At 40.9% G+C, this 143,266-nt stretch overlaps 9 protein-coding genes across 9 annotated transcripts; 5 read left to right on the forward strand and 4 right to left on the reverse strand.

Moving 5' to 3' along the window:
- The first annotated feature begins 6,454 nt into the window (after positions 1-6,454).
- SLC25A19 (solute carrier family 25 member 19) lies at positions 6,455-15,147 on the forward strand. The gene is made up of 7 exons (XM_053453515.1): positions 6,455-6,550; positions 11,063-11,207; positions 11,715-11,870; positions 11,956-12,126; positions 12,527-12,719; positions 13,097-13,227; positions 14,531-15,147. Exons 2-7 carry the CDS (start codon positions 11,076-11,078, stop codon positions 14,762-14,764), a joined length of 1,017 nt encoding a protein of 338 aa, XP_053309490.1. The 5' UTR covers positions 6,455-6,550; positions 11,063-11,075; the 3' UTR covers positions 14,765-15,147.
- A 5,641-nt stretch (positions 15,148-20,788) lies between these two features.
- MIF4GD (MIF4G domain containing) lies at positions 20,789-30,726 on the forward strand. Its single transcript, XM_053453521.1, has 6 exons — positions 20,789-20,891; positions 22,921-23,029; positions 26,287-26,396; positions 27,671-27,826; positions 29,123-29,215; positions 30,484-30,726. Exons 2-6 carry the CDS (start codon positions 22,948-22,950, stop codon positions 30,709-30,711), a joined length of 669 nt encoding a protein of 222 aa, XP_053309496.1. The 5' UTR covers positions 20,789-20,891; positions 22,921-22,947; the 3' UTR covers positions 30,712-30,726.
- A 2,811-nt stretch (positions 30,727-33,537) lies between these two features.
- Positions 33,538-37,279, reverse strand: MRPS7 (mitochondrial ribosomal protein S7). Its single transcript, XM_053453516.1, has 5 exons — positions 37,178-37,279; positions 35,968-36,159; positions 35,705-35,768; positions 34,196-34,363; positions 33,538-34,112 (listed from the first exon to the last, which is right to left on the reverse strand). Exons 1-5 carry the CDS (start codon positions 37,231-37,233, stop codon positions 33,891-33,893), a joined length of 702 nt encoding a protein of 233 aa, XP_053309491.1. The 5' UTR covers positions 37,234-37,279; the 3' UTR covers positions 33,538-33,890.
- Positions 37,280-37,330: 51 nt separating this feature from the next.
- Positions 37,331-50,527, forward strand: GGA3 (golgi associated, gamma adaptin ear containing, ARF binding protein 3). The gene is made up of 17 exons (XM_053453513.1): positions 37,331-37,395; positions 39,167-39,251; positions 39,684-39,759; positions 40,952-41,050; positions 41,295-41,418; positions 41,704-41,807; positions 41,935-42,015; positions 42,257-42,394; positions 42,789-42,870; positions 44,884-44,994; positions 45,159-45,419; positions 45,813-45,880; positions 47,133-47,389; positions 47,901-48,127; positions 48,468-48,637; positions 48,724-48,834; positions 49,598-50,527. The coding sequence occupies exons 1-17, from the start codon at positions 37,356-37,358 to the stop codon at positions 49,706-49,708; spliced, it is 2,145 nt and encodes a 714-aa protein (XP_053309488.1). The 5' UTR covers positions 37,331-37,355; the 3' UTR covers positions 49,709-50,527.
- A 1,649-nt stretch (positions 50,528-52,176) lies between these two features.
- On the reverse strand, positions 52,177-66,668 carry NUP85 (nucleoporin 85). Its single transcript, XM_053453514.1, has 19 exons — positions 66,556-66,668; positions 66,247-66,340; positions 64,849-65,050; positions 64,161-64,231; positions 63,834-63,877; positions 63,645-63,714; positions 62,881-63,002; positions 61,870-62,004; positions 61,089-61,211; positions 60,883-61,014; positions 59,996-60,102; positions 59,779-59,862; positions 59,116-59,181; positions 53,813-53,964; positions 53,574-53,691; positions 53,393-53,493; positions 53,094-53,245; positions 52,573-52,677; positions 52,177-52,342 (listed from the first exon to the last, which is right to left on the reverse strand). Exons 1-19 carry the CDS (start codon positions 66,586-66,588, stop codon positions 52,244-52,246), a joined length of 2,010 nt encoding a protein of 669 aa, XP_053309489.1. The 5' UTR covers positions 66,589-66,668; the 3' UTR covers positions 52,177-52,243.
- Positions 66,669-71,381: 4,713 nt separating this feature from the next.
- LAMTOR3 (late endosomal/lysosomal adaptor, MAPK and MTOR activator 3) lies at positions 71,382-75,732 on the reverse strand. The gene is made up of 7 exons (XM_053453523.1): positions 75,709-75,732; positions 75,017-75,051; positions 73,014-73,072; positions 72,406-72,539; positions 72,030-72,093; positions 71,712-71,825; positions 71,382-71,643 (listed from the first exon to the last, which is right to left on the reverse strand). The coding sequence occupies exons 1-6, from the start codon at positions 75,715-75,717 to the stop codon at positions 71,752-71,754; spliced, it is 375 nt and encodes a 124-aa protein (XP_053309498.1). The 5' UTR covers positions 75,718-75,732; the 3' UTR covers positions 71,382-71,643; positions 71,712-71,751.
- A 3,375-nt stretch (positions 75,733-79,107) lies between these two features.
- Positions 79,108-81,474, forward strand: SUMO2 (small ubiquitin like modifier 2). The gene is made up of 4 exons (XM_053453524.1): positions 79,108-79,246; positions 79,855-79,986; positions 80,244-80,315; positions 80,828-81,474. Exons 1-4 carry the CDS (start codon positions 79,226-79,228, stop codon positions 80,888-80,890), a joined length of 288 nt encoding a protein of 95 aa, XP_053309499.1. The 5' UTR covers positions 79,108-79,225; the 3' UTR covers positions 80,891-81,474.
- Positions 81,475-92,440: 10,966 nt separating this feature from the next.
- On the forward strand, positions 92,441-96,935 carry JPT1 (Jupiter microtubule associated homolog 1). The gene is made up of 5 exons (XM_053453522.1): positions 92,441-92,594; positions 93,821-93,972; positions 94,379-94,461; positions 95,254-95,272; positions 96,642-96,935. Exons 1-5 carry the CDS (start codon positions 92,539-92,541, stop codon positions 96,752-96,754), a joined length of 423 nt encoding a protein of 140 aa, XP_053309497.1. The 5' UTR covers positions 92,441-92,538; the 3' UTR covers positions 96,755-96,935.
- Positions 96,936-108,376: 11,441 nt separating this feature from the next.
- On the reverse strand, positions 108,377-110,542 carry ARMC7 (armadillo repeat containing 7). Its single transcript, XM_053453265.1, has 3 exons — positions 110,353-110,542; positions 109,618-109,761; positions 108,377-108,953 (listed from the first exon to the last, which is right to left on the reverse strand). Exons 1-3 carry the CDS (start codon positions 110,435-110,437, stop codon positions 108,595-108,597), a joined length of 588 nt encoding a protein of 195 aa, XP_053309240.1. The 5' UTR covers positions 110,438-110,542; the 3' UTR covers positions 108,377-108,594.
- Positions 110,543-143,266: the final 32,724 nt, after the last annotated feature.

Consider the following 143,266-nt stretch of genomic DNA (forward strand, 5'->3'; position numbering starts at 1 on the left):
CTATAATTATTTTAGCTGCCATTAAAACATGTGAAAGTAAATATATTTTTATGTTGTCCAGTTTTGGCCAATTTAAATGAAGAAGTATCTCTGGCTTGTCTTATACCAGTTATTTCTAAATGCTCTAAAGTGTTATTGACCATATAGGTGCCCTTATCTGAACCACATCTCCAGCATATATTTGTATATGAAGGATAGAATTTGTTTAATCTATCAGGGACTAGGTATCATCTGTATAAAAGCTTATATTGAAGTTCAATATGATTTTGACTTTGAATATATTTTTTTTACGGTAACTATTACTTTATTCCTGGTGTCTGAGTCTAATTCTATACCTAGATCGTTTTCCCACTCTTTCTGTGCATTTAGAGTTTAGAGTAGTCTTTAGCATCAAAAAGATGACTATGGTATATCTGCATACCTGGGAACTCTCCGGGTTTGACACGGAGATTGCCGGGTGAGCGCTGCTCCTCCGGTTCAAGAGCCGAATCCTCCGGGTCGCGGGGTCCTGACACGCCCTGGCTCCCCGCCCATTTTTTTCCTTTACATGGGGGTGTTTCCCCCATCAGCGGGACCGCCCACCAACATCCGCAGGACCACCCGCGGACATCAGTGTGCAGCCCTGGCCAGGTATGTATTTCTGTCTGATTTTTGGATCTTCGGCGAACATCTTAATTATTTCTTCAGTATGTGTATAATTAGATTCCCCTATGGCTCCCATAATATAGCCTCTTACCCTTAAGTAAATAAATATTTCACTAGTGAAGAGATCAAATTCTTCCCTTAGCATTGAAATGTTTTTAATTAAGTTGTCCTTTATTAATTGGTTGTATTTTAACAGGCCCTTTTCTGACCATTTTTTTAAATGAAAGATTTTCCATATTCGATTGCAGAATGGCTCTAGTGTAAGTATATAAAGCAAAGGGGACAGAGGGCAACCTTGACAAGTTCCATTTTTTAGTGCACACCAGGGAGAGTACCAATAATCCTAGCAAGAGGGGATTTGTATAAAGCAATTATGCCATCTAGGATTTTGTCTTCAAAGCCGAAGGTCTTCAATGTAGCCACCATAAAACCCTAGTTGACCCTGTCAAATGCTTTTTCAGCATCAAGGAACAACAGGGGTATTCCTTGTCTCTTAGACATATCCAAAATTTGTATGAGTCTTCTGATATCGTTACTGGGGATAATTAATCTCAACTTTTGATCGATATATTCAAACCTTAGTCGTGAGGATATCGATCAGAAGTTGAGACTAATTATCCTTATATTTAAAATTAACAGATATCCTCGTACTATCATGTGTGTGTACGCTCCTAATAACCGGCTAGATGTCGTATATCTTGATTTTTCCAAAGCGTTTGATACGGTGCCACATAAAAGGCTGGTACATAAAATGAGAATGCTTGGGCTGGGGGAGAATGTGTGTATGTGGGTAAGTAACTGGCTCAGTGATAGGAAACAGAGGGTGGTTATTAATGGTACACACTCTGAGTGGGTGACTGTTACTAGTGGATACCACAGGGGTCAGTTTTGAGTCCTATTCTTTTTAATATATTTATTAATGACCTTGTAGAGGGATTGTATAGTAAAGTATCAATCTTTGCAGACGATACTAAGCTCTGTAACGTGGTTAACACAATAGAGGACAGTGCACGATTACAAATGGATCTGCATAGGTTGGAGGCTTGGGCTGGGATGTGGCAGATGAGGTTCAACACAGATAAATGTAAGGTTATGCACATGGGGAAGAAAAATCCAGGCTGGGAATATGTATTAAACGGGAAAACACTGGGGACGACTGACATGGAAAAGGACTTAGGAGTCTTGGTTAACAGTAAATTTACCTGTAGCGACCAGTGTCGGGCAGCTGCTGCTAAGGCAAATAAAATCATGGGGTGCATCAAAAGGGGCATAGATGCCCACGACAAGGAAATAATTCTACCATTGTACAAGTCACTAGTCAGACCACACATGGAATACTGTGTACAGTACTGGGCACCAGTGTACAAGAAAGATATAGTGGAGCTGGAGAGGGTTCAAAGACGGGCAACCAGAGTAATAAGGGGAATGGAAGGACTACAGTACCCAGAAAGATTATCAGAATTAGGGTTATTTAGTTTGGAAAAAAGACGGCTTAGGGGGGACTTAATAACTATGTATAAATATATAAGGGGGCAGTACAGAGATCACTCCCAGGACCTATTTATACCCAGGACTGTATCTATAACAAGGGGACATCCTCTACGGCTGGAGGAAAGAAGGTTTCTACACCAGCACAGACGGTGGTTCTTTACAGTAAGAGTGGTGAGACTATGGAACTCTCTGCCAGAGGAAGTGGTAATGGTAAACTCAATAAAAGAGTTTAAAAGGAGCCTGGACGTGTTTCTTGAAAGCAATAATATTTCAAGTTATGGATATTAGATTAATAAGGACAGAACGTTGATCCAGGGATTTATTCTGATTGCCATATTTGGAGTCGGGAAGGAATTTTCCCCCTGGTATGGGGCAATTGGCATCTGCTTCATAAGGGTTTTTTTTGCCTTCCTCTGGATCAACACAGTAGGGACACAATATGTATATAGGTTGAACTTGATGGACTTTGGTCTTTTTTCAACCTTATGAACTATGTTACTATGTTACTAATATATCCACACATTTTAACCCCGGATGGTCACCCCAGGGCCGTCACAACATTGTATGTTGCCCTTTAGCTTTGTCGCTTCCCCTAACCATTCCTTACTAGAATTTCTTTCTCCCCTTTCTTTTCTCATTTCCCTCCCCTGTTCTTTACCTCTTTATCATGAGTGAATATCACCTTCTGTATTGATTGCACCCATTAGTTTCTTTTTGTTTCTGTGATTCTTGAAATACCTCAACACCCTTTACAGTGCGTATTAATCTCAGTGAATAAAACCTATGTATCTATTACATAAATACCTCCTGACATCTCCTTTTATGACTCCAATCCACCTCTGATTTTAACACTATTGACTGATCAAAGAACCTTGCCTTAGACATTTTGATGTTATCTGCTTCCCATTCTTAACCATGTTATTTGACTGATACTTAAAGAGAGATCTTTCACGTTGCTGTATAACATGCCTGATGAAGGGACCTGAGAGGTCTTGAAAGAGGCCCTTAGACGTGTTTTATATTCAGTGTAATTTCAGTGAGCTAATTTAAATAGTTTCCCCTGTTCCACATGTCGTTGTTTAGTGATTTCCCATATATAATAAAAGAAAAGAAAAAAACAGGAAATAACACACAGCACTTAAGGTCTTACATGAGGAGGAAGCCTACAAAATGAAGCATACATTAAAGTTTTTTTTCCTTTTTTTTTCTCTTCTTTCTTTCCTCTTCCCCTCCTTCCCTTTTATTTTAAGTCTTTTGTAAACATTCATGGGCTTCCTCCCGAGTTTTAAAGGCTTGCTTCTTGCCTGCTTTAAAGATAATTAGAGAAGCTGGATAGGTGTACAACCTCACGTCATCGCTCTGCCCTGTTGTCAAAGGGGTTCATTCACTAAAGGCAGAATTGTGATTTCAACCTGATTTTCAGACTACTTGTCTTCACTATAAGCATGGGCGTGCTATTGCTAGGCCTGTATAATAGCCAAATTAGTGAGATATCACCAGACTCCTTCCCTTAAATTATGCATTATGTAGGGCCAGCTCAGACTTTCTTTTTTAAGAAACCTGACAGGGATGGCCCATCATAATGAATAGTTAGAGACTAAGGGTGGATACATTGAGTAGATTTTACTAAAAACATATTGCCTACTGTTGAAGCCAGTGGAGGCTCTTCAATAGGAACGCATGGGCACATGAACCCCCCAAGTGCAAAATTCATCAAAAATCCATTTTAATCACTCCCTAGTGACTGACTGAAGATTGGCCCCGCCCCTTTCCTTATAGCATCCACACTGCTCAGCAACTCATCTAACAGCGAGTATAAAATTAATCTTTTTTTTTTAGGTCTCTCCACACATGCGCACAGGGGTCAGAATGCTGCCTTCCCCTAGCCAACGCAGGATCTGACTGGAGCGCAGTATATCACATGCAGAGCATTTAGCTGGGAGATGTGGAAAGAGGCAGGACCGGCATGACTTTAAACGGGTGCAGAAAGCGATCTACGTTCGCTTTCTGCACCCAAACGGTGTTGCATTAACCCCTTCAATCCCAGGGGTTTTTGGTACCTCAAAGCCCAGAGCAATTTTGCCATTTTTGGGGTATGTCGGTTTAGCGATGATTCTCTTTTCCTGTGAATAGTGTACCCATGTAAACTATATATTGTTTTTTCAAGGAGAGATAGAGCTTTCGTTTGATACCATAGTTGGATGATTAGCTGAAAATTTAGAATGAGAAATTTAGTAAAAACTAGCGAAGATTAGAAAAATAAACTAATTTTTTTTTACATTTTCCCTCTGAATCCTCACAAAATTAGGTAAAGTGATGGAAAATCCCCTCCAAGTTTATTAATTCAGGTGTCCTGATTTCAGAAATACCTAATTTATATAGATTTTCCAGAATTTGCCAGCTCCAGGGAGCATACTATTAGGTGTACAATTTTGTATAATTTTTATGCCTATGGCTTAACGGGTTTGGGGGTTGTGAACGGGGGCAGGAGGGTTATACTGGCTAGATGTTATGCTAGGGCAATGGGAAGTAAGGTTTTTTAATAATTTTTTTATTATCTTTTTTTATATATTTTTTTTAATTTTTTTTTTATTTTAATTTTTTTACATTTTTTTTTATTTTTTATATATTATTTTTACACAGAAATGGTTAGAGGTCCTCCTAGGGACCTCCTGAACATGCCAGTGATGTCACAATGACATCACAGCTCACGTTATAATTTTTTTTTGTATTATTTATATTAATATTTTAATGATTTATTTAATATTATTTTTAAATCACTAACCGTTTTTTTTTTCCAGCTCTTCTGTTACAGGACGGGAGGGGGAGTGAGAGAGATGGTCTCTCACTCCCCTCCCCGCGATCCCCCTGCACCGATCACACTGTGATCTCTATGCAGGTCCTCACAGACCTGCATAGAGATCGTAGCGTCTCTGTGCCTCATCGGAGGGCAGGATATCCCCGCAGGGGATATCCTGTCCTCCGATGACCTTCCGGGTTACGTCAGCAGTGACGTAACCCGGAAGGGAATGCCCGATCGCGCGTTTGCAACTGCGCGATCGCGCGATCGGGCAGTTTACCGGTAACAGCTTACCGGCTTTCATGCCGGAAGCTGTTACGGGCGATCGGACAGCAGAAAGCCGGCAAAGCCGGCTTCTGCTGTCAGTGGGGAGTCCAGGCTGTCAAACGACAGCCTGGTCTCCCGTGCAGCGGCAGGGATGTGTCCCTGACGCTGCACGAAGGGCTGGACGTACCAGGACGTCCATAGGGGTTTCTTTGTGGGCGTTTTTTGGACGTCCCGGTACGTCTATAGGGGATTGAAGGGGTTAATGTCTCGACGTCGAGGCATTCAGCAACACCACGATCGGCATCAGGGGCCGTGTCTGGCCCCTCCCCGGGGCGTCAACTAAACTAAAACTAAAATTAGAAAAAGTCATTTTGTTCTAAATTTTTCACCATATTTTATACTTTTTAAATAGTAAATAATATGATACAATCAAAACAATGCCATCTAGAAAGCCCTTCTTGTTAAAGTGGACTCGCAACCGTCACATGCATTAAAGTGCATAAGAAAGAGTGTCCCTTTATATATATTAATTATCTTAATAAAAAAATAGTTTTGGAAGGAGACACAACCGCTTGTGGATAATTTCATTATTAAAGGCAATCTGTCTAATGTTTTCTTACCAGACATGGAAGTTGTGTTAAATGGCTACATTATCAATGCAATAGCAGGTACTTGAATCAATTGCTCATTCAAAGGACCTGGCAGCCGCCTGACACTGCGTGGAGTTTTCTTTAAACGCTTCTTAGTTACAGACTTCATAACCTTTACTCCTCTGCGGCTTATGGAAACCCGACTAATGTCTCCGACTGCAGGCCAGCGAAGTGAACAAAACCCCTCAGGCTTTGCACAGTTAGTTTAGGTAGCGGAGAACCAACACAAGTTCAGAGCACCGGCCCTCCACACTATTTCTGGCACTGGTTCCACCACATTCCACCTAGCGCGTACCTTTGCATCGCACGGAACCGCGCAGGGTTCATTCGTGACCTTACCGCTGCCGGACAAAGCGCCGCGAACAACCCAAGTAAAATAAGCAATCAAAGAAAATGCGTGCACTGTCTACTGCGTATGACTGCGAACAGGCTGGTACTGTACTTTCTAATAACATCGTGATCTCTGCTGTTTAATATCCCTTGCCACCACAAAAATGGCTGCCGTTCGACCCACTTCCGTTTATCCCCGCCTTTTGGACCTGACAGAATTGTAATTTGTCGCGAATGTTTGTGTCCACGGAAACTGTGTTCTTATTGGTTTGCCTAGTTGGACAGTATTGCCGACGGGTTCTCTTATTGGCTGAAAGACGTGGGCGCTGTTTCAGTGTACAAACGAGTTCAAGTTCAGCGGGGACAGGTGAGTGAGAGTCGCCTCTTTTCTGTGTGAATCTGAACAAATGCGCGCGTTAATCTGCTGGCACTGAGACTAAGGAAGGTTTATTTAATTTTATGCACTTCCAATTTAGATTTCATTAAGGTTTTAGATTATGAACTCACAGCGCAAGACGTGTTTCCGAAGAAAATAATAACGTTATATATACACACACTGATCAGAGTCATTTGGTTGACAAACTACATAGAATTAGCTTGATGGACCATTAAAGAGTTAATATGTAATGCGTATGAGGGTGACATCATGGGATTATGTATACATCATTTAATTGATCCATTATGCCTTAAATGTAGGCCTTTAAAAAGTATAAAACGGCAACTGCAAAACGTTTAGCAGTAGGGTGGCAGCTGGCCATTCTGTATCGCTGCCTCCAGAAAAGGACTAACAATATGAACTAAAACTAAAGCACACTTTGTGGATTGTGGGCAGATTTTCGTGCAAGATCTGAAAAGGCATCGCCTAAAAGGAACTGTTAATTCATTTAAAATCACTTATTTTCAAAATTAAATATGTGTTCACTCAGAACTTATAAAGCCAATCCTTAACTTGGATATTGATATAGCTTGCCTTTTGGATATCTTAAAAGCTTTTAACTTAAGCAAAATGTATCTTTTTTTTTAACACTTTCAGATCTTTTTCTCAGATTTGCAGGATACTTAAGGATACTTAAAATTTCTGTTTATCAATGAAAATTAATTAATATGTATTTGGTTTGAAAGCTCAACAAAACATTACTTTTCAGAAAGTCTTTGCTATATACATATGGTATTTAAAGTAAGGAACAGAGTATTTTTAAGACTTAACATACCAAAAAGGGTTAATTGTGTCACACATCGGAGACAAGCTACGGCTACCCGGAGCGACTTCGTTGTGGAAGATGCTAACCTGACGGCCGTAGCGATGTCAATATTCTGGCTACGCTTTTGTGACACGCACTAGGTGGCGTGTCCGTGATGTATGATGGGTGGTGGGGCAGACTCTGCTGTGAATTTAAGAACTTGGAACTGCATTAGAGAGGCATCATAGTGTGGTCTTACTACTGTCACAACGTTTTGGCGTTCCTGCTCTTGTTCCCTGGCAAATCTGGATCCTGAAGAGGTATATGACTCCTGGCCTGTTTGACTATTCTCTGCCTGGTATTTTTGTACCTTGCTACTGTTGGCTGATTACCTGTCCTGTGTACCTAGTCTGGCATCCTGTGGCTACCTGTTCTGTGCCTCTACCTGTGGCATCTCCTATCTAAAAGTATCCAGTCCTCTGGCAAGTGCTTTGCTAACTCAGTTCCTTACCGGTCTACCTGAGCCTCCACAATATTGGGATCATTAAAGTCCCTGGTCTCCGTTTTTTGGGCTCAACCCTTGCGTAGGTTAATCAGGGTGAATGGCTCATGTGTTGTGTGCTCCTGGGTTCTGGAATTATGATATTCATACCTGGGAACTCTCCAGGTTTGACCTGGAGATTGCCGCTGGGTGAAGCTCCGGGTCAAGACCCGAATCCTCCGGGTCGCAGGAGTGGGGTCTTGACATGCCCCGATCCCCGCCCATTTTCCCCATCAGCGGGAACGGCCCGACAGGTAGCCCAGAAGTTCCCAGGTATGGTGATATTACACTAGGGTAATAGTGCTCTCAGCTCAAGGGCACTCAAGTGCTCTCAGCTCAAGGGCCCATGAGGTTCTGTTCAATGGTAAGGAGGATAAGGTAGACCAGCTTACCCTTGCTATGCAAGTCCTGATAGCAAGATCTGATCCTGGTATTAGTACCCTGCATGGCACCTCTACCCCGGCAGGATATGTTGCTCTTGGTTCAAGCCCTGCTGCTGTTTCTTCCTCACAATTACCTTTGAAAATTCCAAAACCTAAATGTTACAGTGGAGAACTGGAGGCCTTCCACGAATTTCTGAATCAATATTCAATGCAATTTGAACTCGCACCTCAGATATTCCCTCCTGAAAGAGCTAAGGTGGGGTATATTTCTCCTCACCAGCAAGGCTCTGGCATGGCAAGGCTCACAGTATCCACCTCTGCTATGCTCAACTTCATTGATATTTTGTTTGTCTACAAGAATAACATCCCTCTTGTAACGACAGATGCCTAGCTCTGAGAATTTTCACTTTTTACAAATCAAACATAGCAAAACTTTCTTTTCATAGCAAATCTACATTCTGTGGGCAGAAATACACTCACACTTTCAAATTGACAGCTAATGTGTAGTGTGACGGGTACACTGTCAGAAGCTGCTCCCTGAGCCCAGGACAGGAACCAGGGACCCGGGCAATGCCGAGTTGAAATGGATAAATTGTGATTATAATATATTACCCCAAACTTCAGACAGAACCAATGTTAATAAAACAGGAACTCCGTTTTAATGTGACATTTAATGTGACATTGGCGTTTAAACAAGAGGTTAATTTATATACAAGAGTCACAGCAAAGCACGCATAGTTCTCAATCAGGGCGTCCTTTGCACTCAGCCCAGTAGAGGGTTGCTATTTTAGTCGGGGGGGTCTCTGACTTTTGGCCAAAACCAGGCTGGATATCAGTTCTTGGTGCAAGTTCTGGTCTCTCTCTTGTAAGTCCTGATCAGATGGAGAGGAACACACCACACATAAAACCCCTTGTCAAAATGCAGTTATCAGAAATCTGTGTCCGAGCTCCTCAGTCTTTAGACTCTGGTAATTTGGGAAATGTGGCGCTCTGTACCAGGGGGAAGAAGTAGTCCCAACAGACCATGTGACAAAATAACTATGCAGCAGTGTAATATACTGTATGTTTTATGTTTAGCTGTATATGGTGAAGCTCTATGTGTGGAGCGGGGCGCCTTGGTTGTAGTGAGGTAGAGCCAGTGGTAGTGAAAAATAAACTTTAAAGTTCAGAGAGAGGATCTGGTAGCATTCTGGTTTGAGGTTGGATGTTATTCGTATTAAAGTGTTTTTTTAATAGAAATTAAAAGCTGTTTGCCCCTTTTCTGGAAGTCATGTGGAGATTATTAGTGCTGAAGATAAATTATATAGTTATACATAAAGACTGTGCATTGTTTTCAATATGAAAGATTGCATATGCCATTATAAATATACAGTGATGCTATATTTAGTCTTTGTTAAGCACCTGGTGTATTTCAAGAATTAATTTAATATCTAACGTGACATTGCCCTCCAGTTTGTCATCTTGTACCGGGATCATATTGTGATTAATTCGCCTGATCTGTGTTCACACTGTAAACATGTTCATCTTGTCCTCCAATGCCTCTGGCAGAACCATCCACATGCCATGCTGGAGAAGTGTCTGTTTAGAGTCCTCAGAATATCCTTCATGGAATATATATAATTTCCACCTCTGGCTTTGAAATGGATCCTGTGAAATTATCAGCTATTTCTGGATGGACCCAACCTATTGCTTTTCAGGCCTTCCAAACGTTCCCTTTTTCTGCACCAGAAAAGCCACTATTGATACAACCTGATGTCTCTAAACCTTTTGTGCTTGAGGTTAAAATTAGCAAAGGGGCTATCCTGTTACAGCGAAAAGACTTCAATGGCAGACTCCATCCATGTGCTTTCTTCTCCAAATCTAACTACAATATCAGCAATTGAGAACTTCTGGGTATCATTTTGGCCCTCCAAGAATAGGGTCAATTACACAAAACTTGTGAATTCCTCAACAAGGCCAAAAAAATTGAACAATATACAAGCCAGATGATCCCTGTTCCTCTCCAGGTTTGACTTTGTCATGTCCTATCACCCCAGATCAAAAATTCATGGTAGTCTGTGAGGCTAGCACATTACAACACTGGTTACAATCCCACATTTTTGTTTCGTTGTAACCAGTAGGCACCAGCATATTCTGACAGTTTGCCATATTGGGCGATCATGCTGCCTGGTGCACTGCCTACGTAGATGGGATGGTTGGGAAGACTTCATAGCATGCGGTATCCACACCCTTTATCTTTAAGAGGTGGATTGCCTGGATATGACATCATAGCCCAGAGGGTAACTGGAGGTGACTGGGGCACTGCCCTGGGTCAGGCCTAGGACAATCCCAGTTTTAATAGACCACAGCACGTAGGTGGCAGATTATGCCATATTTGGCCTCACGTCTTTGAGCAAAAATGTGGTGGCCACAAATTAGAAGTCACAAAGATGATGAGATACTGTACATACTTCACAAGTTTGGGTAAGGGACGGCACTCAGAGCAAACACTGTAGTAAGCAGATCTAGAGCCATAGCTTCTATTTCCTGTACATGTTTTCTTTATGCACTTAATGGAGCATAATCACTCACAGTTCATCACTCCATTAAGTGCATAAAGAAAACAAGTGGAAATTATATAACCTGGTAGGAGAAGTACAGCCGAAAAACACCAGGAAATCATCATTAACCTCATTGTTGTAGAAGTTAAACTCCAGTATGTAAAATAAAAATGCTAATTTTGTTTTAGGTCAGCATATACAATTGAATTATAGAAATGTGTCTTTGTGTTGCAGCTCCCTTTGGAGAATGGTTGGCTATGACCCTAACTCCAAGGGACAGCTGCTGTCTCCATCAGAGGTAGCTACTGCTGGATCCCTTTCAGGGCTGGTAACTAGAGCTATGATCAGCCCCCTGGATGTTCTTAAGATCCGCTTTCAGGTATTTATTCTAATAAGGAAACTGGATATAGCCATATCGCTCAGAAAGAAGATGTCAAGAGGTGATATCTTTTATTAGGCCAACACAGCAAAGGATGTTGCCACTTAAGATTTCATGCCCTCCAATGTTTCTCCTTTCTGTTTTGTATTTAACAATAAACATAATTTATTAACCTTAAATAATGAAAGTAGTTTTAACTTAAAACGATAACCAAATCAATACATCAAATTTTCTTACATTATGATATAAGAAACACATTTATTACTTCGCCACACATTGCATGGACGTGAGTTTCTCCCAAGTTTATCACTATTTGAACCTTTCAATAAGAGTTCCAGCATTTGGGTCTGAGGATCTTGTCTTCTGAAAAACTTCTGAATGTAGAGCTCGATTAAAGACGCCCCTTTATTTTTACACATGAAAACTATGAAACTTGCAAGAAAAGGCTTCTACATTACTTTTTAAATAAGCTAATTTTTAAACTTGTTTTTTTGCACAACGTCTCAGCTGCAAATTGAGGACATTTCTGCCCGGAGTGCTCAAGGGAAGTACCAAGGTATCCTCCAAGCAGCCAAGCTCATCCAGCAGGAAGAGGGTCTGCAAGGATTCTGGAAGGGACATATCCCAGCCCAGCTCCTATCAGTGTCTTATGGGGCAGTGCAAGTGAGTATTGGGAATGAAGCTTTATGAAGTCTGCATGTTGTGGCAGTACAATTCAGCTTAAGCATTATTCCTTCCTTCTTTGCAGTTTTTGAGCTTTGAACTGCTAACAGAATTCTTCCACAACTCCACTTCGCTGGATCCCCGTGGTCCTATAGTACACTTCTTGTGTGGGGGACTTTCTGCCTGCTTTGCAACACTTACTGTGCAGCCCCTGGATACACTGAGGACACGCTTTGCTGCTCAGGGAGAGCCCAAGGTTTGAGGCAACCTGGAATCTATGACTATCCATGAAATAAAACCTAAATGAAGCAGAATATTGATCTGTCAGTGTCAACACAACAGGTTTACTACATATCATCAGGCAATGGAAGGTAGCCAATCACATTTGGTAGTGCCTTAATTTACAGATCATAGATAAAATGTTCAAAATCTTCAAAAATGTGACAATCTTCACTGAATCTACAACTTATAAAAATCAATTCATTTTTAAATATATATCATGTTTCCCTCATTTTATCCTTTGTGCCACTACTGGCATTGTTAAGAATGGATTCTCTTTTTTTTTTTGTTTTGTTACAAGGGGAGGAAGTACAGGATAGGTATTATAATTATCATCAAACCCATGTCTGCATAGGAATAACGAACTTTGTTTCCAGGTATACAGGCACCTACGTGAAGCAATCCTTAACATGTACAAGGCAGAGGGACCTATGACGTTCTACCGTGGTTTGTGCCCCACCTTGATGGCAGTTTTTCCATATGCTGGCCTTCAGTTCTCCTTCTACAACCTGTTGAAGAGGGCATGGAATTTTGTTCTGCCACAAAACCAGACAAAGAGTGGTGGAATGGGTGAGGATGAATAGATTATTATTATTATTGCCCACCTTGAAGACTGCCATGAGTATTAACAGAAAAGCCGTGACTGGATTGGGAAGAAATGTGGTCCTGGCACTTTAAGACATGAATCCAGCCTGCGGCCACAAATTACAGCACTGGTCCTGCCGCGTGAGTGACAGCAAAGTCAAGTAACCCTCGCGATCTGGCTCCAGCCTATAGGCTGTTTACCAGATTTCCAGGCCAGTGTATTAAACTAATGTTTTGAAAGATGAAACCAAAGTAAAAGTTGAGCTTTCAGGAAAATGTGCATGTAGTCTTTACTGGTTACTACCAGCGTTCCACACTGCAGTAGTATACTTTTTTAGCGTAAAATTTTCCTTTTCCTCTAGATAACTTTAGGAATCTGCTGTGCGGCAGTGGAGCAGGTGTGATAAGTAAAACTGCCACTTATCCCCTTGATCTCTTCAAAAAGAGGCTCCAGATTGGTGGATTTGAGAAGGCAAGAAAGTCTTTTGGTGAGGTAAGCAGGAGAAATGTTTCTGAAAGACTCAGGGCTCGTATAATGCAGGGCTACCCAAAATGCATTCATTTGTTAAACATTAATAGGGCTGCAACAAGTAATTGATAAAATCGATAATACATCATGAAAATCGTTGCCAACAAATTTCATTATCGATTAGTTGAATCGATTTTATCGATTATCAGATGAGAGGTTTTTTTTTTTTTAGAGCAAATGCTCTGAAAAATACCCCTCGTTTTATAATCTGGTTCATTCAATGTCACTTACAGCAGTTACTACTTCCCGGTCCCTCCCTGCAGTCACACTGATGATTGGCCCCGCCCCTTTCCTTCTCCCTGTCCCTCCTTGCAGTAAATCGGCAGTGACTGCAGAGAGGGACTGTAAGTAGTAACTGCTGCTGTGAGTCAGAAACGGATTATAAAACGAGGGGTATTTTTCATAGCATTTGCTCTTAAAAAACTCTCATTTTATAATCGCTAAAAATTGATTCAACTAATCGATAATGAAATTTGTTGGCAACGATATTCATTATAGATTTTATCGATTAGTTGTTGCAGCCCTAATATCTATATCACAGTCATGTGGAAAGTAAAGTACACCCTCATTGATTTCTATGGTTTTACATATCAGGACGTTATAACAATCCTCTGTTCTTTAGCATGTCTAAAAAATAGGTAAATACAACCATACATGACATATTACACCTTGTCATGATTTATGCAACAAAAATAAAGCCAAAAATTGAGAATCCATGTTTGGAAAAACAAAGTACACCCTTACTGCTTCCATATAAATTAGGTACTGCTGCTAATCAAATGCCCTTGATTAATTGATCATCAGCAAGTATGACCACCTATAAAAGCGTAATGTTTAGCAGTTTTCTGGTCTGGAGCTTACAGGTATGTGTTGACACAAAGTATTCAAAAGTTCAAAACCGTGTGTGTGTGTATGTGTGTGTGTGTGTATATATATATATATATATATATAATATATGCACAGTACTTACCGTATCCTCCACTCCCCTCCTGTATGTTCATTGTGGCCTGTAGCTACCTCACTGAGCAGTCGGGTCCCATGACGTGGGTCAATCCATCCTCCTCTGACACTGCACACTGAGGAGGGATGTAATTTTGCTGCTCGTTGCGGGACCCGATTGGATCTTTACTTGGAGAGGTGAGCGGTATGGACCTGTAAGAACACTGCAGCCTTCCCTCCAGCAATAGCTCTGTGTGCTCTGCCGTTAGGTTGGCCTAGCTTATATCGTTTACTAATCATGTAGTATTCTCTAATTTGACTCACACAGGTAAGAACATACCGTGGTCTTGTGGACTGTGCATGTCAAGTGAGGAAGGAGGAGGGATACAAAGGCTTTTTTAAAGGACTTTCTCCAAGCTTGCTTAAGGCTGCAGTTTCTACTGGACTAACTTTTTTCTGTTACGAGATGTTTTGTAGTCTACTGTTAAACATGAAGAAAAAAAGAAAAACTGAAGGAAATGCAAAAGATTCAGCTTCTCCCTCCAAGATCCATCAGAAATGAGACCACAATCAAATGAGGCAAACTATTTGCTGTTCCTGTTGTGTTTTCTCACTCTACTTTTGGTCTATCTGTCTTATCTGTTTTTATTCTATTTGCCCACTAAAGGAGTGGCAATAGAATTAAAATATCTTGTTACGCACAAGATTTGATGCACATTTGTTTGTTAATGTTTTATATGTAATGTATTTATATATGAGTATAAATTCACTTTGTAATATTTTAGGTTAACCCACCATGATTACTGAGCTCAATGCCAAGGGTGTAATTATTGTGGTATTTCTTGGACCTTTCTGTTACACATTGTAGCCTATTGTGACAGCAGAATACATTGGTAGGGTAGTGGAACAGACCAGTAATGTCCAGACACTTAATCAGTAACCGTGTAATGTAGAAACTGCTACAAAGGTCCCTTCACAATAGATAGTGACATTGATGAGTTAAAAGTGCAACTCTTGCAAAATCACCTGCACACTCCAGCTGTAGTAAATAAACTTAATTTATCGGAGGAAAGCTATCACTGGCAAAATGGGGCAAAACTATTGATTTAATTTCCTGCCCTGAACTTCCATTGTTAGCCCCATAAAGGCTGTCTAAGCCAATCAACAGCACTTAGCAAATTAACAAAAGGTATTAAATCTCTTTACTGGGAGGAAATCCTCAAATCCTGAGCAGAGGAAAAATGAGCTGCCCCGTGCCATATACAAAACGTGGGTTTCTAATATTGTATCTGTAAACATTACTATAGAAGTATATTTAATGTATTGAATTGTACAATATGATGAAAATGATGGATTTGCTTGATGTCCCCTTCATGGCTTTTAGCATAACTTAATTCATTTAATAAAATTAACTATAGCTTGTGGTATTTGTTTGACAGCTGGGGTAATTCTGTTTAAATATTTTTTTGTTTTGTTTTTAAAGTTATGGCTTGTGGCAAAATATGGCATACATACAGGGCCGGCCCAAGGCAAAATGCCACCTGGGGCGAATTTTAAAATGCCACCCCCCCCATTATCTGAACTCCCCCCCCCTCTTGTACTTACCTTCCGGCAGTCCTACGGCGAGTCTCCCTGTTCGTTCTCGGTGCCGGCTTGTAATGCTGAGCGCCGGAAATCTTCCGGCACTCAGCATTACAAGCCGGCACCGAACAGGGAGACTCGCCGCAGAGGAGAGAGAGAGGGGCGCCGAGCAGTACTGACAGCTTGGTAAGCGAAAACCACTCGGCGCCCCTTTCTCTCTCTTTCTATGATCACTTTCTTCGCTTAAACGGTGTTGCTGTAATGCCTCGATGTCAAGGCATTCAGCAACACCGAGACTGCCATCATGGGCCATGTCTGGCCCCTCCCCGTGGGCGTCAACATCCGCCATACATTGTATGGCGGCGGACGCCCGTTTTAAAAGGAGGCGATCAACGATCACCTATTAAATTTCAATGGTGTTGCTGAAATGCCTTGATCACGAGGCATTAAGCAACACCGAACACTGCGAGATGGCAGCGCGTCCTGTACAAAAAAAAAAAATCTGAAAAAGCTTTAAAAAACATTTAAGAATTATTATGCATCAAAAAATATATAATATATGATTTACCTTATCAACAGAAGAAAAACGGGACAAATCGGGGCACGGTGGCATATCGGGGGTATAAGGCATATCTGGGGGTACTGTGGCATATCGAGGGTAAAAGGTAAATCAGTGACATATCAGGGGGTATAAGGCATATCAGGGGGGCACCGTGGCATATAGGGGTATAAGGCATTTCAGGGGACAAAATGGCATATAGAAGGTATAAGGCATTTCTGGGGCAGAGTGGCAAGCTGGGGGTGAGATGTGCTTAAGTGGGGGGCAGGTTGGCAAATAAAAGAAAATATAAACAAGAGGCATTTTTCTCAATCATAGCTTACATGAATTGATATTTACTAGTAAAACTTATTTTGGTATTTTGGTAAAACTTTGTGTTCTTGTACCTTTAAAATATAGCTTTAATTATTATGTCAGTAATATAAGAAGGCGAATAGAGAAATTCCATTGTGCATGGAAAGGGTTAAAATACCAGCATTTGACATACCTTGAGGTTTCTAGTTACTTATTGCCCAATTACTATTTAGCAGTTTTTTTTCATTAGCTTTTTTGGATGTGTAAAATATTTTTCGGGTAAGAGAGAGAAAATGTGTTTTATTTTCAATTTTACATCATATTTTAGTATTTTTTTTGTATGAAATTAGATAATATGATTAAAAAAATCATGGTTTGGAGTTGGTACCTCCCAGGCAATTTATGTATTGCACTGCAGAGATATTGTCTAGTTTGAGAGGGACGCACAAGTCCTGTCTTCCAGAAAGCTTTTGACCACGAGAAAGTCGGCTAAACGTTCTAAACAGTTGATATGCAACTGAAGTTCAGACAGGGACCATTTTCCCTCCTCGTGGAGATGAAGCCGCAGCGAGCTTCCCAGCCCAGTCGACTATTCAGTTCCGGAAAGGAACTGAAAATTGCTTTCCCATTCCATTTGGGGATGTGATGAAGCCACCAGAGAAGTCCTTCTCGAGTCTCTGCATTCAACGTATTGCTCTCAATTCCAACATAATTATGTGCAAGGTTCTTTCTTGAGCAGACCAAATACCTCTTATTGTCCCCTGTGCTGAGAAAGCCCTGAATGGAAGCAACTGTGATCAGAGCTACCTCGAACAGCAACTCTAAGAGAGGACGGGCAAGGGGAATTATCAAGCCCAGAATAGGGTGGAACTCTTCTCTGACCCCTTTGGGTAAGAAAACCTTTGACTCCCTGAGGCCATGCTGCCTCAGTCGATCTCCTAGAAATAACTGGAGCCATCTGCATGATAGGGGGAATCATCGTAGCCTAATGTTAATGCTATCACCTTCCCTATAGTCTTCACTAATTCTCGCAGAGACCAACAGTGTCAAGAGAGGACTGAGGCTAAATAGGCCAGAATTTTTCCCCCATTTGTGTTAGGGAACTTCTTGGTGTCTAGGATAAACACCCAAAATATCATGTTCTCGGTGGGATCCAGGTCTTGTTGAACAATAACATCTACCTCTGGGTTTAACAGTAAGATATCATCCAAATAGTAAAGATATATGAACCCTTTTTTCTGACATGAACTATAATAGCCTTCGTTATCCTGGAAAAGGTGTAAGGTGTGTTGGATAGGCCAAACACCATCACTGTCCAGTGATAAATCTGTTCTGTCCAGCAGAACCTGAGAAATCGTCTGTGTTTTTTAGGGATGGGAACTGAATGGAAGGCATCTTTGAGGTCTAATTTGATCTCCCTTGAACCCGGCTTAAAATCACTCAAGGGAGCCGGAGGTCTGTTAAAGACCTCCGATACCGCTCCCTTGTGATCCGCGCAGCAACAGCTACTGTGCGCCGGGGTTTGTTGTCAGATCCCGGCGCACAACACTGAAGCCGTGCCCACCGCTGTCCGTGCCCTCTGACCCGGAAGAAGACAGAAGAACTGAAGAAGAGGAGCGAAGAGAAGGAAGAGGAGCTGTAAGGAGAAAAGAGGAAAGGTAGGAAAACATTCAGTGAGAGTGGATTGGTATATATGTGTGTGGATTGGTATATATGTGTGGATTGGTATATATGTGTGGATTGGTATATATGTGTGGATTAGTATATATGTGTGGATTAGTATATATGTGTGGATTGGTATATATGTGTGAATTGGTATATATGTGTGGATTAGTATATATGTGTGGATTAGTATATATGTGTGGATTAGTATATATGTGTGGATTGGTGTATATGTGTGGATTAGTATATATGTGTGGATTGGTATATATGTGTGGATTGGTATATGTGTGGATTGGTATATGTGTGGAAATGGTATATGTGTGGATTGGTATATATGTGTGGATTGGTATATATGTGTGAATTGGTATATGTGTGGATTGGTATGTGTGTGGATTGGTAAGTGTGGATTAGTATATATATGTGTGGATTGGTATATATATGTGTGGATTAGTATATATATGTGTGGATTGGTATATATGTGTGGATTGGTATATATGTGTGGATTGGTATATATGTGTGGATTGGTGTATATGTGTGGATTGGTGTATGCGTGTGGATTGGTGTATACGTTTGGATTGGTAAGTGTGTGAGAGTGATGGGTGTTATGCTGTACCATTTCCAATGTCTTTTTCATGCTCTAAAAGTACATCATAACTCCCATCACTCTATACTGTTCCACACAGTGGCAGAGCTGGGAGGCAGAGGCCTTGCGCCCCCACCGCAGGACTCCTGAAAGGTAAGTGAACTTCAAAGAGGGAAAGGGTAGATAGTTAGGAGGGGGTAGATAGGGAGAAGGGAGTGAGACAGGGGAAAGGGGGTAGATAGGGAGTGAGAAGGGGTAGATAGGGCAGAAGGGAGTGAGAAGGGGTAGATAGGGCAATCATACTCCTATCATGCCAAGTCTGCGAGTACATCCTGGAATCTGGGTATGCCTGGGCATGATAGGAATGTGATTGCAGTTAATTATATATATATATATTGTTATTTAATTGTTTTGTCCTATTTTGGTGTGTTACTTACTTTAAATAAAAGTGTTAGATTTTTTTATGGTGTGGGGGGGTCATATTCGGTTTTGGCCAGGTAAATGCTGCACTTTCGGTTACAGTCCAGAATTCGTTTCGGTGCATCCCTACTACTAAGCCAGACAATGAAGTGGTAGGCCTACACCACATCAATGTTTGGCGTAGTATATAGTGATTGGGGTTTTGTTACAAGTTTTTATTCCTTTCTTTTTTTGGGATGGGGGGGCACCAGAGGAGTAGTCCGCACAGGGCGCCAGAACACCTAAGGTCGGCTCTGAGTGTCTGATCCATGGTATACACAGACACATTGCTCCCAGTAATAGAAAGCAGTGCAGGATCCACTTCTGAAGGCATCAATGCTTGAAAATCTGGAATGCCTGGATCCTGAAAAGGAGATCATCTTCTTTAGCTAATGCAGATCGAAAGGCCAATCTTGCAAAGTCCCTGACTTCTGACTCCTGCTCCATAGCCCACCTATGAAGGTAGCACTTAAAAGGCCAACCCCAGCAATTTCAATATTGCTCAGCTTCCCTCTTTCAGTGGAAGCTGCTGAGCACACAACATCCTCTGACTCCCAAACCAATTTCAGGTGACCCCTGTCTGGAAAAGGAACTACTTAGGGAGGAAGACAGCAAACGCTCGAGAGGAGGAACGTGTTGAACTACCAGCACTCCAACAAGCCTTGTCCCTTTTGTGGGAAATGTGTTTAGAAACCTCAAACAAGCAAAACACATCCCTTTAAGACTTTACCTACTCAAACGAGGGTGAGGGGAAGAAGGACCAAAATCCTGTTCTTTAGATGAGGAACTAGAAGAGGGAAGGAATCCCTTTTTTTTAATTGAAACCGAGACTGTATCCTCCTCAGAAGAAGAGAACAGATCCCTGGCAAGAAACGTTGATTGGGCTGCTTCTAGAAGAAGCATCCACTATATCTGTGGCAGATATAGATCCTCCATCAAGGTTGCCATTTTAACATCTGAGGTGATCAGGGCTCAGCACAGCTGTCCTGATCACCTGATTGGCTGAAACGCTGTTGCTGTGCACGAGCACGGCTCAAACGTTTTCATCTTGGCAAATGTAATCCAGGACAAATAAGAAGCCGGTTGAATAAAAAGCCAATTTCAGCATTGTTCTTTATGGGCTGTTTTATAGGCAACAGGATAATCAACCTAGCATGACTAGAAACGGTACTGATATTTGACAACCACTAAATTTAAACCCCGAGTAAAAATTAAAATGTCCTAAAAACGATCCTGGAGAATTCCAAATGAAACGAATAAAATACATGATAAAGCTGTGAATGTAAATGTGGAGGAATAAACATGACTGTCTCAGACGGTACCCCGTTCATAGCTATTACGCGTTCCCACGCGCAAAACGAGCGGCTGCTACACCTCTACTAGGTCTACGACTTACGGTCTTAACTCTTAAAGGCCACCAGGTGGCGCTATGTGTAAGCAGATACCCTGCGGCCTGTTCCGGTTCGAGCCACGGCCTATCGTGAAATCTGTTTTAATGGGAAAAACGGCCGTGAGTACAAATATACTGAGATCATGAGTAGCCGATAACAGGTGAGGAAAAAAAATCAAGATATCATCCTGCGTAATCAGTAGCCATTTAAAACCGCCGTACACAATGCATTTTGGTACATATACGTCTATATAGATAAAGCGCACCTGCCTATAACTTGGAAGGAGGCAATACGGTTTTATTTTATATTATTAACACACGGCATTGCTATACTGTGTAACGAGTACCGTGTGCTAGCCTAGTACCCCGTACTGTTACTGCTACTAATCCATGCTGCGCCATAATGTTCCTTTTTATCGACATTCCAGACGCTTTACGTCAACCTCTGCGTGATGCAGCCATCGTTATGTATGTGAAGCAAACACCCCTCACATGCCTGCCTACGTGCTGGGAGAGATATTACTCTCCTTTTCTGCTTTCTAAAGGCATCCCTGTCAGCACTCGGTGCCCAGAATGAGAGCTGCTGTAATAAGGGAGCGTCTTTTTGTTTCCACGTTGGACACTTTAACCACTACCTCCCTTTCCTGTTGTTATCCTTTTATTTATTATTTTGTATTTTAATTTCTTTACCACTCCCCTCCTCTAGCAGACAGATTTATGGTGGGAAGTAGGAACAGCCTGATCCCTAATTCTGAACTCTCCCTATCCTTCCAGCTTCCTTCATCCCACTAGATACTGAGTGCAATTTTGTTTCTGTTACCTGGTGGGAAACACATGGTGTATTTTGTTGTTGCACCTATATTCCTACATGGAGGTAAGCAACAAGGGTGTTACTTCATCATCATCATCATCATCATCGTCGCCATCATAGCTTGACATATTTGTGTAGCTGTTAGGGGAAGACATATAATTTGGGAGCCAGGATGAGGCAGTACGCCAATCATACTAATATACAACGACTCAAAGAGTTGCCTGTTGTTATGTATTTTGTTTTTTTTTTAGGCATTCTAGTTGTGAATTGTTTGTGTTATTGTATTGTTTAATCTATAATGTTTGGGAAATGGTAATGCCAACCACTTTAGATACTCTCTAGATGTGAATTTTGTTAATCAGTAATGTATCGAGCCAGGCGTTGTGTTCTTCTTAGTAAGAGGTAAATAGTGTGACGTATACAAAGCTGCGAAATATGATGCCACTTTTAAAATCAATAAATAATAATGTGCAGCGATAAACTTTTTATATATATATAATATAAATATTTTGTACACTTAACATAAATCAAGATTGCCAAATATTCAAAAATGGTATCCAACTTTGATTTTTATTAGGTTTCTCTAGGGTTACTGCACTAACTCTAGTAATGTATTATTTTGGGATGGACAGATTTTTTTCCATAGAAAATGCATACTCGCATGGCTGGATGGCTCTGCTGTTTTTGAAAAGCTGAAAGGAGTGCAAGGTGGAGCTGGCAAGATCTTAACTGAACTTAACTGAATTAGCTGAGCCTCATAGAGTTCATGCTGTGCCCCCCCAAATGTCTCTCCCATCTTTTAATAAAACCATTCCTGTCCTACAAGACGATTAATTTCATAACTGCCCTGGGTGAATAAATGTTAGATGTATTGTTTTCCTATCTCTACTACTTCAGATTGCTTTTTCCCTGGAGTTTGTCCTTTATAATGCATCATTAAATTGGTGAGATTTTAAAAGTCTGGGGCAATTTATCTCCTTTTGCAATTAAAGTACCGTAGGTCAGGGATGACCCTTTAAAGTGCTCACATAAGTTGACAATAAGATGTATTCACTAAAGAGAGTTATGATTTCAGCTCATTGACTTAACTATACATTGGGAACTTTTGGTGCTGGAAGAGCTTGGTCCTATAAAATGTATATTTAAATCAGTGAGATGTATCTCTCTTCACCCAATGAATTATGTAGGACCACCTCAATACTTCTTACTGGAATGGTCACATGAAGGAGGAAAAAAACAACTCTCCTGCAAACTCTCCCTAAAGTGATTAAACCCCAAATGTTTCGTTTTAACTTGGCTCGCAGCTTTGTGAATTACTAGGAAAGATAGCTATGGCATTATATTTCTGCTGTAGTTTTCCTAAATCTTTTTTTCGCCAGCATATACCAAATGTCAACATCTGCATCATGGGGGACGTGGATAAAGTAGAGTACAAAATCCAGGCTTTTGATGCTGAGACACAGAATCTTCTCAAGACAGCTCTTAAAGGTAAGAAATCACAATGTAAACTGTGTAAGTTGAAAAGAAGGTTTTATTTTTATGTATCAGAACTTGACCGTGCGCTTGAAACTTACTTGGGCCATAGTAGTGGTTCTTTGTGGAAAATTAGTGTGCCCACCACTTGTGACATGTGGTTGGCACTTCAGCACTTACATGTTAATAGGGCTGCAACTAACGATTATTTTCATAATTGATTAGTTGGTCGATAATTTCATGAGCAAACTGGGTGTTAAAAACAGCAGAATAAAAAAAAAATTCGGAGTACTTTCCTTAATCCCTGGCTTCATTTTATATCTAGTTTAGCCTTATGCCTATCCCATGAATGCTTAAACTTCTTCACTGTACTAACCTCTGCCACCTCTACTGAAAGGTTATTCCATGTATCCACTACCCTCACTAAAGTAATGCTTCCTGATACTACTTTAAAACCTTTGCCCTTTTTTAAACCTATTTTAAGACTTGTGGTGGATTTTCTTCTTTTAAATATACTCTCCTTTATATATTTGAATGTTTCATAACAAAAAGGGCAAAGCATAGACTTCTTGATACAGTGCCCTAGGGGCATTATATTACTCTTTTCCATATGAAATGTCTGTTGCCACAGCTCTTGGGCACTTAAATTCCTGTGGGGTGCAACTCAAATGACCCTAAATGCAATGATGATTGTCACTGGAGTGGATTTGCCAGATGTACATTATGATTTCATTTTTTGGACCTATACATTTTGCGTGTGTATATATGTATATGGGCCATCCCACTATTACGTTGAAATATTTGTTCTTGAAGCATATTTTACCTGTTAACCCCTTAAACGTCCATTGCCGGGTCAGGCAACGACCTATGACGTGCCTGACACGTCATGAGACTTAAACAAGCTTAGAAAGTGATCACTTTCTAAGCTTAAACGGTGTTGCTGTAATGCCTCGATGTCGAGGCATTCAGCAACAACGAGATCGGCATGATGGGCCATTTCTGGCCCCTCCCCGGGGCGTCAACATCCGCCATACAGTGTATGGCGGCGGGCGCCCGTTTTAAAAGCGTTTAGGAGGCGATCAACGATCACCTCCTAAACTTCAATGGTGTCGCTGGAATGCCTCGATCAGGAGGCATCCAGCGACACCAAATACTTACCCCAGGGCGGGCTGTGACCGCTCCGGAGAGCGGTCACAGCCGCAGCTGCACGCAGTCTTCGCCAAACGCAAGATGGCGGCGGCCCGGGAAAAAAAATAATAAAGTTGAAAAAGTTTGCTAGACGGTCTCCAGACCCTCTAGAACTCTGGCTCCACTTGCAGGTTGAATACAGGTACTGCTATTCAACCATACAAGTCAATGGAGCCCAGCTTTCTAATCACTTTGTGATTAGTAAAATATAAAAAAGAAAAAGCTTAAAAAAAACATGGTAACATTTAAAAATTATTATGCTTTAGAGGAACTATCCAGTTCCAGCAAAATGTAAAAAAAAGTCCAAAAAGAGTAAAATAAAATAAAAAAAAATAAAGTTTATTATTATGAGCAAGTGCTAAAATTAGCGCTGTATCTTCCCAAAAATCCTGACATGGAAAAATTTAAATAAAAGCATTTCAAATACCCAAGGGGTGTCTTATTTAAAAAAATGAATGGTTTGATGGGGTAAATTGGAGTGGCCAGGCTCAAAGATAGGGCATAGGCACAGACTGACCGAAATGGGGGGGGAAAAAGCGCACTTCCAAAATGTGGCATTTTAACCCCAAACACCAGACAAGCCCATACATGTGGTGTATGACTGAACTCGGGAGATGTTCCTGAACACATATTAGGGTGTTGTTTGATAGTGACGTATACTTGGAGCTATAAATTTATACCCAAAGTACAATTTGTGTGACAAAAATACAAAAATAAATACTACCACAAAGTGTGGCAAGGGCTGGTGGTAGAATCTGATGCATGGAAAGGGTTAAATACTACCATTTTAAGTACCTTGGGGTGTCTAGTTTTCAAAAATAAATGGTTTTATGAGGTAAATTGTAGTGGCCAGGCTCAAAGATAGGGCATAGGCACAGACTGACCAAAATAGGGGAAAAAAAAGCGCACTTCCCAAATGTGGCCTTTTAACCCCAAACAGCAGTCAAACCCATGCATGGGTGGTATCACTGTACTTGTGAGATGTTGTTGAACACATATTAGGGTGTTGTTTGATAGTGACATATACCTGGAGCTATAAATGTATACCCAAAGTACAATTTGTGAAAAAAAAAAATACCAAAAAAAATACAAAGTGTGGCAAAGGCTGGTGGTAGAATCTCATGCATGGAAAGGGTTAAAATACTAGCATTTGAAATACCTTGGGGTGTCTAGTTTTAAAAAATATATGGTTTGATGGGGTAAATTGAATTAGCCGGCTTCAAAGATGGTCCTATTAGGACATGGGGGCAGAATGACCAGATGTAAAAGTTCCAAGTTAAAAAATGTGCACTTCCTAAATGTGGCGTTTTACCTCCCAAACAACCCGACAAACCCATGCATGGGGGGTATGACTGTACTCGGGAGATGTTGCTGAACACATATTAGGGTGTTGTTTGAAAGTGATGTATACCAGGAGCTGTAAATCCATACCTGAAGAGCAATTTTAGCGATAAAAAACACAAAATAAATTACTACCACAAAGTTTGACAAAGACTGGTGGTAGAATTAGTGCATGGAAAGAGTTAAAATTCTAGCATTTTAAATACCTTGGGGTGTCTAGTTTTCAAAAATACATGATTTGATGGGGTAAATTGCATTGGCCGGCTTCAAAGATACCCGAAATGGCACATGGGGGAAGAATTACCAGATTTGGAAAAAATGGTTTTGAAATAGTAAAACGCTACTTGTACTTAATGCTCCATAACGTGCAGAAAAAAGCAAAAAAACATAAAAACATTGGGTATTTCTAAACTCAGGACAAATAGTAGAATATATTTAGTAGGTTTTTTCATTAGCTTTTTTGGATGAGATAGATTTTTGGGGTAAAAGTCAGAAAATGTGGGGTTTTTTTACATTTTTCATCATATTTTTTTTATGGGAAATTAGATAATATGATTAAAACAATGGTATCTGAAGAAAGCTCTTGTCCTGAAAAAAACAACATATAATTTGTGTGGGTTCACTAAATCTAAACAGGAACACCGCAAAAGTGTTAAAACAGCCTCGGTCCCAATGGTACAAAAGGTAAAACACAGCCTGGTCCTTAAGGGGTTAAGTTACAGCATCTTATGTTCTCATTACAGAACCTGGCAGTGTGGATTTGGAACAAGTGGCTAATGTGATTGTGGAGCAGTCTCTGAGAGATGCCACGTTTAGCAAAGAGGCTGGAAAGATGTGTTACACTATTATACAGGTAAAAGACTCTGAAAGCCATTAACACCCAAAGGCCATAGACACCGGTGAACTCGCTAAACAAATTGCTGTTTGCCATGAGCAAAGGTCCAATAGTGATTGAAAAAATAACTTTTGTTTAGAAAATCCATAAACAACTTTATTGCCCTAGTTATAGGTTGCTCCTTTTCCTCCAAATTCAATCTTTTAACCTCCTTGAATTCTGGATGACACGCATGTATTTAGGGCAGGGCTCGACAATCCCAGGGCACCACGTCACCAATGGTTTTGCAGGACAAGAGGGTAAAAACTGGCCAGGGTTATCATTGTAATTGGAATTGAGAAGGGCAGAGGGGGGTAGTGAGAAGGGCAGAGGGGGGTAGTGAGAAGGGCAGAGGGTGGTAGTGAGAAGGGGCAGAGGGGGGTAGTGAGAAGGGGCAGAGGGGGGAGAGGTAGTGAAAAGGGGCAGAGGGGGGAGAGGTAGTGAAAAGGGGCAGAGGGGGGAGAGGTAGTGAAAAGGGGCAGAGGGGGGAGAGGTAGTGAAAAGGGGCAGAGGGGGGAGAGGTAGTGAAAAGGGGCAGAGGGGGGAGAGGTAGTGAGAAGGGGCAGAGGGGGGAGAGGTAGTGAGAAGGGGGCGCCAGAGGAGTAGTCCGCACAGGGTGCCAGACCACTTAAGGCCGGCTCTGGTATTAGTGTATCATGTGTGTACATGAGTGGGGAACATTAGCATGTGTCTGTTACTGTATGGTGTTAATGTGTGTAAGAATACAAGCTTGAGCCTTTAAGGTGTTACATACCCTTTGTCGTGAGGGGGTTAACTGCAGTACCTAACGAAGTGGTGCAGCACTGAAGAGAGGTGTGTTTTATTTTGTATTGCCCCAATAAACACCCTTTAACTGCAGAGCAAATTTACTGTCCTCTGATTTAGGGGAGTAGAGAGTCTCCTAACCCCTTTACAAAATAAACGATGAGGAATGAAGTGTTCTAGATGTTGTGTGCCGTTCTCTGTTTGTCTCTGATCATCAGGCTGCAAGGAAAAGCCTTAGTGCAGCATTTTCTTCAAAAAGCTGCTGCCTATTTTCCGAAATTAACCAGGGATGGCGGCCAATAGTTAGGACAGTACGGTCTTCCTAAATGCACATTCAATAACCAGACAAAAACAGTTACCTGAAACTCCCAGTATTACGAAAACTTACATTCTAATTACAATTTCTATCTGAATGGTACAGTCTGTTAGAGGTGTTAATGAAGCTGCGCTTGTTACACTCAATGACTTGCTGCTTTCTGCCATTTTAGGCTGAGAATAAGAAGACAGGACGTAGTATTTTCCGCAGCGGACTTTTAAATCGGCTTCAGAACGAATATCGCAACCGGGATGAAATGAGGGCTCGCTCAGTGCATGAGTGGGTGTGCTATGTGAGTTTTATCTGCAATGTCTTCGACTATCTAAGGGTGAGTAGGTAGGAGCCTCTATGTATTTGCAATGTGTGCTTTTTATTGTGGATATAGTATTGTGAAACTGTGAAGAGAATTCAGTTTGTATTTGTACAGGTACATGTATAATAAATGTCCCAGTGACTACAGTTTTGTACCTTATCTATATTTAGATTTCCGTTTTTGATCAGAAATTATATCGGCAAACTATAATACCATCTATCTATGTATACACAAACGGGGAGTTTGCCAGGGAGCTGAGCATTTCTCCATGTGTTATAGAGGGTCAACTCTAGTGAGCATCTCCTACAAGAATGGCTCAGTTGATTGTGCCTAGTACATAGTTAAATCACATACATTTTAAGGCCAACCATATATTCTGCATTACACAGGGTCAGCTTAGTCCTACTTGCTGCAGATCACCATTTCACAATGCATAATGAAATCAGTGATTTGAAATATGCAGCTGTCCTGCAAACCCTGTGTTTAGTAAATATACCCCTCTGCCTACCATGGGGAAAATATACTCGCTGTGTTTACGGCATGGTGTACATTTGTCAGATTATTTGATTGCGGTAAGGTTTAGGCTTGGATAAATAAAATCCTTGATTTTTGTTTTATTAGTAGTAGTATTTTTGTTATGTATTTACTTGGTAATTGAAACACAGAAACGTAATATATACCAGAAATATAAAGTAGAAAAATATGTGTATACTCTCCTTTAAATCATGGAAGGAGTACAATCTCTCCAAGGGTTCCTCTTAATGATGTTTGATGTTCCCATTCTAATCTACTGGCGGCGTGGTTATGGTGATGCCTATATCTGGGAACTTGCAGGTTCTGGCTATCCAGAGTCCCCTCTTTGGGGGAGTGACTTCTTAAGGGGGGATTTATCTGCATGAGGGGGTAGGACTAGCCCCAAACATATTAAACCTGTATGGGGATGAGAGTGGAATGGACATTCTTAAACGCTATTCTCATGGCCTTGGGATTTAATGCCACAACCGAGAGAATCAACACTTCCCCCTGTGTATCCAGGCAAAACCAAAGAGTTCTAAGGTATGGTGATGCCGGATTAAAGCCTGAACCCAGCAGCCATGAAGTTATACGTTTCATGCAGGCTAACTGCATTTACTGAACGTATGATGATCGTTGTGGGTTAGCAGATTAATAAGCAGCATTTTCTGAGAACAGCAACGCGTTTTTTTTTAAGTAGGTTTATGTGGAATATAAGTTGTGTGAATATTTGTCCAAAGTTTACTTCTATATAGGAACTAGAAGGGGACAACTGTTTAATTGATTTTGTATTTTTAGGTTAACAACATGCCGATGCTGGCACTGGTCAATCCTGTGTATGACTGTCTGTTCCAGCTTGCACAGCCCGAAAGTCTGAAAAGGGAAGAGGAGGTGAGAAGAAAGCTGTGGACATTATACCTTACTGGTCATGCATTCCCTTAGGCTTACGCATCTAGTAGTGTATTCATTTAGATTTTCTGACTTCTTAAAGGTTAACGCCCACCAAAGTTTCTTTTAAAATACATTTAAAAAAAAAAATGTATTTATGCATAACCGATGACTAGGATCTTAACATATATAGCCTAGAAGAAAGCTGTCACAGGGGCGGTATAAGGGAAACATTTAAATACTTAAAGGGAATCGATATGAAAAAGGAAAAGCATTTATTTAAGAGGAAATACTACCACAAGAGGGCATAATTTTAAACCTTTGCCCCTGTAGTTTAAGACTAATATCAGAAAAAAAATTACTTTACTGAAAGGGTAGTGGGTGGATTGGAATAGCCTTCCAGCAGAAGTGGTAGATGTTTATCCAGTGAAGGTGTTTAAGCAAGCATGGGATAGGCATAAGGCTCTAGCTATAGATGTAAGATAAGGCCAAGGGCTAAGAAATGCATTCAGAGGTTGGGCAGGCTAGATGGGCCGTCACTGTCTATGTTTCTATCATGTTAAAATATTGAGCCATTTCCATCTGAGGGTGTCAGAGAACCAACTTTGTGATATTTGAGTGAGGAAAGTCACCCACAAAATCGCATAACTGCCCACAAGGATGTTTTATGAAGTGCTGAAATATATTATTAAGTACAGCACTATATGTATTATGCAAAAAAAAAAAATATGCTTTTTTCATGGCACCTGCCCTTTTCCTAGAACAGTAAAAAAACAACAAATCACTCTGAGGGAAAAAATGGAGAGGCTAAAGTACATTTTAAAACATGTCCCTGACAATCTTAAAGGCATGACATTTCAGTTTACAACATATCCTACACAAACTATTTTTGCCCTGACGAAGGCCATGTATGGCTGAAACGTCGATAAGATAAATGACTATTTTCAACTATTTGACTAAAATTTGAGTGTGTTTGGTATGTTGATTTACTGTGTATTGTATTATTTTATTGTGATGCTCTCCGTACCATCACCTTACCCAATCCTGCATTTTTCTATTGATGTGCACCATCGCTTTAACATTAATGTATCTACAACATATCCTGAAATCACCTGAATCTTCAGATAATCTATTGATAACTTGAGTTTTACCTGTAAATCTGTTTCTGTTGATTTTTATTTTATAGAATAAAATGACTCTTTGTTGAGCACACTCCTCCACTTGCCCAAAGCCTTTGTAGTGTTTATCAAATGACTTCTTCCTTTCTACAGGTAGACTGCTTGGTGCTGCAACTTCACCGTGTCGGGGAGCAGCTGGAGAAAATGAATGCCCAGCGTATGGATGAGCTCTTTTTCTTACTGAGAGACAGCTTTCTCTTGCAGAATGGTTTGAGTTCACTCACCCAGCTCTTATTGCTTGAGATGATTGAATTTCGAGCCGCCGGCTGGAAGATGACAGCTGCTGCACACAAGTATTACTACAGTGAGGTGTCCGAGTGACTCTCACTTTGGATAGATTTTAACCCCTTAAGGACAATGGGTGGTCCCTAAACCCATTGAAAACAATGAATTTTGAGCCCGTACATGTACGGGCTTTGTCATTAAGGGGTTAATAAAGATGTTTTACTGGAATTCTAATTTTTATTTAGCCATTCTCTCCACCCATCGTGGGAAACATTGCACCTTTTTAAGGATCAACCCGTATTCTAATGAGACTTTGTTTTGAAGCTGGAAAACAACAGGATCAAGGACCTTTACCCCCTTTATTACTAGCATTGGATATTAAGTGGCAACATACTTTGAATTTGTGTGCAAAAGGAATAATACATACTCTGGATCGCCCTGCTGCAGAGAACTTAATTGCTGGCGTGAAGAATTTCATCGAGAACATCCAGTGCCTAATCTGATTGTCCATGTTATTTTATGGTGCCAATATGGGGACTCAGAAATGATTCTACTAAGTTTTATAGATAATGTTTGCACATACAATGTATGCAAAGTTGGATGGCAATGGTGTCTGTGAACCACTTACCAAACGTACATGCCCCTTCAACATGACAATCATTGACTTTATATGTTCTGCAGATGTGGCTTCAAGATAAACTGTCTTATTTTAGATGTAAATACGGTATTGGTCTACTATACAAATGAATTGAGCAAATAGCAATAATACTCATCAGAAGAGAAATGAAACATACCTACACAATAATATACACTGCAAAAAAAAATTAACCCAGCACCCAGAAATATGGGGGGGGGGCGCTAGGTACAGAGGTTTTTTTTTGCATTGTATAGATCTGTTTACAGTTTTTCTTATTATAAATAATTTACATACCACTATTGTCTACTTATGTTGAATGAATTACGGTTTTGATCAACATTTCCCTTTTAATGAATTTAGAGAGTGGCAGTGAATATTTGCTCTCGAATATATTAGGTGCTTATGGTATATGGTGTGGAATAAGGACACTGTTATCTATTGACTACCGTTATTTGTGATATTTTATGCGATAGGTGCTACTTCAGTTTATTGATTCTGCCCATTTTTTAACACCTTGTCTACCGGTTTATCTTGCTTTTGTAGGAGACTTAACAAGCCCCTGGGAAACTCCCATGTTGTGTGCATTGTTACAACTTATCTCATGCAGGCACAAATATTAACCTAGAATGTTTCCGATTGCTTTTTAAAATGACTACCTAAGCAAAAAAGGGTGAGTATGTATGTGTGTGTGTATATGCATTTTTATTATTTACGGTAGGGAATTCTAATTTATTCATTTTCTACATAACCAGGAGAGTAGGACAGTGATGGGTGATAGCCTGGCTTTTGTATATTGCAAATAAAATAGATGTTCATATATCTCAAAAATAAAATGCAAATTCTATCGTGAGCCAGATAATCGGAACCTAAAATTTCCTACAGGCCAAGTTTGGCAGTGGGCATTGACAACATATGACATATTACTAATTGCTCTCTATTTCCCCCTCAATGTGTGAATACTTATATTATAGATGCCTTGGATTTTGTACTGTGTGAACTGAATTTCTTTTTGGACAACAGAGTGTTTGGGGTTTCTTTAATAGGCGTTTTCTCTGCTGTATAGCATAATCCTGGGTGCTCTAATGCTTGTAAACCTGAATTGTTTCTGCATCTGCTGGGCTTTTTACAATTTATAGACACTAACTAAAACCCTGAGAGTGGTAAGCTGGGTATCTTGCTATAAAGACTGTTTTATAAGATTTCTTACTTTTCATAGACTTTTTCATGTTTTTCATTATTAAATATACACAAAAGCTTTGTATTTTAAGCATTACAAAAAACTGATTTTATGTGCCATTTCAATAACATTTTTTTTAATACAATGTCTCTGTTGTTATTTAATGCATTAAATAACCAAGATATATATTACCGATTGCTTCAGATGTAGTTGAAGTAGGCAACTGCAGGTATTATGAAAAATATTTTACTAAATTCTCCATAGGCACCAGCAACTTCCACAGGCCTTGTCTAATAAGCTGTTGCCTGGGTATGGATACTTTGCCTACTCTTAGTGGGAAAAGTACAAATTCACAGATCACCTCCATCACATCTAACCCCTCAATCCCTCGCACCTATCACACATCACTCCTATACACAAGCCTCACTTTGTCAAGTCTATCACACATAACACATCACTCCCTCACATACACACATCGCTCAGATACACACACATCACTCCCTCACACCTACACACATCACTCCCTCACACATACACACATCACTCCAATACACACACATCACTCCCTCACACATACACACATCACTCCAATACACACACATCACTCCAATACACACATGTATCACACATCACCTGCTCGCACTTCCAACCTCCCACCTGATGCTTGTTCAGAGACCCTCTTTACACACCATTTCATCCTCTGCAGCCTTTTATGCTGTTATCCAATCTGTTGCAAACCTTTTATACCTATGATATCTGTGGCAAAGCTCAGATGCCACCTCTTAGACCATACCTTTACCATCTTCTCCCTGGCACTCGTTCGTCTCCCGTAGCGCTCGGAGTTGGGTTTCCTCAGGATTCAATTCAGGTGCCTTAACTTTGTCCATGCTTTTGCTGTGACCTACCCTATGACTAATGGTTTTCTAATATGTTTTTCTTTATTTTAGGAAAAATAAATGGCCAGTTTTATGAGCTGTTCTTGCTAAAAGACAGCTTTCCCCTGCAACATGGTCCGGCTGTTACCATGCTGTTGGCTGAAAGATCACAGTTTGGTGTCAAAGTGACACCCAGATTGGAAAGTTTTTGATAAAGCTGAAAAATGATGATATTATGGCGATTTGTTACACTTTATTACAAGTATTATTTAGCAACATTTTGAATTTAGTACTTAGTGCCCTAGAGTGTCTGACACCCTAAGAAACAAGTGCTGGGCGCATTCATGGAAAAGGGCAGTATTCGGAGGTTATGGACTCCATGGTAACTAGCTCTGTAGCATTTAAGAAGACAAAAAAAACAGACTTCTACACCAAAACTTTCACCACATCCTTTAGTGTAAAACGTGCCACCAAGGTGTTAGACACTGCAGAAGTAGACAATCAAATCTTTAATATCTATTTTTTTTGTTAATTTGCATATAAAATAATTATTTACAAATGGCATGATACCACGGCGACATAGCAACTACCACCAACGGAAGTGAGCAAATGCTCTGTTTGCCTCTGCCATCTTATGTAGCTCATGCTTTTTTTTGATCACTTGACCTTCCCCATGAAAAGCTTCTATCAGAGCTTGGGAAAGCTTCTCATACATTAGTGTACGGCGGTGTTTGTTCTCACGGCATTCCGTAATTATCCATTTCATTGCTAGGAATCGGCGTCTATTTTCTGACAAAGGTGTAGGGACCTACAAGAAAAAAATGATTGTTAAGGATCAGGTTTAATAATGGGATATCTTTGCTGCCTTTTGTTATTTTTATTTTTGCATACCTGATATGACTTTCCTCCTCTTAAAATGCCTGTTAGACCAATAACTGGCTGACAGTTGTTCAGTGCTTGGTGGAAGATAGTGTATGGGTTACATTCTATGTCTTTCTTCTCCTCGTCTGAAGCTTTGTAATATTTCTCCAACTGGACTCTTTTTATCTCTTCCAAAGTCTAAAGATTAAAAATGTTTTTTGTTATTCTACCAAACAATAAAAAAAACAAAAACAAAAGAAACAGTATATCACAATATTAACAAATAAAATGGGATAGTCAGGCCTTAAAGACCCATGACAAACATAACCGACGCTATGGAAACATAATTAGTGAAATATTTACGGTTATGTAACTATCGATAATACATAGTAACAGAAATATAATTGAAAGTATGAAAAAAATATATATTGCCAACCAGCAGACTTTCTTTACAAGATATACATCTGAGGGTTCTTATACTAATTCACCACTTTATCTGAGTAAATCTAAAAAAAAACAAAAAAAAAAACAGTGATATTTTGAATGAGCTAATCAATATGGTCCATAGCACTTTATGTTTCCAGGAATATTAAGAACTTCACATACAGAGCAAGAATTTCACATGCTGGTCAAAGATGTTGTTCAGTAAAACTTAAGTTTAACATTTGCAAGCCAGGGTGCATGGAGAATGCATCACCCACAAGGCAATTTACTGTTTCTGTAAGTTTCTCACATAGCAGAAAGCTAGTTCATTCGCTTTAAATGGAGCTTGCCAATGTCTGCGGTAGAAAGCGACACCAAGAAGAGATGATGCCACCCGACTGAGGGCCGCTAATTTAACTCACAACCTTTGTGTCAAGCTCTGAAATTTCAATTCAGCAATCGTTTCAAGATCGGCCGTTGATTCCTACATCTTGAGTATAGCATTGTTTGGATATATTTATAACTAGATATAGCACATTGGGGTAAGCTGCAAATATGGTGGTAATACAGAAGTTGTAATTTGCACCTATGCCCACTGTTATCCTTTTAAAGCCTTGGGGCAACCCTGCTCACAAAAAAAAAAATACAGAGGTAGTCCCTCATCTTTGAACGTGATTAATAGGACCTACGTCTGATTTTTGTATAGATAAAAAGCACTAGCAGTCATCGAAAAAACAATGTATAATCTGCGAAAAGGGGAATCATGGTTGAAGAAAGATATCCCCTCTGTCACAAAGGTGTAGGTCCTAGGGGGTGGATGGGGCACTACCACTGGTCAGACCATCAATATACTACTGTGTTCACTGAAACATATTGTTTTATTAACATGATTGATCTGAAAACTCCCTTTGTATCTACGACAAAACGGTAACATGATTGACAGCCTCATGAATTAACCCATTGCACTGAAGGGAATGTGGTTAGTAAGATTAGTCCACTGAATCAAGGCCATCTTCAATTTAGACAAGACTGCCTTGTATTTAGTCATTGGCTAGATTGACAGTATAATTAAAAAAATGGTTTATCTATTTTTTTTTAAAATCTTTTTATACTTGCCTTGTTCATTACAGATCGAGATAGAATCTTATCACCTCCTTTCATCATCATATTGGTGAATTTTCTGAAATTACAGAAAAAAAAACCACAAAATAAGAGAAAAGTCACTTCTCTGTGTATCGGGAGAAAAAAAACCCAGCCCTTTTGTTTTTATCTTGACGCAGATGTTGGTGTAAAGAGTATTATGTTTATTTCAAGTTTTTAGTATATTCTTTAGATGGTCTATTTAGTTCTCAACACAGATCTTAAGTGCATGTGTATACCCGATGGTTGGGTCTGCGAAGACAGAACTGGTCACGTCTACTGGAGATGCCTTGATAGGTCTGACCGATTTCAGTTCCCGTTCTGCACGCACATCCTCACTTAATTCCTCCAAAGGCCGGCTGTAGTGATCTTTGTTTGTTTCTGGATCCAGATACAAAGGGCTGTACCGGCTGCCTCTCACGAGGATCAGACTGCAAATATAAAAGAGGAATCGTGAAGGAAAAGTTATCCACCAACATCTGTAAGCAAAAAAATAACACCTGACAGAGGAATATGTATTTAAATATGGCAGTAAAATATTATTATTGAATAGATACATTGAATACGTTCTAGACATGAAATAAAGATATACTGTGCCACAAACGACTAATTGAAAGGGTATGTAATGCCAATAAAACTAATATATATATATATATATATATGAAGCAAAGCAAAAGGACCACTTTATCTCATGTGGTGGACCAGAAGCAGCATTCTGTTTCAAGCTATTCTACCGACAGCATTCTCACCAAACCAAGTACACCTACATTTTTCATCTGAACGGTGTGTTTTGTGGTAAGTGGCAATTATCAGTTTGGGGTGGGGGCTGCAGACCATAGCAATGTCTTTAGTGAGAGCTTATGATATTCTTTACAAAATTAAAATATTGAGGGTATTATATTTTTTAAATAAAACCTTGCCATTTATGTAGACATTATATGACGACTGCAGATATATGATGATATGCCCCCAAACGATCCCTCCCCTTTTTTTTAAAGGAATTGGAACGTTTGGTAGGTGCCAGTGAACGGCAGAATTGTAAAGCCCTATAACGCACAATAATGTGTACATTAAAGGCAGATAACTGGTTTCCGAATTACATTACATTTCTTATTTCTAAATCGCTTTCTTGGTAAGAAAATAAAGGTCACAAAGACACATAGAAGGTCTTCTGAAACGGAAACGTTCTTTGAAATTCTGGGAAACGTGGAAACCAAGACTTGCTAACCCACCCAACATTCTGATATAAAAGTATATCAGAGGGGAGGAAAAGGGGTCACATGAGACATACACCACCGTTCTCACTTTCCTAATGGCAGCTCCACACTCTCGTATCAAAGCCTAAAGCATCTCCCTCAAATATTTTTTTTAATCAATGTGTGTTTTATATGTTTGTAGTCCTTCGTTCCTTTAATGCCTTCGAACCTTCTCCTAAAAAATATCTAATACCTTGAAAGACCAGCTCGAATTCGGGCAACGAACAATCTACCACAGGGCACCGCCATCTTGACTTTGGTTGTCGCGAGAGATGGAGGTGAGACCTGTTCCAGAGCGCAGCGAGATCGCAACATTCTGGGCGGGGACTCCATCACTCCCGTTGTTTGGGGGCGGGGCCTCCGCTGGCAACATGGCGGAGACCGACGGGGAGACATTGGAGTCCTGGCTGAGTGAGTGACAGCGACAGCCGTGGGGTCACTAAATGTCACTTTCCACCTATTCGTGCAAATATCACGCGTGGCCACAGATTGTTACCAGAGTTAGCTTCTAATATTACACAAGCTAAGTAAGCTTAATCGACCATTGAGTGCAGGATGCGATAGTGATTAAAGTGCAGTTGTCTAGATGGCTGCCCGAATAAACGGTTTGAAAGAACAGCAGGACTCGCGTTGAAGGGGAAGTCATCATGTCCGGTTAAATGGGTCTTTTCCGTTATATGTTCTAGGCTCACACCCACATCAGCTTATGTGGGAATAGTCATTAACCGAACTAAGCTAGTTCCTGCACAGCCAATAATGCTATTAAAATGCGAAATCACTGAAGACTTGTCTTTTAATTCACCTTCAGATAGGTGACTAAGCTGTGACAGGAGGTTCCATTTTAACAGAGGAGATTTTCTAGGACAAATGTACCAGGTGACCTAATTTGGGGCCCTAGCAAAGATCACATGCAGTCTGATGAGTGTCTATATGGGTTGCAGGGAAGAGATGCGGTTCCTATACTTTAAATGCAGCTCGAAATGGAACCAAGTTTTCTAGAAAAAAAAACTGGGTGAAAGTACAGTCCGCCGTATATTAACTTGGGGCGACCAGACATCGCCCTATAATAAGGTGTATGTTTGTGCTTGTATGTTACTAGTTAAACCCTAACCCAACCTTAACGAAGACATTCTTACACGTCTATTGGTACGGCCATTGCATGCAAGCAGGAGCGGGTCTTGTGTGGCTTACCGCACAGGGCTGTTTCCTTTCCAGTCCACAAAAAAACCTGAAACATCTACTTTTCACTATAGAAAGGGATAGCCTATTTGCCATAATCCATGAGGTTCTGTTGGGGGGGAAAAAGTCCAGAGGGACCATCTCAAAGATGATGGTTAAAGGGACAATATAAGAGCCACCTGGAGGTCCATGTGACGCAGTGTGTAACGTAATCATCTAAATATGAATGCAGCAAACGGCATTAAACGTCCTTACATAAGCCACATATTGCTGCAAAAGTGGCGAAATGCGTCAGTAGTTTTGGCAATATCCTGGCTTCATGTACGGCACTGCGGATCTCAGCCTGGACTAGTACTTCCCTTTAAAGTAAGGCTAGGAAAGTAATGCTTAATATGTAAATCGCGCTGGGAAGAACAGAAAAAAAAACTCTTTAACCAAAAAGCTCCACTTTAACAAAAAAGTACTTCGCGATCATTGCTAGGTACGCCGCTGACAATATAAAGGTGCCACACACAGAGGGGAACACAACGTGGGAGTTCCACCTTAAATGTGTCTTTGGGTGAATGCCAGTGGGATGTGACAGGGTTGATGAAAAGTATGAAATGTAGAGTTTTGATGTTAATGGTCAGATTAATTTAAATGAGAGGTGACATTGGTCCGTATTATTTCTAGTCAACAAACTGAAATAGGGAATTCCAAGTGTAACCTTTTCTTGGCCACAATCATTTTCCTCTTGTTCCTTATTCTGATAACTGAAAGAAGGTTCTTCGAGTGACAGCCCCTCATGTCCAGTTCCAAATTTTTCACTCTGAACACCAACTGGCATTGTTTGCCACCATCACCCTATATGAACACCAACTGGCATTGTTTGCCACCATCACCCTATATGAACACCAACTGGCATTGTTTGCCACCGTCACCCTAAGTGTCTACTTTGTGTCATCATTGATAGAGGGGTGATTATATTTCCTAAATACTGATGCTGATGTTTTTGCTGTTATAGATAAGGCCACCAACCCTTGCAACCGCGAAGAGGACTGGGAGTATATCATCAATTTCTGTGATCAAGTTAATAAGGAGTTGGAGGGGTATGTGTTCAGCTGTTTGGGTAACATTCATATCTGGGAGAATATAGCTCTATATCAGGGGCGTCCAACATGCGGCCCGTGAGATCCGCAGTCAGGGTAACTGGTATCGCAGAATCGCAAGGGACCTGCTGCTTTCCTGTGGGTTGCTCACACAGCAGTGTCTTTTGTACCGCACAGGGGAAGCGGAACCCAGCGGAGTCACGTGAATTTATGTCGCATCACATGACTCCGCCCCGTTCCTGCTTCCGCTGTTCGGCACAAGAGAAGTTGCTCTCGAGCTACACAGTGAGAAGCAGCAGTCCCTGCATAAGTCTGCGAGTGAGAGATCTGTAGTCTATAGCTGCGAGATGATTCTAGAAGTCTATAGCCTGACTGCTGTAGTACATATTGTTACTTTGGTCATGTATGTGTGACGTGCATTTTCGCTTTCAGTCCACAGATTGCTGTCAGACTTCTGGCCCATAAAATCCAGTCACCTCAGGAATGGGAATCTCTGCAGGCACTCACAGTGAGAAAAGATTCTTTTCAATATTCGTTACCTAGCTCTGTAGGCAATGTTCTTTGCATCCAATTATTATTGTCCTTCATAGATTGCAGTTTTTCATAAATTGCAGAACAGCATAAAACATATTAATTTCCAAATATAATGAGACCTACTAAATCACTATCTGCCCCTGTGGCAGTTGAGCTATTAATACACTAAGTCAAATCCAGGGAGCTTGTTTTAACAGATTTTTATATATAAAAAAGTTTAAAGGGACACTTCAGCCATCATGTGCACTTTAATGCATTAAAATAGCTGAGGGGTCCTTAAGATGTTCAAAATACATTTGCTACCTTTCCCCACCCCCCAACTACAGTGTCCCTTTTGTAATGGAAGAACAGAATCTGCTTGTGCGCTATAACTTAATGTTATAACCAGGACAAATGGTAAATGGTTTAGGTAAATAAGGCACATGGTCAAGAGTGTGACAGCTGCAGTTTAATGTTGATGAATGTAAAATAATGCACAAGGGAAATAAAAAATTCCAAGGCAAAGTGTAGCATGGGGGGGGTTGTTCTGTCAGTGACAACAGAAATGGAGGACTTAGGAGTAATTATTTCTGGAGATTAAAGGTAAACAGGCAATGCAGCAAAGCATTAGAATAAAACAAGCATGCTGTGGGGTTGTGTAGCTAGAAGCATTGGTTGGAGAAAAAGAAAGAGGTAAGTATGTCTCTTTATAGATCTCTGGTTAGACCTCACCTACAGCATTGTGTACGGTTCTGGAGACCTTATCTCTAGATAGAAAGGCTCCCAAAATGGTGAAAGTTTTTACCCTGCAAACCAGGGAAGGCTAAAGAATCTCTTTATGTTTAGCTTGGGGGAAAGAAGAGAAAGAGTAGATGTTTGTTCAGGAGGAAAGTTTAGTTCAAAACATGACAAGAGGTCATAATCTAAGGCTAGAGGATCAAACACTCAGATGTACTATAAGGACGTATTACTTTACTGAGAGGGTGGAAGATAAGTAGAACATCCTCCCATCAAAAGTGGTGGAGGCTAAAGCAGTGTGGGAATTTAAAAAGTGTTATTATATATTTTGTCATTGTTTGCACATTGCAGGCATCCACTTCTTTGTTATAGGTCAGTATTATTCTTCACCTCTTTGTTTATTGGTCTCTACTATAGCAGTTAGGTTCAGTGTTCTCTTTTCACCGTAGGTTCTCGAGGCATGCATGAAGAACTGCGGCAGGAGGTTCCACAATGAAGTTGGCAAGTTCAGGTTCTTGAATGAGCTTATTAAGGTTGTTTCTCCCAAGGTCAGTATGTGCAGACATCATATCCATATTCAGAAATCTAACCGGAACTTAGAAGAAAAGGGAAATAAATGTAAATGGCTGTTGATTTCTGTAATGCTGTAGCTTGTTACCGGATATACGCCTCTTCTATTTCTTGGGCTTTTTTAAGTTACTCAATGGGCATCACTTCAGGACCCCTAGACTTGTTCTGTTACCAAGCATACAGTGCTTCCACTGACATTATTACTGTATTTCATCCCTACAGTACCTTGGTGACAGGGTGTCAGAAAAAGTGAAAACTAAGGTCATTGCGCTGCTGTATAGCTGGACGGTTGCTTTGCCAGAGGAGATCAAGATAAAGGATGCATACCAGATGCTAAAGAGACAAGGTGTAATATCTCCCCTCATTCTTACACTGCCAAAAGCAGAATTACACATATATATATTCCAACTCTGCCGTGCTTAGTATCCATTTCCAAATCTTTTAATTCTGACTTTTACTTTTATTCCCCTCTGTTTTTTTGTTCAAATTTCCCCTCTTCCTCCTCACATTCACTTTTTATTTTATAAATCGCAAGCATTTGGCATTATCTATATCATGTTATAAGATAGGTTGTGCATTTTTGCATCCTTCTCAATTTTCACGTTCTATCTTTTCATTCTCTTTTCATCAGGCATTATTCTCTCAGACCCATTGATTCCATTGGATCACACCTTAATACCCTCTCCACCTGCTCGTCCCAAGAATCCAATCTTTGAAGATGAAGAGCGGTCCAAGGTAGGACAAGAATTCTGTGGCAGCTAAATATTGCTCCCTGTAGGTGAGGGACATCCTAGCTCAAAGCACCAGTGGGTGTTTATTTTGCAGTTGTTTCATTCTTTGTAAATCTTATTTTGTGTTTCAGCTTTTAGCAAAATTGTTAAAAAGCAAAAATCCAGATGACCTCCAGGAAGCTAACAAGCTCATAAAATCAATGGTAAAAGAGGTGAGGCCTTCCTCGTTTAGGGTGCATGTTTACGATGGACTGGTACAAGCTGTATATCATAGATCTGATTGGAAAAAATATTATATAATATTCACATTTATATAAGGTTAACAAACATTGGCCTGCCCCCAGTCTCTACAGCCCCATGTCTTTTCTCTTACCCAAGAGCTTTTACCCCAGAGGTGTGTCTACCTCTAAAGATTTGTATATTTTATATTCCGTCCATCTCCACATTCTGCAGGATGAAGTGCGAATGCAGAGGGTGAGTAAACGCATTCACACTCTGGAAGAAGTGAATAACAATGTGAAGCTGCTGCAGGAAATGTTGACACATTACAATAAAGAAGAGTCATCTGAGGGTGACAGGGAACTTATGAAGGTGAGGTTGACTCCTTTTAGAAGATTTAAGCAAAACAAATGTTTAATTTCAGCTAGGAAACTTTTGATTTTGCACCTGGCATATGAGAGAACAGATGAATATATGTTAATGTCATAGTATGGGTTAAAAAAAAAACATTTTTTGAGTGATTCCCTTTTAGTAGAGTGTCACACAGGAAAAGAACATCAATAAAAAAGGTCCTGGACAGAAATATCATAAAGGTCATATGAATATGCAATGATCCCACCATTAACTGAAACTTGGTTGGGAGTAGGAAGGGTACATAATATACATTGATGATGAAATCTGTTAGATTCGAGGTTGGTAAGGAGAAAGCACAGTACCTAAGCTGATTTTAGTAGCAATTGGATGATTTCACCTTCTGTTTCTTCAGGAGTTGTTTGAGAGATGCGAGACCAAGAGACTTACCTTGTTCAAAATGGCAAGTGAAACAGAGGATAATGACAGTTGTCTAGGTAGGAGGTTGTATATACCTGTAAAACTTATGTTGGTAAACTTTGTTTATGTCATAGGCTATGCAGCATCTTTCCTGTTCCTTATATTATGTTCACTACCTATACTATTCTAATCAAACTTGAAGGTTTTTTTTACTATTCTTCAATCTAACGTCTGCTCCTTAGTTCCTGCTACTGTTCCTGTGTTATCACATTGCCTTGACACCTCCATGCAATACATTTCATTTCTCCTTTTTCCTTTTTGTCTGTATTCCTTATTTATTTTTTTGAATTTGAAGTTTAATAAGCGCTGGTTCTGCTTCACTAGAATGCCAGCACAGATAAGCGAACATAACAGATCAAAGAATACCATTCTAGTTCAATATGATCAAACATGCAAGATATTTGTTACGCAACTAAATTGCAATAACTGAGACAAGTCAGTAGACGATGATTTTTTTATTATTTTTTAAACATATAATGCAATGTTAAACTTTATTTTCAAATGGTATATAGTATGTAAACCTGGAAAGTTAGTTGTTTATTCCCCATATCCAATGTTAGATTTCCCATGATGCCGCACTTTCACAATTCTAATAGCAGGTCAGATTTTACACTTTGTTTTTCATCTGTGTGACCATATGACTTGATTAGACATCTGCTTTGTGGTAGCTCATTATCTCTTGATTTTCACTATGAGGGGTTGCTGGTAGCCTGATATTCCTCTCTAAATATTTAAACACTCCAGTATCCCTTTTCTTTGTGTTACCTGGTTAGTAGTTCCCTGAATTGCACATTAAGGTCTGAAAAATGCCTAATGAGCTCCATGATTAATCGTGAAATACTCAGGCAAACAAAGCTGGAGCTGGAAGGGCTATGTTGGCACGTTAGGAAGACACTCCGACTATTATATGCACGTTAATCCATATTATAGCTGAATGGTCCTTTTAAGTTGTCATTTACCTCTTTCTTTGACCTGCCCCCCCCGATGGCTCCTAAGTTTGAAGGAGGGCTAGTCAATTTATTTTTAAAAGCATCATGTGATAATAGTAATGAAATATTTTGGTAGCATTTTCACTTTTAATGTGATTATAGTGCTGCGGAATCACATGTATTGTAAAAATAAATACTTCCTCCGCCTAAGGTTAACAATGAAACTGCTGAAGATAAATATAGTCATTCATTTATTTGACCACAATGGCAAAATATGCTGATTTAATGCTTCAATACCTTGTTTTTTTCCCATTTACAATATTAGTTGCTCTAAGTTGTGAATTGTTGAAAAATTGAAAAATAAAAAAATGCTTGAAGAATTAAATGAAACTTTTTTTTTCTTTTAAATATATAAATATTAAATGTTGTAGGTACTTTAATATGAGTTATTTAGCCAAAACAACAAAATAAACACATCAATGAAAACTCTGCGCATATGCATTGGGATTCTTTTGCGAGCCAGCACTGGCTATGAGTATATAGTGCATGAACCTGAGATCCACAGAAGTACAATAGCAACAGAAATTCGCTTAAAGAAAGTAAATGAATACCAGGACTGGACAACTCCAGTCCCAGGGGCTGCAAACAGGCCACAGATTTCAAATATCCCAGTTTGCGAAGAGGCATTTCAATTAAAAAATATATTATTTCAAAAATATATTATTTTCAAGCAAGGATGCACAGAATCCCTGGTCTGTGTGTCCTATTTTATGTTTTCCTTTATACCTTTATACCTTTATTGACAGGTAAATTCAGTACTTTATACCAAATTACCGGTATATATGAGATGCAGGAATATACTGTATTTTTTTAAACAAATTGGTTGAAGTATCACATATCAATTACTAACATTACTTTATATGTACATGAAAAACACAGCATTTATTGAATAGAGGACTGAAACGTATATAAAGGGCATAATATCCAAATTTTGTTTTAACAACTTTAACTTTAAAGGGAAATGTCATGTTTTTATATGTCTCTCCTACTACTCACATGCTAATATACATAACAACTAATGTCTTTTGATGTCACACATAGGGGACATCCTACAGGCAAGTGACAACTTATCACGTGCCATCAGTCAGTACAAGAAAGTGGTGGAGCATCAAGATATCAATGGAGAAATTGACCTTCCGGATATATCTGAACGTAATAATTACTTTTCCGTCTTTAAGCATCCTTACGTTAGCCAACCATTCTATTTCCCTGCATCATATCCCCTTGATCTCAGCTTCTTCCGTTTTACATGTCTACATATATACTTCATATTTCAGGTTTTCTGTTTCCTAATGCTAGATGTCTGTGTCCTCCAGGATCTTGTGTTGATAGAGACGTGCCTACCCTCATTGACCTTGGAGGATGTGAAGCTCCCAGCACACCATTGGACCTACCTTCAATACCTGCAGCACCAGCACAACCACAGCAGCTGCCACCATTTATACCCACACTTCCCCCTCCTCCGCTCCTTCCAACTCAATCCTGCAACCGTTTGTTGCATAACGATAATGCCCTCAGTCAGATGAACAGTGCATCCAGCTCGCTTTGTCTCCTAGATGAGGAGCTGCTGTTTTTAGGTTAGATTTTGGTTAGGTTTCAATTCTTGAGCCCTGTTGATGTATAGGGGTTTCTTTGTACATGCATCAGCTTTATTCTGAATCAAAGGAATTACATCTCACTAAACGATAATACTAAATCATGTTAAAACTGGGAAGTCGAATTAAAACGCAAATGTTAAATTAAAAAAATGTTAAAAGATACAGGTCTTCATTGGAACCAATGGTTACAATGAAAGCCTGTATTTTTTTTTAAATTATTTCATTATTCACAATTTAATTTTTTTTTTTTTTTTTGTTCACGCTATGTGTTTTAGAGAATATTAACAGTAGTTAAGTGTTAACTTGCCCCTTAGTCGGTAAATTTTCAGGTTGGGTAGCAGTAATCTCTTGTTTTGCGCACTCTCCTTTCAGGTCTAGATGACTCATCGGCAAATGCAACCTTAGATGGGGCTTTGAACAGCAAATCAGATATGGTCCAGGTATAACTCTGTTACTTTTTAGGATGTTCGTTATTTTGTATCTTAACGCCCTGTTAATTACCATGCATTTCTACTTTCTATTGTGTTACAACCAGGATCTAAATTGATTTTCTGTTACTGGTCTACAAAATAGGCTATTTTGTATAGACCATCAAAACATTTGAAAAAGCACATGAGAGAGAGCAAATAATTTTTTTAAATCTCTGAATGAGAACAAAATTGCATCTTTTCCCTTTAGTACAAAACATTATTTGTGATAAATGGATAATGATGCTCATCTCCCTGAGAATACAAAACCCATGGTGAAGCAGGTCAGGTGCTTTTCAATGACAGGGCCTGTTAAACTGATCAAGATAGCGGGCGAGAGGATGGTCAAATGCGGGGCAGTTCTAGAGAACATAAACTGCTTCAGCCTACAAGGGGCTGGGGCTGACGTTTATCACATAGCAGGGCATTCATCTAAATTGCACATCTAAAGTTAAATTGAAATACTTTGAAATTTATAATCTTGGGATTGACCAGCCAGCACACAGACCACAATCCAATCCTTGCAAAGAATTGGCAAAAATCACAATATTCAGAAATGCAAAGCTGGTGTAAAGGGTTGATCAAAAAGAAACTTCCTCCATGTATTGATGGTGAAATTGAACATTTAAGCAACTAATCAACTGCAATGCATATGATAGCCGAATGTCCCTTTAAATTAGTGTTTTCCCCTGCAAGGAAATGCATGGAGGGATTCGGCAGAATCTGCCTTATGCATTTGCCTTTCCCTGCCCCGAGCTTCTTGGCCTGCAGGGGATGCCACCAGCAAGCTCCAGTGATGGCTCAGGTGAAAGTTCCAGAGCTTCTTGTGATTTCAATGGGAAGGCTTTCTTGACAGAGATTGTTGAGTTGTCTAAAGAAGCCATAACTGGCGGGAAAATTTGTACTGCAGAGTAAGTCATTTAAATTTGTCTCCTGCGCGGTAAGGAATGCATATTAAAGTACTTAAAAAGTACTTTAACATGCTTGCTTCATTGGTGGGGCGCTTTGGGAACACTAGAATGTTCATGCTTTGAAATGGTAGAAAGTAAACCATTTTATTTCCAGTTGTAACATAACAAAATTCCAAGACAGAAAGTCTAAGAAGGCTAAGTACTTAAGCAAGGTACTGTATTTCTCTCACACGTTTCCAGTATGTACACGCCATTCTTCTATGTGTATTTTCTTGTGTTTGCTACCATGTTACAGTAAGGCCACTCTCTCATAGGTGGAGAAGGGGGAGCTTGACATTCTTGCAGGACAGCCATTAATCTCAACTCCTACTCCTCCTCTGCTGGCACAGTCATTGCAGCACATGTGCCCCACGTCCGTGACTTCATTCTCCACAGCTACCAGCTGTTCTACTTTCTTCACTACTGCCTCTACAGGACCATCTCCAGTACAAACCAGCAGCCTTCCTCCGGGGGGCATTGCATTGCATGAACTGGAAGTGCTTGGGCAGCAGCTCCTTGAGGAAGCTAAGGTGTAAGTATGGCATGTGGGAGCATGACACATTCAGCTTCAGTTTGTTGCCATGGTACAGGAGAATAATGTTGTTTTTTTAATGAGAGGAGAGGCTTCTATGACCTCCTTTTAAGTATACTTTTGATACCCCTGACAAAACCAGCAGCCACGCCACATTTATTTTTATCAGTAGCCTTTCACTTTTTCTCTTCTTAGTCATTTCATTTGTTTTTTCATAGTAATTTGGCTCGGGGTGGTGATCTACACTGGTACAGGCAGCATAGAGAAAAGCAGAGAATCTTTAGGATGAGACAAGAACAGACAGGTTTTAAGTGGTTTTATTAATCACATATATACTATTTCCTTTGTTTATGATAGTTTGAATAAAGGTTAAATAGATTTTATCGATTATTTTCCTTCCTATATTTATTATTTTGGTTAATAATGTTTTTTTTTTAATTAACATTTATGAACTACTCAGACCTGAAGAATAAGCTTCTGGTGCCCAGTAATCCTGTTTCTCACTTTTCAGGGCATCAGCCAAGCCTGCAACCTCAGCTGGTGGTTTCAATTTTTTATCCTCTTCCATTCCTATGAAATCTACAAGCTCAGTGGGCTCTGTATCTGCTACCTCATCTTTCAGTTCCCTTGTAGTAGCTCCTGGAAGTCCTATCCTTCTTTCACAGCAGGCCAGCCCACAGAAAGGTTCCGATATCTCCTTAGCAAATGTGAATGTTCCTTTGGAATTAATAAAACCAAGTAAGTTGATTCACTCTAATAATTAATTATTGTGATTATCTTTTTTTTGTCTCGAATGATTTAATCGATAATACGTCAGCTAGCCAACAAAGGTATTACCTTCATCAAACTAGCCTTCTGTCTCCCTCTCTCTCCATTTTGTTTGTAGGGAATAAAACCTTAAGGGTTGTTGATTAATGGATTAGTATTTTATCACTTACATGTGATGCATGATAGATATGGATAATATATCACTAGGATCTCTCATGTGATCCCTTTTATGAATATGCCATTTCTAGACTTACCTGCATAGTTCCTTATAGTTTATGGTCAGTTATAACTTGTGATACTGATGTTGTAGGTACCATCCTCCCTGTGACTGCATATGACAAGAATGGGTTTCGTATCCTGTTTCACTTTGCCAAGGATTGTCCGCCTAATCGTCCCGATACCCTGGTAGTGGTAATCTCAATGCTAAACACAGCACCCCTGCCAATCCGCAATATTCTAATGCAAGCAGCTGTGCCCAAGGTTAGCAGGTCTGGGGATTGAACCCTATTCTTGATGGTACAAAGGCAATCAAAGACTAAATTTGTAATTTTTTTTTTCCATTTTAGACAATGAAGGTAAAACTGCAGCCTCCATCCGGGACAGAGATGTTAGCATTTAATCCCATCCAGCCTCCTGCAGCTGTTACACAAGTCATGTTGGTGGCAAATCCTCTGAAGGTAAATATTTATTTTTTGTACCACAAAGTACAATGCATTGGAATGACCAAGTGCATTTCTAAACCACAATTGCGTAAGAAAGCGCTAGATGTGGTGCAACCAGTAGACACATATGGTTGACTTTCATATAATTCCAGTGGGCTGTACACATTAAAGGTTGAGATAAACAATTACATCTTATCCCTGTTGATGGGCATTTTTTGTGCTTGCGTGTTTCTGTACAGATGCACGGCAGGTGTGAGGGCACCATAGCTTAGGTGTGGTTCCATAAGATGAATCTGAGCCTTGTTTGCTCCTTATTCATGCTGCCTTACTCTATACTTCTATATAGTCAGTTGCTAGTGAAATTAAAAATATGGGCCATATTGTACTTATCTGCAGCCTATCAGCCTAAAAACATTAAGGCAAGTTTACATTTCACCTACCCATTTCCTAGGAAAATGGCAAGCATAATGTATAGGTAAAAAAATACCATCACGCTGCAGCTTGTCACACGTTACTACTGTAGAAGTATAACAGAAGCAGCAGGGTGTGAACATTACTATCCTTACTCACTACTGAATATTACATCTATAAATATTTTGTAGCACCTTTTTTTAAATAGCTTTTTTTTCCAGAATAAAAACATTAACATTTAACAAATGTCCTAAGTGATCATGAATACACAAACTGGATCATGTGAAATGAGCCGGCGGTAGGGATTCTGCACAATGTATTGACTAACTGGTTGCCCCCTCCTGTCCATCCCGTTTCTTTCTGCCAGGAAAAAGTTCGTCTCAGGTATAAGATATCCTTTACGCTAGGGGAGCAGAACTATACAGAAGTGGGCGAAGTTGATCAATTCCCAGAGCCTGATCAGTGGGGGAAGCTTTGACATGAATTCGGCTGATTACTGTAGACTGTGACAAGGAATAAAAGGTGACATGGCGTCAAAGTTAAGAGTGTTTACACATCTTGTCCGCACTTTCGTTATTTGGAAGGAAGAACTGGCCGTGTGAAGAAAGATACCCGCAACGCACTTTATCCTGAGGAATCATTTGCCTCCCCATTTAGAGCTTCTGGTGTCTGGACTTTGTATGGTTGGCATGACAAACCCGTGTCCTGTTTCCTCATTCTCTCATCCCTTGTTATGCATTTCACTAAAAGGAAGTTCTTCCATGGTCTGCTAACATGCTAGATGTATTGGGGGTGCTTTTTTAAAAAAAAAAAAACCCACAACCATTCCTGGTGTAGAACATTCCTGATTTTTGGACAGTTTGAAGTCATTTTTCAATAAGCTACAACTCCATGCGCATCTCTCTTTGCCAGTAAGAACTACCCTTTTCAGCCAACTCGCTCTGGCTACTCAGTCTTGTGGGGCTTTATTTTCTCCTAAACAGTATTATTGCATTTTTTTTTATTTTTATTTGGAAATGTAAATGAATCTCATTAAATACATGAATCACAAGGTCAATTAAAAACCAGAAAGGGGAACAAAAACAGAAACTGAAGCCGATTAATAATGCTCCGCAATACAGGGTGAGAATCTGACCCTAACCGTTTCAGTCCAATACCATGTAAAGACATAGTCTAACAGTAAGTAACATGTTGGCTGTAAATTTGAAAATATATCACAACCTACGTAACTGTGAAGTGTGAATGTTGTTTAAAACCTGGAGCCTGCATGTTGAATAAACACTGTCTGAAGACTCCAGTATTGCTTCTTAATTGCAGTGATCTCAACAAATATACAGTTATAGATGGTGACCAGGTCCCTGCTTAATAAAACAATATTTATTTTTTCTAATAGTTTTACAAATCCTTAGATATAACGGTCGGTTCGGGTTCTGTCAAATTTACAATAAGTGTTCATTTAAATGGCATACATAAGGCCAAGAAAGGTCTCATCCTTTGGTTTATAATCCACGAGTGACAAATTAGTCTCCTGATAACCTTTAAGTAAAACAATAATACTTTAGAAATAACACATTTTGTGACATTTTCCCTGCGCTGTGTGCTTTTAGTTTGTCGATTAGTTTAACGCCTTCTGGCCAGGTTTTTTTTTTTTTTTTTTTTATAGTTTTTTTGTCATTTTTACCATGTATGTTCCCCTTTTCCACATTTGATGAACCCACATAAATTATGCACTGCTTTGTTCAGAAGTAGGGCCTTCTTTGAAAATCATACAAATACATTAAAAAAAACCCCAAAACCCTATACTAAAATGCAAATGAAAAAATCCAGTTTCCCGCCATTTTGTCTCCTATACTGTAGATGCTACACAGCTGAACAATAATCCAATTTATGATCAGCATATTGACAAGGGGTTGGGGTATTTTTTTTAGTAGGCTCTTAATAAAACGTGTTAAATTGATATTTCATTTTTCCATATTTTATTTGGGAAGAAAAAAAGGGGGGTGGGGGAGCCACTGTATATTCCAGCAGTGTCTAGACAGACCTTGAGTTAACTTCCAGTGGGTGTACCAGAAGAGAATGCTTGAGTGTATGATTGGGCATTCCTTGTATAACGGTATACTGGCAGGGACATCTGCAACAAAGGCAGGACGTACTGGTACATTCTAATGGGTCTTGGCATTCAAGGATGTGCCAGTAACTCAAAAGGAGTTAAAAGTTTGTCTCATGGAAGCAACGATTGACAATAGCCTGTGGCAGGGTCCGCATTGTCTAATCACCTTACTGTTGATTACCTCACTCCTCTTTTAACACATCCTTGCAAAGGCTGACTCCAGCCAAGCAGCAAGTTAATAGGACATTTAATATGGAGGGACCAGGCAGATGCATAGTTACTTTTCCCCATGGTAAACACATAGGGACGGGTTTTAATACATATATATACTGTTCTCTCCTACTTAGCATTGATCTCTGAAGATAAGCAATACCGCCCCCCAAGGTTTTATCACAAAAAAAATGTAAACATTATTTTACTTTCAATGGAAAACGTATCAGAGTCTATTGTATTAACATGATTAACTTATTTCTAGAAACTGTCTAGGAATTCAATAGAAAGAGGACTTATGTTTCCAGTATGTAAATTGTGCAGTGTAAGTGGAACAGCACCTTTAATCTGTAAACACAATTACACATGGTAATTTACTATAGATAACATTGTAGGATTAAGGAAAAAAACATTAGAAAATGTATGATAGCCTACTGGTTAATTCAGGATCTGTATCACAAGGACCAAAAAAAGCTGGGAAAGCTGACATGGATTGAAGTCCAACTTGTAAGTGCAGATGGTTCAAACCTTTACTCTCGCTACACACTTTTTAGTCCTTATGTGTATCTGTGCAGATGCTCAGCGACTCATTTCTTAAAAGGATTGTGTGTTTACATGCGCACAAGTACCAGAAAGTGAACATTTTTTAATTTCAGAGCTTATGTACAAGAAAATGAGATCTACAGGTATTGTCTAAACTTGCAGTGTTCCTTCTTTGACGATTGCCCGTGCTAAGTTTCTTGCAAGAGCCAGTCTTAACATTTCAACCTTAGTATTTTCTATGCTGACATCCTAGAGAGAACAAAAAATCATAAGTATATTATTGAACCACATAACACCATACACACACAAATATATATCTATACATACAAACCTAAATGGCAACTTTACCCAACACAATGTTGATATCTGGCACATGCTGAATGATGTATGTGCATATAAAACAATGTTACCTTTGACATAAGTATATTTGCATGTAAACGTAATAAAAGCGTTCTAAAAAGCTTGCATAATTTGTTTACCTGGGCTTTCTGGCTCTCCTGTGGCTTTGTGGTTTCCTGCTTCCCTGCCATCCTTTCCTCTAGACACTGAATAAGTGCATATGTCTGCTTCGCCGAAAAGATTACCTTGAGAATAAGTTGACAGGTTGCTTACAACATGAAAACCTGATCATACAGCAATACATTTCTGCACACTCAATCTGTTTTAAATTTACATTTGAGGGATGCATAGGAGCAAAGTCATTCTGGGTCGAAACATTAAAACCCAGAAGCGTGCAATAAAAAGAGCATTTGTTAATGGCAAATGAGTAGATTATGTCCACATTAAGTAGGTAATATTTCATAGTTTTACATGAAAGATTGCTTCCCCTTCTACAGTGAGTAAGCCCTACATGAATCCATGATCCACAGCTTTCAAAGTTCATTATACAGTATATATAAGAAGTGCATTACAGCTGCAGCCTCAGTAAAGCTTTAGTGAAATTTGCCGGGTCTTTTCTGAACTCAACCTGCACGGAAAAAACAATATTTGGTTTACTCACCTGCTTCTGTTCAAGAAGAGGCAAAGCATCCAGCAAAAGGGTAAGCCAGAAAGAACACGGGGCAATCTTGGCAGTCATGAGTGAAAGCAACAAACCAGCAGCATCGGTAAACTGCTGCTCACTATACAGCCGATGAAACTCCCTGTACTTTCCTAGGACGAAGCGTACATATCAGGGAAGAATGTCATAGGGGTGAATATCAGGCATACATTACCAATCAATCAAAATTTCATCGAAATTAATAAGACATCCACTAAATTGTGCAGTTGAATTCAAAATGCAGATAAAACTGGGCTAACCTAGGAATGTGAGACGGTCACTAAGCAGCATGGTGGGACCCAAATTGTCAATAAGATCCAAATCAGAGAACTTTCCTCTCTCGCAGTAATCCTTGAGAAATCTGAATTGAAGAAATAGATTAAGAACTTTGGTGTCCCAACCAAGGGTATCCAGCAGTAGCAGCAGACATGTTAACATCACCTGTCTGATATGAGTGTTGCAAAAGCAGCATCTTTGGCTCGAATACTCCATGACAGAGCGGATCCCAAACGGCTGTTTCGCAGAGCTTGCATTGCCATAGTCTTGCAGATACTGCGGACTTAAATTTAAAACAGCATGATTCAGTCAAATGTCTAACAATCAATTATCCAATATATGTAAACATGCTATCTTTAATAACAAATACAAAGTATAGAGAAAAAAAAATTGCATAATCTTACCTTGTTCTGTCATCTGTCTCTGCTCACAAATCCTGAGGGCCTTTAGAGCTTTCCGCTCAGTGGTCAGAGGGATTCGTTCCATGTGAAGCTCAAGGTAAACACGTCCCAGCTGAGGACAGTGGTCAAAGTAATCAACCCCGAGTTGCCAAAGACTTGCAAGGAATAATAAAAAAAAAATATATATAAATACAAAACTGATCAGCACAAAAATCTATTCCCTTTACGACCAATGACATGCCAGGCACATCATGAAAAAATGGTCGGTTAATGACCATTCTTCTCTCGTTGTCAAGGCATTCAGCAACCCCAAAATCTGCTTCAGGGACCCCCCATGTGACCCCTCCCTGAAGCGTCCATGTCAGACGCTGCTGCTAAAATGCCTTGATAGCGAGGCATTCAGCAACACCAAAAACCCCTACCAGTACGCACTGTGATCCCTCTGGAGAGCAACCACAAGCGCCTTAGTGAGAGATGATGCCTCTCGCAAGATGGCAGCACCCACTAAAAATAAATGAGTTCTCAAATGGTCTCTCCAGCTACTGCATTGAACCGTGCAAGTCAATGAAGCCCAGCTTACTAATCAATGTGATTAGTACAATATATATATATATATATATATATATATATATATATATATATATATATATATATATATATATATATACACACATATACATATATATATTAGGGCTGCAACAACTAATCGATAAAATCGATAATAATCGATAATGAAATTCGTTGGCAACGAATTTCATTATCGATTAGTTGAATCGATTATTATCGATTATAAAATGAGGGTTTTTTCAGAGCAAACGCTCTGAAAAATCCCCCTCATTATATAATCCGTTTAGTCTGACTCACCGTCTCACAGCAGCAGCTCCTACTTACTCCCCCTCCCTGTAATCACTGTGACAACTGGCCCCGCCCCTTCCTTCTCCAGGCCAGAACCACATGGCTGTGACACTCATCTAACTGTAAGTATATGTATATATATATATATATATATATATATATATATATATATATATAATGTGTATGTGTGTATATATATATATATATATATATATATATATAATGTGTATGTGTGTGTATATATATATATATATATAATGTGTATGTGTGTGTATATGTATGTAATATATATATATATATATATATATATTTGGGCTACTGAAAGTTAGGGGAGGTGGGGGTTAATTTAGGGGCAGTTATGGTTAGTGGGGTGTTTAGGGTTAATTTAGGGGCAGTTATGGTTAATTGGGTGTTTAGGGTTAATTTAGGGGCAATTATGTTAATAGGGTGTTTAGGGTTAATTTAGGAGCAGCTGTGGTTAATGGGGTGTTTGGGGTTAATTTGAGGCAGTTGTGGTTAATGGTGTGTTTAGGGTTAATTTAGGGGATGCTGTGGTTGATGGGGTCTTTAGGGTTAATTTAGGGGAATCTAAATCCTGGGGGCAGTGAAGTGACATATCTGGGGGTATAAGGCATATACAGTATATAAGGCATATGCGGGGAGGGCAGTGTGGCATGTCTGGGGAGGACGGAGTGGTGTATCAGGGTGTATAAGGCATATCTGGGGGTAGAGTGGCATATCTGGGGGTAGAGAAGTGGCATGTCTGGGAGGCAGGGTGGCATGTCTGGGGAGGATGGAGTGGGGATATAAGGCGTATCAGGCACAGTGGCAGATGTGGGAGGCAGCGTGGAGTGGCAGATGTGGGAGGCAGCGTGGCGTGGCAGATGTGGGGAGGGCAGGGTGGCATGTCTGGGGAGGATGGAGTGGTGTTTCAGGGGGTATAAGGCGTATCAGGCACAGTGGCATGTGGGGGGTAGAGTGGAGTGGCAGATGTGGGAGGCAGCGTGGAGTGGCAGATGTGGGAGGCAGCGTGGAGTGCTGTGGTAGGCAGCGTGGCATATGTGGGGGGGGCAGCATGGCATGTCTGGGAGGCAGCGTAGCAAGCCTGGGCTCAAATGTGCATATATTGGGGGGCTGGTTGGGAAATAAAGACAAGAAATGTATTATCAAAGTTTTTTTATTCTGCTGTTTGTATTTAACATCATTTGTTTAGTAAATTATTTTAAATAAATGAAAAATTTACATTCATTTTTTTTATCCGATTAATCGATTAATCGAAAAAATAATCGGCCAACTAATCGATTATTAAAATAATCGTTAGTTGCAGCCCTAATATATATATATATATATATATATATATATATATATATATAAAATGCGGTGAGGTGAAAAAATAATTCTCCAGTGATGAGACCATAAGGGGAAGCATCCAGTTTCAACAGAATGCAAAAAATAAAAATAAAAGTTTATTAGTATGTGCAAGTCTCTTGCCAGAATCCTGTCAAAATTCTAAATTTAAAAATGCACACCTATGCATGGGCGGTATTACTGTACTTGACAGTGGCATATATAGGAGCTATAAATACCTGAAGAACAATCTGTGGGGATCATTACTACCACAAACCTTGGTGGTAATATTAGCGCATGGAAAGAGTTTTAAAAAAAAACACCAATTGAAATACTCAGGGGTGTCTAGTTTTATGGGGGTAAATTGAATTAGCCTGCTTATAAGGTCTGGGGGATAAATGATTTTGAAACAGCAATACTCTACTTGTATCCCTATAACTTGCAAAAATATACAAATAAAACATCTGGTAACTATTGGGAAGCATATCAGAATCTACATGAAAGAGCTTGTCCGCAAGTATCATTTTAAGGATTTTACCTATTACTAGTATGAGCACGTAAACAATATTGCAAGGCCGTGGTACCTAGAACACTGATGTACATGTATGTTAATAATGTGATTTTAGTCATATCTATTTATATAATGTTTTATACAATATAAATTTTGCCACTGACTTAACCCCTTAAGGACAATAGGGGTTATTACTCGTAGTATATTGTGGGACAATGGCTATTTTAACATTTTTCGGTGTTCCTGTTTAGCTGTGATTTTCTTCTTTCTCATTTCATGCTCCCACACATATTATATATTGTTTTTTTCAGGACAAACAGGGCTTTCTTTAGATACCATTAATTTTATCATATCATCTAATTTACTATAAAAAAAATGATAAAATATGGGGATTTTTTGTTAAAAAATTACTTTTTCCCACTTTTTAAACAAAAAACTTTTACTCATCTGCAAAAACGAATGAAAAAACCTGCTAAATAGATTCTACTATTTGTCCTGAGTTTAGAAATACCCAATGTTTTTATGTTTTTTTGCTTTTTTCTGCACGTTATGGGGCAATAAGTACAGGTAGCGTTTTGCTATTTCAAAACCTTTTTTTCCAAATCTGGTAATTCTTCCCCCCATGTGCCATTTCGGGTATCTTTGAAGCCGGCCAATGCAATTTACCCCATCAAGTCATATATTTTTAAAAACTAGACACCCCAAGGTATTTCACATGCTGGTAATTTAACCCTTTCCATGCACTAATTTTACCACCAGCCTTTGTGAAACTTTATGGTAGTAAATTTTTTTGTATTTTTTTCCACACACGTTGTACTTCAGGTATAAAATTATCGCTCCTGGTATATGTCCGTGTCAAACAACACCCCAATATGTGTTCAGTAACATCTCCTGAGCGCAGTGATACCCCACATGCATGGGTTTGTTGGGTTATTTGGGAGGTAAAAGGCCGCCTTTGTGAGGTGTGTATTTTTTGGCCATTTAGACATCTGATCCTACTGCCCCCATGTCCCATATTTGGGACACCTTTGAACCCGGCCAATTCAATTTATCCCATCCACTCATGCATTTTTTAATACGAGACACCCTATGGGCATTTGTAATGCCAATATTTTAACTCTTTCCATGCTGGAATTTTTGTAAAGATAAAGAATTTTAGGACTTGCTTATTAATTTTTTTTTTTTTTTTTTTTGGTGACAGTGGGGATTTTTATATGTTACCATATTATTTTTATTTTTTTAAACATTTTTTAAAAAATTTTTTTTACATTTTTTTTTATTTATTTTTTTACTAATCACTCATTAGTGAGCTGGGCTCCATTGACCTTGCATGGTTGGATGCAGTACCTGCATTCAACCTGCAGGAGGAGCTCGAGAGTTCACAAGAGGGTCTGGATAGACCCTCTGTGAACTAAGATCTATTGTTAATTCCATCCTGTGAATGACGGCAACGTCATTCACAGGATGGCACTTGTGGTTGCTCTTCGGAGCAATCACAAGGTGATCGGGGGTCGGGGGCTAGTGTTGCTGATATGCCTCGATATCGAGGCATGTCAGTAACACCATTTATGCTTAGGAAGCGATTCAGATCGCTTCCTAAGCTGTTTTAGCCGGGCGCCGCCGTGATCTTTCATGATCGGTGCGGCGGCGGCCATTTTTCTTCCGGGGAGGGCTGCCGAGGGCTGCCCTCCCCGGATCCACGGTCAGCCTCACTTGGGAGGCTTCCGTGGATGCTGCAAAGCCGCCGATCGCGGCGAAAACGCCGCGATCGCGGCGATGCAGCTGTTTAACGGCAGCCCGTACATGTACGGGCATTGTCGTTAACCCGTTGCACGGCAACCCCGTACATGTACGTGGATTGTCGTTAAGGGGTTAAAGATATTCATTTTTACTATGGACAGCTTAATTTCTTACTATGTATTATACATTTTATCCATGTTTTGTTTGCCTCTATACCGCATGCAAGAAATGGAGGCATTATATATGCAGATTTAAATATAATCTTCCTCTTCTACCTTTCCTTAGTTTTTGTTCCCTTTACTTAGTCTCTTTTCTTTTGCAGGACCCAAAGTGCACATGTTGCCTATGATAAAGCCCTGCAGAAAAATCTGCAAGCCCTTCTATATATGTGTATCCCTACTGAACAGTTAGAGCAAGCCTTTTATTGGTATACACATTAAAATACACTTACATTTAATCTGTATACGAATTATAGTTAACTTATATTGAAAATATTTTCGAGTCCTACTTCTTCCAGCACGAATACCAATATTTGTTTTCTTGTTGCGTTTTCTCTCTCTCTCAAGGATAGGAAACTGATGTTTGGCATTTTATAGCTGCTACCCTATTATCTCCACTTTTCCTTGCCAATTCTATCCTCCCACTGGCACAAATCTATACCGAACTCCTTAAAAATATATTATATATATTATATATATATATATTATATATATATATATATATATATATATATATATATATATATATATATATATATATATATATATACACACACACACACACACACACACCAGAGCGAAAAGAAAAATAAATCAAAATATCATATTCAAATCAGTCAAAAAGATATAGCTACCTGTGATGGGAAAAGAGTCCAGATGCATACTCTAGCAGGAGGAACTCGCGCATGTTCGATCCAAAACTGTAACAAAAACAGGATAGTAACAAACACCTTTTGCTGAATTCCCGTTAACTTTACAACAGCACTATCAGTACATCTCCTGAACGGTATCATTTCAAAGCTCTTACAAAGTACTTTTACAAAGTACTTTTACATGCATTCATTGACCAGGACTCCCTGGGATACTGGAGTGTCCCTTTAAAAAAGCATTAAATGGAACATAATGGAAAAACATTATGGAAATCACATAGCCATGTATTTTATGTTCAGGGCATTTTTCTGCATACCACAAGACACTACATAATTCGTTGTTTAGAACAGATAATAGAAATAGAATAGAGTGGAATTTGACGGATAAGAATCAACCATTTGGTCCATCTAGTGAGCCATATTTTATTTTCTGTTGTAAAGTCTCAAATCTTAATCAGTCTGTCCTGTTTTAGATTCAGGGTAGCCATATGCCTATATCCCATACAAATGTAAAATAATTCTGCTGGGAGACTGCATCACTTATCTAGCACCTTATCAGTAAAGCACAAGTATTGACATCAAGTGAAATAGCATCTAGTTATGCTGTTTGTTTTTTTAGACATAGTAAAAAGTACCAAGGAGACATACTTTAGGCTGTGTGACTGAAATAGCTGGCAGTGATCTAGCAGGTCAGTCAGATGAGCCACAAACCACCAGTTCCGGGAAGCAATGCTGTCAAAATACAAGAAACAAAACTAAGATAAAACCAGCAAAAATGAAGAAAGTCCACAGCAAATTGCTAGAGGACGCTATTGCAGCTACAGGGTATAAACAAAATGCGACGTAAATAAAATCAAGCAGCTACCTGAACTCTTTGATGACCTGGTGAATATCAAGCTCAAATGCAGCTTGCAAAATGTTGTCCAAAGGCTCTGAACTGCTATCTCCAGACAAGAATATATCCAGGCTGGACTGAAAACAGACAGGACAAAATCATTTGTGTTCCCTACTGGTGAAAGCAGAACGCAAGTTTTCAATTATCAAGTCATCATAAATGGTACAAGCCATTCCACCCAATGTTTGTGCTTCCAGGAAAGCATGTTTGATTGGTAAGGTAGTCTTTTGTAGCCAACATAGAATTAGGATTGCTCAGCTATGGAATAATCAAAATCCAAAATATGGACAAAATGATGTTGAAATTAGGAGCCATAAAGGCATTGCCACAAACAACAAAACTAGCACTGGTTGCTGTCCTGCCCTGACAATGACCATCACTTCTCACTAATTGAATATGGACTGACTCTTTCTGTTATTGTGGCCATAATAGAATCCCCCACTAGCAGCAAGAAATAAAATATAATATAATATATATATATATATATATATATATATATATATATATATATATATATATATATATATATATACCCATTGTATAGTGCTACAGATTTGATGGCTCTATATAAAGCAATAAAATAATAACATAGCAAGGTCGATTGATAAGGAAGACTTTCCAAATATGAAAAATAGGTACACTACAGTCCTATATGCACTTTAATGCATAAGATAGCCGTTACATGACATTTCCACTTTTTCGTGCAGATTCCTAAGAATCTACTCTATTTAACAGGCTTCCCAACCCGCTAGATCCAGTTTGCGGCAGTAGACACGTTTGGCAGAACACCATTTTAAGCTTGAAAGAGAAAGTCATACGATCAACATGAAAAACGACAAACAAGCATTCATTTCTACTTGTGAATAGGCGTGCAGCTCTGTGGGTTTCACGGTGGGATGTGTGAAGAGAAGATGTGACACAAGGAAGTGATACCACGTGGTCATCAGGTCCTTCTTCTCCAATAAGGTAGCCTCATCTCCCAAAAGAACCTGTAGAAGTATTGCAAGAGTTGTAAGGGATGTAACATAGCCAGCTGGAGTGAAATGTAGGAGATAGTTCTCACCTTGCAGACAGTCTCCATATGTTGGTTGGAAGAGAATGTTCCATTCTGTAAGTGGTGTGAACATTCCTCACGCCAGTGCTGCCACTTCAATTCAAACTCTGTCAAGGTTTGACTAACAGAAGACTGCAGGGGCAAACAATCCAAAAGTGTGTTGAAAGTCCAAAGGGGGGGGGGGAGAAAAAAAAATAAAATAAGTAGTAAATGGGCAGGAAGACAATAATATAAAAGTATGGAGAAACAAGAGTTCTCTAAAACCAGCAAATGTATAATCCAGAATTACTACCACCATACGTTATTTTGAAAGAGGGTTTTCAAAAAACAAACAGTTGTATGGAGGTTAATTTCATTTAATTTATAAAACTACTGAAGCTTATTTTAACATTGGTTCAGGCACATGATTTGGGCAAGGACAATACAAGTGCACAGAATGTAAAAAGATAAATCAAGGTGGTTTACGAGAGATATCTGAAATCAAGGATTAAAGATACGACTTCCTTCTTTAGTTGTTTTTGTCTACTTTTACACTATGGACCACATTCATTTCAGCTTAGAAATAAAAGCCACAAGCAAGTTTTAACAAAGATGAGCAATTGTTTTACAAAAACTGATTTAGAAGCTCTATATCATGTATGCAAGAAATCCTAAACACAGAAAAATTACGATTGGTCATGGTTGGCCCGGTTCATGAAATAAAATTTTAAACACTCCCATGAAGCAAAATTACAATTTGATTCATCTTTTCATACAAAACTAGATGCCTTGTCTATTACACCAAGCTTACACCAAGAATAGGCATCTTTTTCAGGAGTTCATCCAGCACACGGCACATGCTTCGGGAGTTTACAGAGGCAGATGATTCCTTAGACAAAATCTGGCGGGCCTCATCCATTCTACCTTGCAGGATGAAGCCAATGATCTGAAAAGAATGGAGCATATTATACACGGTTAAAAAAAAAAAATCCCAATGTACATTCCAAGCAAATTTGTTCGCCAATAATCTTAGCTATATTGTTGGCATGATGCATTACGAAGGGTTAACTGAGCAAAGTGTTTGCATCACTGATGCCCTTGTCTCTGCTCAACTAGCAAACACTGTGCACTACAGCCCATGAGACGAAAAGGTCACTTTAAACTCACTTTAGCAAACACATTCCAATGTGTGTATTGTCTCATACATCCAGTACAGTGTGTAATGCAAAAATCACCAAAATAAACTGGCAAGTTATTTTCCATGGCTTTTAGTTTTCAAAATGTGGGGCTTAATCATAAGCTTAAAAAATGAAATACAAGCTACAAGTACTGGTAATAATTGCAGTTCAACAGAGCAAGGGAGTTTTATATGGTGAAACTGTGATGGACAGGACTGAATGAGTTACATGGCGTTAACGGACAGCCACATGTGTTTTGGACCACTTGTTTGGGGTTGTGACTGTCCTGAAAGTTGCCAACCCTCTTTGTACGTACGAGAGCTCATTGACAGGTCTGTGTATTAATCAGGAAACGTATCTCTTTTTCAATTCTGAGGGCATCATTTGCCATCTCAAATAGGATCATTTTTCTATAATGGGGAGCAGTTGCGGAGCCCTAACCGCCCCCCCGCTATCATTGATCTGGCAGACTTTACTTATTTCAGATGGTTGGCATTAATCCTAGAACTTGCTACTATCTCTCAAATGGTGTTATGAATGAGAGAAACACACACATGCATCAATTAACGTCCACTTCAGACAGGATGTGCTTCCAGATTTATAGTCGATACCAATGAAAAAAATGAACTAAATAAATCACTCACTGCATCCCAAAACCTCTCATGCTGGGTTGGACTGTCACTTTGGAGCACTTCTTGAGCAATGGTATTCACTTCACAAACATGGAGACGCACCCAATCCAAGAGCAGCATTAACAGTTGGCCCGCTTAATAAAAATAAAAATTCATTTAAAGTTTTTTTTTTAACCTTTATTTTTGCCATCACTTAATATAAGAGACTTAACATTAAATTAAATACAAAACTCGTGTTAAAGCAGACACTTGTGCTCTGGCCAAAAAGTGGCCTTAAAACGTGCTGGAAACATTTCCTCTTATTAAATATGACTTTTTTGTCACTTGAAATGCTTCATGACAACATGACTCCTATAGTTCCCTTTTAAAGGACCACTGAATGAAGGTTATTTTGCAAGAGGGTCCAAATTGGAACTGCAAATGATGCGAGATTTCTTAAAACACTGCCTTGCAGAATCAACTGTGCATTATGTTATGCCACCCAAGCTTCTATTGCAGAACTGCTTTCACCATACATTGTCAGTGAGCTAAAATATTGCAACTCAAGGAATAATTAAAAAAAAACCCTATGATTATTTGTTAATGGCAAACCAAAACAGATAAATTAAAGTAATTAGTAATGTAAAATCCCACAATAAAAAATAAAATAAAAAAATAATAAGCTTTTGGATGGAAAAAGCCCTACTAACAATGGCTATGGTATTTCCATATTTTATGCCTTGTTCAATTGCGAAGGTTCCTATCTCAAGTCAAAAACAGCCCATTTCAATCCTCACCTGGGGCCGCTTCAATGAAAAGTATTTCACAGAGGTTCCAGCTCAATTCCATGGCAGACAGGATGGATAGCTAAATAAACATATGTACAAGTAGTAAGAAACAATACTCCAACAGGACCATTGACAGCTCAACTTTCAATGGTGGGTAGTTAAACATCAAAGGACAGTCTTCATCAGCAGATTACCCACCTGGTTAGAGTATTTGGCCTTTTGTGCAGGGTCTCGTGTTGAAACTATTGTGGCAAAGAGGAGAGAAAGAATAAATATAACCTGTACACCTGACTAAATAAATACAGGAAACGTGTGTAGAATAATCGCTATGTTATGCTAAAATTGGGTCAGCAATAAAGATAACTAGGATACCATCTAAAGGTTGGATGGTATAGAAGGACCAGAATACATGCAAGTGAGGAAAGAAAATAGAAGCAGCGGTAGTGAGATGATGCACCATAATAAATGCTGAAACTATTGAAGTACTATCAGCAGCTGCCTAATTTACCCAAAAATGACACTCACCAGCCAAGGCATGCATCTCCTGCATACAGGCCTGCAGGACTGAGCGGTAATTCTTACTTACTCTTACTAGTCTGTTGAGAAAAGAAAAAACATATGTAGAAAACAAGACAATACCAAACTAATGAAAAAGTGTGGTGTACTTTCTAATATTGAGCTAGAACTTTGATCTAGATGCATCCCGGCAACAACAAAAGAATGCAATCTATAAATTATTTTTGGAATGGACCGAAATGAAAATTCTGGATCGAAACCGAAAATTTAGCATTCACTTGTCAAAACCGAAAATGACCCCCTTAAAATGACCTTAAAAAAACAAACAAAAAAAACCCACACACTTTTATTACTTAATTTTAACACACCAGAATTATAACAATAATATATATATTAATATTGTTATTGAATGTTTCAGTCCAATTTTGGTGTTACTTTTAATAAAAATACAACATGTTAATACACCAAAATTGGGCAAAAAATAAAAAATAATAATAAAAAAAATATATATATATAACTGCTAACAGCAATCACACTCCTATCATGCCCAGGCAGCCAGTACATGCTAGATTCTGGGCATGATAGAAGTGTGATTACAGCCTCCTTATGCCATGCAACAATTAAACTTTAATGGTAACAGCAAACTAACTGCCAAATCACAGCACACTTGCCACCCTCCCACATTTAAGAAGCATACTGTGCTTTCCGTGATTTACTGGACTCTTCCTCAATCTTTTGCAGTCCCACGAAGATGCTGTGTGACTCGTTGAAGAGCTTGCGCAGAACAGGTGAATAGATGTCCTCATCATTGCGCACAATGTACATAAGATTGCGATGTTCTGGGTGTCTAATATGCATGTCAACATTTTGAGAGTCATTTGAGGGACGAGATATACAAGCTAAAAAAAAAAAAAGTGTATAGTTTGTAAAATACACATATTAAGCTTCAATGATTATCTGTAACTGAATGAACAAATAATTTCATTGCAATAATCATTTTTGTGTGGACGTTAAGACAATTCTATATCTAAACTTGAAGAGCTTTCCATAACTGATATAGAGATATATACGGTATATACAGACACATACATATACCCTATATAGAAAGGTGACTCTGAAGCAAATAATGTTTTTCTAATAAATGCTGGCCAGACAGGATCATGTGAACCCTTGATTTCAAAAGTTACAACGTGGGGAAAGGAAATGTGTTTAAAAAAATATTTCATGGCTGCATTTAATGTAATATTTGACCTTTTTTTTTTTGTTTGTTTTTTTTTACGCAGGTACAAAGTAACATACCCTGCGTAAAGACTTTAGTTCAAAATTAAGCATGCTCTAATCCAAGGCCACATTATAACAAAATTGGTACCCTACCCGAGCAATGGCAATATAGCAATGAAGAGATTTTCCTGGCAAAATTTGCTACTTCAGTAATTCTCATTACAGGCTCCTCTCATTATATATAAAATGGTATTTCCATGGAGGCTGTTAACAGTCTTGGTATATCACAGGTGGGCCCTTTTTATCCAAAAGGCATGCCCATCATCACGAATACAACCCTTGGATATATACAGCCTTAAATCTTTTTAGGGTGACAAACACATGCTGTGTGTGACGCACCCTGTTGATGTGCTACAGTTATAACCAGGGCTGCAATATTCTATCACGATATATTGTGAGAATTACCTAAATTATATGAAGCAACAACAATCATCTGGAAAGGGGACATTCTGCTTTGAAATGCTCTTTCCTGATAAGACATTTACTTTCAGACTTTGGTAGATTACAATACTCCTTAATCAAAGAAATTCTGCCTTGCGCGACCTACCAAAGTCTCTCATAAAAATGCCTTATTATTTGTAAAGAGCACCCTGGATAAATAACACATCCCTGTGAGACATATTCATGTGTCAACATTAAAGGCTGCTGGAATGTTAACTAAAAAACAAAAATTCTGAATAGTGATGAGTCTCCTCCTTAATAACAGTCTGTAATACTTGCAACAATAATTTGGTTTTCTGTTTTTACCCCAGCAGGATAAATATACCGGTACCAGCAATTCCACGTGTTATCAATCCACATCAAACAACGATACCTGTTTTTGTAAAACGCGTTTCATACAGCAGCAGATCTCCGGGCCCCCAGCTGAAACCTATGTGCCGCTCTCTCTGTCCCAACCCTGGGATAAGCTGCGGGAAACAAAAATGAATAATTAAGAGCGTGGTGTTTCTTAGTCTTTTATTGGTGTTACAGATTAGATGGGCGACAAGCTAGTTAAATGGTGCGACAAATAGTTCTGTTGAGAAAAGGGCGGATGTTTTTTGTTTGGTTTGTATGTCCCTTCTCTTAGCAAGTAAGCGCGTCCGGGAGAATACGCAATATTTTAATACGACACTATAATTACAGTGTACGTCGGATCCACATCGACCTCTTCCATGTTTCGCGTTAAGTTCCGGTTTCCCGCGTGATATTTGGGTCCTCAGGAAAGAGTTCGGGGCTGCCCTTCACACTGCCTGATGCCATCGGTCACAGAACAGGAGCGTATTGGCCGCGTTCATGCAATAACATCTTCAGCGGCTTCTGTGATGTGTCTCAGAAGGGCCCTGGCATTTTTGTTGAAGCCGCTGCAGCTGTGGCCCCCAGGCTCCTCCTACCCACACGCCCAACATCCTAGCATACTTACACACACCAACTTACTTATTTTCACAGACACGCTGCTTTGTGTACATAACAGTCTTCGTTTTGTCTAAAGCATGTGGCTCCTGAATCTGAGATGAGACAATGGACTTATTAAGGTTTAATTCTTTACAGCAGAAAAGTGGGAATGTTAGATAGAACAGGTTAGAATAGGTTTTGATTTTACCTGTCGAAGGTAATGGCTAAATATAAAAACACGTTTAATATTGACCCTAACCCTCTCACACACATCACACCTCACTCTTTCACGCCTATCGCATATAGAAAGTGGATGCACATACAGTAACATGCTTACACATTCTAACATACTTATACATACAATAACATGTACACACACTTACATACCTTTGTTGTCTCTGGAGTGGGGCCTAAGACCCGAAGGACCTCATAACAGCAGAAAATATAAAACAGCCTATAAAATAAATTATAGTTTATAGTAGTTTAGGTTGAGAAAAGACTTGTGTCCATCAAGCTCAATCCTTTTCCTATTCCTTGTTTACCGCTTGTTATATAAAACATGCGTCATTTCTTAAGAAATCATTTACTCCAGAAATAATTGCCATGTCAAAAGGCAACGTAAAAGACTAAAATGTCTTTTATGTTGTCTTTCGACATGTTGGCAATTATTGCTACGTTGCTCGCGCTCACACACACTATATGGACAAAAGTATTGGGACACCTGATCATTACACCAAAAGTGACATTGATGCTATTGCATTCTAAATACAGTCATTAATATGTAGTTGGTCCCCCCTTTGCCCCTATAACAGCTTCCACAAGATTTTTTTAGTGTTTCTGTGGCATTTTTTGCCCTTTAATCCAGTAGAGCATTTGTGAGGTCAGGCACTGATGTTGGACAAGAAGGCCTGACTTGCAATAATGTTCCAGTTCACCCCAAAGGGTTTCATAGAAACATGGAATTTGATGACAGATAAGATCCATTCTGCTCATCCAGTCTGCCCATTTTTCCCGATGTAAGTGGTTTAACCCCGTAAGGACCGAGGCTGTTTTAACACTTTTGCAGTGCTCGTGTTTAACTGTAATTTTCTCCTCACTCATTTAGTGTACCCAAGCAAGTTACATTTTTTCAGGACAAGACAAGTATTTCTTCAGATACTATTTTCATATCTCATTTCCTTTTTTATTTTTTTTAAAAAAAAAAACATAATGGAAAAAGCTAATGAAAAAAACTGCTAAATGGATTCTACTATTACCCAATGTTATGTTTTTTGGCTATAGGGCAAGTTATAAGTTATAAGTTATAGGGCAATGAGTACACGTAGCGTTTTGCTATTTCAAAACCATTTTTCCCCAAATCTGGTCATTCTGCCCCATGGCTTTAAAGCCAATACAATTTACCCCATCAATACATATATTTTTTTAAACTAGACACCCCAAGTTATTGCAAATTCTGGTATTTTAACCCTTTCCATGTACTACAGTGATACTCCCCATGCAGTACCTGTATTCAACCTGCAAGGGAAGCCAGAGTTCTCAGGAGGGTCTGGAGGGACCATCTTGGAAACGTTGGCAACTTGGTTATTTTTTAAACGACGCACCACAATGGCAAATACACAACAGAATTGAAGGAACTAGGTAAATAACACTTAAATGTAGCAAGTCATTCAATATTAATTATAATCTGGCTATGGCTCTACCTACATATAGATAATGACTTTATGATAATACACTGGCACTTTTGCAGGCAGAAAATCCAGAGGGAACAGGGAAGCCAAGGCACCTTAAAAATGATTTTCACAAGGCCATCATTTCAGGGCACATTCACCAAATGAGTACCCCTTCCTACATTGAACACAATATGTTTGACAGATGGTGTCTTGGAGCACAGTTGAACGATTGTGCTGATTATGTTGGATTCCTGTTGTCTAACTTGCAAGAATTTGGACAAATGTAATTTCTGTTTGATGAATTCAAATGTACAGAACTGATTTCTGTCCAAGCTAAACACCCCAGGACGCTCCAGGGAGGGGTCACAACCGCCACTGGGAGAGATTTTGCCACTCGCAAGACGGCAGCATGTCCTTTTTATAAAACAGAAAAAAAATAATTGCCAAAGCTTCCAAGAGGGTCTCTCCAGACCCTCCTGAGAACTCTGGCTCCCCTTGCATGTTGAATAATACAGGTACTGCATTCACAATGCGAATATAGATTTTTTAAATGTGGTAACATTTAAAAATAATTGTGCAGCGACGTCTTCATAAGGTGAACTATCTAGTTCCAGCAAAATGTGAAAAAAGCCCAAAAATAATAAATAAAATGTATTATTATAAGCAAGTGCTAAAATTAGTGCCGTATCTTCACAAAAATCCTGACATGGAAAGAGTTAAAAGCATTTCAAATAACCAAGGGGTGTCTACTTTAAAAAAAAAAAAGGTTTGATGGGGTAAATTGGAGTGGCCGGGTTCAAAGATAGGTCATATGCACAGACTGACCAAAAATGCACTTCCCAAATGTGACCTTGGGGGCTAACCTTGGGGTCTTAACCCAAGCATGGTTGGTATCACTGTAATCAAAACATGTTGCTGAACACATATTGGGGTGTTGTTTGGCAGACATATACCAGAAGCTGTACATTCACACCTGAAGTAAAATTACTACGACAAATTTTGGCAAAGGCTGGTGGTAAAATTAGGGTGTCTAGTTCCAAGTTGAAAAATACACACTTTCCAAATGTGGCATTTTACCTCCCAAAATTATGTTATATACTACTTGTTAAGACCAATTTACCCATTGTACAGCTCTACAGAATTTAATGGTGCTATTTAAAACAAATAATAGTATTATTCCAAGGTGGGCTGGTAAGAGAGACAACTTTTTGTTGACGCAACTATTAAAAGTTACATTGGTTTCGTTCTGTACTTTGAACCAGATTAGCTGGCCAGTCCTTGGTTAGTTAGGTAAAGACTGCTGTTTAGCCTTCTAAATAGGCATATGTTTTTGTTTCAATTAAAGCCTGAAAACACATTGGGTTTCGAATCTCCCATCTTTTCTGCAGCAATAGAAGTGTCCCGGAACGAACCCTCCTATATATACACGAACTGGCCACTTTATAAGGTACACCTTGCTAGTACCGGGTTGGACCCCGTTTTGCCTTCAGAACTGCCTTCATTCTTCTTGACATACTTTCCATAAGGAGCTGGAAACATTCCTCAGAAATTTTGGTCCATATGGATATGATGGCATCACGCAGTTACTGCAGATTTGTCGGCTGCACATCCATGATGCGAATCTCCTGTTCCACCACATCCCAAAGGTGCTCTATTGGATTGAGATGTGGTGACTGTGGAGGCCATTGCAGTACATTCTCTGTAAACCCTTGAGATGGTTGCGCATGAATACTCAGACCACTTGTCTGGCGTGCGCGCACACACACATTATATATATATATATTTATTAACGCTCAACATGCAGAGTAGGGACTGAAACACATTTATATGGATATGTTTTTTCCTAGCTACACCTACACACGAGTCTCAGCTATAGTAGAATATTTACTTTCCCTTGTATGTAAGGTGTCAATTTTGATGATGAAATGTTTTACTGACACTTTTCTAGCCACCTTACTAATATTAGATGAAGGGTTATTGTATGACCTGAAAAATATATAGCTATTATTTTAAAACCACCCGCTACTGATGCCAAAAAGATTACATACCGTATTTGCCCGAATATAGGCCGCACTTTTTCCCCCACAGTGGGGGTGCGGCCTATATTCTGGGTTTAGCGCAGGAATGCGCAATTCGTATCGCTGACGCCCGGGACATGCAGTTCTGGGCGCCGGGCAGGCAGCAGGGTTAGGATCCCCACAGCGCTGAAGCAGACCTGTACCCTACTCAACGATACCCTGAGACTGCCTCCCCTGCCGGCACTTTCCACGGGGGCGCGTGCCGGCACGGGAGACTGTCTAAGCGCATCGTGCAGACGTTCACCGGCAGCGGCGATGCATAAACAACCTCCGCTGCCGGCACGTCTGCACGACGCGCTTTAACAATCTCCCTTGCTGGGAATTCCCACGGGGGAAGTGCCGGCACGGAAGCTGAATACGAGTAGATGTCCCCCGCAGAGTCTGGACCGGTAAGTCTGGTGGGGGAAAATCTTGGGGGCAGAGTGGCAGCATATCTAAGGAAGGGGGGGGGTGCAGCCTATAATCGAGCCAATACGGTATATGGCTGCTGGGTGGGCTTCAAGTACCGTGCAGGCACCCAGAAACAACAGCAGTGATGTTGGGTAAGTAAAATGTTTTAGACATGGATTTTTCATCCCAACGTATCATCCACAGATTAGTTGATAACTATGATAAGTAGATCTGCTTCTATGGTACCAAACTTTCCAATCGACATTTGATAGCAGTGTTGCACCTCATCCAAGAACATTCCAATCACCAAAATGATGGGCTTCAGGCTTTTTGAAATGTGATAATTTACTTGTACAATGTAACCACCAGAACACTAAACTCATTGTTTTGTTAATTTGTTATGCTAAATACTGCTAAAGCACATGAAGATTTACGCCTTTTCTTTTTTTTTTTTATCAAGTACAAACATTCTCAGCCTCAGCCATTCCTAGCGTCCTGATTTGTTTTGCATTGCACATTTGGATATCGACAACAGCAAAAAGGGTCTTGAGGTAATGGGTACCATTATATCATGTCTACCTGGCACTTCTACAATGGTCTGAGTGGAGGGTAAGTAACAATCTGAAGGGTCAAAACCACATTAAAATGGAGAAGAATGGCATTATGTATTGGCCTCCTTCCACAAGTGTTACAATAGAGCTTCATACAAAACAGTAATGCAAGTTAGACTATAATCTTTTTCATGTACAAAGTAATTGTTTATGCCACTTCCTTAGTTAGCTGCAGGTCAATGGATGATACTGTTGGTCAAGAGATCTCCACCACTTGTCGCAGTTCTTCAAACAAAGGTCCAAGTTCTTTCTCCAAGCTTAGTATGAGGCCTTTAAGACCAAAAAATAAAATGTTTAATCAATGATTTTTACTAGAAACTCCTTCACCCACAATACTTTGCATTATCTTTAAAGAAGACATATTACCAAAAATACAACCCAACACTGAACATAATGAAACCTTTATGTTGTCGTTCTATCTTAATATACATATAACTTTGAATGTAGTTCCTCCTGTTATCAGCATAAGCATACCTGTGTTAGCATTGTTGCTTGCGATAAAACTCACAACAAGAGGCAGGCGATTGAACTGAACAACCTAAAATATTAGAAGGAAAAAAAAAAAAGTTGTTGTAAGTACTACTGTTAACTTTTTAAACAAGACATACAAGGGACAAGGGACTCCTGATATCTTGAAAGCATACTTTAGAAATACACTGGAACACCTACTGACCATCACAACACATGAAAAATATGTACTTTTCTAATAACTTTTGATCCAAACTAACATACAGTTAAAAACACGTGAAGCTGTATCATAAGCGATCCTTACAGAAGGTGGCCATATCTTACTGCATACTATATCAATTATTTGTTGCCTCCAGGTTTACTACACAATATAAGAGACAACCTGGTAAGTGTTGTAGTAACAGATGATACTCTTGTTTTTGGAGAGTCCCAGTTTACTTCCTTGATCAGTTGCCAGTGCAAATGTTGACAGAAAGCTAGGTCGCAGGGCATATTCTGGGGAATTTTCATTGGCGACTAAAAGAGAAATAGGCATGAATTAGCAAATAAGTGCATATAGTTCTGTATGTTTATGGGGTACAAGTTTAAAAAAAAAAATTAATCAGCAATCATTTTATTAGCCTTGACTATACAGTAATGCGATTAGGGCATCTCTTTATAGACATGTTGCAGAAAATCATAAAACCACTCAGAGAAGTATAATATCTATATAATTATGCATTTGCAATGGTTTTCGCCAAGCGTCACTGTCAATAACTTGTCATGTGTAGGAGTTGATAAATCTTTAAAGTGTTTAACAAAACAGCAAACTGTAACTTGATCAGATACTTAGAACTATAAATTGCCCCGTTGTTGTAATTGTTCCACATGTATAGGTAGGCCTATGCAAGATCAAGTGTCAAAAACTTAACAAAAAATAAATAAAATCTGAGGCAGACTACCCAAACCATTGCATGTTTTTCTATTATGCGTTTGACATAGATAGCTTACCTTTAATAACAGGTACACCATCCCTATCGGATACAACTATCGCATGAAGGCCTTCAACACTAAAAGCAGACAAACAGAATTAAAACCAAATAAATAGACTATGTAGCATCAAAAAAGGGTAACATTGTTCAATGCAAATAAGGTAAAACTTATTTTAACCCCTTAAGGCCTGTAAAGAAAATTTACAGCTAGCGTACTATGTCTATAAAACAGAGATAAATTATATTTAGGACTTTCTTTAGATACTGTTATTTTGAGGATATCTATTTTAATTATAAAAACAATATGGTGAAAAATTAAAAAAAGGACTTGTCTGCAAAATCTTTTACTTATCTAGAAAAGCTTATGAAAAAAACCCTGCTAAATAGATTCTAAATATTTTTCCTTAGTTAATAGAGACAGTGACAGAGATATCCGTCGTGAATCCCTGAATCACGCCCCACATATATTTGAAAAGTAGACAACTCAGGGTATTCTCACATTTCAAATGCTGGTATTGTAACCCTTTCCATGCACTAATTCTACCAACTATCTTTGTCAAAGTTTTTTAATGTATTAAATTACTACCACAAACTTTGACAGAGGCGGGCGGTAGAATTAGCACATGGAAACGGTTACATATGCCAGCATTTTAAATATCCTGGGATGTCTAGTTTTCGAAGAGATGATTTGATAGGGTAAATTCAAATTGCCGGATTCAAATATTTCCCAGATGGTTCATGGGCACAGGATTTCTCCTTAGATCAAGAAGCTCTAAAATAGTTATGTTCTATTTATAGCCCTATATGTCATACCTTTCTTAAAAAATATCCAGACCATTTTGAAGGGATCTAGTGTATTTGATAACACCACCTCCCTTAGCAGTGAATTCCATACCTTTATTGCCCTCACTGTAAAGAATCCCTTCCTTTGTCGTCTATGAAACCTGCGCTCTTCCAGTCTCAGAGGGTGACCTCTTGTTCTTTGTATATTTCTGTTAATGAACAGGTCACTGAAGAGCTCTTTATATTGGCCCTGCATATATTTATATAATGTTATCATATCCCCTCTGAAACGCTGTTTTTTCTAGCGTATATAATTTTAACTTTTTTTAGTCTCTCTTCATAACTATGTATGTATATAAGTATCACCCAATCCCCTTATTAATTTTGTAGCCCTCCTTTGCACTTTTTCTAATTCCATAATCTCCTTTTTAAGGACCGGTGCCCAGAATTGTACCACGTATTCTAGGTGAGGTCTTACCAATGACCTGTAAAGAGGCAAGATGGTATCCTCCTCCCTTGAATCAATACCTCTTTTTATGCATGCCAAAACCTTATTGGCCCTGGCAGCTGCTTGCTGGCATTGCGCACTGTTGTCAAGTCTGTTGTCAACCGTTATTCCTAAGTCCTTCTCACTGGTAGTTTCCCCCAAGGATATTCCATTTAAAGAATAGGTTGCATTTTTATTATTTTTACCATAATGCATAACTTTGAATTTCTCTATATTGAACCCCTTCCTTGCCAAGAAACATGATGCAGAGATGTAAGCCATCAGGGGTTGCTTCTGAAGCTCTTACCAGGAGAAGGACAGCATTACATTAAACACAATGTCTTTCAAATATGGCAGTGTCCTGCTGCAGGACAATGAGATTAGGAAGCAATGTCCTTCCAGCTACATGGCATCTTTCAATAGGGTGAACCTAGTCACTCCGTAGAGCAATTACACGAGGCACCTACATTTTGTTGTGTGCGTGTTGCTGAATGCCTTAATGTCAAGGCATTATAGCAACACCATCTGAGTGGTGAAGAAAGCTATCCTTGCTTAACCCCATGACATGCCAGACACGTCATTGGTCATTAAAAGCATTTGTTTATCCAAATAATTATAATGTGCCATAGACTGCAAATTCTAGCTGACAATACTAGAGACAAATTACACTATCCATAATCTAAAGAATCAATAAAATTAAATTTCAATGCTGCAAGGATCTCACTCTTAAAAGCTTGGGGGGGGTATCCTACCTTGGTAGTTTCTTGTACAGGAATCGTCTAAGATCCTACAAAAAACAAAACAAATTTAAACAAATGTTTTTTTTATTGTTAAAAAGCATGACCGTGGTTTACTTTAAAAGCTTTGGGTGGTGAGAAGGCATGCGCCCAACTGGGTGAGTATTTCAGTGAAGCAGTGCTTCCAAGGGTCACATTCCTTTTTTCCCTCCAGGCAGGGAACTGACATTGAGCCACCTCAACTTCCCATCTACTGACAACTGTCTGAGGCATCCCATCCATAGCTAGCCCCACTCACAAGCAGAGCCAAGCCCACCAACAGACGACCTGTAATTCCACCCCGTAAAAGGAAATTACTTATAGGGTCTTCCATACTGGGCCGTAACTAGGTGCATTAGCGTATAAAACAAATAAACCTGTGCCTCAAAAGGTAAACTATAAGCCTGAAAGAGATTTGATAGATTGTACAGTTCCAGCGTGTCCATGACTTAGAATAAACTGAATTAAAGCGTTTCGGAAATATTAGCTTTTCACTGTAAGGCTTAATATATAGGGACTGGAAAACACATAATATTGGCTGTTTAAATAGGCAACAGCAACTTACTGTGCCAGGATTTCCTCTACAAACAACAGTGGTAACCACATCATAAACTACGTTCCCTCAAATCCTTTAAACTATTACAACAGAAAAGATTTGGCATACTTACTTCTGCCATATCGCTAGCTTAGTACGACCTGCAGGGAGTAAGTTATAGCGTTAAATTTTAATAAACTATACAAGAATATAATGCTGCTTTTTAAAACGCTATGTCACATGACCTGGGTTTTTAATGAGTTCATCTTACAGTGAGTAAAACCCTTTGGTATAGATTAAAGCACAGAATATAGTACATTGAAATAAGGGACACTACAATTAATGTAGAAAACAGCTTAGCAGAAAACCAAGTATTTTTGTTACAACATAAATTTCGCCATTTTTATTACCTCATCACCCTTTACGACCAAGTGGTTTTTACACCCTAAAGACTGGCGGTTTTTTATATATATAAATACGTTACAATGACATTCATGATAAGCCTGACAACTGCTGCATCATAGCACAACTTCGGAAACACTTGAACCCACATAACAATATTACATGAAATACTCGTGCCGTTATACCTACTGCACAAATAGCACAACGGATAGGTAGGGAGCACCCAAGATTTAACACACTTTATGACAAATCATCCGCGCGTGACAACGATCCAAATCCACTGTCAACTTCCTGAATCTCGCAAAACACTCATCACGTGACAGGAAGAACAAATCACAAGACTTAACGACCAACCCTGTCCGGAATTACTTGGTAGCCGCGATGCGTAAGGATGCGTCTCTTCTTATGTGCTCGAACGTTTTGTGAATAATCTGCTTGCCCACTGGGCGTGATAAAATCACGCGGTGGGAGGACCTGGCGTTATGTACAAGGGGCGATATGGTTCCCTGATTAAAAGCTAGTTCCATTTAGTTGGGCAAAAACAAGTGTGTTAATCAGTGATCCTTCAGGCAGTGACAGAAAGCCTACAGGGAATTGTATAGGCAAATATATTGTAAGGAACAGCATTGATTATGATGAAGACACGCAGGATTTGGTTTCACGAGTGTTCCTGGTTAATTACCTGGTTTTTCTTCTCAATGATCACTGAAGAAAACCTTGCTTCAAGGTACCAAGCTGTGCTTCAGTTAGCATTATATAGGCAAATGCTCTCATATTACCTGATATATAACAATTTTGGTGTCACACAAAGGCACATTTGTGCTATTCCAATCACATGTAAAGTGTGACTCTTGAGTATGTCCTATGTATAAACTGCTAAAATGGAAACAATTTGTTGGTCGTAAAATGACCTTATTTTTTTTTATGGAAAAGCTCACGGCAATATTCAGGATTACACTCTAACCGATCCGATCCAATGGCAAACGAGCCCTGTCAACAGGAGGTCAAATAGAAAGGGAGAGGGGATTTCAAACTGAAACATAATGGAACACCCATTCAACAGAATTGGCTAGTAAAATGTGACGTTGACACTTTTTTTTTCTGCGAACAAAGGAAGCTTTATAAATGGCTTCTTATGCCCCCAATTGGTTGTCAGGCTTTCACCGGTAACTATCTTGCAAATTAATTTCACTACAGTGTAAACACCTTACCAAACCAAGACTATGCGGTGGGTACAGGTGAAATAAAAAAGCCCGCGATAATGTCCATGACTGCCCTATTAAGAAGAGTACTTTAATACGCACTCTTAAAAACACTAATAAAATACCTTAACTAGAAGGCCTGACCGTTCTTGCCATTGATTGGTTGCTTGAAGTGGCAATAAATGCACGTGGAGGTCAGACCACTGCGCAGACTTTGCAGAGCCAGTGCTGGAGCTGCCTGGGAGTAAGTGCATTATATGGACAAACGTATTTGGGACACCTGCCATTACACCAGCAGGGACTTTTATGACTTTGCATTCTAAATACATAGACATTAATATGTATTTGCTACACCTTTGCAGCTATAACAGCTTCCACCCTGATGGGGAGGCTTTACACAAGATTTTGGAGTGTTTCTGTAGGAATTTTAGCCCATTCATTCAGTAGAGCATTTTCAAGGTCAGGCACTGATGTTCCTGTTCATCCCAAAGGTGTTTAGTGGGATTGAGGTGGGCCAGTCAAGTTCTTCCACACCAAACTCACCCAACCATGTCTTTATGGACCTTGCTTTGTGCACTGGGGCACAGTCATGCTGGAATAGAAAAGGGCGTTCCACAAACTTTTCCCACAAAGTTGGAAACATAGCATTGTCCAAAAGGTCTTGATATGCTGAAGCTTTGACCCCTTAACGACCTTTGCCGGTTCAGGACCGTCACGCAAAAACGGTCACTTAACGACCTTTGACGGTCCTGAACTCTCATTAAATTAAATAAGCTTAGAAAGTGATCAACGATCACTTTCCTCGCTTAAACACCGTTGCTGTAATGCCTCGATGTCGAGGCATTTAGTAATGCCAAGATCGGCATCAGACCATGTCTGGCCCCTCCCCGGGGCGTGAACATCTGCCATACAAGATGGTGGCTGCCCTGTAAAAAAAACAAAACAATGAAGTTGAAAACGTTCGCTCTAGAGAACTCTGGCTCCACTTGCAGGTTGAATACAGGTACTGCATTCAACCATGCAAGTCAATGGACCCCAGCTTTCTAATCACAATGTGATTAGTAAAATATTCAAAAAATAATAAAAAATATGGGGAAAAAATGCTTAAAAAAAAAGTGAACATTGAAAAATAATTATGCAGTGATGTCTCCAGAGGAACCATCCAGTACCAGCAAAATTTGTAAAAAAAAAAGTTTATTATTTTGAGCAAGTGCTAACATTTCTCAAAAATCTCAACATAGAAAGAGTTAAAATAAAAGCACTTCAAATACCCGAGGAGTGTCTAATTCAATAAAAAAAATGGCTTGAGGGGGTAAATTGGAGTGGCCGGGCTTGAAGATAGGGCATAGGTACAGAGTGAAAAAAAGTAAGGCAGACAAGCAAGATAAAAAAAAAAAAGTAAGTTAAAGATGTCAGCGAGCAAGCTGCAAGAAATAAAGAATAAGCAGGAAAAAAGACAAAAAAAAAAGCAGAAGGAAAAATGATATCAAGCAGCAGAAAGCAGAGACAAAGGGACAAGGGGCCCTTCCTGTGTAAATGCTCCAGGGCCCAAGGCTCCTTAATCTGCTTTTTTATGTCACCAGAGAGCTTTTCATTTAGAAATGTGATTTTCTACCCAACTGCAATGGAAAATCACTCAAAATCAAGTTTTGATTTTGATTAAATTTTTTTTATATTTTCAAATGACTAGCTCTGTATAATGTTGCTTACATATAACTGTTATTACGCTACCAAAAAGAATACTAATTTTCCTTGTTGGGGGAGGGTGTCTTTGCCGTTGTCTTTTAGCTCATTTAATATCCTCGTTCCTCGGAGTTTTTTAAAGTCAGACACACTCCGCCCCCTCTGCGCGCGCCCGCCGCCACGTGCTCCGCTACGCCAGCTTTCTTAACGCTTGGGTAGGTGAACTACAGGAAAGCGCGCACGTTGTGTGAGCGACGTAAGCTTTTTTTTTACGTGCGCGCTCCCGAGCGAAGGTCTTCGCGGGTTTAGGCTCTTTGTGAAGAGGAGGCACGAAAAGAACCGGATAACCGGTGTAGCTTCAGCATGGCGGACGACAAGCCCAAGGTTTGATTGACGAAAAGGGCTTTTAAAGCGCGGTTGCAGAAGGGTTTGCAGTGGCGGAACGTTTTTTTTAAAAGGGGTTCAGAGCTAGGCCTAAAGACGGTAAAGGTTTTGTAAATGTCCCGAAGGCCTGTGCGTGGTAATATGTGAATAGGTTGTTAGCCGAGTGTGCACTTCTGAGGGGTGAAGCCGAATGGAGCGTCCTCTTTGCATGTAGTGTACAATGCGGGTTTATAGGCTTTTATAGGTTCGTGTTGCCCGCTCTTGAGGTATGATTTCATCGTGGTTACATTACTAATGGAGAAATATAACTTCCTGTTATAGTTAAACTGCAATCGCCACCTTAATATGAAATCAACACCACTAATCAGCTCCCGTTAAAATAATAATGTACCCCTATGCACAAAATTGGCTTATATATTAGGGGATAGATGAGGCTATAGGAGGTGGAGGTGAAAAGTATCAGCACTCTGGATTCTGTAGGAAAATGCATATGGAAATATTTGTATATTGGCTAGGTGGGTTCAAAAAGATGTGTGTGTATATATATATATATATATATATGATGTGATTGTTGTGACTGAAGCAGTTAATTGTTTTGTTTCTTATAGGAAGGAGTCAAGACCGAAAATAATGATCATATCAATTTGAAAGTGGCTGGTCAGGATGGTTCGGTTGTGCAGTTTAAAATAAAGAGGCATACACCACTCAATAAACTCATGAAAGCCTACTGTGAACGACAGGTAACTAGAACACAGCTTCCTATTCTAGCACTTCTCTCACTGTAGATTCACATGTATATTTACAATGCAAAATGACCGCTGACTCTAAAACCTATGCTTTTCTTTATAATGCTGTACATTACAGGCCGTACTTTAGGATTCTGTACTTTTCTATACTTTCAGTCCTGGGTTCCCATTTCATGTATTCAGAAACTTGCGTTTGGTTTACTACATATGATTACATTACATATTGATGCCTTTGTTCAAACTCTTCACAGGGATTGTCAATGAGACAGATACGATTTCGATTTGATGGTCAGCCAATCAATGAGACAGACACACCAGCACAGGTATGTGTATGAGGTGTTCAAAATGTTTTGAGACTGCACAAATATTCCCCCTTTATTTTAACTTTCTAGACATTTGAATAGATTGCCTTCATTTTATTGTATTCCCATAAACACAGGATACTTACAAAAATGCCTCCAAGCCATATGTGTATGCCTGGGGCATTGTTGGCGGCAAGCATTTATTTTAGAGATTTTACAAATGTATGTTCAGTTTCGTATGACGTCCTTAAAACGTTTAAACCCAACATTGCAGCCCACATTCCTGTGATCTATACACATAAAAATTGATTGTATGTGTTAAATGATACATGTAAACACCAGAAAATTGTTCATATTTACTACAGGTATTGTGTGTTATTAAAAATGTTAATATTCCCCACTGTTAATCTTTCTGATCTTTCAGTTACGTTGTGCAGTGCTCTGGGCTGTGCTAATAATGGCTTTTGCTTTTTTGCAGATTTTACTTGGTGTAGTTATATCTTAACAAATCATTCTTTTTTTTTTCCATGTAGCTGGAGATGGAGGATGAAGATACAATTGATGTTTTCCAGCAACAGACTGGTGGAACTTTCTGAGACAAGCCTCTAACATAGCCTCTCACCTGCTGCCTCCACGGCCCAAATCCAAACTGTTTGTCTACATCCCCCACCCCTTCTTTACTGTACATAAATATCGGGTGGATGTGTGTCATTCTAGGAGTTAAATCTATATATATTTTTTGTTCAATTTTCTTTTGACTAACAAATACTTTTGGACCAAGAAAATGCAAAGTTCAAAGATGGTGTTCTTTCATAGTCTCCTCATCTCTGCCTGGTTTTCATGTGCTCTCTTCTTATTCCAGTAAATTATTTTGCTTTTACAAGGAAACAGAAAAAGTACCTGTCGCTGAGAACTCGGCTCAAAGTGCATTGCCACATTGTGCTGTGTTTCTTTGCATGTGCTTCTGGCAGTTTAAAGGTTAAGGCACACGTAAGGAGAGAATGTACTTCACAATTGGATTTTTTTTTTAACTGATAACTATTTTATACCTTTTTGTATGTAGCTGTTACGTGTAACCAGGTGAATAACTAGGAATATATAAAGAAAATACACACTTTAGGTAGTTTTCCCTTTAAGATCTGACATCTTGTTGTTTAAATAAATCTTGTTTAAAGTTGTACATATTTGTGCACTGTTGCTTCTTTTTTGCAAATCCTGGTGCAGAGGCGAATAACGGTCCTTACCTGATGTTTTTATGGGTGTCTCTGCTTCCTTGTTCTCTTGGTGTGTGTGCACAGGGTGCCATTTATTTAGTCTTCACAGCACTACAGCGTCTTTCAAAGCCAGACCGCAGACCAAATGGGGCAGTGAGATCCTCTGCTGCTCTTTGCTTGAGGCTGCATTTTTGCTATGCTCTGCTTGCCTCCATGCCTTTGATATGATGCATCTCTGCTTTAGGGTTCAGAGTTCCAGGTGGCAAAAGAAGATGCTGAAGAGTGCCAGAGAATCATGCATAAGTTATATACCTATTACAGTCCCAAATAATCACGCTCCAATGTTACAATTAACATTATGCACTACATATTTGATGCTTTAATTTTAGTTACTTTGGGTAGCGTGTTGGGAGTTCTCCAAAAATAACATACTGGGGGTAAAATGGTCTCTAAAGCTTGGTTTGTCCACATGCAGAAATATCACCTAATGTATTATACATGCAGGGGTTACACACAGCAACATGAGAGGTGCTCCGACATCTACCACATAACTTGAGACGGATGGGATAATGTGGGCAGTAACTTCAATCGCCTTCAGAGCAATGAGTCAGTGGAGCTGTAACCTACTAAACACCAAAGGAACAAATATTGTATAATTATGGAAATATTTTGATTACATTTTCTTTTTACCTATATGGGCTCTGTATGAAAACTTAATATAATATACTATAGTTTTCTTTTGACACCCACAAGTATGGGACACAAATATTTTAAAACATAATTCTTTTTCGTACTTTGAAAGTGAGTGTTGCAATTTTACATACCAAACTAATGCCGCAAATGAGCTTGAGGGATGGGTATACCTATTACCTAACACTTTTAGTAGGCCGGATCTGGACCCACACTAAGAACCAAGCCAGCGTTTATTACATTAACTGTTCCCCAAACACTGGCCCGTTGTGCGCACTCAATTTAAGAATATACGTTTCCAAATCCAATAACTATAGCTATGTTGACTAATTCCTTGTTTCCTGTTCCAAGTACTGAGTTGTAAAAACATTCTTGTCATAGATATTAGCTGATGACATCTCCCAGCCCCATGTCTCAGTATATTAGATGGCAGGAGGGCAGTTACTGGCCTGAGTTACTGTGGGCCAATGGCATGCAATATATCTGAACCCATGTCGGAAGCCCCAGGGGATATGCTCGATATGGGAGCTCATTAGGAGTCCCAGTCCATTGCCGGTTAAGAGCTTGCAGCAATTCTTCAAGAAGGTCATTGTAACACTTTTCACTTGCCCACCAACCTATTCTATTCTAACTTTTGACAAATTTCCTTAGATGTTTGAGAGGAGAGGTGAAAGCAGAATACGTTCATCAACATTCACTAAAATCACATCGACGTGGACTATGAAAGGCAAGAACTTTACTACTGTCCTTCTGGGGTCATTATCAGTTGTTAATTTTTTGAGACTACAAAATTAATTATGACATTCAAATTAACAAAAAAAACATGAACAAACATAAGACATGTAGGTAAAAGGAGACGGAGACTGCTATTTCAAGTTTACCATTCATTATAATCTATGTACTGACTTACTTTTTTTGGGGTGTTTGTGTAATGGTTTCTGTACAAAGAATAACAGTTGCAGCTGCTCTTATGAACAGATGACATTACATTATGATACAGTGAACTATGAGACCCACCCAAATTTTGAAATTGCAAAATGGCAGCTGCATGCGCGACTTGCTGTCATCTGTTCCTGACAAGCATCCAGTAACTAAAGAAATAATCTTACCTCCTACAGGGCTTTGACTACTAGAATCTTGCTTGTTCTAAAAAGAGCTCATTCTTAGACTTTTGGTGCTGTGAGATGTATACTGTAATACATTATAATAACATAAGATTTTGGAAAATTATAATACCGTATCATAACATGGTTGTAAAGATACACCAACTTTGCTAAGCACCTCTTTTTTGTGCAACTGTGTACATATGACTGTGAAAGGAATCCAACAAGTTTTTGAGGGGAACTCCATGTCCCGCTTTCTCTTAATTCAGTGAAACGGAACAGCATCTTCTCTTACCAATAAGCTCTTGCATGCGTGTCAGTAGAGTGCCTCATATAGCAACTTTGCTGAATTTCTTTTGTGTGCAACTGTGTGTTGCACATGTTTATGGGGGGACTCCATTTCTTGCTTCCTCTCTAGAGGAGGCAGAAAAAGGACAAGTGGGACAGCTCCACTCCTTACAACTGGAATACATCTTGCCACGGAACACCGTGAAATCAGACTTGCGGTCTCCTAGGTTTATCAATAACTTTACCAGAGTCATCACTTCATCACTAATGGTGATAGATAGTGAAATGTGAAATTAATGTGTGAATGTATTGTGTGAATGAGTGAGAAAATGAAATAATGTGTGGATGAATTGTGTGAATGCGTGAGAGTATGAATGAATATGTGGATGAATTGTCTAAATGAGTGAGAGTATGAATTAATGAATTTGTGAGAATGCATTTATGAATATGTGTAAATAATTTGTGTGAATGAGTGACAGAATAAATTATTGTGTGAAGAAATTACGTGAATGAAAGTGTGAATTAGTGAGTGACTGTAAAAGTGTTTGTCTGTATCATAGATGTGTAATTGATTTGTGGAAAGGCAAAGATGGCACAAGCAGAGTTTTTGAGCCTTGGGGTCCAAGATGGCGCAGGCAGGGTGTTTATGGGGCAAAGTTGACTCATGCTGGGCTGATTGGGGACAAAGATGGCAAGTCCTATGCATGTAATTTGGGTGCTAGTTAGGATCTATGTGGGCAATGTGGACACCAGGGCTGTGTGACCTGTGATATATGCCTGTAATTTAGGGTTTTTTATCTATACCTTCAATGCTGAGTTTTTATGGGAATTCCAATTGATCTATACCTCCAAAGCTGGGTTTGTGTGTTATTCTGTTGATCCATATCTGCTATGTTTCCCTACATTATTTATGTTTACCTGCAAATACAGGGTTTGTATGTCTTATTCAGTTGATCAATACCTGCAATGCGGTTTCCATGTGTTTATTTGATCTATACCCTCAGTGCTGAGTTTACATGGGATTTTCAGTTGATCTATACCTGCAATGCTGGGTTTGTGTGTTCAGTTGATCTATACCTGCAATGCTATGTTTCCATACATTATTACTGAGTCTGTACATGTATGGGCTTTGTCGTGAAGAGGTTAATAGAAACTAGGAGCAATATTTGAAGAATTGTGTCCGAAATTATTATTCTTTTAAAATACATCCATAATATATACCGTATTGGCTCGGATATAGGCTGCCCCGTATATAGGCCGCACCGTAAAAGTTTGGTGCTTTTTTAAAGAAAAAGTTTTTTTTCTTTAAAAAAGCACCAAAAAAACATGCTGCCTCTCTGTCCTCTCCCCCCCCCGAGATATGCTGCCACTCTGTCCCCCCGAGATATGCTGCCACTCTGTCCCCCCCAACCTATGCTGCCACTCTGTCCTCCCCCCCGAGATATGCTGCCACTCTGCCCCCCCCGACTTACCAGAGCAGACTCCCGGGTGTCTTGCGGGGCCGGAGGGGGACATCTATGCACATCGTGTATACAACTCCCGGTGCCAGCACTCAGCGGAAGTGCCGGCACCGGAAGTTGTAAACGCGTATTGCGTAGATGTCTTCCGCCAGCCCTGCAAGACACCCGGGAGTCTGCTCTGGTAAGTCGGGGGGGGGGATGTAAAATGCATCATGCGGACGTTCACCGCTGCCGGTGAACGTCCACGTGATGCGTTTAGACAACCTCCCGTGCCGGCACTCCCCCCGTGGGAAGTGCTGGCATGGGAGGCTGTCTGAGCGTATCAGACAGTAGGATACAGGTCCCCTGCACCGCTGCGGGGGATCTGTATCCTGACCCCGCTGCCTGCCCGGCGCCCGGGACTACATGTCCCGGGCGTCGGGTGCTAGACCCCGAATATAGGCCGCACCCCCACTTTAAAGACTTAAAGTGGGGGAAAAAAGTGCGGCCTATATTCGGGCCAATACGGTGTATATATATATATATATATATATATATACTGTATATACACAGTGAAGGAAAAAATTATTTGATCCCCTGCTAATTTGTACGTTTGCCCACTGACAAAGACATGATCAGTCTATGATTTTAATGGTAGGTTTATTTGAGAAGTGAGAGACGTTTCTTGTAGTTGGCCACCAGATTTGCACTCATCTCAGGAGGGATTTTGTCCCACTCCTCTTTGCAGATCCTCTCCAAGTCATTAAGGTTTCGAGGCTGACGTTTGGCACTTCGAACCTTCGGCTCCCTCCACAGATTATGGGATTAAGGTCTGGAGACGGCTAGGCCACTGCAGGACCTTGATGTGGTTCTTCTTGAGCCACTCCTTTGTTACCTTGGCTGTGTGTTTTGGGTCATTGTGCTGCTGGAATACCCATCCAGGACCCATTTTCAATGCCCTGGTTGAGGGAAGGAGGTTCTCACCCAAAATTTGATGGTACATGGCCCCATCCATCGTCCCTTTGATGCAGTGAAGTTGTCCTGTCCCCTTAGCAGAAAAACACCCCCAAAGCCTAATTTTCCACCTCCATGTTTGACGGTGGGGATGGTGTTCTTGGGGTCATAGGCAGCATTCCTCCTCCTCTAAACACAGCGAGTTGAGTTGATGCCAAATAGCTCAATTTTGGTCTCATCTGACACTTTACCACAGTTCTCCTCTGAATCATTCAGATGTTCATTGGCAAACTTCAGACAGGCCTGTACATGGGCTTTCTTGAGCAGGGGGACCTTGCGGGCACTGCAGCGTTTTAGTCCTTCACGGCATAGTGTGTTATCAATTGTTTTCTTGGTGACTATGGTCCCAGCTGCCTTGCGATCATTGACAAGATCCTCCGGTGTAGTTCTGGGATGATTCCTCATCGCTCTCAGGATCATTGAAACTTCATGAGGTGAGATCTTGCATGGAACCACAGACCAAGGGAGATTGACATTTATTTTGTGTTTCTTCCATTTGTGAATAATCGCCTTCTCACCAAGCTGCTTGTAGCCCATTCCACCCTTGTGTAGGTCTACAATCTTGTCCCTGACATCCTTGGACAGCTCTTTGGTCTTGGCCATGGTGGAGAGTTTGGAATCTGATTGATTGCTTCTGTGGACAGGTGTCTTTTATACAGGTAACAAGCGGAAATTAGGAGCAATCCCTTTAAGAGCATGCTAGTAATTTCAGCTTGTTACCTGTATAAAAGACACCTGGGAGCCAGAAATCTTACTAATTGATAGGGGATCAAATACCTATTTCACTGAATAAAATGCAAATCAATTTATAACTTACTTGAAATGTGTTATTTTTTTTGTTGTTATTCTGTCTCTCACTGTTCAAATAAGCCTACCATTGAAATTATAGACTGATCATGTCTTTATCAGTGGGCAAACATACAAAATCAGCAGGGGATCAAATAATTTCTTCCTTCACTGTATATTTATATATTTTTTTTACACAACTCTACGGAGGAACCATATCATCTGTTTGCACACATAAACTATGGAGAAGGGGTCTGTGACAGGACGACATGTATCCTGACTGGGCACACCTAACAAATCGTTCTTCCTGAGATCCAAGACTTCGCGGTTAACCCCTTCAGCACTGGAATAGAGTAGAACTGGCGAGACAAACCAGGGAGTACACTTCCATCAACTGCATAACATTCTATGACCAGAAATGACCACCCGACAAAGGGTCACTATTTTGGGGTGATGCTAAAGGAGCGACGTTCCAAAAAGCGACTTGTTCCGTCATCGGGACCCTGAGCGTCAGTATTGAAAATGTCCCCGGGAATAGTCTGCACTGTAGCCAGGACGGATTTCCATAGCCGTGGCTGGGTAAACCCCGGTCATAATGAAGGGTGATAAAACCAGGGTTCCCAAATTAGCTCCCTCTCCGTACCCACCTCCCAGTGTTGCCCACCACAAGCATAGTGTTACCCCCTTAAAGTGACATAGCGGGATAACCGATGTCCATAGCGACGTAGTTTCAATTGTCAGCGGGCATCGCCGTGGTTCCTGGTTAGGTGCAAGGCAAAGGAAATGGTAATCCATAACAGAAGAGTGTGATTATACTCCTGTGGGAACGTGGAAACAGGGGAAAAAACAGCTCCAAATATTGTAAACAGTTGTAATAATGTAAAAAATATTGTTTACACATATTGGAAGGCATAAGTCTTAATTTGTATTGCACTGCATTTTATCTTCCCCTCCCCATTTAGCCATGGGGTGTCCGTTTCCTAACTACTAGTTTACATGCCTTGGGACACCGATGGGTGTGGTATTGAGGATGATGGTTTTATGGAAGGGGCCCACACAGGAAGACATGCAATAATCTCACTCTACTAATTTCCATATGGATTCATTACTTATTTATTTACCCCCGCCCCTTTTTTTCTCTTTTATAACTCCCGAGGGGCTACACAATCTGTTTGCACAAATACATAAAGTCATAGGGTCATAGGGGTAGTATATGTGTATATATGTGTATATATGGAGAGTGCTGAAGTCAGTGTGTGTATACTGCATTGTCAGATTCAGTGTGTTTATGTATAATATAATCTGTCAGTGGATATATATATATATAGTATTTATAGTCTGACTGTGTGTATACTGTAGTATCAGTGTATATGTAAAGAGTCAGTATGTCTACTGTATTGTAGTGATGGATTAAGTATGTATGTGTCCATTAAGTTAGAGTGTGTAATTTTATATGCAGTATATGTCACAAAGTTCTTGAGAATACAAGTGAGGAACCCAGTACGCAGCAAAGGCACTGATGAGTAGTAAGAATCGTCAGACAAGCCGGGTCAGGAGTGGAGAAGGCAGCGAAGTCAGGAACAGGCACGGGTCAGCAACAGAGATGGTAATCACACAAGCCGGATCAGGAGTGGAGAAGGCAGCGTGGTTCGCCCCCGTACGTACCGCCCATCACTTGTGACGGGGATACCGAGAAGGACCTGCCCCGGGTGCCTGCTGGATGCTGGCACCTCGAAGCAAGGTCCCGGAACTGCGGGAGAGGTAAGTTTCGAGTACCCGCTAGCCGCGGGTACTCGGGTGAATTGCTTCGTTGCGGTCCGTGACGCGGACCGTGACAGTATAAGTGATGTGAGCATTAATGTGTCTGTGTAAACATGAATGTATAAGTGTTTGTGTGTTAGCATTGATGAGTATATAAAAAGGAAGGGGGAAGATAATGAGAAAGATGAGATAGAGTGTGTTTGTTTGTTAGGTTGTCTAAGGGCAAATAAGTATGTGGATGCTATTTTGGTGCTGGGGCAAATCCTACGGATGCAATGTGGGTGCTTGTCAAGTGCTGAATGCTGAGTAAATCTTATGTGTGCAACCTGAGTACAGCCAATTCCAATTCTCACTCCCTGCAGAGCAGAAGAACTAGATCCACCAAAGCATCAGCCATTTGGGTGGATACTAGTGCATGCCAAGCTCCCCAAAGTCAGACTAGTCCCTCTGAAATGGTCAAGGCCTATCTTGAGGGACTGCTGCTATCTCCTAGGACCGGGTCCCAGTTACCAGGACCAGATAGTTGTTGTCTTACCAGGCCTCTCCGTAGTGGCCCAGCAGTTGCTCCTTGTGTCCAAAGCAATAGAGTTTTCTCACACTCTATTAGTCGCTTGTACGGACCTTTAACTCCAGGAGTGGGGAGACCAATGGTCTCCCCAGGCCTGGTTTTGGCACCAGAATTTTAAAAGTCCGTACGAGAGACTCTATTGGTCGCCAGCAAGGGGCTAGTCTGACATCAACCAATGAAGAGCAGCTCTTAGTACTTGCTTTGCCTCTTATTGACCAGCCTAGTACAATTTTCTGTAACCTTCAATAATTCAATTTTTTAATAATCCCACCTCAATGTCCTTCCTTACTCATGGGGATTATTTTTCTTTTTTCAAATATGTTAGGGGGATTCAGTATGTCTGCCAATGCTTGCCCTGTGCCCTCCATCACGTCTTTAAAATGTTTCCAACTTTGGGGGAAATACAGTGACCTGTTTAATGGGGCTGGATATGTGCCAGTGTCTACCCACTCTCAGTGCTCTTCTACTAATACTGCTGCTGCTGCCGCCTTATCACCTTTTTTAATCTGAGGGCTCATTTAATCAAAATGGTCCAAATTTGGGAGAAATTCAGTCCCATAACATATCGCTGGATTTTGTGTGCCCTGAGCATGAATGTCTTTGTATACGTGCATATGAGCATGAATGTCTATGTATAAGTGCGTGCAAGCATGAATGTCTATGTATAAGAGTGCGTGCAAGCATTAACGTCTATGTAAAAGTGCGGAGGTCTAAAGAGGAGGCAAAACAGATTAAGACAGAAGACGAAAAGGTGGATGAAGAAAAAGAGGAGCTTCAGAAGAGACAGAGACACAGGAAAGGTGAGGAAACATTGTGAGAGTGTTAAAAAGCATGAAGTATGTGTGTGATGGCCCTCTGATGGTGGTACAGAATAACTCCTGTCACTGATGGGAGTTACTGTTTACCACCATCAGTACATGACTCGGCATAAAGTTATGGGAGTTAAGGTATACATTGTCGGTGTCTGGCTCAGTAAATAGTGATGGCAGTTATGCTGTACCACTGTCATTGTCTGACACAATATATAATTATAGCAGTTATGCTTCACCACTGTCATTGTCTGGCTCAGTATATAGTGATGGCAGTTACACTGTACCACTGATAATGTCTGGCTCAGTAGTGATAGGAGATATGCTGCACCACTGTCAATGTCTAACTCTGTGTAACTTGATAAAGACCTCATTGTGAGGTCGAAAACGTTGTTGTCCTTCTCCTTCAATAAACCTGCCTGAGTGGAACCCTTGAGTGCCTGGAGCCTTTTTCTATTTTGATTTACTGGGGAGCTGGCCCCTCCTGGCACAGCTAAGCACCTGAGTTCCTGTGGTGTGTGTGCAAATTCCTGATTCTGGTGACTGACTCTGTGTAAAGTCACGGGAGTTATGCTGTGCCACCATCAATGTCTGCCTCAGTATATAGTGATGGCAGTAATGCTGTACCACCGTCATTGTCTGGGTCACAGTATAGTGATGGCAGTTATGTCATAGAAAATATATTTTTTCGGAAAATTTGGGGTGTAAAAACTGGGTGCGTTTTATACGGTGTTGGTAGATTTTTTTTTAATCTCGGTGTTGCTCAGCAGTGTCTCTTGTTCCGTCGAGGGGACACAGGAATCCAGTGGAGTCACGTGAATGTACATCACATGACTCCGCTCTGTTCCTGCTTCCCTGGGCAGGACAAGAGACGTTCACTCAGAGTTCGAGCAACGCAGAGTCTGCGAGCGGCACCAGAAGATCTGCAGTTCAGGTAAGGGTGCGGGAGGGTGTATGAGTCTGGGTAAATGAGGGAATGAATGAATATGTGTGTGTGATAGCATGGGCTTAACCAATTATAGGTGTGGTCATGATAGGGTGTGGTATCACAAGGGATGTGTAAGCAGGGCACAGGGAGGCTGAAAGTGATGTGCATGTGTTGGCTGCTTGTGCATGATAGGAGTGTGATTGCTATATAAAATATACATGATTGGTAATAACACTCATGCCCTAAGCACAGCTAACATCACACTCATCCTGGAACCTGGGCATGATAGAAGTGTAATTTTCTTGCCCCAAAATTAAGGTGGGTCTTATACATGGGATACTTTTACCTGTATTTTTCAGCTGCTGCAGATATTATTTCATAATAATTATATTTATGTGAGGTGTGAAAACCACAAATTAACGTTTGTTTACACTGTTTAAAATATACCTTTTTTAATTACTACAAATACTGAAAAATAGAGATATGGGAGGAACAACAGGGGCTTAACCAATTATAGGCGTGGTCATGATAGGGTGTGGCATCACCACAAGGGGCCCGTGCCTTTTTGTTCACCGGGGCCCTGGATGATGTCAGTCCACCCCTGGGCACTATGCATTCCGGTAGGTAGCGTTCTCACGGTATCTGTCAAATGTTCATCTATCAGACTTCCAGATATTGAAGCGTAACGCATCACTCCAGAGAACGTTTACACTGTTCCAGAGCCCAGTGTCGGTGTGCTTTACACCGCTCCAGCTGATGCCTGGCATTGTGCATAGTGATCTTCAGCTTGCGTACAGCCTTCCTACAGTGGTGATGGTTCTTTCAGAGCCAATTTGGAATCATGTTTGAGCAACAGGACCTTAATATTTGACACATACATATTTGCACTTCCCTTATCATATGAACCATACCTCATTATTTTTTTTTCTCTCCATCAATTGTCTTTTGTTTGCCTCTATTTCTTTGTCATATGATGAACCTGACCAACCTATTTGGTTTGTGTTTTTGAAGCTATGATTTAAAAAATTATGCATATTGCTGCACTTACACATAGCATAACACATAGCATCCTTTCAGCGTTCAATAATGTAATGATTGTTTATATTATTATTGTTATTACCCTCTAGCCATCATCTCTCAACACATAAAGGGTACAAATTTCCAGTAATTATTATGCACAATTAAAGAGGCGAAATACTGGATAATCGTTCAGGGACTTGCTTGTTATTTATATGGAAACAAATTACATCCTTTGTCTATATCCTTCCTTAGCTCAATGAAGTAAAAACGTAGTCTCGCCCCTTGAACATGGAAATCGGTACCTCCCTTCCATACACAAACCTCTCCCTGTGACTTCATCGTCCGCAACCACCGGCTGTTCTCACAAAGGGATTCTGCACAATGGTTAATCGACACCTATAACGGCCAATTAGAGCGCGCCAAGAGAACCGGCCTGCTGTGATTTACCTCTCTCATTGGTTGAATCGCTTATTGCTGCCGGGACTTGACGGGATCATTTGATCTCGGAAGAGCCAGGGTTTAACGGTTCGAAGCAGCAAATCAGTAACCATCGGAGGCGTGGCTTTTACTATAAGGATTTCTGCCCGTCTCTCCGAAGCTTGACAGTTGCTGCGAAGTATAATCATGACTACGACATCGACGTTTACCGGTCTGGACCCGGAGGGTCGCAATAGTTCAAGGTATTGTTCGTTTCATTTTTACACTCATACCCTAAAGAGTACGTGTTGGTTAAGACGTCAGAGCCGTTTGTAATGCATCACTTATTCGAGAATCTTAACTGTCCGGTCAAAGGGTGGGTCTCTGGTTAAAGGTTCTGTCTGTGCGTGATGTGCTTGTCTATTACAGTGCAGGAAGTGTAGATAACCATCGTTGTAATTTGCCAGCTTTTCGTATAGAGAAGCTCTGTCGGCTTTTTTACCTGTTGCGACAGGAAAGGTTACGCTCCTAGATGCTCGATGCTTCCTTATCTCCCGATTGTTAGGGTTACAGATCTTTTACGTGCTATAATGGTCCCCGATGTGTTCTAACACTGCGTGAATTCCATTTCCGATGCAGTGTGGGCGGATGGTGGGATTCTTTCTCTCGTATCATAATGCTCTGTAACACTGGAAATGCTTGGCATTCCAGGCGTGATGACATACTCGTGTGTATATACCAGGCCGATGCATTGTGTGAGAGTTATCCTGGGTGACGCAGTTCGCGGCGGCGACTCATGCAGATATTTCCCGAATTTGTGGCTGGGCGGCTCCCTCTATTAGCGGACTGTCATTTGGATGCCAGGAATCCTAATGTAAAACCGCTACCGAGGGATGAGCTTTGGTCCTGCTTTGTGTTCCACTATGTGGCGGGCGGGGCAGCTGAGCTCACTAGCATCAGGGTGTGTGTGAACAAAGGAAACGCACTGCCTGGGTCCTCTGGCAAAACGTCACTGCAATTCTGTAAGGATGCTTCATCATGCCGCCTTCGCACATAAAACTCTCTCTCCTAGAAATTATATATATAATATATATATATCTATATCTATATCTCGTAACTTACATGCACTTTGCTTGCCTGTAGTAATCGATGGGATGTCTATTCCAGGTATCCTCTATGTCCTATTAAAAGGAAAGCGAGTCTGCTTCCATTGCTGGCTCCTTTTCCTTAAATCAGAAGTCTGATACTGGTTGTCATGACTGTACTCAAACTGCTTGTCAGGAGCGTCCAAGTCTCTCCTAAATATGTAGATATCATATGCTAGATACGTATCTGCTATATTTCACATATACTATACGTGAGCTCAATAGACTAGTGCAATGATCGGTTAAAGCTATGTAATAACACTTATTTTTTTTTTGTGTAGTCTGATGTTAATGGTGGTCAGTATGAATATCTATACTTAACTTCTGTTTCTCTTCCTCACCAGGGTTCTTAGACCTCCAGGTGGAGGGTCAAGCTTTTCTTTTGGGGTTGGTGATGAACAGGCATCACAGCCAACTAGACGGCACAAGATGGCCTCAAACATATTCGACGTTCCAGACTATGGTACTGCACATGTATCTACCGCCCAGGAGAAAGGTAGAAGCAGTTGCTCCTGATGGATGCTATACAATGTTTATGTAATGTTTTTTTAATTGTAAATATGTAGGAAAACTGCATAGCCGCATTGCAGCTTGAGATTCCTTCACTTCTAACCTCATCTGGCTGATAAATTTAGACTTTGGCTTTGCTGGATATACTCAGAGCCATCTTGACGCCATCAAATCATCCTATTTATTGACCGTGTTGGATGAGGAACCTGGGTTCGGTGTCTGTTACAACATAATATAGCAAGCTAATATAATATTCCTGCAAAAGAATCTTGGCTATTCAGTATGCGTTTTTCACCTGAACAAAAAGCTAATTTTCATGAATCTCTGCAGTGTTGTGCTATCCCAGTCTAGCACCAAGTTAAGGTTTCTTCTTTCTAACATTTTTTCTTCAGGTTCTCCTGTCAGCATAGAACCTGGTTTGGAAGATGTGCAGAGAACGTGTCCTCTGGATGAATATAATGATTCTGATCAGGTGGTTAGTATTTTGCTTGTATGGATATGGTCAGATCTGTCCTAACCCCACCATGCCTCTCCAGGTCATGCACAGTCTCTGTAGGAGTCGCTTATATGTAAAGACAATCGGGTGGAATCAGATTAGCGACAGAGCTGAGTTTAACACTTGTAGAACACAATCTTACTACATACTAAAGAACTACAAGCTGAATGAAATAAGATGATGCTTTATAGCTAAAGTAATTGGGGCCAATGTCTGGCTCTGGCTGGCTTGTTAAGACTGGAAGCGTTTTCAGGCTGGAGCAAACCCAAATGCCATCTCCACCACAACATTTTTGCACCTTATGCAAAGAATTGCATTACATAGCTACTGAGCCTTGGGTCTGACTTGACCTGGTTTGCGCGCCTTTCCTATTATGTTTAAAACTGGAGCTATATTTTTACTGCTAACTATTTTAGTCCTTAGATGTCAACGGTAGCTGTGCTGTTAACCAGAGAAACATAGTCACAAATGTAAATGCTACAAGAGCGCTTATTTCACAATAAGCACTAAGCAGTAATAACAAAACATTAATGTAATGAAAACGGTATTTATTTTCTTTGTATTGTGGCTGTAAGGTTACACTATAAAGTGCAACAATGTTAAAATTATAAAAGCAGCTGTTCAATGAAGAACAAACAATTTACAATAAAGAACTATTAAGTTTAAAGTGTTGGTGAGGCCGATGGAAAGTACGGTACTTTGTTTATTTTGTGATGTATGAATAGGTTTTAGAAAAATGCTCACTCTTTTTATTTTTTTATTTTTATTTAGGCTGACTTGGAGGAACCTGGTAAGTAGTGGCCTTTAACATGCAGTGTGTTGCTTGGATCTTGTGTTTAAATGTTGTTAAATTAACCCTGCCATTCAAAGATTGTGTGACTCCATATCTTACTGTGATTACTCACTGGCTAAGATATTTCAACCTTAGATGAACAGTAGGCAGCCCCACCAAAAAATGAATAATCGAATTACTTGGCAACTGCTTTATTTATGCTCTCTACAATTTCATTTTAAGAGAACCTGCAGTCTAGTCATCATTTTTTGTCCTTTCTGTTCATGTGAGCAGTGGGTCTCATTAGATCCCCTGGACCCAGCTAAAGGTGTTAATAGCATGCATGTGCAGTGACAAATCTCAATGTATTTGCCAGGGCCAAAAAGAAGGGAGATGTGCTGCTATTAAAGTACATATAATGGAGTCTTCCCCCCCCCCACCTTCTTTGCTTGTACCCAGTAGTGCACTATAGATGGGCTGGGGTGTGCATGGTGGGGCTGGTGAAATGAACAGGTGCCCTTAGGAGCAATGTTGATCCACTTCAGGACCCATGCTATAGATCTTCAGCCATGTGTACTGTGTAGGGGTGTGCTCTGTTAGATAGGCTCAATTGCCCAGTGTTTAAGGGGACATGTTGTCCGGTTTGGAATTGGGGCAGCTCTGGGAGAACTTGGTATGCAGTCAGGTCAAGTGTGATAAGGTTTTCATGTCCCTCAAGGAAAACATTGTCTCTGTGTTTTTGTTGTGCAGATATCATTCACTCCCATCTTAATTTATTTAACTTATGGAGGTAGTGGCATTATTACATTTATTTATTCAATTTACCAGACTGGTGAGGCTGGCACTGGACTTCTAGCCCCACTTAATGTTAACTAGGTTGATTGAATGCCGTATATCCGAACACTAAATGCATGTAGATAACACTTAATCCATGAGTTATCTTGGCACTGGGGCAGGAGGCCTTTGTCTTGGAATTTCTTCTGTGGCTGGCTGCAAGCTGTCGGTTGCCAAATGCCCCTGTTAACTTGGTTATATCTCAGAGGTGCTGCTGGGAAAGTTTACAGCCAGTCTCTTCTAATTAGGTTTATACAGTCTTTCCATGTTTTATGCTATGTAGTTTAGCTATTCAAATCACCAGGGGCATAGGGCAATAGTCTTCCTGCCCTGCTGGATGTACTGCCAAAAGGAGACTTGACGGAAAGGAGACTCTACGTACAAAATTGTCCTTTTTGTAACTGCTTTACTTTTTCTTTCAATTTTATGAATTAAATATTCATTTTACCCCAGGATTCTATATGACAAAGCAAACTGCGTTCTTTAGAATGCCTCACTGCATCGGCATTTTGATGGTTTATTAGTAATGCTAAGCTAATGCTTTCTTTCATAGAAACTGAATCTAGAAGTGAGGCCTCTCAGACTACAGGCGATTCTGCAGCTCCTGCACCACTCCCAAGCAGAAGAAATCCCCCTGGAGGAAAATCCAGTCTGGTTCTTGGATAAACATTCATTTTGGACTTACTGGTTTTCATCGCAGATGGCTCCACCTTGTTTTGAAGCACTTTTTGCCTTGCAACTTTTTTTTTTTTTTTCATATTTCTTGTGTACTGGAAGTGGCATGGATTCTTTTTCTTTTTTTTTTTGCTACATCAATGTTCCACCTAATAAAGAATGCTCCAATGTTTCCTAGGACTGATCTGTAAGTGGCAAAAGTTGATATTATCCGCTTAAGGATAAATGACGTGTCTGATTTTAAGCACTTTTTTTGATGGTTTAATTTGGAAAATGTACTATGCTCTTGGGTTTATTTATTTATTTATTTTTTGTGCCAGCAGGCTCCCAACTGATGCCTCTCAAATAGCACTCATATCCCAAAACTGTTATACAAATCATCCTGGGTCATATATCTTTAGGAAGCCCCACCAGTGCTAACATTAAGCAAGTTGAAACAAAACTACACTTTCACATGCACCTCTCTACAGTTAAGTGCTGAGTTATATCTAACACACAGACCCAGTTTATTCTCAGCAGAACATCAGAGCTTAAGGCACCCCCCCCATCCTGTGGTGGTTCAAGTGTTTCTCATGACACAAATGTTTAATTACACCTATAAAAGAAAAAAAAAAAAAACAGATTTTGATGCTAGTCATTCAATGATCAGGAGTAGAACCTCTCTCCGCTTGCAGTCAAATACTCAAATGGGGTTCCTGCTTGATGAAGGTGTTGCATGACCGTACAAACTGGAGAAGCGATATCAAACTATAATTCCTAGAACATACAGCAGATCTTACAAATTAACCTATTTATCAAATTTACATACACGGTTTTCCTATTGCTCAATATACTTATCCGATAAACTGCATGTTCAAACAATCTTTACGAGTGCCTACCTGTAAGAGCTTCTTCCTTAGTTTAAGTGGTTTTTGCTTAGCTTTAGTATTTTTTTTGATTATGCAATTTAGTTAGCACTGAATTGCTGAGTAATATGACCTACATGTTTAAAAACTGTCTCCTGTCTCATGCAATCCTACCAACGAGTAATTGATATATAAGTTCTTTGTAGAAGAAAAAAGGCCACTTAAGGAGAAGCCAGACACTGGCAGTAGAATGCTTCTATTGGAATTCTTTTGTGAGTCTGCATGGAGAGGGTGTCCATAAGTATTGGGTAAGTGCACAATGGTGAGCAGGAGATGTCTCTGTCCTTGAGTGCTGCAACCCATTAAGAAAATTGGTACATGTTTACAGGAAATCAAGTAATATAATTGACATGCCTGGTTTCATGAAGGGGAATCCAAACATTATGGCTTGTTTGTGGCCGTGGAATTGTGTGCCGCTGCTCAACTCAGATTTATCACAGACCAGTAATATTTTCTAGACTCACATGCTGGTGTCCTCCACCCATAACAAACTGGTACCTCAAAGAAAGGAACGCAACTAATATCTGTCATAAGCTAGACAGATCTACCTAAAAAGACTAAAATCTCATTCACAATTGCATTTATTGGGTGGCGACTAGGTGTGGCCTATCCTAGAGCTGACAAACACTACTTTCTACAGTTGTAGATGCAAATTAGTTAATTGGTTACACATCTCATACGCTGCAGGGTGGTGCTTCACAGATGTTGGTCAGAAAGAAGTTATGCGTCTCTGGAGCAAGAAGTTCTGTACTCTTTGTGAGGTGTTGTAACAAAAAACTTCCAATAATATTTACCAATGAATGCTGGCAGAAGGCATTCCTGCTGAGCATAGAATGTATCATGACCTTGATGTGTCTGCATATAAACACCTTGCACACTTTTACTACACTCATCTTTATAGTGTTAAGCAAATGTGCTATTGAATAGGGTATTATATTTATGGAGGGGCAGTCCACTTACTGTACCACACTCCAAATCTGTCAATGTAAAAAGAGCCATTAATTCTGTATGCATAAAGGGGAAGTCCCATGAGGATTAAATGGAGTGTTGTATGGTGTAATGTTGTTCAGCATTTAAGAAGACTTTGATTAACTTCATTTTGTTCCAATAAATTTTCTTTATCTGCAGACCTGGATGGCATCATTGTAAGTAGCGTTCCCCGCTTAAACACAACACTGAGATGTTTATGAGTATACTAATGAAGTCCGGTTATCCAGTGAAAAATTATTGGACTAACATAACATGGGCATAACATGGGAAGCCTGAAGCCACAATTTAGTGGGACTAATCATTGAAATAAATATTGTAGAGTAAATAACACAAAACCTTAACTTTTCCACTGGGCCTTGAAAGTTTTGTCCCCTGAAGTCACTACAAATTCAGGAGGTTGTTTTATCTCTGGATAAGTAAAAAGTTAAGTGCCAGGAAACAGATAACCAAACACACTGACCAGGACAGGTTCTGCCACACCGACACCCAAACAGACACACACCTGGACAGGCTCTGCCACACCGACACCCAAACACGCACACCAGGACAGACTCTGCCACACTGACACCCAAACACACACACCAGGACAGACTCTGCCACACCACCGCCCAAACACACACACACCAGGACAGGCTCTGCCACACTGAAACCCGAACACACACACCAGGACAGGCTCTGACACCCAAACACACACACCAGGACAGGCTCTGCCACACCGACACCCAGACACACACACCAGGACAGGCTCTGCCACACTGACACCCAGACACACACACCAGGGCAGGCTCTGACACCCAGACACCCAAACACACACACCAGGACAGGCTCTGCCACACCGACACCCAGACACACACACCAGGACAGGCTCTGCCATACCGACACCCAGACACACACACACAAGGACAGGCTCTGCCACACCGACACCCAGACACACACAGACAAGGACAGGCTCTGCCACACCGACACCCAGACACACACACCAGGGGACACAGGGGCGTAACTAGAAGCCTCAGGGCCCCGGTGGAAAAATCTACCCTCTTCTCACACCATCTACCCCCTTCTCACACTACCCGCTCTCCCCCTTCTCAGGCTATCTACCCCCTCTCCCTCCCTTCTCACTATCTACCCTCTCCCCACCCCCTCATTCTCACTCTCTACCCTCTCCCACTGCAGTCGGGGCAGCGCTGAGGCAAGTGGCGGCAGGGAGCAGAGGAGACAAAAGGGTGCTGAGTGGTTGCTGAAAACTACCCTGTAGTTCCGCCACTGCCAGGACAGGCTCTGCCACACTGACACCCAAACACATACCAGGACAGGCTCTGCCACACCAACACACAAACACACACACCAGGAAAGGCTCTGCCACACCGGCACCCTAACACATACATCAGGACAAGCTCTGCCACACCAACACCCAAATACACAAACCAGGACAGGCTCTGCAACACCGACAAACCAAGCACACACACCAGGACAGGCTCTGCCACACCGGCACCCAAACAGACATACCAGGACAGGCTTTGCCACACAGACAAACCAAACGCACACACCAGGACAGGCTCTGCCACACTGACATCCAGACACACACCAGGACAGGCTCTGCCACACTGAAGCATAAAAAATGTATTTTCTACACTGCTTGGTAATTAACTCCCCCTATTGTATTTTGCCCCAGCCAGGTCCCCCTTTAGTATTGTCTTGTACTGTCTTCCCCCCACAACACAACCTTTTGTATTGCCCCCTTTGTGCATTTATTCCCCCACAACCTTGTGTATTGCCCCCCCAGCATTGATTTATGTGATGCCCCAACTAACCCCCTCCCTTGTGTATTGATGCCCCCACCACTTTTGTATTGGTTAATGTGATGCCCAAGCACACTCTTGTCGATTGTTGATGTCCCCCACTGCCATGTGTATTACCCCTAGCCACACACCCCCTGTTTATATTGATTTTGTGATACCACAACCCAGCCAGTCCCTCTTTTGTATTATTTCATTTTTAATGATGTCCCAAGGCAATCCCCCCTGCTTTCATTTAATCCCCTATTTTTTGGTAATACTTACATTTTTGTGTTTTCTTTTCCTGCTCTCTGTCACGCTCTACCCAGGCTGCGGAGCCGCATGTCTTTTGTTTCCATGTCTTGCTATGGTCCATTTCTGGATTTCTGTATGTCATGTCTGGTATCCCAGGTAGAGGGGTGTCCTGTCCTGTTCATGCCTGGTTATGTTTATTTGCCTGCGGCTATATGTCAGGAACTGGGTCCATACAGCCTGCTGTAATGACCCAGGGCGCCCAAAGATGTTGTTTAGGAGGCAGTAGCGGAGTCACAGGACAGGGCCTGATGCAGGGCGACTGCACTCACCCGGGTGATGAGCATCTAGGGTTGTGCAGACACATACCAGCGCCCTGATTTAGCAGCGGATGTAGTCCAGAATGAAGATAAATCCTGCAAGCACCCTGGAACAGGCATGAGACATTGCATAAGACTCATGTGCGGGATGCTGCAGGCTGGGAGTGTGGAAACTAAGCAGAGTATATGGCTGAAACATAGCGAGCAAGGTATAGGGAGACCAGGCAAGAAACATAACCAGACAAGATATACATGTTACACGGCACAACAGTGAACAAGACAAGGAATAAACATAAACAGGACCCCTCTACCTGGGATACCAGACAGGACATACAGAAATCCAGAAATGGACCACAGCAAGACAGGGAAACAATAGACATGCAGCTCTACAACCTGGGTAGAGCGTGACACTCTCCTCCGACGTGACAATCCTCTCCCTGTCGTGAGTGGCTGCGAGCGGGATTGAAAGTGGCCATCCGATGGCGCCTAAAGAAATTAAAGCGGCCGGCGTTCATGCACGGCGCCGCCCAATGGCCGTGCCTCAGCTCTTCTTCCCGCGTCTTAAAAGACGTGTATCCCGGTGGGCCAGTCCGGTCCTGCAGCATGGAATAGGTACGCTGGCCGCTTTTAAATAATTAAGCGGCTGGAGGAGGCGGTCTTACGGCTGCTTTAAAACAAGCTGTGCCGGCCCTTGGACTGACCAGCCCACAGGGAAATCTCCCGGTGTCCTGGTGGGCCAGTCTGGCCCTGGATGGGTGGTTCCAAATTCAGCAGGGGGGGCAAGGAATAACCTTGCAGCGATGCCACTGCTAATGAGATACTATTACTTAAAAGTATTTTTGTTGGGAGTGCCCCTTTCGAGGAAGAATAATTTAAAAGTTCCTATAGTAATTTACATAGTTGTTTGCTGGGTGGCTGTTTCATTCATCTACCACTCTCTCAGTTAAGTAAATTGCCTGTATGTTTACTAAGCCTTGGACCCTCTAGTTTTAGATTCTCATTAACTCTGCAAAAGTTCACTTCACTTTGGCTGTTTTGCTTTTGGTGCCCCCTAATGGCTGGCTTGGAGTTTGACATGTGGAAGCTCTCCAAAAACCTGGAGGTGGTTTCTAGACTTCTTTTTTAACCCTCATTCTTCAGCTTGCTGGGGCAGATGGATGTTGTTGTAAACCAGAACGTCTTTTCGCATGCACACAGGATCACGTAAGGGTTCTCTTTTCACTTTTGCTCGTGGCCATGAGTGTTTCATATTCTGACATTGCTTTCTGTTGATTCCTGGATATAACCATATATTCTAAGCTGAGGTGAGACTTTTCCGATATTACTGTGTGTTTTTTTTCCCAAGTGCGTTTGTTTACCACTTATTGACTGTAAAAGTTAGAACTATTTACTGTTGTGGAGAAGCTGCTGTGTACATGGATGGATATACTGCGCGTGAAGTTCTCGCTTTGGTTCTGAGCTACCCCTCTTGGTTAATATAGGCTTTTTTTTCTCTTTTTCGCCTTTTTTTTCATTCTCATAGAAGCTTAATGATTAGATTTCATCATCCTTGAGCGAATTCATTCACCCCACCTCACCCATGTTGCAGAGACCCTACAATTTTAGTATTGTTTTATCATCTTTCATGTTCTGACCAACCTACATCACCATAACAAACAAAAAAGAGAAAAGAACAAAAGCAAATTCCTCAAACCTATAATATGGTCATGGTTATCACAGAAAAAAAAAAAAAAAAGATCATCAATCAAATGTACTTATTTATAGTAAATAAACCCGCATTTGGCCCGCAGGCCACACGTTGGATGCCCCTTCCACAGCCCATTCTAGAGTACTAATTTCACCAACATCACCATTCAACTTATTTCTTAAGCATTGAAGTCTGCGTCCATTGCGCATACATCCTTTGACTGTCAAAGAGAATTCCCCGCAGCGGCGCGGGGAACTTTCCTCTCTGACAGCCGGGGAAGGTCTGCACGATGGACGCAGACAACCCCCGCTGCTAATGGCACCTGCTTTCGGCTGCAGCGGAAGTTGCTTACGCAAATCGCGCAGACGTCTACCCGCTGCCCCGACTACACACCAGGGAGTCAGAAGCACCAGCAGTGGAGGTTACCAGACAGGAGGATGCAGGTCCCCTGCAGCGCTGCGGGGGACCTGGATCTTAGTCTCATAAAAGACGACTCCCAATTATAAGACGAGGGGTATTTTTCAGAGCATTTGCTCTTATGATCGAGCAAATACAGTACTATAAATCATAAAAAAATATTTTAAAGATTGAAAATTATCCACTAATTTAAAATACTGAATCATAAGATATTAAACTCATATTATGCACAAAGTGAGAAGCTCAATCTAAGTTTAATAGGGACTATGGGTCACTCAAAAACATTTTTCAAAGAGCGGCCTGCTACATAAACAAAGATGTCAGTAGACTCTGACGTGTATGTTCTGGGTTACTGCTTTGAAAAATGATTAAAAATCAAATATGGTTCTGTTTTCTTTTGTTCATGGCACAAAACTATACCACATTTGATGGAATAATGTAACTGCCGCTGTCTGGTGACATAACTGGTGAATAGAGGCAAGGCGGGACAGTGGCTGGATCTTTACTGATCCATTTTGATAATAGTAGGTCTCACCTTCTTATCTTCAAGTTACCTGAGATAATAAAAGATGTAAGTGCGCTTAATTTACAAAGTGCATATATGTTCTATAGGCCAATTTAACTAATGGCATTTACCAAAAGTATGTGTACACTAGACTTGTGCACTGCAAGCAAAATCAATTTGAAATTTGTGTTTCTGCTGTGATCACCTTTCACCTACAGCAGCACCATCTGAAGGACTGCAGGACTACCACCACCAGCAACAGCAGAATTGCACCAATGGATACACCGAGCAGCGTATGGCACTCCAGACAGGTTGGAGCTGAGGTCTAAGCTTGGTATATCAGCGGGAAATTAGCACAGGTGGTGATGCTCAGGGGGTAACACGGGGATAATGGTATTTGCAGACCCAACATTACTCATTTTATTCCAATCACATATAGACACTGGTGCAGAATGGTTTTATTATTGTTTAATTCATTTTATGCTGTACACCTATTTGGTGTTTATCCATATATATATTGCCAGATGACAGGAAACATCAATCTTTTCGGCTCTGGATGATGCTCAGAAACATCCAGTCGCTTACCCTGCATGTGACTGTCTGTAAGTGCCTGCCCTGTGCCCTGCTCTCTCTCTGCTGCTGCAGCTCAATTTACTTTCTACCTCTCTGAGTATAAATATTTTTCTAACTTTGGGGGAAATTCAGTGTCCTGTATGATTAGACTGGAAATGTGTCTACCTACTCCCAGTGCCCTGCTACTACTGCTGCTGCTGCCATATCACCTTCCATACTCTGAAGGATCAAGTAATCAAACTGATCTAATTGTTTGGAGAAAATTAGTCCCATAGCATATCGTTGGATATGTGTATCCATTGGTGCAGTGCTGCTGTTTGCTGGTGCTAGTCTTGAATTTCAAACAAACATTAAATCCCGCAAGTCTACTCCATAGACAAACACTGGCAAGTGGCAATAGAATGGGTAAGAAAAGTGGCACTGTCATAGGATGCCACCTTTACCACAAGTCAGTTTGTGAGATTTCTGCCATGCTAGATCTGCCCTAGTTCACAGTGCTACCTTTGTGAAGTAGGGATTACAACAGTTAAGCCACGAAGTAGTAGACCACACATACTCACAGTGGGGCTGCTAAGTGCTGTAGCCCGTAGTGTGTAAAAAGTCCTCTGTAGCATCACTCACTACAGAGCACTGTGCATCGAGCGCTTCATGAAATGGGGTTCTATGGCTGAGCAGCTGCACACAAGCTGAAGATTATGCGTAATCCAAGTGTTAGCTAGAGAGGTTAAGGCACACTGCCATTGGACTCTGGAGCAGCGGAAATGTGTTCTTTGGAATGATGAATCATGCTTCACTATTTGGAAGTCTGAGCCATAAATCTGGGTTTGCCAGATTCTGGCTGGGATGCCAGGAGAACGCAACCTACAGAAATGCATAGTGCCTGTCTACTGTGACAATTGTGTGCTTAAAACTTTGTGGCATGAGTTTGGGGAACACTATTTCCTGTTCCAGCATGACTGGCCCATGTGCATAAAACAAGGTTTATAAAGAGATAGTCTATTGAATTTGGTGAGGAGGAACTCAAGTGATCTGCACAGAGCCCTCATCTTAACCCAGCTGAACACCTTTGGGGTGACTTGGAATGCAGATTGGAAAACCTTCCCATAAAAGTGGAGGCTGCCATAGCAGCAAATAAGGTGCATATTAATGCTCAGGTGTCCACATACTTTTAGTCATATAGTGTGTGTATACATCCCAGTGTTTCATTAGGTGAATAAATACTTTTATAATTGAGATTTTCTTCAGAATTATATATTGTGTTCATCATTCCTACCTCAGTTTTCTCTGTTTAGCCAGACTATAAATACCCTATCAGATTTAATACAAGAGGTGAAAGTGCCACTGTTAGGAATGGACCAGCCACACTAGTATAAGTATTGTCCGAAGCAGGAGAGGGGCTGAGAAGATGGCCAACGCATAAAGGTCATAGGCATCCTTAAATAAGTGTGTCTTGAGGGATCTTTTGAAGGACTGAAGAGGGAACAACAGGGCATTCCAGAGAATAGAGACAGCCGTTGAAAAATCTTGCAAGTGTACATGAGAACTATATGAGTGACGAGATGTACTGTAAGTAGGGGAACTGCTATAAAGAGCTTTGAAAGTAAGAGTCAGGATTTTGAAAGTAATCATGAGTATATACAGCCGGTGAAGAGACTGACAGATGGGAGAGATTTAAATGATGGATGAAGAAGATATGTCTGGCAGCAGCATTCATTGTGGATTGTAGAGTGGCAAGATGGGTATGAGGAAGACCAACTAAAACAGCTTTACAAAAGTCAAGGTGGGAGATAATGAGTGCATGAACAAGAGCCTTTGTGGCAATCAATGTGGGCAATGTTATCCCACTTTGCTTGTTGACCTTCTCCATAACCTCCGCATCCAACTTCCTGGGGCATTCTTGTTTATTTATTTCTTCTGTGCCACCAGAATTCAACCAGTTTGATAGTTTTGCACACATTTTTGTATTATCTCCCCATAGCTGTGAAAATATTTGGACAGTCTCTATTTTCAATGCTGTCATTCATGTTTACAATGGCAGACATGTGACTAAGGTATGTAAGAAGCGCTATGACATCGTCAAACCTGTATTACCTTCACACTCATTTTCTGTTAAGAACAGATTCAAATGAACAAACAAGAGTTTAAATTTTCGGAAGAACATTTTATCTAGGTAAAATAAAAATAATACGACAAAAAACCTTTAGAGCAATTAAGCGGGGGGGGGGGGAAACCTTCAGACCCTAGGACTAGTCTACAGCCTACATCATTTTTTGCCTACCCAGTGACCCAGAGGAAGTCGAAAGAGCTTTGATGACAAAGATTATCACTGTATTCCCAGCTAAAAATTTCTTCCTGACCCCTTGAACAGGCTACTTTTCCCTGGATTGAAGAGGCATCACAGATCTTTACAAACGTTAGTGAAGCACTGATAACGTGTTGTGCTGCTCAAGAGTGAGAATGGATGGATCCATGAACCCTAAGTGTGTCAGTCTAGATCCTCTATCCTACTTCTGAGCTTACATGCTGCAAGCACCTGCTTTTATGCCTCTGGCCTATTACGCCACGGCCAAGCTTAATGAGGTGAAGCGGGTGTGGCTGTAACAAGTCTTGCATGAGCGAGAGAGCGAGAGAGAAAACATGAATGTGCTAGATTGGGAAGTGTATATTCCTTCCATTTAAGTAATAGATTGTTTTAACAAACGACCTAGGACTGATCTGCCTTTGACACTGCTTGCACAGAAAATGAGAATAAAATGGCTCTGTAACTTTTATGTACCAACGGAATGTTTCCCTGACTAATTTGTCAGATCATGAAAGGGATTGGGATAAACAACTCTGCAGAGTAGAAGGAACCTGTAGGGAATTTCCCAATGATATATATATATATATATATATATTTTATAACTCATTACATGTTAGGAATATATTACATTTCCATCACTGACTACAAAAAATCATTATATTTACAATGTTATATCATCTATTTTAAGAGCAGAAGATCATTTTGATTAATTTAAGGTTAATGGAAATAGCCAGTAAGCTCAGCCTTGAAGTATGAATTGCAAGCAGGGCCCCTTTCCACTTGTCTTAGTCTGTCCATTCTAGTTTTGTCATACCCTTAACTATATATTCAATGTAACAAGCGCTGTGTAAATTGTTGGCGCTATATAACATATTGGCTCGATTATAGGCCGCACCCTTAAAGTTTGGTGCTATTTTAAAGAAAAATTTACATTAGCGGAATGGTAAAACAGTATTTAATCTAATGAACACAATACATGTATTGTAACACTTTTGGTATCTATAATGCAGTTAGCCAGCACAGATTATATACAAACAGAAATTTTTAAGGTCCCCCTTAAATCATAATGCACCCCACTCTGCCCCCCGGATATGCTTTATGCCCCCCCAGATATGCAACTCTGCTCCTGATATGCCACTCTGCCTCCCCCCCGACTTACCAATGCATCCCCAGACTCCCTGGTGTCTAACCGGTGGATGTCTGTGCGATGCGCGTAGACAACCTCTGCTGCTGCTTGCCACTTCCGCTGGGGGCTTCTATGCCAGAGAGGAGGATACAGGTCCCCTGCAGCACTGCAGGATCCTCATCTGTGGCAGCCGGTGGACATCTGTGCGATGCGCTCAGACAACCTCCACTGCTGGATGGTACTTTCGCTGGAGCTTCTATGATGGAGCAACGGAAGGTCATGTAACGCTGGTGCTCCTTCATAGAAGCCCGGCAGAAGTGCCAGCAGCAGCAGGGATCCAGGTCCTCTGCAGTACAGCGGGGGATTTGCATCCTAACCCTGCGGCTTACCAGCAGCAGGTCTAAATGAAAAATTAAAAAACGCCTGCCCGGCACCCAGAACTGCATGTCCCCAGGCGTCGGGCAATACTAACTGCGTATCCCTGCGCTAAAACCCCATTATAGGCCACACCTCCACTTTAAACACTTAATCGTTGATAGCCTCCTAAACGTTTAAAACGGGCGTCTGCCGCCATACAGTGTATGGCGGATGTTGACGTCCACGGGGAGGGGCCAGATGTCATAGGTCGTTAAGTTACTGTTTTTCCGTGACCCGTCTGACCCATCAATGGACTCTAAGGGGTTAATGTAAACATTTGGTTTTTAGCCAATAGCCTCCATTGATATGAACCAATGAAAGTAACCATACTCTTTGAAAATATGTACTGGAAAAAAGTTTAATGTCCATTTTTGTATTAGGCTAACCATTAAGCATATGGATGAATGCAATGATGGACTAGGTAAAGTACCCTAACATCAGGTATGCAATTATTATTCCCCTTTTAAATACTTATACTTATAAATAACCATACAATCAGATAATAGGGCACAGGAACACTACAGAGGCAACATATATTTCAATAAAATCCCAGGTCTTCTATTTAGTCTGTTGATTTCATGGGAGTAGTCTCTGGAAGTGGAATGCCAAGTGCTGTGTGCTGACTCAGGCTTCTTGCTTCCTGGACCTGCTTTTCACTGCAGTAGTCCTCTAGAAATATTGTTGCCAGGTTTCTAATTCTGCAGTTAGAGGAAAGAGAGAAGCGGACCATACACTCCACAACAGCAGGGGTAGTAATATCAGCACAGGATGCAGGAGTACATAGGTACATGAGAGTAGTTAAAGCAGAAAGAACAGTTTCTTCTCGTCGGCTGGACAAGCAGTTAATGATAAGCTTGAGCCCTCCCGAAGACAGAACATGACTCTTATTAGCTTTGTCCAAACATAAATTACAGAGACCTCCTAGAAAAAGAAAAAGGACAGAAACAAAAAGGCCACAATGAATTTTAAATTAAACAGGAATAAATGGCTGCAATCAGTCCTTTCAGTCTACTCAGAATAATTATTTAAGTCTGCATTCCATCATGCAGTTATCTATTCTATCATGCAAAGTGATTGCATTTAGCACAGAGATAGCGTATTGTCGAAAAGACTACATATTACAGCCTTATTTTCCGCGTCTGCAGGGGCCCGGCCTGATTTTATGCTCACGTAGTGGGCAGTTTGACATATTAACCCAGTGGTCGCGCAGTGCAGCACACTGGCAGATCGGGTAAGCATGAGAAGCTGTCAGCCACAGAAATGTCTGCCCACTGGTACTGATGCTCCAGGTGACCAGTCCGGGCCTGGGTGTCAAATATCATTGAAAGATGTCACCTCCCCATTTAGACCATGGTCCGGCTAGGAGAGGTGACACTAAAACACTGTAAAGACTGCAGAAACTCCAGCCTACATTCATGGGAGTAAACATGATGCAAATGACACACGTGATACACTTAATGTAAGTTTTCCAGCACACCAGTGTAGGCTGAAAATTTTACACATACGTTGCTAAAAAATAAGCAACTTTAAATGTGATTTGATCTTACTTGAAATTAAGGATCTAATCTTTAATATAAAATCTTACCAATTCCAAACTCAACAAGGGTTTCATTCTCCTCAGTTAGCATGTCCAGGAACAGATCAATTACTTGGAGCTGCCGGAGGTCTTGATAGTTACATGGATCATAGGCAAAATTAGCCAAATTTGCCAGAATCTGTTCTTTGGCCTCTGAAATAAAGCATAAAGCATGGTGTCAGTCACAGAGACACAAACCTGACTAGAGCAGAATGTACAAGAGACATACACTGCGCTGTGTGGCAAAAGAAAACTACAGTGGCAGGTAGAAATAAAGTATGTTCCTAACATTAAACATATTTATGTTCATTCAGTTAGCTGCAAATTCATAACATTGCATGTCATATGTTTTATAAACTACACGCAATTACTCCATTACAAACACATATAAGCTGAATATACAAGGAGATACACTATAATAGTACTGTTACAAATACACTTACATACAGGAAACTCCTTACAGTATAAACAGAAGTTTTAAGAATCCAGCAAAAAGTAACCCAAACCTATAGAAATATATTGATTTAAGATCTTTGATAAGGTATGAACACCAATAATCTTGTTTTCTTTGATTTTTTTTCCTTATAATTCACGTTATTTTCAAAGTGCTATGGTGCTTTTAGATGAATCACCAAAGACTTCTCAGGGCTTTTCAGAGGATGTCGAATGATTCCCAGAAGTCTTAGCGGCTGGCGAATACGCTGCTGTACATAACAAACTTGAGCCGCGTACAACCATTTTCACCTGCACCATCCGTATCCTGGAATTCAGTAACTAGCGCCTGGAGATACTGGAATCGGTCGGCATCCGTAGATTGTTTGCCTGCCATAACTGCATTTACATTGACAACCGGAAGTGATAGTCTGTCGTACGCTGGATGTGACGTTAGAAACTGTACTGAAAACGCAGTTATCCTTACTAGATTTCGCGCTTAATGACGTCGGGAGTGCCGTCCCATTTAAAGAATGGGTTATAAAGCGTTAATGATTTCCTCAAACTGTGTAGAAATCATTACACAGACGCCGCGATCCCCGCGTTCTTTTAAATAGTTCCATACAGCACCTCTAGAGGTCTGTAGCTACCACAGAGACACGCCAAACAATGCATTTTATGCATGCAATATCCCCGCCAATATCCCAACCTGCTGTTAACTTACACACACACTTATTCTTGGGTTGTGGGTTGCTGACATTAATAGGTCGGAAACTTACTGTGTTCCCAGCCATATGTAATATAGGTGCAAACTGAACATGTGGTCCCTGCCTTAGAATTCCCTACTTAAAATTATGTAATTTATTTTAATTGCCCTCTATAGTAACAATGCTATGGAGTCTGCTGGTGCTATATAAATAAATGCAATATATTACTTATCCCCAAGCTTAAAGTCTGCAAATGAACTAAATGTGATCCCTGACATCCTAGCGTACTTTGGTTTTGTATGATGCGAATAGTCCTTGTATTTTATGAAGGTTAAATCAACATAGATTGCATTAATGGACGGTTAAAGCACTGGGATTTTTAATCTGTAAATCTGCACAATTGTAAGGCTGGGACTGGAAAATTAAGCGTTTAGGGGCTGCATATGTAAAGGGCTGCTCTGCAATAGGTCTAATGTATAAATGCACACATGTGAATCAATTACTTATATGCCCCACATGTTGCAGTTTAGGATTTTACATGCGATAGTCAGAAATTTAACTATATGCATCCTGGAAAGAAATGGTTGATGTGGTAACCCTAGTGCCAGAATATGTGTATGTATAAGCACTGGGAGCAGTGTTCCTTCTAAGCTGTGCGCTTGTGCGTGCGCACACAGCTTTTTAAGAGAGCGCACACGTCCAAAAATTGTGCGCACAACAGTTTTTCCCCAAAAAAGAAAAAAATAATATTTTTTTTTTAAAGTTTATGCGGCGCGGATATTGTGCGCACAAAATTTTTGCTCTTTAAAAATTTTGCACGAGAGAAATTTTCTGCGCACGCCAACTAAGAAAAATTAGATGGAACATTGACTGGGAGTACCTCGATATAGAGACATTCGGAAAAACAAAAAAATCAGGGGCCACATTCAATCGCTCATAGGAGCATTTAAACATTTCATGTGAAAGAAGTATGCTGCTATTTTAAAGGTACCCCTTTAAAATAAAAGAGTTATGCCTACAGGTACTACAGCTAACCATGCAGGTCAGTTGAGCCCAGCTCACTAATAACCATGTAATCAGTAAAATAAAAATGTAAAAATAGTTAATAAATTAATAAAAATAAAAGACCCCAGTGATGTCAAAGTCCAAAATATGTCCAAAAAGAAGAAAGGTTTGGTTTTTTATGAGCATGTCTGAAAAAGCTTGTTTCAAAAAATGTATGGTTTTATGTGGTAAATTCAATTGGCCAGGTTTAAACTAGGACATGGACGCAGGCTGAGTAGATGTCAAACTTTAAAAAATACACACCTCCCAAATGTGGCCTTTTAGCCCCCAAATAGGACATGGGGGCAGGGTGACCACAGGGTGTCAAAATTCTAATTTGAAAAACTGAAATGCTCATGTCCCAAATGTGGCCATTTAACTCCCAAACAACCTGACAAACTTATGCATGGGTGGCATTACTGTACTCAGGAGATGTTGCTGAACACATATTGGGGTGTTAATTGGCAGTGACACATACCAGAAGCTATAAAGAACAAGCATACAGCACAATGTGTGAGAAAAAAACAAGACTTGTGGTAGAATTAGTGCATGAAAAAAGAGTTAAAATACCAGCATTTTAAATAGCCTAGGGTGTCTAGTTTTAAAAAATATATGGTTTGAAGGGGTAAATTAAATTGGCCGGATTCAAAGATGTGCCACATAGAACATAGACACATGCCAGATGTCAAAATTCCAAATTGAAAATTGTTGCTGAATACATATTGTGGTGTTGTTTGGCATTGACATCAAGAGCTGTAAAGCACAATGTGTGTGTAAAAAAAAAAAATCCACAACAAACTACTACCACAAATGTTGACAAAGCCTGGTGGTAGAATTAGTGAAATAATTAAAAAACATTGATTTGTCTAGTATTCAAACATATGTTAATGGGGGTAAATTAAACTGACTGGCTTTAAAGATGTCCCAAATAAGACATGAGCACAGTATGACCAAACATTCTGTATTGTAAACAAAGGGCAAATAAGCAGCAACTCCTCAAAGTTGTGTATATATTATATATATTTATATATATAAATTACATTTATTCTTCTATTATGTTTTAATTGCTCTGATTTACAAGGATTATCCATACACATATGCTAATTAAATACAAATACAAGCAACAACTCTGTGATCCTCCACCTCCAGTTTCTACCCACCACCCTATAGGCTTGCAGCACAAAAGTCCTGGCAGTTGTCTTTGTTCACATTTGAAGGTATGGGATCAATGTGGTCCGTTATTTGCCTGATTAGTTCCCCGCTACTACTTCTGCACACCCAGACAGTTAAACCATTCCTTTGACATCTGCAGTGGTTGATAGACTTGGAAAAATGTAAAACATCCAGCCTCTTAAATCCCAAAGCATGTGTACAGTCGTGGCCAAAAGATTTGAGAATGACACAAGTATTGGTCTTTACAATGTTTGCTGCTTTAGTGTTCTTAGATATTTTTGACAAATGTTACTATGCTTATGGCAAGGTGCTCCATCATGCTGGAAAAAGGCATTGTTCGTCACCAAACTGTTCTTGGGTGGTTGGGAGAATTGAGCCCACTCCCTTGGCTGAGAAGCAACCCCACACATGAATGGTCTCAGGATGCTTTACTGTTAGCATGACACAGGACTGATGGTGGCGATCACCTTGTCTTCTCCGGATAAGCTTTTTCCGGATGCCCCAAACAATCGTAAACGTGATGGATCACAGAAAATGACTTTACTCAGTCCTTAGCAGTTCAATCCCTGTACCTTTTGCAGAATATCAGTCTGCCCCTGATACGTTTCGTGGAGAGAAGTGGCTTCTTTGGTGCACTGACACCTGCCTGCTATCATTCCTGAGCAAGCTCTGCATTGGTTGCGCCCCGATCCCGCAGCTGAATCAACTTTAGCAGACGGTCCTGGCACTTGCTGGACTTTCTTGGGTGCCCTGCTGCGTTCTTCACAACAATTGAACCTCTCTCCAGAGCTAAAAAGTATGGCCCTTCCAGTTTCAGCCCAGTTAATGGATAACAAGGACCTTCCTCCCGAAATCCTTCAAATGTTCAGATTGATGGCATGGCTGTTGCAAGGATAATCCTTAGAGGTTGTGTAATTTCTAACATTATGGCTGACGTGCTGCTTAATTCATTCCGAAGATTTACTCCCACAATATATTGTCGTATTTGAAATAAATTCCTCTCCTGGTGCAACAGCAAAGGTTTTGATTTTTTTCTGCCTTTCATTAGTTCCATTCTTAGTTTCTTACAAGATGGCTTTCTGTCTGGTCTATAATGTTTCAACCCTAAAAGGGCAGGTATCAGCTCTCATTCTCTCCTGCCAATTTTGGCCTCTGATATCCTTCTTCTTCTCAAGGCGGCTAATATTCAGCGACCCATGAGAAGGTCTCATTTTCAATCCTGGGATTTGACCTTAGTTCTGCAAGCACTGTGTTCCGAGCCCTAAAATTATTATCTGTTAAGATGGTGTTTTTTGTGGCAATTATGTCTTCTGAATTCACCATCTTCCATCAGGATAAGGTTGTTTTATATCTCAAACCTTAATTTCTCTCTAAGGTCATCTCTATGACCAGTGTGAGTCAACCATTAATCCTGCTGTCTATCTTCCCATCACCTTCATCCTCGGAGGAGGTAGTGTGGCACAAGCTGGATGTTAGACAGGTGTTGCAAATTTATATTGATCGCACCTCTACTTTCCTTAAGACGGATCACCTGTTTCTTTGGAAAGGCCTCTGGGAAAGCGGCTTCGAAAAGTACCATTTCCAGATGGTTACAAAGGCTATTCGGCTGGCCTACTCGTTCATCTGGGTTCTCTCATCTCATGTTACAGCCCATTCCACGAGCAATGTCAGTTTCTTGGGCAGAAAAGTGTTGGCATCTCCAGAAGAAATCTGTAACATGGCTACCTTCATTCAATACCATTGTCTAGCATTACCGACTAGACATCTCCTCCTCTGCGGCAGATTTCGGGCTTAAGGTGCTCCAGTCTGTGGGCTCTTAGATACTTCCCGCCCATTAGGGATCTTGTTACATCCCAACCGTACTGCCACTATATGCCAGGAATAACAGAAATGTTTATGTCCCGTAAATTCTTTTTTCCCTAATATAGTGGCAGTATGTGTTTCCCCTCCTTGTTTTGTCTACCATTAAAATTATTTTGCAATCATATCTGTGTTCTTGTTACTTACTGGCTGCGTTGGTGTTCCGTGTACTCTTATTGGGTAAGGAGGAGAAGTTTAAGAAGGGGTTAACTCTTTATGTTTCAGATCCTTGTCCCTAAGGAAGAACGATACCCCAACAGTACTGCCACTATTTTAAGGAAAAAAGAATTTAAGCAGCGAAAAATGCAAATGCTTTTGTTACGTAACCATGCCTTACTGGAACAAGGTGGTTCAGTTCATTTATATTGTTCTTGGACCAAAAGAGGGTACACCTATACATTTCACCTCCTTGGTGAATTGCGTGAGATGTGAGAAATGTAAAATGTTTCACCCAGTGACATGCTGATGATCCTGATTTTGAAGCAATAGGCTTGCTTGTTGTCATATAGCACTGCTTTAGCAAGTTGCCAATAATCTGTTAACCTTTACCACAGCCTGGTGGTGGAGTGAAAAACAATATAAAACACACATTATATGTGGGTTCAAAAATAACGTTAATTGGTTGATCCAGAATATTCAAAATTCATAGACCAAACTAAAGTTATTCATGTATATATTTTACTAGTTCTTATTTTACTTATTATGTCTAGTTTTCACTGTGTTAGCTTTCTATTAAGGTCTTTTGTCATGCCTCAGGGAACTTTTAATTGCATGATAAAGCCAGGTACTGGGCATTTTATTGTTTCAAAGAGAGGTGAAGGAAACACAAAGAGAAAGTGTTACACTATAAATTGTGATGCCAAGTCAAAGAATATATATATGATTAAAGTAGCGTGAAAATTAAAATATACTGTAAGTAGATCATATAAAATGTAATGTGATATAAAATGTACCCATATGGTTAAAGCTCTTGATAACCATACCATATGCAGACTCTTTGCCAGCACCCCTGTGCAACTTAGTCACTAGAAAGCCTTTATCATTGCCATGATAAACTATCCTGGCTAACCACATTGTAAAGCAAAACATGAAAGTTATGAACCAATACAATCTAGGGTTATTAGACATTTAAATAACAACCCCCCCCTTGTGAAACAGCTCTATGGAATCGGCTGGCGGTATTTAAATAAATGTAATACATGACAGATAAAAATAACTAATTGTGAAATGGTATTGCTATAGGCATAGCTGGCCTTAGGTGTTCTGGCGCCCTGTGCGGACTACTCCTCTGGCGCCCCCCAATCCCCAAAAAAAAGAAAGGAAAAAAATCTTGTAACAAACAACTAGCTTTCATTAAAGATAGTTTATGTGCAAGTGCAAACAAGTACAGTAATATATAACTGGAAACACTGGAAACAATAATATAAATTAAATACATGGAAAAAAACCAGCTAATCTGATGTAACAAAAACATTTTTTTTAAATATTGAAAAAATTGGGCGGACTTCCGGGAGGCGGGCTCTTGAGATGGCCGCTTTTTAGCTGTGCTCCCTGAGTGCTATCGCTATCACCCTCCATCCACGCTCTCCAGCCACGATTTGTCGTTCAGCTCACCATCACTGCTGTGGGCTTGTTCTCTGGAGTGGGTTCGTGGGTTTATTTGTCCCGCAGCACTCGTTCTTTTGCTCCCCGGGAGCTGTGTGCGGACCGCACATGTTAGGCCTGGAGTGAGGCGTTACCTCTGCTCTGCCGCTTGGTTCCAGCCACACGGTTGGAGCCGTGTCATCTTGCTGCCTCTTGCCCATCCGTGACCCCCCTCGCATAGCGGAGGAGTTCCCGTTTCGTATTGGGTGGAGTAGGCTTGGACCGGCGAACTCACCTGCTTCAGGAGACTGTGGTACGTGCCGCGGCCGTTCTTCTCCTGTGGCCTGCGCTGACCCCGCTGTGGCCTTCGTGCCGGCCGGCGGGCAGGGGCTGTCTCCCTTCCCCGCGTGCGCTGGTTGGGGCCTCTGCTGCATCGTTGGCTCCTCCGCTGGTCTCCCGGGGATTGTCGCTGTCGGCCTCACCACGCCCGCGGCTGTGACTTACCGCATCCGCGGTCCCGTCTGTTGCTTCTCCACGGTCCTGCTCCGCGCTACACCGTACGGCGCCGCTATCGGCGGCTGTCCTCAGTTTTCGCCTGGCAGGCCCCGGCAGTGCACCTGTAAGGCTGGACTCATTTTGTTCTTTTATTTTTTCCATTTAGGGGTTTTTGTTATTTCACCGGCTATTAGTTAGTGGCGGGTTCGGGTGGGTTATAGTTAGGTTGGGAGGGTAGGGAAGGGTTTTGGGTCCGTCATTAGTTAGGTAGGGGTTAAGGGTGGGTTATAGTTAGGTTGGGTGGTTGGGGTTCGGTGTGGGAAGGGTGTGCATCGCAAGACAAGTGGGACTGCGACGTGCTTCAAGTGTACAGGATCACATTTCGGCTGACTGCTCCGGCTCTGCTTTACTGACGTTTCTGGCACTTAGTTAGATTTGGGGGTAGGTTGGGCTCTAGTTAGGTGGGGTGGTAGGGTACGGGGTTTTTTTTTTTTTTTTTTTTTTTTTTTTTTTTTTTTTTTTTCTTCTTTTTGGGGGTTGTGTTCATTTCCTTTTATCTGCGGTCGCCGTGTTGTGATCACTGCTTCTGTGGTATACTGTGATGTGTACATACCTGTTCTGCTACTTTATGTTATCAAAGGATCTGTGACCAGGTTTTACTTTCTGTGTCTACCCCCATACTCTTCTTTTCTTCTCTTTTCTCTCTTCCTTGTGCTGCCCTATTCTCTTTTACTCTGGGGGGTGAGTTCCTCACGGCCCCTTGCCTACACATGGAAAAATATATGGATCCTCCATCTAAGTCATCCACCAGGCAAAGCAAGGCAAGAGATAAATCTACAGCGACCTTCAAGCAGGTGCCTCCTCCTGGGTCAGGCTCTACTGTAGCGGAGGGGCCCTCCGTGTCTATTGCCTCCTCCAAAGATCCGCTGACAGCTCAAGACCTTGTTGGTGTTATATCTCCACTCCTGGATTCAAAGCTTGAGAAGCTGTCTGACTCTATCAATGCCGTTCTTGCTGAGTTGGTCTCTCAGGGACAGAGGATCACTTCTCTGGAATCCAGGGTCTCTGATATAGAGGACGGGACCGCTTCCATGTCTGCCTCTCTTCGTTCACAAGATCATCTGATCACGTCCTTACATGACCGTATTGACGATCTTGAAAACCGTAGTAGACGTAACAACATACGTCTGGTTGGCCTGCCTGAGGAGGTTAAGGGCACAGCGCTACATGACCTTGTAACGACTTGGCTTCCCAAGTCTTTAGGCCTGGTGCTTCCTCAGGGTGAATTGGTCATCGAGAGGGTACATCGTATTGGTCAACTTCCTGTTGCTGCTTCGTCTCGTCCTAGGGCGGTGATTTTTCGGGTCCTCAACTATACTGACAAGGTCAAGCTCCTGGACGCTTATAGAAAGGTCACAGCTCTTTTTTATCACAAGCACAAGCTGTTGCTCTTTCAAGATTTTTCTGCTGCGGTAACGGTCAAACGACGTCAGTTCTCCGAAATTTGCACTGAACTCTACAACAAGCGAGTGAAGTTCGCTCTTCTCTATCCGGCTAAGCTCAGGATTACCCATGGGGGGCAAGCCTATTTCTTTGACACCCCTGCGGCGGCCAAGGAATTTCTACGTGCTGATCCCAGGTCTCCTCCAGCTCCAGATGACGGTTCGGTGGTGCCTGAGGCCTCTCCCCCTCCTTCTCGCTCTCGCCCTGCTTCTTTGCCTGGTTCCTCTCCACCTGTCTCCCCTAGGGCTTGAGACTTCAGTCGGGCGTTGGTGCCTGGCTTTGTATCCTACGAGTCATCGTTTTCTACCATGCACTGTTTTGTTTGCTTTTAGTTATTGTTATTGTTTTTGGTTCATTTATTGTGTTTCTAGGCACAAAATTACATGTGCCGAGTTCTGGTTTATACAAAAACGAAAAAATTGGGAGAAGCATAGCTCTTTTCAAATGGTGATGTACGATTCCATTTTATGTTCTGTCTGTACGGTGTCTGGGAGGGCTGGCTGGGACTCCCCTGGACCGACCTGTTCTGGCTTATTTTTTGTTCGGTCTCTTCCTCCGCGGGGCATCGGGTGAAAACCTGGCTCCGTTGCCATGTTAGTCATGATGCAAGCCGATACTAGGTGTGATGCGCCGTCCTCCTTGCGTATTGTGTCGTGGAATGTAGAAGGTTTGAACACCCCTGTTAAGCGTAAAAAAGTTCTCACCCATCTCAAGCGTATGCGTCCGGATGTTATTTACCTCCAAGAAACCCACTGGTGTGACCCTGTCAGAAATACGCTAAAGGCGCCGTGGTTGCGCGCTTGTTATTCCGCCATGTACACCAAGAAATCTAGGGGTGCCACTATCCTCCTCTCCAATAAGTTGCCTTTCGTTGTCGAATCAGAGATTGCTGACCCGGAAGGGCGATACCTTATTCTTAGGGTCAAATTGTTTACTGAATCCTTTACCTTTGTCAATTTATACGCCCCAAATTCTGACCAGTCCGCTTTTCTGGCCAAAGTTTACTCGCTGTTACTGGGGATTGCGGCTCCTAATGTGATTTTGGGGGGTGATTTTAACTTAGTGGCTAATGTCGCTTTGGATGTCTCTGGCCCTTCCTCCCGCCCTCTCGGGCTCTCCTCCCTACCCTTGCTGGATCACCTCCGTTTGCGGGATGCCTGGAGGTTTCTTAATCCAACAGACAAACAATACACGTTTTACTCCCATCCCCATAATTCGTTTTCCCGGCTGGACTACCTGTTCCTGCCTGAATTGTTGCTCCATAGGTTGGAGGCTGCCCACGTGGGCCAGATAGTAATCTCTGATCATGCCCCCATCTGGATAGAGATCTCTCTAACCTCCCCTTATCGGGTGTCCCGTAATTGGCGGTTCCCTGGCTACCTTTATACTTCAGACGCGTTTAAGCAATTCCTGATTGCCAAATGGAATGACTATGCTGATGATAACCATGTCCATCTTGATGACCCGGATCTATTCTGGGCTGCCTCTAAACCTGTTCTCAGGGGCCATATTATTGCTTATGTGGTGGGGCGCAGGAGAGAGGCCGAAGCTAAGCTTGTCCGCCTTACGGACGATCTCTCTGCGGCGTATGCTGCTCACAAATCCCATCCTAGTCCTGATACCCTGAAAACGTATAAGGAAATCAAATCTCTCTACGATGCCTGGGTTACTGAGAAGGCACAGCTTTCCCATAATTACACTCGCAACGCCTTTTTTCGATGGGGTAACAGGCCCGGTAAGCTCTTGGGCAACCTTATCCGCCACTCTAAATTTAAGTATCATAGTGTCACTCAGCTCCGTGATGGTTCTCAATCGGTCGTGACTGACCCAGACAAAATTACGCAACTTTTTGCTGACTATTTTGAGGATTTTTATTCCCCGGAGTCCAATGATCCTGATATGATGCTTCACCTGTTTCGCCAGGCTGGTATTCCTAAATTGACGCCTGGTGAACGAGAACGTTTGGTTACGCCTTTCACCCCCTCTGAAATTGCGGCTGCCATAAAGTCCCTCCCTAACGGCAAATCCCCGGGACCGGATGGCCTGGGTGCCGAATATTATAAATTGCTTTCTACTTACTTACCGACACATCTTACTGATGTTTTTAACGGATTTCTACAGGGAAAGATACCCCCGAAGGAGTTTACGGCTTCCCGCATTATAGTTATTCCGAAGCCCAACAGGGACCCTGCTTTGTTGTCCTCTTATCGCCCCATCTCCCTGCTGAACCAGGATCTTAAAATTTATGCTAAAATCATGGCTTCTCGACTCCAATCGGTGTTAATGAAACTTACCTCCCCCTCTCAAACGGGTTTTGTTAAGGGCCGCCACTCTACGCGGAATATTAGAGGTCTTATTTCCGCAATTTTTACTGCTAAACTTACAAATAGTAAAGCCTCCATTGTGATTAGTTGTGACGCTGATAAGGCTTTTGACAGAATTTCCTGGCCTTATCTTGTTAGTTTCTTTAAATTCCATCATTTTGGTTTGCCCTTTATACAGATGTTTCGTGCACTGTACCATTTGCCTATGGCCCAAGTCACAGTGAATAATGTGAATTCCCGCTGGTTCTCTCTAGGTAGGGGTACTCGTCAGGGCTGTCCTCTGTCCCCACTTCTGTTCAATCTAGCCCTTGAGCCCCTCATACGAATTGTTGAGCGTTCCGTTGAGCTTGAGGGTATCCGAGTCGGTGAGGTTGAGCTTAAGATCGCTGCCTTTGCTGACGATCTTCTGTTATACCTTTCCAACCCCAAAGCGGCCATGCCGTTCCTTCTTGATCTGTTTGACTGTTTTCATAAAGCCTCCGGATTTCTCATTAATAAGCTCAAAACAGAGGCGCTGCCTATTTTTCCTCAGGCTAAACGTGGCTGGGGAGAGACGTTCCCCTTCAATTGGACCCAACTCCCCTCTTTAAAATATCTGGGTCTCACTATTCCTACTAATTTGGCGCACCTTTATAAACTCAACTTTTCTCCTTTGCTACGTCAAATGGAGGATTCTTTCAAAACGTGGTCCAAATTTAACCTCTCCTTCTTGGGACGCTGTCACTTGTACAAAATGGCCTTTTTCCCCAAACTTTTATATCCACTCCATATGTTACCTCTTACCTTAAGGAAGAAGGATATCCAACATCATAATGCACTGCTGCGTAAATTCCTGTGGTGCAATAAAAAAGCTCGAATCTCCCTGTTTAAACTCCAACAGCCTGCTCGCAATGGGGGGGTGAATTTACCTAATCTGTTAGATTATAATCTGGCTTCTAATTATCGTTTTGCGGCTGATTGGTTGCGTGAAGGTTCTAAATTTACCAACGTGTCCCTGGAACAAGGCTTGTCTCCTACCATTTCTTTGGCCTCTCTCCTGCACCTATCTACAGTTGACCTGCCCGCGGAGGTCGTATCCAACCCGTTGCTGTATCACACTGTTAAGGCTTGGGGGCGTGTTAGGCGGCGCTTGGGCCTGGAGGTCCACTATTCTAAGTTCCTGCCTTTGATTCGTAACCCGCAATTTCAGCATGGGAGGGAGGATATTGTCTTTCGACGCCTGGCCCGGGTGGGGGGTCGCACCATTGCCGATTTTCTGGATCCACGTGGGGGTAAACTGTTGTCCTATTTGCAGCTCCAATCTAAATTCCCTACTGTTCGTGTTCACCCTATTCACTACTTTCAACTTCGTCATTATATTACTTCCCTGCTCCCTCATCTCTCTGGGGCTAATTCTAGCAGTCCCTTGGACCAGGTAACGGTGCTGTCCCCAGCCATACTGCTCAAGACATCTACTATCTATAGTCTGCTCCGGCCTGTCCTCGATTGGGAGTCTCATGGCGCAGGTCTTCCCTCCTGGAGGGCTGACTTTCCTAACCTCCCTCCGAGCCAGATTCTCCGGGCTTATATGTACAATTCCAGGGTCCTGGTTTCTAGGGATTATAGTGAAATGTTCCTTAAGATTGTGCATAGGGCGTATGTCACCCCTAAACTTCGGTTTCTAACGGGTTTGGCGGATCACTCCCGCTGTCTAAAATGTCAATCGCCTGAGGCCGATCTCCTGCATGGCTTGTGGTCTTGCAGTTCTATTACCCTATTTTGGGATGCCCTACAAACGTATATCAACGACACTTTGGGCATTCGCTTTACTATCTCTGCGGAATGGGCTATTTTTGGTATTTTCCCTGACCACGCTCCCCCACCTGTAGCGAGGGCTAAATTTCTCTTGCTTATACTTTCTGCAGTGGCAAAACGGGCAATACTGTCCCAATGGATTGCTCCTCAACCTCCGTTGCTGCCCCTGGTTCTGTCGCGACTGCAATTTTTGTTCCATATGGACTGGCTTGAGGCTGTCCTTCATAAGGAGAGCAAAGTTAAATATCTTTTCGGTCGCTGGTCCCCATACATCGCAACGTTAGATAACGCCACCAGGTTGTCCCTGTTCCACACGTTCAATACCACGGAGTGGTATTGTCTTCAGGTTCTCAAAGGTATTCGCCCCATACCGGGGTTTTGATCTAGTTAAGGGTTACGACATATTTGTGTTGTGGCTAGGTGTTCTGTGATTGAGGAAGGGTTTTTCTTTTTTCTACCCTGCACTGTATGTGTTTTGGAATTGTGCATTACTTTACCTGTATTACCTGTATGCATTGACTCTGTCACCTTGTCTCTGTGTACCATTGTTTTGTTATATTGTATGCTTTGTCTTCTCCTTGTAATAAAGAAGTTATAAAAAAAAAAAAAAAAAAAAAAAAAAAATTGGACCCCAGAAAGCATTTCCTTGGGCCCCGCTCCATGCTCCCTAGCATGCATTCACTCTCTCCACTACCACAAAAAAAAAGATTACAGATTAGGGGAAGACTGTGAAAGTCATTCTCACCCTGACCATGACTTTGAGAGGTCCTCTCCCCTGAAATCATTCCCAGTCCCTTTGTCCCTCATTCACTAAGCCATACATCTCCTTTCCTTCCTCCCTGTGAACAATAGATCAAACAAATAAACAGCACTTGCATGTATAGATCACATACAAACCCTATATTTGCAGGTATGCATAAATGGGGTATGGAAACATAGCATATCAGGTATAGCTCAACAGAATCAACTCAAAAAACAAGCTTTGCAGGTATAGATCAATTGAACATCACATGTTAACTCAGCATTGAAGGTATAGGTCAAATAGGTATACAATAATAATGAATGGAAACAGAGCGTACCAGATACAGATCAACAGAATAACACACACCCAGCTTTGCAGGTATAAATCAATTGGAATTCACATATAAACTCAGCAGGTATAGATAACCCCCTAAATTACAGGCATAGATCACAGGTTGTAGACCCCAAAGCCAGCCCTGGTGTCCACATTGCCCACATAGAACCTGATCAGCACCCAGATTACACACATATTACAGCTCAGCCTGAGCCAACTTTGTCCCCTAAAAGCCCAGTGTAAGACATTTTTGTCGGCAAACAGCCCACCCTTCATGTGCCATCTTTGCATTTCCCCAAACACTTACACAGTTACTCACTCATTCACACAAATCATTTACACATATTCATTAATGCAGTCTCACAAATCATTCAAGCAATTCATCCACACATTAACCATTCATTCTCGTATGCATTCACACAATTCATCCACACATTAATTCATTCATTCTCTCACTCTTTATTTCAATATTCTTACTATCCCCTTTCTACCCCCTCTGTGTACACCCTCTCCCACTTCTCACTGTCTACCTCCTCTCACACTTCTCCCCTTCTCACTATCTACCCCCTCTATGTACCCCCTCTTCCACTTCTCACTGTCTACCTCCTCTTACACTCCCCCCCTTCCCACTATGTACACCCTCTCACGCGTCTTACCCTTCTCACTATGTACGCTCTCTCCCTCTCCGGCCGCACACACCAAAGGCCGGCCCTGGCTATAGGGACAGATCCCCCAAAATGTGACTGCTCCAGATAACCTACAAGGTATTTTATAGATCTTCTTCATACTGGCCTTGGATTATTGTAGACGCCCAGTGGTTGGACCTTAGGTGATTTTTTTAATGGTATTTGCTAGGTATGTGTTGATTTCATGTTTTGTGTAGGGCGTCTGGGGTCCTAGAAACCCAAGCTTTCATTTCTGTTGATTATGTCTAATTTAAATCATAACTGCTTTATTGTTCCCTCTCTTTTTCCTATGATCATGGCTATAGCCAGATTTACATTTTTGTTTTGGGCTGCTATGTATAGAGGAAACCGTTACCCTTTTGCCATTCACACAAAAAAATACAAATAGTGAAATGGTTTAATTAATGGGGCTGGTGGAACATATCCAACAAATTGCTGGAGTATGGTGTGCAGTTTGTTGAGGGGAGTCTATCATGCAAACCGAATAAAGACAAAGCAATGGACATGGTTTGTGTCTGTTTTGGTTACTTAGGGTGTGACTGCAGGCTGAACCAGTACTTTAACTGCAAGAGATAATCACCACCTGATTCTAGTAACAGGGAAAATAAATACAACAGAGGAAGGCATGACCTTAGTGGAAGGTTGCGTTGGCTTATTTATTTTTCTTTATGTGTTTTTCTAACGTTTGAGAAATTGTTACAGACTTTTATAAAGTGATAATGTGGTACTCAAGATAAGGTTGTTCCTTAAAGGTACAGTTTAATGTCCCTGACACCCCATTAAAGAATAATGTATATTAAAGTACTCTGGATGTACTTTAATATGCGTAATTAGAAAAAATAATTATAAAGCCCTGACCTAAAAGTTGCAGCCCTGTTTCTGCAACTGCCCTCCTCCTCCATAGAAACATAGAATTTGACGGCAGATAAGAACCATTTGGCTCATCTAGTCTGCGCATTTTTCCTGATGTAAGGGGTTTAAACCCCTATCAGTTTTTGGTCAAGTCCTGTAGTAAGGAAAGCTGTATGTCTATCCCATGCTTGTGTAAATTCCCCTACTGTATTAGCCATTTCCATTTATCTGCCACTTTTTTTTACAGAACTTTCTTACATTACATCTAAGCCTCTGGCCTTCAAGTTTTAGACCATGACCTCTTATTCTAACATTGCTCCTCCTTTCAAATAAGATTGCCTGTACTTTGTTAAATACCTTTAAGTATTTAAATTTTCTATCGCATCCCCCCTCCCTCTTCTTTCCTCCAAGCTATAATATTAAGATCATTTAACCTTTCCTGATAATTTCTGTCCTGCAAGCCACTTACCGTTTTTGTAGCTCTCCTCTGAATTCTCTCCAATTTGTCAATATCCTTCTGGATATGGGGTCCCCAGACAATATTCTAGATGAGGCCTGACCAGAGATCTATAAAGTAGCATAATCACCTCACTCTGTCTGCTACTAATGCCTCTGCCTATGCATCCTGCTTGCTTTTTGAGATGCTTCATTGCATTGTCTGCTTACCTTTAAGTCATCAGAAATAATTACTCCTGAGTCCCTCTCTTCTGTTGTTACTGACAGTACAGTGCCACCAATGCTATATTCTGCCTTGGAATTCTTACATCCCAAGTGCCTTATTTTACATTTATTACTATTAAACTGCAGCTGTCTGTTTATATTTCTTAAAAGCTTGCTTATTCTCGTTCAATATATTTGCCACATCTGTGGAGTACCAATGGCTTCCTTTTCTTTTACTCTTGCTAACAATTTTATTGCAATGTTATGATGCCTTCAGCAGGACATCTCTAAAATAGCTCCATCTCACCTGGACTCCATCTGAAGATGCCCATACCATCAAAGACTCACTCACCAGTCTCTTCATTTTTGGAAAATCCGCATTTCTAAAGTGTGGTGCAATGTAACCTCTCCTCTCTGGATAAATGCAGTTGCACACTGCAAATGTGCAAGAGTTTAGTGTGCAGCCACGTGTTTCCAGCAGTTGGGCACACTTATGTAATTTATTGGCTGCTGGCCTCCAAGTGTCAGTGTGTTCCTGGCTCTTATGTTTCTCACTGAAATTGTGATCAGTAAAAAACTGTTGACAAAGCCATGACTGCCTCTTTAAACAAGCATTGTGTTTAATGTGAAGTTTTAGAGAGTTGTGGGGATACAGTCTTTGTGCATCCTTTTGAAATGAGGCAACTTAGGGATGAAATTCTGCTTTTTGATTGTTTGCATCAATTGTGACAGTCCTTGTTTTTGCTGTGTATAACTGTATATGTGTTTCCTTGTAGTTTTTCCTTTACACTTTGAATTTATGTACTATAAAACCATACGTAAATTGTTGGTGCTATATAAACAACAGATAATAGTAGCCAAGTTATCTGCTGCACATTATTGTGATATTTAATGTGGCGGAGCACTGTGATACACTCATACCCAGAAGACAGTCTGAGCTTCTAGAAAACAGGGACATCGGTAGAGGATTGAGGGACCGATGTATTTGGGGCCTAAAGAGTAACTATCCCTCTTATAGAGGGACACTTCTAACAGGTATGTTATATCTCTCATATTGTTAAGTTGTTTGCTGTAGGCAGCATTTGTGAAAGGAGAGGAAAGAACTTTGGGACAGGAAACTGATTAGATAATACTAGAGCGGTCACTCAGGGACACAGATAGCAGCTTCTAAGAAGTGAATTTTTTTTATGTAAATGGCACTAAAACAGTCACATTGATTGCCAAACAAAACACACACACGACGAGTAGTTTTAACCCAATAATATGAGTTACGTAGGAGATACGCGTAGACAAGCTGTTAACAGGAAGTCAAATATATATTTCTGACACGACACTCTATATCTTGCACTTACTTTTCCACAGTGTAGTAGTTCTGAGCTTACTGGCAGCCATCATCACAGCAGTCTTATTTGTTATTATGACACTTCTATTACAGGAAAGCCTCGTACTAATCAATTAAACATGCAGATTTCCTCTACAGCAAAGCGGTTGTTGCTGATCTTCTTTAAGAGTAAAGAAGAAAGTAAAATTCAATTCAAAACCCTAATATGGCTGCATTCTTCCATGGCAAGTGGTGCAAAACACTAAAAGAAGCAGCATGCTGCCAGCTGATCTATTGAAATGAGCTGGTAGCATGCGGTTACTAAGGTGTGTATGACGCACAATGTACTACTGGGCATGGCTCTTAACTTATACCCATAAAATACCCTTAATGAACATTTAACCAATACGCAACAGACAGAAACAAACGATTGTGGCAAATGTATTTATTTTTTACAAGATTGGAAAGTTGGGATATTGAGTGCCCCCAAAACAACAAATACAACATTCTCTCTACCTGAGGACAGCTGCTTAGTCACAATGCACTTAGCCTTCAGTTATCCTGCATCTGGTGTGACAAGTGGTAAAGAAGAAACTCCATTCCCCAGAAGGAGCTCTATGGGCTTCTCAACAGAGGAACCTATTGAAGAATCCATTTTAATGAATTTAAGTATTATTTAATTTCCGCACATATTGTGGTGTCGTTTGTAAATTTTGCGCAGCACTTTATTTCTTTGTTTTGTGTATTATCCTTTACACACTTGTGGTCAGTGTGTTGGTTCTGCAGCACCAAGGTATTATACTTGTTTAAGTTGTGTCATTACACCAGATATCTGGCATTTTCAGTTTAAGCGCTGAGTATCACTCTTTCCTTTTCACTTCGTGGTGTGACAAGTGGGCCTGAGGAACAGGCTTGGAGCTCAACTAGCCATCCACCCCTCCATAAAAACAGATGGTGACCTGGCCCTCCCCATCCACTCCCTGGCTTGCCTCTGGTAAAAGCCCCATAGGCTGTTGTCCTTCGTGGAGCCGTCCTGTCCAGTCTGACCTTGCACCCCGGTAGAGCCTTCACTTTGACTTGAGCTGGGTCAGATATCATCTGTCATCTGCCTGTGACCTTCCAGTCTGGTTCTGTTGAGAAAGATGGATGATATTTAATGCAGCCTGGGTGGGTACCACTGGGCTGTGATCAGGAGTGTGCATAATGGGTAAGGTAACCTGTAGGGGGGCTCATTGTCCGAGGGGTGGGATAAATTGTGGCCCATGCTAGGGAAACCTGTGAAAGTTAGGGCTGATTTTTGCAGGTAGTTTTGCAGGTTCGCTGTTTATTGGCAGGTTGGCGTACGCCTGTCTAACACAAGGGACTAGGTGGTGTTGGCCAGGGTAGATGGTTCGGTAGATGGGGGCACTGGAGAAATCTATGGGGATATTATTAGAAGAAACTTGAGCCATGGCATAGGCTGGGGATTATAAGCCAATAAAGGGTTAATTGGGATGGAGGGTGTTAACTTTATTACGTGGGGGAATGGCTGACTCAGCTAAACTGGAGGGGGCATAGACAACATTAATATTTCCCTGTGCTTGCTGGCTGCTGCCAGCCTGCACAGAGTAAACAGTATTAATATTCATTGCCATGCATTTTCGATCTGGACTGCCCTGGTGGGTGGGACCTGTATGATATGTTAATGGGGAGGTCTCCTCTGTAATAGTCTAAGTGAGCATAAAAAAAATAAAAAAAAAAAATAAAAAAAAAATAAAAAAAAAAATCGGTGATGCCACTTTCCTAGTAGGCACCGAGTAGACTATTTCAGGGCTCTCCGTTATCGGTCGGAGATGTGACTCTCATTTTGTTTTTTTCACCCCTTATGCCCAGACATGGGTCCCTGGCTCACTGCATCTAGAGGGATACCAGCTGTAGTACACTGATGAGGCCTATGAAAGGCTGAAATGTACATCACCTGCCTGCATCCTGCAAAGGCAGTACTCCGGGTAGCCAGAGCCAGAAATTTCCCAGGTGTATTCAGGAGTACTTGAGACAATGCACCTTAATGGTGTTCAAATCTCTGATCTGTTAACTGTAACATCACCCCCCACACACACTGTAACCCCTCATAAAAAATAATTACATAATATAAAAACTTGGCACATTCATGTATTTAAACATGTGTATTTTGTTTCTTTTGTATGCTTATTACATTTTACCCCTTCTTATGTGTATGTTCCCTATGATGTTTTGTCACCTACCCGGGCTTTGTGTACAATCTATGTGTTGTAGAACCACATTTGTTGGATACATACAAGGCGTGGAGATTTTAGGAAACGTATTTTTACGATTTGGCATATATGAGGAAACAACAGGGAACACACATTGTATGTGTGTGTGTGTGTGTGTGGGGGGGGCTGCACAGTTTGCTTTAACTTAGGTGTCGCGACTCCTGACAAAAGGTTAATTAATAAAATGAGTTATGCTAAAACCAACAGTCCTCCCTTTAGATCATGTCACGCCTGATCAACTGGTTTTACAGTTCCATATATAAAATATATTCCAATATTTAATAATGTGAGACAATGTTTAGTACTGTGAGATGTAAGATTTCTCAAAGGAGATAAAGACTGACAGCACTGCTTGTTTAACTTAAATACTGTTTGCCTCACTGATTTCTGGAGAAAATATATTGGCATCATTGCCCCTTAGTAACTACCTTCATATAATAATTAAATATATAGTTCAGTCCTTACAGTACACCCAACCTCCATTCTGACTACTGATAAGAATATGATTTTGATTTGGCTAGGTCCAGAGAGGAGTTAATCATTATTAATGCTATCTGATATATTAAGAACATATGACCAGTGCCTGTTAGAAAGAGTGTGTGCAGGTTAAAAGCATTCCTTCCATTGCAATGTTTATACATTCCACTTTTAGATAACACCAGGCTTTGTGGGTCAAAGGTCCCCAAAAAAAGATAATTGCCCACAATCCATGTATATCAAAGCCACGCAACCCTTTTTTCAGGAATAATACCTGTTATTGACGCGAAAGGTGATATTCTAAACATTAGATCTAATATTAGACTTGTGCACAGCGAGCAAAATCAATTCGGATAAAATATCTGTTTAGTTTTTGCTGCATTGAACAACAAATTTTGTTTGCCAACCGTTCAGTTTGAATGAAATTTGGAGGCCTTTTTTGAATCTGAAGTTAAATTCGGCGGCCTTTCCGAAGAGGGAAGGTCCCTGACACGATCTGGTCTAAACTTCAACTTACAGGAGCACCTTTACAGGAGCACCATCTCGTCTTTAGGAAGAGCTACAGAATCGATTTTGCACTACAGGACCACCAGCAACCGCAGCACTGCAGCAATGGATACACACATCCAGCAGTATGCTATAGGAACCGTTGGACCATTTTGAAGAGCTGATCTCTCAGACTAAGGAAGGCGATAAGGCAGCAGCAGTAGTAGTAGTAGGACACAGGGCAGGCACTTGCAGACAAACAGATCCAGCCAAGACTGAATTTCCCCAACCATTAGAGAAAAAAAAAAACAAGATTGGAAATAATTCTGTGTGATTTAACAAATCCGGCTAAACTGTTCATATTTCTTTGACCAGATCTCAAACCACATAACTAAATCAGTCATGTGGTTTGAGATCTGTTTAAAGAAAGATGAAGAGGATGGTTTAAAACATTTAAAACATAGAAGCTGTTTTCAGTGTTTTAAATTTTTGTGATGTTTGCAATCTGGCATTTGTTTTGCATAAGCATCTTTTTTGCCATTTGTTTTGGGTCAGAACAGACTGAATTTTTTCTTGTTTTCATTACCAAATCGATGAGAGAGTAGAGTCCATGTATGGCACATGGGTAGATTGGTAATAGTATTCTTACGCGAAAGAGTAAACAAAATTCTAACAAAATACTTGCCGGCCACACTGTCTTAGAACAGTTAAGTAGTTAAGTTAAATTATTTTTGCCGATGTTTGAACATTTGGAAATATTTCCTTTATTATTCTTTTTCTTTTGTCTTCTTCTGTCATCATGGAACACAGTCAGAAGGTCTTGCACATGATCACACACCTTGAGGGTATTAGGTTCAACAGCTTGGAGGGCCTGGCTTACAGATTCCAATCTTGATGAGTAGTTTGAAATTATGGTCAAGCAAAATAGAAAGCTCACTGTGCTTGAGGAACGTTGCAATATGCATCCTGCTATGTTTTACCTGAAGCTGTAGTGAGCAGTAAGCTTAATTTCCCATGGTGTGCAGAGAGAGCAAGTTTAAAGGAGTGGACAAAGAGGAGGCTGCAGGTGAGGTAAGTGTGTGCAAGATAAAATATTATGTATGTATGTTAGAATGTGAATGTGCGCATACGTATGTGTGTTAACATGAATGCGTAAGTGTACTTAAAGAAAGCAAGAATTCAGCGCATACCCAACCAATACTATTCAAAAAATGTTTTTTAAGGCATAAATATTGGGGATTCTGGCACACTATATGGACATATATCGCTTAGCCTGCCACCACTTGCTCACCAAGTAGCTGAATCAGTGAGAATTTTGCATTTAAACCCAAAAGAGACTTTCAAAAAATGTAAAGCCTTCTCTGGACACCATTAATGTCAGAATCGGGGGCTTCCACCTACCTCATCGAGGGGGTCTTCCTCTCGGGGGACAGGTTCCCAGAGGCAGTTCCCTTGTGGCCACGCTTGGCAAAAGCAAGTGCATTCCTGGTGGCGTGGGGGTGTTGCTGTACTCAGGAGGAAGGATGGAAGCATGGAGGAGTAGCTAATCAGAGTCCTACCTCACCCCTCTCCTTGCCATATGAAGGGGAGGAGATCAGGTGTGAAAGGGAGAAACCAGGTGTGAAGGGGAGGGGTCTTTCATCATTAGAGAGGGGTCCTATTTGGAGTTAGGTTGTTTTGTTTATGATTTTGCTTTGGGGTGTTTCTTTAAGCAGTCAAAAATAAAGCACTGTTTGCTTTTTTTAAAGACAAACTTTATTTTTAACGAATCATCAAAAACGAGGGTGATCTCAACGAAACTAACAAAAAGGAATTTGTTAGGATTCGTTCATTCATTGAGGTAAAGTGGGAGAGACTATGTCTAGGAGGGTACATACCAATGGCTGGTAGAACAGGCCAAAAAATTAGGGGTGGTCTCATTGATTGTTGATTGACGGCTGTGATGACATAGTTACATAGGCGTCCATCAAGTTCAGCCTTTCCCATATCTGTTAATTGCTGTTGATCCAAAAGAAGGCCAAAAATCCAGTTTGTGGTTTTTTAACATTTTGCATCAGACTAGGATAGAAAAATTCCTTCTTGACCCCAGTATAGCAATCGGATCTCTCCTTGGATCAAGAAGCTGTCTCCCTATAATTAAAAAAATATATCAGTGAATATTATGTTTTTGTAAGTATTCATCCAGTTGCTGTTTAAACGTCTGTACAAACTACCTCTGCAGGCAGAAAGATTCCACATCCTCATTGTCCTTACTGTTAAAAACCCTTTCCTTTGCCTTAGACTAAATCCCCTTTCTTCCAGTCTAAACGCGTGACCACAAGTCCTATGCATAGTCCTGTTCGCAAATAGGTTTCCAGACAATACTTTGTATTGGCCCCGAATATATTCATATAATGCTATCATATCCCCTCTGAGGCACCGTTTTTCTAAACTAAACAGATTTAAATTAGTTAACCTTTCTTCATAACTAAAGTGCTCCATTCCTTTTATTTTATTTTGTAGCCCGCCTCCGCACCCTTTCCAGTGCTATAATTTCATTCTTTAGAATAGGTGCCCAAAATTGCACAGCATATTCAAGATGTGGTCTTACCATTGATTTATAAATAAGCAAAATTATATTTTTATCCCGCGAATTGATGCACATTTTTATACACGACAATACCTTACTGGCATTAGCAGCTGCTGACTGACATTGCACATTGTTGCTAAAACCTGTGGGAGTTTTTTCATTACCTGCATTTACAAGGGGAAGGGACAATCATATAAATGTGCTAACGCTATTTAAACTTGTTAGTACCGGCAGTTACAGACTAATGAGAGTTGGAGTGTGAGAAAGTGATAGTTTGCTTAGCTGAGGTTGAGATTGATGCTCATTACTTACCTACCATAATACAGGTTAAATAATAGTTTATTTTAGTGCAGAAGATGTACTGTTGTAGGCTGGATTGGAGAAGCTGTAGTGACTACTGTATTGAATTACAGGGACTTTAGCAAATATTTTCCCTCTGTTCCTAAGTAGAGTTGATTAAGACAGTTGCCCATTTATGCTACTAGCTATACCTGTAATTTGTGGACAAGTTATTTTTTTATTATCTTTCATATCATATATTATTCTACATTGATAAATAAATATTCGTTACAAAACCAGACATTATAATATACACTCACTGGCCACTTTATTAGGTACACCTGTTCAATTGCTTGTTAACACAAATGGCTAATCAGCCAATCACATGGCAGTAACTCAATGCATTTAGGCATGTAGACGTGGTCAAGACAACTTGCTGAAGTTCAAACCGAGCATCAGAATGGGGAAGAAAGGGGATTTAAGTGACTTTAAACGTGGCATGGTTGTTGGTGCCAGACGGGCTAGTCTGAGTATTTCATATCCGTGGCAGCCACTAGTGGCCACCCTTCCCTCTCTGCAGCAGCCAGATTTAATCACTAAGAGCAGCTGAGCCTTGTTACCTGGTGGAGCCATGCCTTTATATACCTGCTCTACCTTTCATTCAAGGCCTTTGCATTGCAGTGTGAACAGCCTATTGCTGTGGCTCTGTACCTGCTGCTGAATTGTTCCTTACAGCCTGCTGTCTGCCCTGCCAGTCTGCTTCCTGCCGTCCGATTTGTTTGAGGACTTCCAAGCCGTGTGTCCTCGCTACAGCTCCCTTATATACTGTTTCCAGTCCTGCTATTCTGTCTGTTGTGTGCTTGTCTGTACCTACCTACCCAGCAGGATGCATCAAGGGGTATAGGCAGAACCCCTAGTATCCCCTGCACCTGGGCTCCTACCTGACCTGCTTGCCCGGATCCTGACACTGCTGATCTGCTGAGATTTTCACTCACAACCATCTTTAGGGTTTACAGAGAATGGCCTGAAAAAGAGAAAATATCCAGTGAGCCGCAGTTGTGTGGATAAAAATGCATTGTTGATGTCAGAGGAGAACTGGCAGACTGGTTCGAGATGACAAAAAGGCAACAATAACTCAAATGACCACTCATTACAACAAAGGTATGAAGAATATCATCTCTGAACACACAACATGTCGAACCTTAAAGCAGATGGACTACAGCAGCAGAAGACCACAACGGGTGCCACTCAGCTAAGAACAGAAAACTGAGGCTACAATTCGCACAGGCCCACCAAAATCGGACAATGGAGGACTGGAAGAACGTTGCCTGGTCTGATGAGTCTCGATTCCAGCTGCGACATTCAGATGGCAGGGTAAGAGTTTGGTGTAAACAACATGAAAGCATGGGTCCGTCCTGCCTTGTATTAACGGTTCAGGCTGGTGGTGGAGTAATGGTGTGGGCACATTTCCTTGGCACGTTTTTGGCCCCTTAGTACCAATTGAACATTGTTTAAACGCGACCTGAGTATTGTTGCTGAACATGTTTATCCTTTCATGACCACAGTGTACCCATCTTCTGATGGCTACATCCAGCAGGATAATGCACCATGTCACAAAGTTCACATCATCTCAAACTGATTTCTTCACGCATGACAATGAGTTCCCTGTATGCCAATGGCCTCCACAGTCACCAGATCTCAATCCAATAAAGCACCTTTGGGATGTGGTGGAACGGGAGATTTGCATCATGGATGTGCAGCCGACAAACCTGCAGCAACTGAGGGAACCTTTTTTTTTAATTTCATATAATGAAAGGTGAGTCCAAAATATATCAGACCTCAAACACCCCCTTGAATGTGGTTATTAATCAAAAAAGGCATGTCTCATGCTTGTTCCAGGGTGCTTGCAGGAAATCACTAGGTTTTGTTTTGTTCTGGAAACATACGGTGCTATGACACTTGCAGCGTCAACCTCAACACTGTAAGTATCATTGTCACTAACACTTCAACTCTCCTCAATTTGTAACTGCTACTAAGAAGTTAAATGATGCCAGCATACTTATATATCTCATACTTGGCCCTTTCCTTTATAACTGCTGATTGCCCAGTGTGAAAACGTAAGGGGAAAAAAAACACAGGTTGTTTGACCCATCAATCATAGCTAGGGTTGTCACCTTTTGGTGGGGTTGGTAGATGCCTTCTGATGACATTTAAGTGTCTGTGCCTTGGTCTTGCTAGTCTGCTGCCCATATAGACTTGCATTGCCAGAGAAAAATGTAAGAGACCTTAAGTATTTGAACAAAAAAGACATACTATTTTATTCTAGCGGAAATTTATCTGGCATGCACTGGGAGGATGCGCTGGGCTCTACCCCAGAAGGGCACATATTGCCTTATTGCACTGCCTGCTTTATCTTTCCATACTTGCAACGCCTCATTGTTACTTTTCAAACTAGAATTACTTTTGGGCTCCGAACAAAATGATTGGAAGTTAATACACAATAACCAAACATATTTTCAAACTTTTCCATTACACCATAGAAGGGGATACATTCCATCTTGACATCTTGAAAACATCTTAGTGATTCCCAAGGAGGAAAGGGACCTGCAATATCTAAACTAAATACAGATATAAAAATTCTGCCAATGTATTTTCCTGTTCAATAGTCCCCGTCACAACTACATTAAAAGGTTTATTGAGATACTTGAGTCCTTCTTCCAAAACTCTCCTCTATGTATAACATAGCTACAGCCAATGGGGAAATAACACCATTATATATATATATATATATATATATATATATATATATATATATATATATAATATTAGCTTGCCCTGATTTGGAAACCACCCCATAAGTCTATGATTTTCATAATATGGTTGGACGCAATAGTGGTCACAGATATCAAAACTATCCCTCAAAACCATATGTTAATGAAAAGAAGACACTACGGGGTTTTAGACAGGTATTGGTGGTCCAACCCACCAACGGTGAGCGGAGCGACAGAAGTAAATATAAACGTAACTCACCCTCACCCGACTGACTCAAATCATCAACGCCTGGTGTAATTAGGGATCACATACCCAACTGTATTTGAATGGAGATATCTACAAATGGATAAAATCACATAGAGCAGTATTGCAACACATCCAAAATGGACCAGAAACAGGTGGCTACAATTAGCCTCTCACCTTGCCTAGAGCCTGTAACCTGGCTCCAGGGATAAAGAACACTGTACTGGCTTAGGGCAGTACTCCCCCTTTAAGGTGATGGACAGCAGAGTGGACCCAGCAGAGTGTATGGAGTATAAGTATATAAATATAATATAAAAAGTGATGTAGAATAAATACTTTATTACATAAATAACAATGTAAAACATTGTCCATGACGTCCTTGGTCTTATAGGACCCGTTTTTTTTATGTTTGTGATGTCTCCTACTTTGTGATGTCTCCTATGGCCTTGGTCACGAAGGAGTTAAATGAATAGACCTTCAAGCAAACACCTCATCTGTGATGTCAGAAATTGGCAGGCAGACAGTACACAACAATGCAAAAGGAAGTATTTAAGAGGCCTTGCTGAAAAGTTTTGAACAAGAAACCTAATGGTACATGACAACATGGCTCATTCTGTCCACTTATTTCATTATCGCATGCATGTGTGTATATGGGCAGACGTGTAAAGGCAGTGTATATGTGTATGAATAGGCAGGTGTGCGTGAGAGCAATGTAATTGTGTGTATATGAGCAGGCATGTGATTTAAGGCAGTGTATATGTGTGAGAGCGACTGCACTGGATATGACATCATTTTTGGTGTGGCACTGACGGACAGATGCACAGAGCAAGACCGCACTGCAGGCCTGCAGGCAGACTGACAGAGAAATGGGAACAGAGATTTAAAAAAATTAACACACACATACAAAAATATGAATTGAGACAAGCTGGTAGAAAGTATGGAAGGGAAATAATACTGGGTATAGAGATAATGTGTGTATGCACATTTTGCATACACACATAATCTAGCACCTTATATATACACATATACACACACACACACTACCGCTCCGACACTATACATTTGCACATAATTACATGCTTACATACTCAGGGCCGGCCGAAGACTTAACGCCGCCTGGGGCGAAGTTTAAAACGCAGCCCCCCCCCGCCGACGCCGGGGGGGGCGGCATTTTAAACTTCGCCGACGCCATTATCTACCCCCGCCCCCCCGGTACTTACCTTTAAACAGTCCTGCGGCGAGTCTCCCTGCTCTGCCACGGTGCCGGCTTGTAATGCTGAGCGCCGGAAATTGACGTCACTTCCGGCGCTCTGCATTACAAGCCGGCACCGGGACCGAACAGGGAGACTCGCCGCATTGGAGAGAGAGGGGCGCCGAGCGGGCAAGCGAAAACCACTCGGTGCCCCTCTCTCTCTCCTCCGCTTAAAAAAAAAACAACAAAAAAAAAGCGCTTGGGGCGGCAAAGTGCCGCCCCTTCTAAAGTGCCGCCTGGGGCAATTGCCCCAGTCTGCCCCATTATAGGGCCGGCCCTGTACATACTAGCCTTTTGCAATCAGAACAAAAACAATTCAGACACATTTTCCGGTTAGTTTTTGGCCCATTCATTTTCAGACAAAGAATTATGTTCCATGCTCATTTGATTAGGGGCGAATTTTCTGCCAAAATAGTGACCTGGCAGGAACTTCTGCCAAAATAGCAGCGGTTGGCCTGAATTGGAGGATCGGAAATAACCTGGTCCAAAGAATGTGAACAAAAAAGCGCTGATGTCACGGGTTCACCGTACTCTAAGTGTGCATATGAATTGGTTCTAGTGGGGAAGGGGTTAAAATTCACCGGAAATAATAATAAAAATGCCCCCTTAATACCACCCACGTTTAATTATAACGATATAACTAATATCTTAATGCTGCCACCACCAAGACAAATTTATAAATGGGGATCCTCAAACCCCACAACATAACATAATATTTGTGATTTCAAATTACCAATAATTTGGTCTAATCATGAAACATGTCATGCAGGGAACAGAGATTATGGCACAGCCCCCACCTGCAAATAAAATCAAAGACATTTCTTACAAAAAATAAACGATGAAACACATAATAAAAATTAAAAAAATACTATATACCCACATTTTTATAGAAATGGGCTGATGTAAGCCTTTTGCATTTCTTGTGCACCTACTTTTGTGGATTACAAATGGTCCTAGTGAAATACCCTGGGTTGCCTTCTCTCCAGATACATATATACTTTTGTGGGGTAGTTCAAGCTGATGGCCTGCTAAATAGTCCCAAATGAGAAACACACGTCACAAAATAAAATGTGAACATTTGAAGTTTGGAAAATGGAACGGGCATGTTGTGCCCTTTAATTTACAGAACACATAAAACTTCTATGCATGTGGGGTATTCTTATAACCTGATGATGCAGCTGAATACATTTTGGTAGATTTCATTACCATTTCTTTACATGTAATCTGTGAAAAGAATCCTTAAAAATATGGAAAGTTTGGTCAAAATGAACATTACGACTCCTTTTGCCAGAGATTAGCGACCAATTGGTTGCATGATAAATGTCCAAACAGGGCCGGACTGGGACTGAAAAGCAGCCCTGGAAAAATTTGGAGACCAGCCCCATATAGTTTATCTCACGGTCGCGCTCTTTAACCACACGCACCCCTTATACATACCCGACTCACACTATTCGCCATTCTTTTTATCTCATTATTTGTATTAAAATGCCAGAAAGCAAAAGTTTTAAAAGGCCCTAATAAATGAAATACATTACACATAATGGGATCAAAACATTTGCTACAGCGAACATTTTAGATGAAAAAGTTCAGTGGAACAAAACAGTGATCACATTATTCTTCACGATATTCTGGTAAGAAACTTTTGTTTCTTTATTAATTCATGTAGACTATTTTTTTCATATTTAATATAAGCTATGATTGAGACATGTTTGGTTTTTTTTCCTTTTATTTGCCAACCTACCCCCGAGTTATGCACATCTGCCCCCAGGCTTGCCACTCTGCCCCCCTGATATGCCTTCTAACCCCCTATATGCCACTCTGCCTCCAGAAATGCCTTATACCCCCTATATGCCACTCTGTCCCATGATATGCCTTTTAACCCCCTGTATGCCACTCTGCCATATAGGGGTCAAAAGGCATATCATGGGACAGAGCGGCATATAGGGGGTATAAGGCATTCCTGGAGGCAGAGTGGCAAAAAGGGGGTTAAAAGGCATATCATGGGGCACTCTGCCTCCAGAAAAGCCTTATGCCCTCCTATATGCCACTCTGCCTCCCCGATATGCTTTATACCCTCCTATATGCCACTCTGCCCCATGATATGCCTTTTAATCCCTTATATGCCACTCTGCCTCCCTGATATGCTTCAATCCTCCTATATGCCCCTCTGCCCCGTGATATGCCTTTTAACCCCCCTTTTGCCACTATACCTCCAGATATGCCTTTTGACCTCCTCTATGTCACTCTGCATCCAGAAATGCCTTATACCCCTATATGCCACTCTGTCTCATGATATGCCTTCTAACCTCCTATATGCCACTCTGCCATATAGGGGGTTAAAAAGAAAATCATGGGACAGAGTGGCATATAGGGGGGTATAAGGCATTTCTGGAGGCAGAGTGGCATAAAGGGGGTTAAAAGGCATATCATGGGGCACTCTGCCTACAGAAAAGCCTTATGCCCCCCTATATGCCACTCTGTCCCATGATATGCCTTTTAACCCCCATATGCCACTCTGCCTCCCTGATATGCCTCAACCCTCTTATATGCCCCTCTGCCCCGTGATATACCTTTAACCCCCTTTTTGCCACTATACCTCCAGATATGCCTTTTGACCTCCTATGTGTCACTCTGCATCCAGAAATGCCTTATACCCCTATATGCCACTCTGTCCCATGATATGCCTTTTAACCCCCTATATGGCAGAGTGGCATATAGGGGGTTAGAAGGCATATCATGGGACAGAGTGGCATATATGGGTATAAGGCATTTCTGGAGGCAGAGTGGCATAAAGGGGGTTAAAAGGCATATCATGGGGCACTCTACCTCCAAAAAAGCCTTATGTTCCCCTATATGCCACTCTGTCCCATCATATGCCTTTTAATCCCCTATATGTCACTCTGCATCCAGAAATGCCTTATACCCATATATATGCCACTCTGGCATATAGGGGGTTAAAAGGCATGTCATGGGACAGAGTGGCATATAGGGGGTAAAAGGCATTTCTGGAGGCAGAGTGGCATATAGGGGGATACACTTACATACACACACATGCTGAAAACACATTCAAAAAAATATTATACATTTTGTACAAAAAAATACATTACTTTACTCACCTTCTACTTCTCTTCACTGACCTGACATCCGGTGCTGCAGCAGTCTGAGTGCGAGGGGGCGGAGCTTCCACCTCACGCTGCTCCCATCACTATGCAGCCATCGGACTGCTGGGAATGTAATCTGAACGGCCGGTGCGTGCTGATGCCCCCGGCCGGAGCTACTTTAACACTTTTTTTTTTATTTATATGGTAAGCAGGATTGGCTCGCCATATAAAGTAGAAAAAAAAGTATTAAAGCAGAGCCGGCCGGCGGCATCAGCACGCACCGGCCGTTCAGATTACATTCCCAGCAATCTGACAGCCGCATAGTGATGGGAGCAGCGTGAGGGGTGAAAGGTCAGTGCGAGGGGGCGGAGCTTTCACCCCTCACGCTGCTCCCATCACTAGGCGGCCATCGCACACGGCTGCTGGGTGCCGATGCGGTCGGCCGGCGATACTGTAATACATTTTTAAAATTTAATATGGCAAGCCGGTCCAGCTTGCCATATTAAATTAAGAAAAAAGTATTATAGTAGCGCCGGCCGCATCAGCACCCAGCGGCCGCTCAGATTAGATTTCGGGCAGCCTGGGGGGCAATTGCCCCTGGTCCCAGCCCACGGACCTTCCGGCCCACCGGGAAATTTCCCGGTATCCCGGTGGGCCAGTCCGGCCCTGTGTCCAAATACCCCTAGTGAAATACTCTTATCTTCTCTTCAAAAATATATACTTTTGTATGGGTGTTTTAAGCCGGTGGGCTGCTAAACAGCCCCAAATGAGACATAGCTGTCACAAATTCAAATTCTGGACATTTACATTAAACATTTTTATGGTAATTCGGTCAACTGAACTGGTTTGAGTACCATTTTATGGTAAAATATTAGATTTATTTTTTGAAATCATTGTTTTATTGTCAATCATCTGGACTATACATCTCAAAATGGTAATATTGTAACATTGTAAAAATGTGGAAAAAGTTTCAGGTTTTTGGGCACAAAACACCATCAGTTAAAAGAAGGGGGTAAATAGTGTGCAATAATGCCAATATTTTTATGCAATGTATCATTCTTCCCTTAATCAGTAACAAGTAGACTTGTGCATTAGTTTTCGTATGCTGTTGACATTTGAACTTGGATTGTGAGACAATGACGGCTTAGCAGAGGCTGAGGTGTGTACGAAAAAGTAGTAGTCATGTGTTTACCAGTCCCAAGTAGGCAGAAGCCTTCTTGCTTGGAGTCAGAAATTGAACTACCCCTACCACATGTTGCATGCAGTTGCCGCAGCAGTACCATCGAACAGCCTCAATCTACTACTTGCGTTAAAATGTTGTCCACTCCCACCTACCAAAGTAAGGTTTGGTTTTAGTCACAACTACAAACAAGGACTCGCTGAGGGGTCAGGATCCATGGTGAAGCTATTATATTTTGAAGCATGGAATAAAACCACCGGTTCTAGTGCAACCACATCAACCCTTGTCGTTACTACTATCAACCCTGGCTCTACCACTACCGTAAGCACTGGCAGCGCAAAGATGGGCAGCAAGCAGTGACAATGTCAGATGATAGCAGCAAATCTATTTTTGCCCCAGGGGTTAGGAAGAAGAGGGATGGTCTACTATTGCAGCATCCAGTTGGAAAAGGATATGGTCGTCTTCCATGCCGATGTTGATGAAAGTGACCAGGATTTAGATTATGAGCCTTGGATCAGTTTCTCTATTGAAGGTGTTCCTCCATTGGTTGTACTAATTGGATTCTGGATCTGCCTCCCCCATCTGAAATTTGGAATTTTGTCCCGCTGAGCTCTACCTCTGTTCCGTGGAATTCAGAGGTGGCCCGCACAGGGCACCTGAACACATAACCCCGGCCCTGGAAATGCTATACAAAGCTCAAAGATAGGAAATAAAGCATATAGAGAAATAAAACCTATCCCCCCGCACACAAAATAGGATTTTGAATACCCCCTCCTACATGATAGATCTAACGAAAAAACAGTTGATCTTACCGGATCTAACAAATATCTTCCAAAAGCAATAAAAAATTCAAAATGTCCAATATTGCATATTTTAGAGCAGATCTAACTAAAAAAACAGTTGATCAGATTAGATCTAACAAAGATCAAACAAACTGAATGATCTTTTGTTAAAATTCTCAATATGGGGGGCTAACCCGGGGAAGGTATTTCACCCACTGACCTGGAACTCCTGGCCAATAGGAGTGATCTGATCATTATAGCAGCCCCTGGATTACCATGACCTAGAAAGAGAGAGGGGTCATCTAAGGTAATAATGAAAAAAAAACGCAAAAACCCACAAATACATCATTCTTACCTGTTCACTTGTCAGTGACATTTTAAGTCACTGATTATTGATCGATCTCCCTGATCAATGTCAGTGGCCTAAACTTGTCACTTACAAGTGACCTGATAGATATGCATATACAATATATATTTAACCTTATTGGTCGCTAATCATTGATCCATCTCACTTATATGGATCAGGGTGTTGCTGTAGATGTTGTCTATTTTGATTTCGCAAAAGCATGTGACACTGTTTCACACCAGCAGTTATTGTATAAGCTAGGACAAATCGGTCTTTGAGAAAATGCCTGTGCTTGGATTCGAAATTGGCTTAGTGGCAGGGTGCAAAGAGTTGTTGTTAATGGTAAATTCTCAAGCTGGACAACTGTGCTAAGTGGGGTGCCTCAGGG

This window comes from Spea bombifrons, chromosome 13 (assembly GCF_027358695.1).
Source record: "Spea bombifrons isolate aSpeBom1 chromosome 13, aSpeBom1.2.pri, whole genome shotgun sequence".
In the NCBI taxonomy this organism is placed as follows: Eukaryota; Metazoa; Chordata; class Amphibia; order Anura; family Pelobatidae; genus Spea; species Spea bombifrons.

What these genes read in the sequence shown, in the direction of transcription:
- ARMC7 (XM_053453265.1), bottom strand. Translation starts at nt 110,437, where the DNA reads ATGGCAGGCAAACAATCTACGGATGCCGACCGATTCCAGTATCTCCAG. An exon ending in CCAGGATACGGATGGTGCAG is followed by an intron (nt 109,762 to 110,352) that starts GTGAAAATGGTT and finishes GCTTTATTTCAG; the next exon opens with AGGCCAAAGAACAGATTCTG. An exon ending in CCTTGTTGAGTTTGGAATTG is followed by an intron (nt 108,954 to 109,617) that starts GTAAGATTTTAT and finishes TTCTTTTTCTAG; the next exon opens with GAGGTCTCTGTAATTTATGT.
- JPT1 (XM_053453522.1), top strand. Translation starts at nt 92,539, where the DNA reads ATGACTACGACATCGACGTTTACCGGTCTGGACCCGGAGGGTCGCAAT. An exon ending in GAGGGTCGCAATAGTTCAAG is followed by an intron (nt 92,595 to 93,820) that starts GTATTGTTCGTT and finishes CTTCCTCACCAG; the next exon opens with GGTTCTTAGACCTCCAGGTG. An exon ending in ATCTACCGCCCAGGAGAAAG is followed by an intron (nt 93,973 to 94,378) that starts GTAGAAGCAGTT and finishes TTTTTTCTTCAG; the next exon opens with GTTCTCCTGTCAGCATAGAA.
- MIF4GD (XM_053453521.1), top strand. Translation starts at nt 22,948, where the DNA reads ATGGGGGACGTGGATAAAGTAGAGTACAAAATCCAGGCTTTTGATGCT. An exon ending in TGTGTTACACTATTATACAG is followed by an intron (nt 26,397 to 27,670) that starts GTAAAAGACTCT and finishes CTGCCATTTTAG; the next exon opens with GCTGAGAATAAGAAGACAGG. An exon ending in GTCTGAAAAGGGAAGAGGAG is followed by an intron (nt 29,216 to 30,483) that starts GTGAGAAGAAAG and finishes TCCTTTCTACAG; the next exon opens with GTAGACTGCTTGGTGCTGCA.
- NUP85 (XM_053453514.1), bottom strand. Translation starts at nt 66,588, where the DNA reads ATGGAAGAGGTCGATGTGGATCCGACGTACACT. An exon ending in GGAGATGCATGCCTTGGCTG is followed by an intron (nt 63,878 to 64,160) that starts GTGAGTGTCATT and finishes TTGCCACAATAG; the next exon opens with TTTCAACACGAGACCCTGCA. An exon ending in CAGGTCATCAAAGAGTTCAG is followed by an intron (nt 59,863 to 59,995) that starts GTAGCTGCTTGA and finishes GTATTTTGACAG; the next exon opens with CATTGCTTCCCGGAACTGGT.
- LAMTOR3 (XM_053453523.1), bottom strand. An exon ending in GTTACTACAACACTTACCAG is followed by an intron (nt 72,094 to 72,405) that starts GTTGTCTCTTAT and finishes CTAATATTTTAG; the next exon opens with GTTGTTCAGTTCAATCGCCT. An exon ending in AAGCAACAATGCTAACACAG is followed by an intron (nt 71,826 to 72,029) that starts GTATGCTTATGC and finishes TTGGTCTTAAAG; the next exon opens with GCCTCATACTAAGCTTGGAG.
- SUMO2 (XM_053453524.1), top strand. Translation starts at nt 79,226, where the DNA reads ATGGCGGACGACAAGCCCAAG. An exon ending in TGGCGGACGACAAGCCCAAG is followed by an intron (nt 79,247 to 79,854) that starts GTTTGATTGACG and finishes TGTTTCTTATAG; the next exon opens with GAAGGAGTCAAGACCGAAAA. An exon ending in AGACAGACACACCAGCACAG is followed by an intron (nt 80,316 to 80,827) that starts GTATGTGTATGA and finishes TTTTCCATGTAG; the next exon opens with CTGGAGATGGAGGATGAAGA.
- SLC25A19 (XM_053453515.1), top strand. Translation starts at nt 11,076, where the DNA reads ATGGTTGGCTATGACCCTAACTCCAAGGGACAGCTGCTGTCTCCATCA. An exon ending in CTGCTCAGGGAGAGCCCAAG is followed by an intron (nt 12,127 to 12,526) that starts GTTTGAGGCAAC and finishes CTTTGTTTCCAG; the next exon opens with GTATACAGGCACCTACGTGA. An exon ending in CAAGAAAGTCTTTTGGTGAG is followed by an intron (nt 13,228 to 14,530) that starts GTAAGCAGGAGA and finishes TGACTCACACAG; the next exon opens with GTAAGAACATACCGTGGTCT.
- MRPS7 (XM_053453516.1), bottom strand. Translation starts at nt 37,233, where the DNA reads ATGGCGGTGCCCTGTGGTAGATTGTTCGTTGCCCGAATTCGAGCTGGT. An exon ending in ATTCGAGCTGGTCTTTCAAG is followed by an intron (nt 36,160 to 37,177) that starts GTATTAGATATT and finishes TTATATTTGCAG; the next exon opens with TCTGATCCTCGTGAGAGGCA. An exon ending in GAGGAGGAAAGTCATATCAG is followed by an intron (nt 34,113 to 34,195) that starts GTATGCAAAAAT and finishes TTTTTCTTGTAG; the next exon opens with GTCCCTACACCTTTGTCAGA.
- GGA3 (XM_053453513.1), top strand. Translation starts at nt 37,356, where the DNA reads ATGGCGGAGACCGACGGGGAGACATTGGAGTCCTGGCTGA. An exon ending in GTTAATAAGGAGTTGGAGGG is followed by an intron (nt 39,252 to 39,683) that starts GTATGTGTTCAG and finishes TTTCGCTTTCAG; the next exon opens with TCCACAGATTGCTGTCAGAC. An exon ending in GTGACAGGGAACTTATGAAG is followed by an intron (nt 42,395 to 42,788) that starts GTGAGGTTGACT and finishes CTGTTTCTTCAG; the next exon opens with GAGTTGTTTGAGAGATGCGA.